The 136,440-nt window shown below is 40.1% G+C and overlaps 3 protein-coding genes across 8 annotated transcripts in view; 1 reads left to right on the top strand and 2 right to left on the bottom strand.

Moving 5' to 3' along the window:
- Positions 1–14,990: 14,990 nt before the first annotated feature.
- DPP8 (dipeptidyl peptidase 8) lies at positions 14,991–83,981 on the bottom strand. 4 transcript variants are annotated; one of them, XM_023255181.2, is made up of 21 exons: positions 83,840–83,981; positions 81,957–82,093; positions 79,482–79,751; positions 74,154–74,266; positions 57,582–57,755; positions 55,903–56,071; positions 50,054–50,164; positions 48,309–48,437; positions 47,262–47,323; positions 44,970–45,070; positions 44,115–44,292; positions 42,999–43,158; positions 37,680–37,759; positions 34,610–34,762; positions 34,230–34,365; positions 32,582–32,727; positions 26,642–26,788; positions 25,210–25,362; positions 23,786–23,928; positions 23,013–23,124; positions 14,991–19,184 (listed from the first exon to the last, which is right to left on the bottom strand). In XM_023255181.2, the coding sequence occupies exons 2-21, from the start codon at positions 81,991–81,993 to the stop codon at positions 19,062–19,064; spliced, it is 2,697 nt and encodes an 898-aa protein (XP_023110949.1). In that variant the 5' UTR covers positions 81,994–82,093; positions 83,840–83,981; the 3' UTR covers positions 14,991–19,061. The 4 variants fall into 4 exon arrangements, with proteins under 4 accessions (XP_023110949.1, XP_023110950.1, XP_023110948.1 ...); XM_023255182.2 differs by lacking the exon at positions 83,840–83,981 and adding an exon at positions 83,736–83,754; XM_023255180.2 differs by lacking the exon at positions 83,840–83,981 and having other exon boundaries at positions 81,957–83,719.
- An 11,618-nt stretch (positions 83,982–95,599) lies between these two features.
- HACD3 (3-hydroxyacyl-CoA dehydratase 3) lies at positions 95,600–134,499 on the top strand. The gene is made up of 11 exons (XM_003987030.6): positions 95,600–95,854; positions 113,391–113,433; positions 115,332–115,405; positions 116,686–116,850; positions 118,525–118,576; positions 119,827–119,937; positions 125,913–126,040; positions 127,973–128,085; positions 129,435–129,541; positions 130,071–130,202; positions 132,817–134,499. The coding sequence occupies exons 1-11, from the start codon at positions 95,768–95,770 to the stop codon at positions 132,891–132,893; spliced, it is 1,089 nt and encodes a 362-aa protein (XP_003987079.1). The 5' UTR covers positions 95,600–95,767; the 3' UTR covers positions 132,894–134,499.
- INTS14 (integrator complex subunit 14) overlaps positions 132,815–136,440 on the bottom strand; it is a 33,745-nt gene continuing 30,119 nt past the window's right edge. For all 3 annotated transcript variants that reach the window (XM_045059148.1, XM_003987027.5, XM_006932455.5), the window contains exon 12: positions 132,815–135,843. In XM_045059148.1, the coding sequence (XP_044915083.1) occupies positions 135,592–135,843 (252 nt within the window). In that variant the 3' untranslated portion in view covers positions 132,815–135,591. The remainder of the gene's footprint in view (positions 135,844–136,440) is intronic.

Here is a 136,440-nt window from a genome sequence, read left to right as displayed (position 1 = left end):
TCCATTTCCAGCCCAGATGCTGGCCTGAATCTTGTTAGCTTCTCCACAGGCTGCACCAGGAGATGCACTGAGGACAGGACAGTTCCCTCCTCATCCTCATTCGCATGGCCATTCCAAGCGGGAGACTTCTCTTGGCCTCCTTCTCTTGCTCTTGCAATTATCAAGCTAGGCAGAGCATACTCTACCCCAAGCACTCGCACATTTAGACCTCTCTACACCCCTGGGAGGGACAAGAAGGTTTTGCTCCCATTTTACAAACAGGGAAACTGAAGCTAGAGGAGGTGAAGTGACTTGCCTAAGGACACGAGGCTAGGGAGCTTTCAGACTCAGGAGCGTCATTTTCTACTCATTCTTCGATGGTGCCTTCCCTGACCTGGCCACACGGGTTGCCTCAGTATCCCACAAATATTTCTTGTTCCAAAGCCAGGATTCAATTATCAGGGCTAGGGTAGGGGAGGAGTCCAGATTAAATGATCTATTTATTTAAGGTCCTTTCCAAGTCCAAGATGCCATGATTCTTTTTAAGTGTATTTATTTATTTTGAAAGAGAGAGAGAGCAGCAAGCATGAGTGGGGAGAGGGGCAGTGAGAGAGAGAGAGAGAGAGAGAGAGAGAATTCTAAGCAGGCTCTGCTCTGTCAGCATAGAACCCGATGCGGGGCTTGATCTTATGAATAGTGCGATCCTGACCTCAGCTGAAATCAAGAGTCGGACCCTTAACCGACTGAGCCACCAAGGCGCCCCAAGATGTCATGGTTTTTCATTCCTTAGGTGTCCAGTGTTCCCATGACTTAGAGCCATTTCATCTCTGTACCTGCTAGGTGCCTTACCCATTTGTTGCAAGTTACCTTTAATTATGGCCTGTACTTTGCAGATCTAACGGGCCCTGGCGTGTATTCATTTCTTGTCAGGCCCATCGGCAGCATTTGACTTACGTGAGCACTCCTGTTTCTTTTTTAGTGATCTCATCTGGTCATCAAGGCTTTCAATGACATCTTTTTTTTTTTTTTTAAGTTCTTAGTTTATTCTTTCATGAAAAATCTGCACCATCACCACAGAGAAAGTCACTGCAGAATCTTTACTCCTTCTGTTGTCCAATCTCCAGCTCACTTTTCACCAGTACCAACATGGATCTGCAGTCCCCCTGACTTTCTTCATTCCGTTCTTGCATTCCTTTTGTGTGTTCTTGAGGTCTTTATCTTCTCCTACAGGCCATGTCTTACAAGTCTATGTTTGGGTTCCTTTTTCTTTGCATCATCCAATGAACCATAAATCATTACAAAGATGCCATCTGGTGTGGTCTTATACATTCTGGGTAGTTTTCCCCAAATTTCTGTCTTAGTACGGTACTGCTGCCTTTCCAGCGTGAAGAATATCGATGGCCATTTGTTTCTGCTGAAATTCCTGGTCTGGATAGTTATCATGTCAATCGTGATGATGGCCAAGCTTCAGGCAGCCAGGGAGGAAAAGAGCTTAAATGACATCTATCTTTATGCTAAAGATGCCCGAATATATACTTCCAGCCTGGACCCTCTCCCTCGAACTCCAGACTCATATCCTGCCACCTGCTCAATATTCCCATTGGATGTCTAATAGGCATCTAAATTTAACATGCACAACTGAGTCTTGACCTTCCCTGTCAAACTTGTGCCTCCCACAGTCTCCTTGTCTGAGGTCCTAGCAGCTCCATCCTTCCCCTACCACAGGATCCAAGCTCCATCAGCTCTCATCTGGATTGTCACCCCACCTTAGGTCTCCTTTTTTCTGTCCTTGTACCTCTTCCGTCTTTTCCCAATACAGCAAAAGGCGTCCCGTTACAGTGTGCACAAGATCATGTCACTTCTCTGCTCAAAACCCACCAGTACCTTTCATCTCAGAGCAAAAGCCAAAGTCCTTCCTGTGATGAGAAGGGCTGTGGTGGCCAGTTCCCTCCCTCCAGCCCCTAGACCTTTGCCCACCTAGTTCAGTGTGGAACTCTGCTTCCCGATCCCTCCTTCCTCACAACGTGCTCCCTCTCCCTACCCCCCTTCTTTCTAACATGCTCTACATTTTACTTATTTTATTTATAGTCTGTCTACTCAACAGAATGAGGGCTTCATGAGGACAGGGATTTTTGTCTGCTAGATTCCCTGCTGAATTCTAAGCAGCTGGACCAGTATCTCTGGCACTGTGTAGGTACCAGGGGGTCAAGATAAAAAAGATACAAGTCACTGCCCACAGGGAGGGTAGTGTCCTAAGTGGCATGGGGTGGCAGGGAGAATGGGAACAAGAGAAGGAAGGACAGTGGTGTGTGTCTAAGGGGGTGGGGGTGAGGAAGGAGGCTTCACGGAACTGTTGATTGTTATAAATGTTTGACCTGGGTCTTGACAATTTAAGGAGGATAGAACTGATGGTGGGGGAAGAGGCCCAGGGGTATAAGAGCACAGGAAATGGCAGATCCAATCATTAGCGGCACAGATATCCGTGGATGACCCCGATGGGTCAGACCCTGCTCTGGGCACTAGGGGCATAATGGTGAACAAGATGGTTCTTGCCTGCATGGTGCTTGGTCTAGTGAGGGAGACAGACAAGTAGGCAGGTAACTCTAATACTGTGTGATATATAGGCTGTGAAGGGGTACAGGGAGTATTAGAGTTACCTCATATCTCTCCCTTTTCCTCTGCCGCTCCCCAACTCTTACTCTTGCTCTCTCTCTCTCTCTCTCTCTCTCTCTCAAAAAAAAAAATCATCAATTTAGGGGCACCTGGCTGGCTTAGTGGGTAGAGCATGTGACTCTTGATCTCAGGATTGTGAGATTGAGCCCCACATGGGATGTGGAGATTACTTAAAAAATAAAATCTTTAAAAAAAGTTTTTTAATGTTTATTTATCTTTATGAGAGGGAGGGTCAGACAGAGTGTGAGCAGGGGAGGGGCAAAGAGAGAGACACAGAATTGGAAGCAGGCTCCAGGCTCTGAGCTGTCCGCACAGAGCCTGATGTGGGGCTCGAACCCATGAACCATAGATCATGACCTGAGCCTAAGTCGGGTGCTTAACCAACTGAGCCACGCAGGCGCACCCTCCCAAAATAAAATCTTTTTTTAAAAAATCATCAATTAAATGTGTTAACAGTGCCTTCAATTCACCATATACTGTTACATATTTTTAAGTTTATTTATTTTGTGAGAGAGAGAGAGAGAGCAGGGGAGGGGCAGAGAGAGAGAGGAGAATCCCAAGAAGGCTCTGCACCATCAGCACAGAGCCTGACGTAGGGCTCAAGCCCACAGAACCACAAGGCCATGGCCTGAGCCTAAATCAAGAGTCAGAAGTTCAACCGACTGAGCCACCCAGTTGTCCCTATAATTTATTATTTTCTTAAAATAACTTCTGTGAGAAATTCTAAGACGGAAGTAACATCTTGGAGACCAGCCAACGTAGAGGCTGAGAGACCTGGCATAGGCTCCACCGAGGTCTGCGGTTTCTATTGGTTTGACCAGGTGGGTGGGATGCTATCAAAGACAACACAGGGAAGAGCCGGGCAGTGGCGTGGGACTCTCAAATTAACATGCTGAGGGGGAGGTGCCTACATGGCATCCAGGTGAAAATATCAAATCACCAGCAATGCCACTTTCATCTGAGCAGAGAGATCAGAACTGGAGAAACTATTTTGTGAGCTGGCACTTCCAGCAGAGCACCTAACCCACCTCATTATAACATTCTTTATTGAACTGTCTGGCTGACCTGCAAGACAGTAAACTCCTTGCAGCAGTAACCACACGTATCTTGCTCACTTTTTCCTGGCATCTAGCACAGTGCACAGCATATAGTAAGATCCCAATTGATGTTTTTAAAGTGAATGATAAAGTTACTCGTCGGGGTGCCTGAGTGGCTCGGTCGGTTTAGGTCATGATCTCATGGTTCGTGAGTTCGAGTCCCACGTCGGGCTCTGTGCTGACCGCTCAGAGCCTGGAGCCTGTTTCACATTCTGTGTCTCCCTCTCTCTGACCCTCCCCCGTTCATGCTCTGTCTCTCTCTGTCTCAAAAATAAATAAACGTTTAAAAAAATTAAAAAAAAAATATGTAGAAGTTCTCTGGCACTCCTCCCTTTGAGGAGTACCGTCTACTTGCCCTCCCTTTGAATACAGGCCGGCCTTAGGCCCTCAGCTCTAAAGGATAGGATGTGATGGAGGTGATACTGCTTGCCTTCTGAGATTAGTCATAAAAGAAGACTCAAGTCCCACCCGGCTTTACTCTCAGGCACACGCATCAGAGAGCCCTGAGCTACCCTGTCAGAAGTCTGGCCACTTGAGGCTGCCATGTTGGAGAGACCACGTGGGAAGACAACACGGACAAAGAGACGCTACGGTAGCCTCAGCTCTTGGACCCAAGGAGCCAAACCGGTAAGTGAGGAAACCTTCCCCGTGTCCAGCCCCAGCCCCTATCTGACTACGACCACATAGGAGACCCTGAGACCAGTCAATCCCCAGCACCGTGAGAGATAGTAATAATAACAAATGGTCGTTGTTTTATGCCACTAAGTTTGGGGTGGCTTGTTATATAGTCCTGGATAACTAGAACAGCTGCGGGAATCTTACTGGCTTGGGTTCACTGTTAGAGCCACTCACTGCCTCCCTCCCCCATTCAGCCCCTTTAAAGGAAGATGCAAAAGTTAAATATGTTTACAATATCTTCACCCTTCATATTCAAAACTATCTCCCCTACTACATCTCTGCTCAAACCCTCTGAGCCCATGGGATGTCTCGCCCCTCCACCTGAGATGCCTTTCCACCCCTCACCACAAAACTGCTAACCGATTTATAGAATTATAGGATATTTTTATTTTTGTCTTGGTGCTTTTCTATGTTTTAAACAAGTTGTCGGCACTGAACACATTTTATTTTTGCAATCAGAAATATTAAATGTAACTTAGAAGAGAAAAATATAATCTTCAGTTTGGGATGATGAGGAAGAAGTTCTGGAGATAAACAGTGGTGATGGTCGCACAACAGTGCGAATGTACTTAGTGCCACTGCGGTGGCCACTGAAAAATGGCTACGTGGTAAATTTTGTTGTGTATATTTCATCACGATGGAAAAAATATATACAGTTCCTGGGGCGCCTGGGTGGCTCAGCTGGTTGAATGTCCGACTTCGGCTCAGGTCATGATCTCGAGGTTCGTGGGTTCGAGCCCCGCATCGGGCTTTGTGCTGACAGCTCAGAGCCTGGAGCCTGCTTTGGATTCTGTCTCCCTCTCTCTCTGCCCCTCCCCCGCTCACACTCTGTCTCTCAAAATATAACTCTGTCTCTCAAAAATAAACAAACATTAAAAAAAACTAAAAAAACATATATACAGTTTCTTAAAAACTCAAGTGCCAGTTCCTTCAAGATAGATCATCCAGATCTTTCTTACCCATTCGTCTGTATCACTCAATAGGCACTGGATTATTTCTGCCTCGGACAGGGATTTCATTACGCAAATGAAGTTTAATTATGTAAATTAATTGTGTAAATCAGTTTGTCTCAGTCTTGTGTCCCAGATGACACTGGAAGCTCCCTGAGGGCAGAAACTGGCATTATACAGGTGGTCATGCCCACAGTACCTTCATAAAACAATTGCCTGGAAATCAGAACACATTTCCTTAAAGAATCGACGCCACAAATGAAGGCTGTGTTCTCAGACTAGCCAATCAAAATCTGTTTAACTCATTAAATAGCTGAAATGTTGTATATTGGCAATGAAAATATATTGCAGAAACACAGTGAAAATACGAGCAATTAAACAAAACAGAAAAATCAATGGAAAGGTCGACAAGTTCGGGATTGAATTAGTAATAAATACATATATTTAAAAAGAGATCATAATTAGCAAGGTAAAACCAAGTTCTGCATGAATGAAAATGACTCAAAGTTTATTACATGACTCATGTCTGAATACATTTACGTAGTTACAATAACATAAGCACTGATATTGGTTTAAGTGAAATTGCAATAGAACTATATTGAGGGGCACCTGGGTGGCTCAGTTGGTTAAGCATTCCACTCTTGATTTTAGCTCAGGTCATGATCTCACAATTGGTGAGATCAAGCCCTGCATCAGGCTCTGTGCTGACAGAGTAGAGCCTGCTTGGGATTTTCTCTCTCCTCCTCTCTCTGCCCCTCCCCAGCTCATGCACATGTGTGCGCACGTGCTCTCTCGCTCTCAAAATAAATAAATAAACATTAAAAAAAAAAAGAACTGGGGCGCCTGAGTGACTCAGTTGGTTAAGCGGCCAACTTTGGCTCAGGTCATGATCTCACAGTTTGTGGGTTCAGCCCCGTGAAAGCTCTGTGCTGACAGCTTGGAGCCTGGAGCCTGCTTTGGATTCTGTCTCTGTCTCTCTCTGCCCCTCCCTCACTCACACATTCTCTTTCCCTCTCTCTCTCTCTCTCTCTCTCTCTCTCAAATATAAATGAACAAAAAATGGAAAATAATAATAATAATAAAGAATTATATTGAAAAGATGAGGGGGATGGGAAATGTGTGTGTTTGGTGAAAATGGGAAGGAAAACAGGTAAATTCTAAGCTTTCATTGTGGAATGCCACTAAACAATGTATGAAAACTGAAAATAATCAGTAACGTTATATACATTTTATTTAGAGATTTGTTTTAGAAATTGACTCTGTAGGGGCGCCTGGGTGGCGCAGTCGGTTAAGCGTCCGGCTTCAGCCAGGTCACGATCTCGCGGTCCGTGAGTTCGAGCCCCGCGTCAGGCTCTGGGCTGATGGCTCGGAGCCTGGAGCCTGTTTCCGATTCTGTGTCTCCCTCTCTCTCTGCCCCTCCCCCGTTCATGCTCTGTCTCTCTCTGTCTCAAAAATAAATACATGTTAAAAAAAAATTAAAAAAAAAATAAAAAAAATAAAAAAAAAGAAATTGACTCTGTAAAGCCATGTGCCTGTGAAATTGGGATAAAAGTAAACCTAAAAAAAAAAAAAAAGAAAAGAAAAAGTGACACAAATGTCTGTAGGGTTCAGTCAGAACCTGCCTTCCCCCTCAGCTCTCCAGGCAGACACTGATCCATTGCCCCATTCCCATCACTGCCCTGCTGCGCCCAGCAGCTAGTTCCTGTCTGCAGCCACTGCTCCACTGTGCAAGGTCAGCCCGCCCCGGCGAGTCTGAGATTCGGATGGCTCCTTTCTGGTACCCCTTTAGGAGGACCCCTGCACATCTGGCGTAATGGGCTAAGACTTGCTCTCTCCCGGGGGTTCTGGATGCCCTGTTGTTGCTGGACACACTGACCTTGGCAGGATGGGCACACTGCCTTCATCAGAACTGAGAGGTAGGTGATACAGGTCACCTTGTCCACTTCCCCCATCCCGCTTTTGTTTTTTTATTAATGTTTATTCATTTTTGAGAGAGAGAGAGAGAGTGCACAAACAGGGGAGGGGTAGAGAGAGAGAGAGAGAGAGAGAGGGAGACAGAGATTCTGAAGCAGGTTCCAGGCTCTGAGCTGTCAGCTCAAAGGCTGACTTGGAGCTTGAACCCACCAAGTGCCCCATCATGACCTGAGCCGAAGTTGGACGCTTAACTAACTGAGCCAGCCAGGCACCCATCTACCCCTCTTTGGAAGCTGTACCCCCTATTACTGGAGACTGTGTCCACCCACAGCCTCTGAGGGTCAGGGCCCTCCCCACAGGCTTGTCCTACCCAGTGGCCTTTTTCCTCCTCACTTTCCCCATCAAAGCATGTCTAGCCAAAGACCCACCCTCTCCTGTGGTCTCTCAAATAGACAGCCTGTTGAAGTGCAGCAAGCAGGAAAGCTAAGGGCAGAGGCAGAGCCCCCTGAGTACTTGTTATTCGAGGCTCTTCACCATCCACCCCTAGCCTTAGAGTCTGTTCCTTTCATTGCCCCCACATGCAGGCTCCCGGCTCCCAGTGAGCCAGCTATCTCTCCCAGCCCCTGCTTTATCCCTTTGTGCCTGTGAGTAAAGCATTTTTTTTGCTTGGAATGACTTCCTCCCACTTGGGGAAAGTTATCCTTAAAACTTAATCCAGGGGCACCTGGGTGGCTCAGTTGGTTCAGCATCTGACTCTCGATTTTGGCTCAGGTCATGATCCTGGGATCACGGGATCGAGCCCTGTGTCAGGCTCTGTGCACTCAACATGGAGCCTGCTTGGGACTCTCTCTCCCTCTCTGCCCCTCTCCCTGGTGCACTCTCTCTCTCTCTCTCTCTCTGAAAATAAAGAAATAAACTTTAAAAAATAAATAAAACTTAATCCAAATGCTACCTCCTTTGTGCAGCCTTCCCTGACCACCTGTTTCTTCATTGCCCAGAAAAATTAATAGTTTGTGTTTGTTGAGTGCTGTGTACCAGATACTAGCAGGTTGGCATGTATTTTCTTATAGCAGAGTTATAGCAGCTCCATCAAGTAGTACCATCATCAGTCCTATGTTCTAAAAGGGGAAGCTGAAGCACAGAGAGTTTAAGAAACTTGCTCAAGATCACACAGCGGGAGGTGATTCAGTGGGAGTCAGGACAGGTCAAAGCCCTCACTCCTAACTGCTGTCCTGCTGTGTGTGCCTCCGTGGAGCTCACACAGCACTTGATATATTTCTCTTTGCGCTTACCCTTTTTTGTTTACAGTCCATCTCCACGCCTGGATTGAAATCTTTTGAGAGTAGAGAACGTTGTCTGGCTCCTCTGAACATCCTCAGATCCCTGGATCCCTCAGCATGAGCCATGCCCATGGCAGCTGTTCAATTCATGTTGCTTGCTAATGGATGAGTAGAGCCAGAATTAGCATTCCACTTCTGCACCATGACCTTGGGAAAGACATACAACCTCACTGAGCTCTAATTTCTTTCTCTGGGGAGTAGGGTGAGGCAGCCACAGTGGGGAATAATACTGATATCTAACTGATGTCTCCTAGCTCATTGTGGAGATCAAATGGAACAAGACACTGTCATGAGGAAATACTCTGTAAGTGCTCTTACAAATTACAAATGGTAGCAGTTGGTTCTCAGAAGGCAATGTGTTCTCTGCTCATAGGCAAAACGTGTTATTCCTACAAGGGCCTTACAGTTAATGATAACTTCATCCTAACCATGTGCAATATTGGAAAATCAGCCCTTGGGTCAGGCAGGTGGGAAATGTCTGAGCCCCAGGCAGAGTCTACTCACCCCCATGGCAGACTTCTGTACCCACCCTCCTTGATCACATCCCAGAAATTGCTGTTCTCCCAAGATCCCTGGGGCTGAGTCATGTTCCTCTCCCCACCCAGCATCTACCTCCTCCCCAGAGCTCGGGCTGGACAATTCAGGTCCTGGAGAGTGGACTGCTCCCACTTGCAGCCTTGCACTCTTTGGAGGAGTGGGGTTAGACCAATGGCAGGAGTGCCAACATTAGCTTCATCAACCACCTCCAGGCCCCAGTCACATGCCAGGTCTGCGTTCGGCACTTTGGCCTCACTACGACTCTGTGAAGGAGGTATTAGAACCTCACTTTGCCCCAGATTAGAGAAGCAAAGGGTTTACTCAAAATCATGACTGTTGGACTTGACCCCAAGTCTATCAGGTTCCAAATTCTCTAGTCTTTCCCATGCTCCTCCTTTTTTCTCTGGGCAAGTTCAAGGAGATTTATATCCAAGATCCACCCAGGACATGCTTTCTCAGCATGAGCTCAGTCCCTGAAGGAGCTCAGATTTCAGGCAAACACCATATTTCCTTGATTTAAAATGCATTCCTATTCACATTTTTATATTTCTGATATCAGGATCTTACAGATGGTAATATCTTAGATTTTAGGAAATTTAGTAGGAGTCCTAGAACCGCATTCCAGTTCTCTGTTCAGCTACCAACTGGTTTTGTGCCTTTGAAGGAGTCACCTTACTTGCTTGTAGATCAGGGAGTCTAATCAGCCTGACTGTTGTCAGCTCTGCCACTTGACAGCTTGTACAGCTTTGCAATCTTCTCTGGGACTCGGGTTCCCCATATGTAAAATGATGGGAGGGGTCTCTAATTTTGTACCTCTTCTTTTAAGCTGCAGAATACATTTCCCCAGTCACAGGCAAGTAAACAGCTAAACTGCTCTGGATTAAGTAATGGCTGGAGGGCCTGGAACCCTGGGGTCTCCTCTACTCCCTCCACTTCTGTCAGGGCCATTATGGCGGCCCCCTCAGCCTTCTCAGTTTGGCAAATCCCTCTGTTGAGCCCTGGTTTGGGAGAACACTGAATGAAGACAATGCTAGAAGATCTGGGCTCAAGTATGGACTCTGAGCTGCTGGGATGGTGAAGTATAATCACTTCCTGGCTCTGGGTGTCAGCTTCTCATCTGTCAGCAGTAGATGAGATGTTTCCTAAGAATCTGTTCTGGTGCTAACATTCCATGATCACAATCTTCCAATGCTCTACCTTAAAGGTGCTTTACTTTGGTTGCATATTAGGATCACCTAGAGAGCTTATGAGAAAAATTAAAAGATGGCAGGTCTCCTCACTGCCCTCCATGTTGATGTAATTGATCATAGGAGGGACTAAGACATCAACATTGTTAAAACTCCCCAGGCAATTGTGATAGCCACCAGGGCTAAGAGGCACCACTCCTCCGATGGGGGACAGAGAATAAAAATTCCAGTGACATTTCAAAGAAAAGGTCCTGGGGCACCTGGGTGGCTCACTCATGTCTGACTCTTGATTTAGGCTCAGGTTATGATCTCACAGTTCGTGAGTTCCAGCCCCGTGTCGGGCTCTGTGCTGACATCACAGAGCCTGCTTGGGATTCTCTCTCTCCCTCTCTCTCTGTCCCTACCCCCCTCAAAATAAATAAATCAATAAACATTTTTTTAAAAATGATTCAAAACAAAGAAAGGGTCCTAAAAACTTAACTTAGGGAGAATTTGGGCTGTTTTTTGGCAGCCCTATTAGTGAATTGGTAGATAGGTACTTGGGAACCTAAGAAGCACCATCAAAATATTCATTTGAAAATTGTTTAAAGTTTCTAATAAGCCGGTCCAGAATTTGCCAAATGCAATACAGTGCCTACTCTCAGTGTGTGTAATCTAACTGGAGAAACAGAATGAGTGGCCAAAAGTACGGTGTAAAATTAAGTGCTAAATCGGAGATGACCTTATTGAGCACTTCTGTTGCATATGCCAGGCACCAAGTTCTTCACAGCAAACAGAGTTAATCCTCACAACCATCTGTTGAGGAGGGTTCTGTTATTATTCCGATTTCCTACTTTAGGAAACTGAGGGTCAGGATGTTATGTAAACGTGCCCAAGCCCACAAAGCTAGCAAGTAGCAAAGGTTGAAGCCAGGCTCCAAAGCCAATGCAGGTATTATTTTGCCAACCCACTTGTCTTTGGGTGGGGACATTCCCATAAGCTCTGTAGGGTGCCTAGAGGAACCTGGGCCTGACTTCAAAGTATATGTTCTACTAACTGGAAGAGGAACGCCTCAGGAGGCTTGTGGGGACCAAAGATCCCAGGTGGGGGAAAGTGAGGAAAGGTCAGGTGACACGGGGCCTTGGATTGGATTAGGGCCTGGAGCAGGAAGGTGAGAATATAAAGTACATTTACGAAAGTGGCAAGTGTCCTGCTGGGTGTGCTAGTGAGGGGGGTTGGTGGGGGTGGGGGGTGGGGTGAGTTGGTCCTGAGAACCTGGAGGACAAGGGCTGTTCCTCTTCTATCTTTGTTTTCTCCTGGCCCATCAAAGGCCTGGCACTTGATCGTTACTAAATATTCGCTGAATGAAAGTTGAGAGCAGCTTCTTTGAAGTCACTTGGAATTCCTAATCTTCTCCTCCGACTCAGGCTAGAGAGCTGCTACAGTTACTCACCATGACCTTACAGGTCCTCGACTGAGGTAGGAAGGGCAGCAATAGGAATGAGGAGGAAGGGACAGTGGAGACAACGCAAAGCAATTAACTGGCAGGGCCACACATCCCAAAGCTCCCAACTGCATCACATGCAGTAGCATTTACATGCATGCTTAGGGATGCAACGATGACCACATACACCCCCAGAGACCCAGCCAACTCGGAGAGTTCCTTCTACAGAAGAGCAATGTGCTTTCCAGAACCTACCTGGCCAGAGGACCTTCCTGCAGAGAATTCTCATCTGTGAATGGAATGTTAAACTAATCTATGCCACTTCTGCGGGATGCTTTTCCAGTGAGGACTGCCCAGGGTGGGGTGGGGGTGGGGGTGGGTGAGGGGGAAGGGGCGGAGTGTGTGTGTAGAGTTCTGGGACTGGTTAATTGTTTCCCCAAACTCTGTATTTCAAGGACTCAAGTTTGGGAGCCAATTTAGAGAAAGCATCTTTCAGTAAGGAGCACACACAGCAGACTCAACAACTCAGCTGAGCCAGAGCTGAATCCCTCTAAGCCATTTCAACGGGACCTCAACCTCTTCCAGAGTGGCAAGGCCAGGGCACCAGAGCTGTGGGCAGAGCTAGGCCGATAAACGTTTAAATCCTGGTAATTCCTTGACCCACTCCAAGCCCAAAATAAAATTACAACCATGAGATTCTCATACTGCAGTTGTTTCAATTCTGTTTCCCTCGAAAGCACCATGGGATCAATCATTGTTTCCCCATAATCACTGAGTGGGTGAGGTTAGGCCAAAGGGAAGTCCAAAGGCTTCAGGGCCATAGCACTTGCCCGGATAGGACTCTGGAGCCCTGAAGCCCTACAGCCACTGGGAGGTCTGCACTTCCAACACAGTATCTGCAGGATGCTTATGGCCAGGTTGAAAGCAGATTTTTTTTTTATTTTAATTTTTAAAAAATATTTTAAGTAATCTCTACCTTCAAATGGGGCTCGAACTAACAACCCCGAGATCAGGAATCACATGCTCTACCAACTGAGCCAGCCAGGCACCCAACAAAGCTGATTTGGAAAAAAAAAAAAAATTTATGTTTATTTATTTTTGAGAGGCAGAGAGAGACAGGGTGTGAGCAGGGAAGGGGCAGAGAGAGAGAGGGAAACAGAATTGGAAGCAGACTCCAAGCACTGAGCTGTCAGCACAGAGCCCCATGTGGGGCTTGAACCCACGAACTGGGACACCATGACCTGAGCTGAAGTTGGACCCTCAACTGACTGAGCCACCCAGGTGCCCCCAGAAAGCTGACTTTTTAAAAGTTTGTTTGTTTGTTTGTTTGTTTATTTGAGAGAGAGAGAGAGAGAGAGAGAACCAGCAAGCAAGGGAGGGACAGAGAGAATCCGAAGCAAACTCCATGCCCAACGCAGGGCTTGAACCCACAAACCCTGAGATCATGACGTGAGCCGAAATCAAGAGTTAACCAACTGAGCCATCCAGGAATCCCTAGAGAGCTGATTATTTTTTATTAAAAATTTTAAAGCTTATTTGAGAGAGAGAGAGAGAGGGAGAAAGAGAGAGAGAGAGCAGGGGATGGGCAGAGAAGGGGGATAGAGGATCTTAAGCAGGCTCTGCTGTCAGCACCCAGCATAGAGCTCAGTGCAGGGCTTGAACCTTTGGACTGTAAGATCATGACCTGAGCTGAGATCAAGAGTTGGACGCTTAACTGACAGAAGCACCCAGGTGCTCCTAGAAAGCTGATTTCTATTGGCAATAGATCCAGGCTAAATAGACCAAGGTAGGGGTGCCTGGCTGGCTGAGACAAAAGAGCATGACTCTTGATCTCAGGTTGGGAGTTCAAGGCCCAATTTGGGTGGAGATTACGAAAAAAATAAACTCAGGAAAAAAAAGAGACCAAGGTAGTCTATAAAAGCGTGCCATAAATGGGATTGTATGTATGCTTTAGAGCCTTGGTGGGCCTGGCTAGTTACTTCCCGCTGCAAGCAGCCTCAACAGGTTAGTTAACCCAGTGTACCCCAGTTTACCTCAGGATCATACAAATCCCTTTGGGTGTGTGTGTGTGTGGGTGTGTGTGTGTGTGTCTGTGACGAGGTAAAAAGGTTAGGAAGCACGGTCTGTAGCATTACCCTGCTTAAAGATCATCTTTATTTCTAATAATTTTTGTATACAAATTAAAAGTTTAAGACCCCGGGGTGCCTGGCTGGCTCAGTTGGTAGAGCACACAACTCTTGATCTTGGGGTCATGACTTCGACCCTCACGTTGGGGGTACAGTTTACTTAAGAAAATGAAGAAAGGGGGCATTAAAAAAATAATAAAGGGGCGACTGGGTGGCTCAGTCAGTTAAGTGTCCAACTTCGGCTCAGGACATGATCTCACGGTTCATGGGTTTGAGCCCCACATGGGGCTCTGTGCTGACAGCTCAGAGCCTGGAGCCTGCTTCGGATTCTCTCTGTCCCTCCCCAACTTGCCTACTCTCTCTCTCTCAAAAATAAACTAAACATTTTTAAAACATAGGAAATTTTAAAAAATTAAAAGTTTATGAACCTAATACATAACACAGCAGGGGTTCTTTTGGGGCGGGGATCACCCTCCCTTTGGGAATGTGATAAAGCCAAAGCCTTTCTCCCCAGAATGCACTTCCTCTCATTCATGCAATATTTTGCACGCCACTTCAGAGGATTAGAGAATCCAGGTTAAGTGTCTGTTCTGGAAGGATTATCAGACAAACCCCAAATTTACTAATTTCAGAGGAGTTCATGTTTTCTCCAGTATAGTTTCAACAGACCTGAGAATCGTCAAAGAAAGCTCTGAAGAAAGTATTACACTGAACTCCCGAGAAATTTTCCAGGGAGCATGCAGAGACCACTATCAACTCCAAGTGGCATCCCTAAGAAAATCCCAGCTGTTCAGGAAGGGCACTGGCTCCAGGCACCACCTACCCTACCCCTGCAGTAGAAAGTGCTGGTCGCTGGGCACCACTGGCAGGCACAAAGCAGTTCTCGGCACACCTCCGTGTGGGTTTGGATGCATTTTTGGCTAGGGTTTGTACTAGAAACCCCATGTAATCACCTTGCAGTCTTCCTTTCTCCACTGCAAGCACATGACCTTGGACACGTGTATTAATCACTCCACACTTGCCACTAATCAAGTCAAGATTGTACAAATAGGGAATGGGGGGGGGGGAAGGAACATTTACATCAAGTAATTTAGCAGCATCTTTATTGCAACAAAGAACCTGTAATAAAATGCAACAAAACTAATGTTTCACTTTACATGATTAAAAGCCATGTAGCTGAAAATGAGAAAACCCATAAACTTACTGGAGTGAGACATGCAATTCTTTTTATACAAGTCAATGCTTAAAACAGCAGGCACTTTATATTCTAAAATTAAAGACCTGAACTCCAATTGTGCTGAATACAACATAAATTTGTATTTGGGTTATCCAGAAACAAACATACAAATATTCCTTTTTCTGTGAGGGACTTCTGAAATGATTACCTAGAACCGTCTCTTGACGAAATAAGAGAAGCAGGAAGCGGCACCTTGCACTAACGTTTCCATATTTTAGGCTGCAAGACGGATAGGTGAGGCTGGGGAGAGTTGCGAAAGTGGGAGTCAGGGAAGTTTCTTTATTCCTTTATGTCTGCCTGAAGCGGACACTCACCTCAAAACCTCAGTTAGATATGGCCATGTCTCTTTTCTTACTTCAACTAGCTCTAAGTTAGGCTCTCAGGCTTAAGCAAGCACTCTATTCTACACCCCAATTCCCAAATCCCTCACTACTAGGAAGACACATTTAGTCTAACAGTTTTAATTAACTTCAGAATGTCATATACTAATTAGAAGTACTGCTTCAGTAATAAGCATGCTTAGCATTTACTTCAGAATGGAAAAATTAACCATTTTATGTTATCTTTAAAATGTTTCATAGGAATATATTAATAAATACTTCTTTAAAAATTTGCCTTTTCTATCTATCATTTAACTACCGTGAGTCAGGGCATCTGGATGGAGTCTAGTACCAGCTGAGCAGTCACCGGCCGTGTGGCAATGGGTATATTTTCTCTTCTCTCTCTATGTCGGTTCCTCCTCCAACAGATGAGAACATTAGATTATATCAAAGATGCAAAAGCTTAAAAATTTAGGCTTCTATAATAATGGGAGATCTTATAGGAATCATTCCACCTAAAGAGAGAATTATGTTACAGACAGGTGGGCTACACCTTCTGTAAGGAATAAAACAAGTAGTAAAAAAAGGAAGCATCAATATCTGTATCTCATTTCTTTACAAAGTAATGCATGCCTTGTGACTCCATCCTCTAGTATGAGGCTTTGGAAATGAGCCAGGAACGGCATTGAGGGAAGAACCTTCATTCCAAAACGAAATCTCCAGACAAAGGGGAGACATAGTTAGCAATACCTTTCTGCTGCTTTCAGAGTGAGAAGGGCCCAGTCATGATCACAGATGAGCAGCTGTACTTGACTATTGCTTTAGGTTTTTGTAAATCAGTCCAGTGTAAAAATCACCTATTATACTCTTAATCCAATTCCATTCTCTACAGAAGGGTCTGTGAAAGTAGCCCACAAACAACTTTGAATCACCTAGGAAAGGCAGTTAGAAATGCAGATTCCTGGTCTCCACCCAAATCAACCAAATTTAAAGTTCTAAGCGTAAGGTTCAAGACTGCATTTCTTTTTCTAAGCATCCCAGAAGATTCTTAGATTGAGTCCTCGCGCTCAACACGTAAGCCACCACCCCTGCCGATGGTTGCTCAAACGCACCTACTTATCAAGCCTGCAAAAGCCGCCCCATTTGATACTTAACCTACTGCTTTTTGGTTCTTAACCAAAACTGTTGCTACTTTTATATGCTCTTGCCTTTTAAAATGTTCCCCATTGACAGGGTACAAATAGTTTCAGTGAGATTTCTACTGATTGCTTGGATGGACTAGGATGTTTTCCTCATCGGTTTTTAAAATAAAACTCAAACTGTCTTTCTGCAAGTGAATTCAGCCCTGTATTTTTCCCCCTTACACAAGGAGAATGGCATTTAATGAACTGGGGATTATAACAGAGGCATTCCTTGTGATATGAGGAAAGGAGAGGGAAGATGCAAAAGGAAAACACTGGTGAATTCAAGAGCACATGAGGTTCTTTTAGGTTTGTTTTGGTAAAATGAGAGACGCCGTTTTGAACAAATAGCTTTAACGGGCAAGAGGTTTCAAATGAGTAGATGTCTAAAAGCCACTGTATACCATTTCTACTTTGCATATTATATAAGGATAGATCCCTGGGGGCCAACCAGTTCACAAACAAAAACCACCTTCAATAGTCAGATATATACTTAAATCAAGGGGGGAAAATACTTTCCTGGGAAGAAAAATTACCCAAATCAATTTAATTTAACATTGAAAAAAATATAAACAGACCTTGGCATGGGAAAATATAAACAAAGAAATCAATACATACACAGACAATAAGGAAAAGTGTGGTACCTATGATACAGTATAAATACACAAACAGCAAAACCCAATCCCCTTCCCAAGGACAGAGCCACCAGGTCACCTTGCCATTTCTGGACCTCCCCCACCTCCCACTTGGCCCTCAGTGATGAATTCACCTCTGACGCACAGTCATCATCCTTCCTGATGGAGGCTGTGCTCTCTACGGGAGAAATCTACTCTGTAGTGGCGAGAAAGAAAAACAGCAACTTTTTTGGAGCATTGTTTAAAAGTACTGGTAACAACTTTCCAAACACTGAGGCTTGTGATAAAAAGGGTCCAACTCATAGGTATCTTCTTTGCCGCTGGCAACGTGACCCATCTAACACCCCAAAGACTCCAAGATGACAGATTCCAATCAGCACCTGAAAAGCCTATGAGCTCCCTTAACAGTCAAGTGCTAGGGCTAAACCAGGAAATGTCATGGCCATTCAAGAAGCTGCTTAGAGGCTTTGAACACTGAAAAAGAGAGCCATGGCTGGCTGGGGATCAGTTTGTGGTAAAGAAGTTGTCTGGAAACCTCTTTAAGCTCACAATACCTAAATTATGCTCAAATAATTTAAAAAGGATAGAGAAAGTTTAAATTTGTAAAGTTTCCAAAATTAAGAGGAAAATAACAAAAACTTAGAATTAGGAAAGTAACTAAGTAACTTTTTCTCCCTGAATAACATCGGTCTGTAACTGCGCTGGTTAAGAGAGTGATTTCTTAATCCTGGTTTCTGTAACTAACATTCTAGGAGTTTCAATTTCAACCCCCCAAAACTTTTGCATGAGTATTTTTGGTCAAATTAGACTTGTACTTAGTTGTTAAGCAGACCCTCCTCTCCCTGTCATTTTACACACCCTAGCATCCCCAACCCTACCACAATTCCCTTCCATCACCTAAAATTCTGAAACCTTTCAATAAGGAAAGACCCAATGGAAACTGGCACCACTAAATTTTCTGAAGAGTAAGGTGTACTTTTTCCTTTTCTTAAAGGAGAAGAAATTGCCTGCAAATATTTAAGCTCTAACCATTTAAAATTTTTCCGCCTGTAATTATCAGTATTGTAAGACTAATTAAACCATGCTACATGTACAGTCACTTGCCTTTGTATGAAAGGAAAAGCCCACTCTGTCGTATCATCAGAGAGAACTATTTATACTAGATACAGTTGAAATTGGCTAAAATTGGTCAGAGCTTGAATGAAACAAAATAAGTGTCTTTAGGAGGCCACTAAGTTATCCTTGAAAAATCATTAATGACTGGTTAAGTCATAGGTTTAATAGTGATTAGTTCATAACATGCTGGATACACCCCAAGCAATGAAGCATAAGCTATTCAATTACATTTAAGTGCTATCAAATCTGTAACTAGTCAGAGATTCTGGAATTGAACCAAACCAATCACTAATATCATCATATTTTAACAAACTCAGAAGTATACTGTAAAAATACACTAATTAAGTCCATGAGGTTTATAATGCTATTAGAAGTGAAAATAAGGTAGTATGGATATATGGTGCTAATGTCTTATTTCCTTCAGTGATTCTCATGGTATTGCTGGGTCCTTTAGAAACAGGTGTCATTCAATTTTGGGTGTGTATGGTTAAGGTATTAGATTACTATCCACAAGCTGTAGACGCCTGCACGGCACCGATTATACTTTCCGGAGGAGATGTTACATGGCAGGTACCAAAATGTGTTGATCAATTCCGTGTTTTCTACTGATTAAACCTCCTCGTTTGGTTAAACAGCCAGTGTATACCAGAGTTCTACACAGGTCAAAATTATATCACTTTCAGAGCAGCAATACGCGATCCAAGGTTTTCTTGAAGGTAGTGCAAAAGATGCAGTTCGTAATGTTCTCCAGATTCAGGGACTCTTATGCTGTGTCTCTCCTGAGGATAGATCTTAAACAACAACAAAACAATCAAAATACAAAAAGTAAGAATTTAATAATACACCTCCTTCCAAAGCTTTCCAGAGAGTTTCAACAGGATTAATAATATGGAGCCCAGCCTCAGATAATACACACATATATCCTATCTAGAGGCCCCTCCCCCTTTGAAAAAACATTTTATCTGAGAGAGACAGAGAGAGTGTTCGAGTGGAGCAGAGAGGCAGAGAATCTTAAGCAGGCTCCACGCTCAGCGCGAGCCTGGTACAGAACTGGAGCCCATGACCACCATTATGACCTGAGCAGAAATCAAGAGTCAGACACGCAACTGACTGAGCCACCCAGGCACCCCTATAATTTCCTATATACCATTAGGCTTACAGAAGGATTTATCTGTAGATCATTGGGGCGCCTGGTGGCTCAACTGGTTCAGGGACCAACTCTTGATTTCAGCTCAGCACTTCGAGCCCCACATCAGGCGGTGAGCTGACAGCATGAAGCTTGCTTGGGATTCTCCCTCTCTCATTATCTTTGCACCCCCCCCCCCCCCCCCCCGCTCACATTCTCCCTCTCTCAAAATAAATAAACTTAAACACACACACACACACACACACACACACACACACACACACACACACAACCTCTCTATAGATCAGTGGTTCTCCAAGTGTGATCTACAGACTTCTGGGGTCCTCAGAAACCCTTTCAGGGGATACGTAAGGTCAAAACCACTTTCAGAACAATTTACCTTTATTCACTGTGTTGGCATTTGCACCGATAATGCAAAAGCAATGATGGGTAAAAAGTGTCAGTGCCTTAGTATGAATCAAGGCAGTGACAATAAATTGTACTACACTTGTAGTAAAAACAAAAATGCCAATTTCACTTAGGTAGCAGTAAAAATTAGAATTTTATGAAACTGCAACCCTTGAATAGTTGTCTTTTTAAATATTCTGTGGTGATAAAGTGAAAAGAGTGCAGAAAGCAAGTCTGCTCCAGGACGTCTCAAGGAGAAGCACCACAGGCCCAGCTGCAGGCCGAGATGCCACTTCGTAAACGGAGCTCCATTTTCAGTTTGGAACAATGACTGACGACCATGGTGACTCAGACCGGGGTGTCTGGCAAACACCTGCTCAAAAATGAATGAAGTGAGCTGGTCACCTCAAGGACAACACTGCTACCAATGATAAACTTTGAGCTTTTGAGGGGAAATCAGAATTTCGAAAACTTGTGGAGCGCCTGGGTGGCTCAGTCAGCTAAGCGTCCGACCTCAGCTCAGGTCACGATCTCGCAGTTCGTGGGTTCGAGCCCCGCGTCGGGCTCTGTGCTGACAGCTCAGAGCCTGAAGCCTGTTTCCGATTCTGTGTCTCCCTCTCTCGCTGCCCCTCCCCTGCTCATGCTGTGTCTCTCTCTGTCTCAAAAATAAACATTAAGGGGCGCCTGGGTGGCGCAGTCGGTTAAGCGTCCGACTTCAGCCAGGTCACGATCTCGCGGTCCATGAGTTCAAGGCCCGCGTCAGGCTCTGGGCTGATGGCTCGGAGCCTGGAGCCTGTTTCCGATTCTGTGTCTCCCTCTCTCTCTGCCCATCCCCTGTTCATGCTCTGTCTTTCTCTGTCCCAAAAATAAATTAAAAACGTTGAAAAAAAAAATTAAAAAAAAAAAATAATAATAATAAACATTAAAAAAAAAAAAGAATTTTGGAGAACTTGTATCATGAGCCTCCAAACTTACAAACATTTCTGGTGAGATCAGAGGTAATATTAATATATGTGACCTTAAAAATATTCTATAATGAAAGGAGTCAACATTTAGAAGACTGACGTCACACAGTGAACCAGTATTTTCTAGATGCCCAATGCATGTACAAAAGATCCATTTCAAATATAAGATCCAACAAATTTTAACGTAACGGAGTATGAAACATTAATAGATATGGCTTCAGATTCCCCACTAAAACTAACCTTTAAGAAACTAAGATTTGTCCAGTGTTGGTGTAGTATCAAAGAAGAATATCCACAATTACCGAAAAGGCTAAAATATTCCTCCCCTTTCTTAACTACATATTCTGGGAGGCTGTAGTTTCTTCACACGGTAGTCCCCCCCTTATCTGCAGGGGGCACATTCCAAGACCAACTCTGGATTCCTGAAACTGCAGGTAGTACCAAACCCTGTATGTACTGTTCCCCCCCATCTACACATACATATGATAAGGTTTAATTTATAAGTTGGGCACAGTGAGAGATAAACAATAGCTAATAATGAAACAATCATAACAACATACTGTAATAAAAGTTATGTGAATGTGGTCTCGCTCTCAAAGTATCTTGCACTATGCTCAGTCTTCTTCTTATAATGCGAGATGATAAATGTTTATGTGATGAGATGAAGTGAGGTGAATGATGCAGGCATTGTGATAGAGCGTTAGGCCGCTATTGACCTTCTGACGCTATGTCAGATCAAGAGGATCGTCTGCTTCTGGACTGATCGCAGCTGACTGCGGGTTAGCCGAAGCCTTATAAAGTAAAACTGCACATAGTGGGAAACTACTCTCTACTTTAGCCAAAACAACAATTCCCAACAGGTTGCATGTGTTGCATATGAGCAGATAGGAGAATCTGGGTGTCTTTCTTAAGCCAGACATTAAAGGGATTTTACAAAAATGTAAAAACAATGCTACTTTTCTAAGTAATTTTTTGTTTGTTTTGGAAAATAGTTTTTCTCTCCCACAAAAACTGTGATTTGTGCTAACATGCAATAGTTTATTACTGTTATTTAAAAATATATTTAAAAATTTTTTTTTTGTTTTGGGGCTGCCTGCCTCAGTTGGAAAAGCATGAGGCTCTTGATCTTGGGGTCATGATTTCAAGCCCCATGTTGGATGCAGACAGAGATTACTTAAGTAAACAAGTAAATTTTAAAAAAACAGAATCTTTCTTAGTTTTAATATCTTATATGAAAATGGTGACAGATACAACCCACATAAATGAAAGTTCTTTGGTATGTAAAGGGATCCTGAGACCAAAATGCTTGAAAACTGCTGCTATAGACAAATATCTCGCAGTTTACTTACATAAATGTCAACTGAGACATAAAAATGGACAAAGTAGGGGCACCTGCATGGCTCAGGTGGTTAAGCATCTGACTTTGGCTCCGGTCATGATCTCACGGTTCAGGGGTTCGAGCCCCACCTAGGGCTCCGTACTGACTGCTCAGAGCCTGGAGCCTGCTTCCGAGTCTGTGTCTCCCTCTCTCTGTGCCCCTCCCCAACTCGTGCTCTGTCTCTGTCTCTCAAAAATAATAAACATTAAAAAAATTCTTTTTTAAAAAGGGAAAAACAATATTTTTCATTTCTTAGGAGCACATAATCTGTGAAAGAAGTACAAAGGAGGAAGAAAGAAGGAACAAGTTTTAAAACCCCCTTTTTTGAGTCAGGAGCAACAGAGGTGGTTACTTTGCTGCTTTCTGTTCCAATGTCAATATAATGTAAAATTAAAAGGTCTTTAAAAACCAATGATATCAAGTAGCACTTCCTCACCCTTCCAAGGGGAAGAAGAAAAGCAAAGGACACTGAATGGACTCCTGTCATCTTTTCCGTGATTACAACTGAAAGCAGATACAGATACACCAGTCATATAATCCAATAGGCCAGTTTTTAGTCCAACTGCCACAGAATCTTAATTTTTATGCAACTAGAGGCACTGCTACCTATGTCTATGACTTTAGATCTCTTAAGCAGAGAGAGGCCACAGCTGAAAATTTAGCCTTACTCCATAGTTTATTATATTTCAAAGTAATCAATCACTAATCACTACTTAATTCCATCAGAAGATGAAGAACTCACCTGTAAATCATAGGGCTTTCCAGCCCTCACTAAAAAACTCAGTAATATACTGGTGTGTGCAAAATGGACATTCTCATCCAAGAACCCATGTAAAAGTAGTAAACGATTTGGTCTGGAGAAATGGAAATATCAGAGGATTAGGCAAAATAGAGTATTTGGGAAAACCACTTACCTCCTTTAATCACAATTACCTATTAGTAAATATAGTTATGTAATATATACAACTATATACAGTTATATAACATAATTATATGAAAACATATAACTGTATAATAATATAATCAGTGTTAATAAAGTTAACTTCTACTATAAATGTTAAAATAAGAATTCAACATTTTCAATAAATTTATAATATATTAACCAGATACTACATGTAACAAAAGATTAAAAAAATTTTTAATATGTGTTCAATTTCTTATGAAGATATTAGCATATATCAATATAATAATTATAGCCTGTCCATAGGGAAAGAAAAATCATAAACATTATCCATAAAATATATTTAAGCAGAAACAGAGTATTTTCTACCTTGAAACAGTTACGTACTTATTAAACTTCTTTCAGCACCCTCATTGCTTCAAATATAACTTATAAAAAAACCAAAGTGTATGAACTGGCCTGTAACTCGGCTCTGAGAAATAGCTATGCCACTCGAGTATTCTTTAGAATATTAGTCTTGGTTTTGCAGTATTTGTAGTTTTCATTATTATTAAAGACAAATTTTAACACTACAGTTTTAAATTTATAATCTTAACTTTAAAGCTTGAACTTACTCAGAGGGAAACTTTTCTGCTTGCATGGCCACAGATCCTAAGTAATAGCCCTGTTCATTCTGGTCAGGGTGGCCCATGTAACGTTCCGTGTAGCCTGTATCATAGAAGATCCACAGAGTGACTGGGGCCCCAGCAATAGCAACCTACATAAGACAACAATGACAATCAAGTGTGGTCCAGAAAAGAATGGCTAGCAATGAGAAAGTTTAACTACAAATTTAAAGGCTAAAATTATCCTTAGGCTTTTGCCCCACATGCCCAACTGGGGCATACATTTCTGAGTTAGGCAACTCAGAAAATCAAAGTGGAGTGCCAAGGTCAAGAATTTGATACTTTGTGAGTCAGTTAGCTTCATGTTCCACAGGCATGCCACATACCAAACCCCTAACCTGGGCTAGTTGAAATATATACACGGGACACTTTGTTGAAAGGGGAGACTGAACTAGAACATATGAATGCCTCAGTGTAAACTCATTCCTGCTACTGGGGAAAAAAAAGTGTGACAAGTGTCAGCTTTTATATCAAAAAAGCAGTCATTTCTTTCTTTTTTTTTTTTTTTTTCAGCCTCTACTGGGAGTACAGAATTTTTAACAAAAATTATGAATGAAATATATTTAAGCACTAAATACTTCCCTCATTTTAAGGTCCCCACAGTTTTACATTTAAATATTCTAATTATTTGGACAGCTGCAAGCCTGGGAAAATTATGACAGTTTTCAGAGTTCATTTTGTGGTTATTATAAAGCTTATGTGAATATACATGCAAGAACAAAAACTCTATTATTTTAATTCTTAAGATTATTTTCACTGTAAGATAAAATCATGTTATTCAAATATTAAGAAAGAAAAACACTTCACAATTGCCATTCTCTTAACAACTTTTAGCATCTTTATTTCCTTCTGGCGTATTTTTCAAAGAAGTTGTTTATAAAATTGTAACCAACATTTACATATTTAATACAGTAGTCATTCAATAAAGATTTATTTAGGACCTACTATGTGCCAAGCATTATGCTTGGCTACTGAGGATAGATACAGTGATGTGCACACAATCCCAGCCCTCAGAGCTTTCAGTCCGGTAATTAAATAAGTAATTACAATCCACACTGTGTATGTTTTACTAATCATGGCTATATCCCATAATCTGTGCATGTCTATAAATAGCCAATAACTGGTTATCAAGTTGACATGTGTTTTTTGTTCTAGATACAGACATAGACAAGTAAATATATATTTCACATGGCTATCATAAGTTGACAAGATCATCTATTATCTCGCATGACTGCAGATACATACACAAACTCTAACATTCCATAATATTGCCAACCCTGTAAGCCTTCAAAAAATAGGCATTTTCTCAGATCCTCAATTTATAGAAGATTCTACCCTTACTACAAAAAGAAGTACAATAGGAAGTCACATACCCTAAAGATATCCGACCTCTGCATTAATGCCATCAGGGAGAGGTATCCTCCATAGGACCAGCCATGGATGCCCACACGATCTAAGTCAATGAAATCATATTGAGAAGCTAGATATTGGAGTCCTTCCACCTGATCGTCAATTTCTATTTGACCCTGTCAAAAAAGGGAGAACATTTCACTCATTCTGATGAATAGAAGTCTCCTTGTAAGAGTGCTTTTAAAACTGATAAATGGGTTTTACTAAAAAATACCTGTAGTTTTTAAAGAATTCATTATCAATTGACATTCTGTTGGCCGAAAAAAAAATTTTTAACTCTATTTAGAGAGAGGGGCCTATAGCTTCCATTGCTAGCCAGTCCAGAGTTGTGTAACCCCTTAGTCCTAAAGTTCTTTCCTACTAAGACCCAAACTGTTCCTGGTGTATGGGTATCTCCCCTTGCCATTTGTTCTGTTGTCTGCTAAGAGGTCAGCGTCTTCCTTGTAACAAGCCTTCCTATACCCAAAGACAAAAAATTAGCCCCCTTAAGTGGTTGACTAATTTTACTTCTTTTTAAAACTTAATGCACTACAGCAGAAGGAATCACTCTGGAGGTCTTTCCTCCTATTTCCCCGTTATCGATTTCTAGGAATTGAACATACACTATTTCTTTAAAGTCCTATTAAGTCCTCATTCCTACCACCACCACCCTGTCTGTATTACTAGGCCTGCCAGTGCACACAATCTCACTTCACTGAGCCAAAAACAAAAATAAAAACAAAAAAACTTACATGAGAATACAACATAAGGTCAAAGAACTGGCTGTGGGAGAAAATCCCATGTCTTACTCAGCATGTCCAATACACTGGCAAACACAGTAACTGCCTTACTGTGTAAAAGGAACATCGGATTCTCATCATTTCCCAAAGCAGCAGAAAGGACATGGGGCATCTCTAAAAGGTAGCATTTAAAGCTTCCTGTAGAGAGAAAGAGGCTTGTCACAAGGAAGGCACTAATCAGTTGATTTCTCTCTTCACAGAGGACAGAACAAATCTCAATTATTCCTCTCAATAGGGGACAGGATGCTGAAAACTAAATGGTGCTGCCTTCTGGCTAAGCTGGACATACCAAATAGAAAGAGAAGGTACTTCTGTGCAAAAGTGGTTCTATCTCAGCTCCCCGAAGTTACATACAGGTGGATGTGAACTAGCCTAGTGAATATCAAGTTGCATCATCCCTCCCACCCCGAACACTCTCGCTCTCCCTCCCTCTCTCTCTGTCTCTCTCTCTCTCACACACACACACACACTCTCTCTCTCTCTCTCTCTCTCCATCTCTTACGGCCCCTTCCCCCAACTCTCTTTCTCTCTCTCTCTCTCTGAGACTTCACACCAAACAATGAACCAAAAAAACAGAAATGTCTTAAAAAAGAAAAATGTTTGTATGCTCACACACCATTTTATATTTAAAGGCGCCTTCAAATTTAAGCCCTCGGTGACAGGATCCCCTGTTGTCTATCACTACAACCACATAACCCAGAGAGGCTAGGGTATTCAAGCGGAAATACTTGACTCCTTTAAATCGATTATTCACCAACTGCACCTGAGGAAGAAATACAATTTCAGTGAAATTTATTATACGGTAATATAAAAAAAGCATTAAGTGACAGGATGCTGTGAAAAGTAGAAAGCTTGAATTTTTTGTATTATTTTGCTTTTAGAATGAAATTTTATTTTCTTGTGGCAAGAACACTTATCACAAGGTGTGCCCTTTTAACAAAATTTTAAATGTACAACATAGCATCATTAATTGTAGGACAGTAGGATACAAATCTCTAGAACTTATTCGTCTTGCATACTTGAGACTTTATGCTCGTTGATTAGTAACTCCCCATTTCCCCCCTCCCTGACTTGTTTTTAAATTAACTTGATATTCATTACACACAAGACAAGAGATGTAACCTATCTCATAAAAAAGTTGATAAGATCATTACCACTACCCTACAGAACTATGCCATTCAGATGACAGAGACAAGGATCATTTTTTCCTCCCTATCTATCTCTTCTGGGATTGTCCCTGACTAGCAGTGGAAAAATTCAGTATTTTAAGGAAACACTGTGACCAGCTCAGCTTCCTTTCTCCTGTGACACAAATCAGTGCAAAAGGTAGGATAATTCTTAAATCGCTTTATCACCCTAGAACCTAATACCTCAAAATGACTGAGAAATTAAATGTAGTTTAGTGCCTCAACAGAAATAAACTAGTGAAAAGAGGACTTTAATTAGAGGAAAGAAGCTGAGAGAAGTTCAGCGTTTGGTGGACACTAAGACCACACATTAAACTACGACAAAAACGGTTCTGGCAAAAATGAAAGAAGTTTTTTCTGGCTGAAACCAATGGGAAAACCAAGTCAGCCACAAGTTAAAAAATAATCAACACATCTTCACACAGTAACTCTACACTGAGCATTTACTGGGCTGGACTGGTGTGCGTGTGCTGTGTGTCTAGAGAATCTTCTCGTTTTGAACTTCTGCATATTCAGTGCCACTGTAACCACTGTAGCGACGGCCAAACTGGTCTTCCTGTTTCTACTCTTGCTCTCCTACAGTCTACTCACTTGGTAGCAGAGGGATGACTTTTAAATGTAAATTTGGTAAGACTTTATAGCTTAGCTCCCTGAAACCGTAAAGAGTTTAGATCTTATTCTAAGGTCCTTACCATTGCCTTTGAAACCTTGTATTATCTGACCTTTGGCTATTTCTCTGACCTCATCTCATACCAAATCCCTACTTACTAGACTCTAACCCTATTATCAACCATATCAAGTTGACTCTAATCCCCAGGACCTTGACATTTACTGTTCCCTCTGTCTGGAATACTCTTCCTTCAGATCTTTAACACGGTCATTCCTTCTCATCTTATGTACCCTCAGAGACAGTCTCTGAACTTCCTATCAGAACTTCCATTTTAGTCACTTTGCCATCGTCTTTCCCAACAATTACTATTTAAAATTTTTTTAAAATTTGTTTTATTTTAATTACTTATTTTAGAGAGGGAGAGGGTGTGAGTGGCTGAGAGGGGCAGATGGGGAGAGGGAGGAGAGGAGAGGGGAGGGGAGGGGAGGGGAGGGGAAGGGAGGGGAGGGGAGGGGAGGGGAGGAGAGGGGAGAGGAGAGGAGAGGGAATATCTCAAGCAGGCTCCATGCTCAGCACAGAGCCCAAAGTGGGGCTTGATCCTACAACCCTTTGATCATGACCTGAGATGAAATCAAGAGTCGGACGCTCAAGCGACTGAGCCACCCTCCAAAGAACACTTCCATTATATGAAGTGATATCCTTTATATGTCTACTCATTTATTATTTTCCTTATTTAGCTCCATGAGGGTGGGACCTTAGTCAGACTTGTTCGCTATGGTATCCTCGCTGCCTAAAATAGTACCTGGGACACACTAGGAACTCCAATAACTATTTGCTGAATGAATGAATAAAAAATACAGACAGGAGAATGATGTTTTCCCTTTCTTTAAAAAAAAAAATTATTTTTTAAAAACTTGAATTCCAGTATAGTTAATGATGTTTTTCCTTTCTATCTTGGGAGAAGGGGCAAAAAGGAAGGGAGCGGAAAAAAGTACTAGACATAAAACACAAAATAACTATGTAAAGAAAACTACTTCAGTTCACTTCTTTGCCTGTTGTCATGCAAAAAAATGGCCTCAATTGCCTGATATGAATTTCCCTTGAGAGCCAGTGTTTCTGCCTTTGTAGCCAGAGGCCTGCTACTTCTGGAAGAAGGAACTTAAACGTAATGACCTCTGGCACTGAGGATTCAAAGTTCTTCTTCAGTATCCATTCTTCAAAACCTGTGTCCTGCTATCACTTAGGTCGCTCTGGTTGTGCACTTCTATTTACAGAATGTGGCACATAGGAAACATCACAAGGATTTGTTAAATGAACATTTAAAACATACAGCTGTTATCAATGAAGAGTTTAAAGAACTAAGCCTGGATGACTTTAACTGGAAATATTTGTTGCTTTTCTTGGATTTCACTTTTGTCCAACTACAGACATTGTTGCATTTAGTGACAAAGTAATCCACTTTATGTTACAAACTGCGATACTGTTGCCAATCAACAGATTCCCACTTTGCACTGAATATACTCGGAGAAAGAACACAGTTTGGATTGCTTACAAGATTTAATCAAAGTTCACAAGGCTTTCTGTGCTATTAAAAAAGATGTGGCCTTGGGGTGCCTGGGTGGCTTAGTTGGTTAAGTGCCCAACTCTTGGTTTCGGCCCAGGTCTTGATCTCAGTTTTGTGAGTTTGAGCCCCATGTTAGGCTCTATGCTGGCAGTGCTGGGCCTGCTTGGGCTTCTCCCTCTCTCCCTCTCTCTCTGCCCACCCCCCCCCCCCCCAACTTGTGCTATCTCTGTCTTTCTCAAAATAAATAAGTAAACTTAGAAATAATAATTAAAAAAAGATCTGCTCTTGTATTAAGGAATATCTTCATAATTAACCCAAATGGAGTCAACAAGAGGATGGATAATCCCAGTGCGTTGAAGGGCCAGAGGCATTCTATCATGCAAAGTCTCTTGGGGAAATCTTGCAAACTGAACAGAGTATTCTGAGAAGAAACTGTTTCTGTAAGTGTAAGTATAGTTGTACTCATAAAGTACTCTAAACAATTAAACAATTTTATTTTAACTGCATTGGCTAAGATTTTTTATTATGGTAAAATATACGTAAAATTTACCATTTTGACCATTTGAAGTGTACAATTCAATGGCATTAAGTATTCACCCTGCTGTGCAACCATCACCACTATCCATTTCCAGAACCTTGTCATCACCTCAAAGAGAAACTCCGTATCTTGTTAAATAACTTCCTATCCCTTCCCCAGTTCCTGGCAACCTGCATTCTACTTTCTGTCTCCATGAATTTGCTTCTTCTAGGTACCTCACACAAGTGGAGTAATACAGTATTTGTCCTTTTGTGTCTGGCTTATTTCACTTAGCATAACGTCCTCAAGGTTCACCCATGCTGTACCATGTGTCAGAATCTCCTCCTCTTTAAGGCTGCACAATGTTCCATTATATACCACGTTTTGTTTACCCATTCATATGTCAAAGGACACTTGGGGCGCTTCAGCTTTTGGCTATTGGGAGTAATGCTGCAATGAACGCTGGTGTGCAAGTATCTGTCCAAGTCTCTGCTTTCAGTTCTTCTGGGTATATACCCAGAAATGGAATTGCTGCATCAGACTTAACATTATGTTTAAAGAACTGCCATATTATTTGCCACAGCAGCTGCACCACTTTACATTCCCATCAGCAATGCACGAGTTCCAATTTCTCCACGTCCTCAGCAACATTTGTTATTTTCCTTTTTTCTTTCTTTTTTTTTTTTCATAATAACTATCCTAATGAGTGTGAAGCAGTATTTCATTGTGATTTGGATTTTCATTTCCCTAATGACTAGTGGTGCTGAATATCCTTCTATGTGGGTTAGACTTTTTAAACATAATTGGTAATGAGGAATAATATAAGGATTCCTTTTGGCTTAAAAATCTACACAAGCAGTTAGTTTTTATAGTGTGTTTGTCACATACCTCATATATCACTTCTTCACTGGAAAGGAGAAACATCCTTCTTACTCAGCCTTAATATCAAAATAACGTAACAAAAACATGTAAAGCTTCTGAGAGTATCCTGTAATTTCTCTCTTGAATTTGTTTTAAGCCTTTTTTTAAAGTTTACAAAGATTCAGCTTCAAGTTTTTAATGGAAGGCTAATTTAAATGTTTATGATTTCTGTGTAGATGAGTATAATACAAATGTGAATCATGTTTGAAAAAAATCTTAACGATGGCAAAGTGATTTAACTTGATATATGATCGTCATTGCTGAGATTTTGTGGCTTATATAGTTATTTTGCTTTTATTTTTTGGATGTCCTTTTCTTTCTTTTCTTTCTCTCTCTCTCTTCCTTCCCCTTCCTCCCTCTTTCTTCCTTTCTCTCTCTCTCTCCCTCCCTCTTTCTTTCTCTCTCTCTCTTTCTCTCTCCCTCTCTCTGTCTCTTTCTTTCTTTCTTTCTTTAGCTCTGGGGAGCCTGGGCAGCTCAGCTGGTTAAGTGCAGCTGGTTAAGTGTCCAACTCTTGATTTTGGCTCAGGTCATGATATTATGGTTTGTGAGTTTGAGCCCCATGTTGGGCCCCACAGTGACAGTGTGGAGTCCACTTGGGATTCTCTCTTTCTCCTTCTTTCTCTGCCCCTCCCCTGCTCTCTTTCTCTCAAAACAAATAAACTTAAAAAAAAATAATAAAGCTCTACACCCAATGTGGGGCTTGAACTCAAGACCCTGAGATCAAGAGTCGCATGCTCTACCAACTGAGCCAGCCAGGCACTCCTATTTTTTGGATATCTTAGCATCTAAATACATTTCCAAATACTGGATAACTAGGTATAATTATAAAGGATATTTACTGAGTCAAGAGCTGCACTATAAAAACAGTGTAATTATATTCTAATTTCTTCAAGGGCCCAGTTTAAGATAGTCAATAGACATTTTTAAAAAGTGCCAATTAACCAATGCACCTACCCCAAATACTTTATTTACTCTGATAGTCAACAGAATTTACTTAATATTTACATGCTAATATTTCATCCAGAAAAAGGAATATTACAGTGTAAACTCTTATAGTGTTGAATAGAAGTATAACAGTTGCCTTAACTAGATGATAAAAATATTCTAGTCTGCTTGAGAGATACAGACTTAGAATGGAGAGAGGTAACTCATTAGGCTACCAAGGCTTCTGCAAATATCTATTAAGATTCTTTTTTCTTACCAAGACAGTTAACTATTTAATTTCATTTCCCAAACAAGATTCTTCTCTACATAAAAGACAACATATATACCTACTGACATGAATATTTCATTCTCCAATGACTGTTACAGTCCTACTGTAAATTAAGAAATTGACCCTTATTTACACATTAGCCATGTAACAAAATCCAACTTCTAAACAGGAATTAGAACATAAGCCAGAGTCAGTAACAGCAGAGGCCCAACAATGTTCACATCTTAACTTAAACAATTGACGAGACATTTAAAATACAAATCACCCCCCCCCAAAAATATGTGTGTACACACACACACACACACACACACACACACACACACACACACACACACACGTATGCATATAAATATGCCCACCTGAGAGGTGGGTGGAGGGATGAGTGAAATAGGTGATATCAGGGGATTAAGGAGTGTACTTGTGATGAGGGCTGGGTGATGTGAATTGCTGATTCACTATTCTGTACACCTGAAACTAATATAACACTGTATGTTAACAATACTGGAGTCAGAATAAAAAAATTAAAATAAATAAACAGGCCCACCTGAGGACCACCATATATGAACAGCACAGTGGGGTACTTCTTTCCAGGTTGTAGATCATGAGGTTTGTACAGCATCCCATACAATGTAAATCCAGTAGTACTTTCAAAAGAAAAAATTTCTGGAGGGGTATAGTCAGGCAGAGGACCTACGAGGAGATAACAAAAATGAGTATGTAAAGGGAGTTCTTACAGGAGCTCCAAAATCTGCGAGCAAGGAAAAGAAACCATAACCCACAACTCTACACACAAATAACTGACCATCTCCCTTTCAGGTGGTCAGCAAGAAATTGAGCAAAAACATTTATTTTTAAAAAAGAAAATCTACTGAACATATCACATTACCTATTTCAAAAGCAGATACAATGTATTCTGACTAGTCCATGGAGCCTAGGAGGTATTTAGATGCAGCACTATACAAGTACTTAGTGCTTGGTTCAGTGTAACTTAATGATGGTTAAGCCATATATCTGATTAGAAATTGGAAGCACAAATTTAACTCAGTCAATTTAACTTGCTCATAGCAGGTGCTCAATAAACATCTGTTTCTGATCATTAGAGAATAAACCTAACCAGGACCCAGAAAAAAAGAAAGTCACAATCAGTCTTTGGTTTACCAAAGCTATAGAGACCTACCCTAAGAGTGTATATTGGATGATGTTACAACCTAAGCAGAGATCGTCACCATATTACAAATCCTACTTGTGGACAACAGAACATACCCTGTGGTTTTGCATTAAGTTCTTAATCCCTTAGCACATATTCACGAGTGAAAATACTTAACAGGAAAAAGAACTTGGGGAGAAAGTAGACTAAAGATATGCAAAATTAGTCCTTTTTTTAAAGAAATCAAGCATTTAAAAAATAGATAATTCTGTGTTCTTCACTCTTACATAGAACAAGCGTTCTATCTTTTATTAAGATGGCCATTGCAAATGCTTTAAAAGAAAGCATTTCTGGGAAATCATCCAAACATGTGAACAAATAGTTTTCAAGCTGATATTGTGACTATTTTATTCTTATTTTCAAAAAGGCCTTCCAGGGGTGCCTGGGTGGTTCAGGCCGTTGAGCATCCATCCGACTTTGGCTCAGGTCACGATCTCATGGTTCATGAGTTTGAGCCCTGCATCGGGCTCTGTGCTGTCAGTGCAGAGCCTGCTTTGGATCCTCTGTCCACTCCCCCACCCCGCCTCTCTCTGCTCCTCTCCCACTCATGCTCTCTCTCTCTCAAAAATAAACATTAAAACAACCAACCAAACAAACAACAAAAAAAGGTCTTCCAGGGGGCACCTGGCTGGCTCAACTGGAAGAGTGTGCGACTTCTGATCTCAGGGTTGTGAGTTCGAGCCCTACATTGAGTGCAGAGATTACTGAACTTAAAACAAAACAAAAACAAAACAAAACAAAACAAAACAAAACAAAACAAAACAAAACACAATCTTCAAAAAGGCCTTCCAGACCTGCTCCTGCCTGAGTGGGAGGTTAATGCATCTTATTTGGTGGTTGATAGAATAGGAAGGGTGGGATCAATCAGGAACTCAGCCGCTCAGGGATAAGTGGTGGTAAGAGATGAGAAATGCGGACATATGAGACAGGTTTAGTGCACTTATGTACTGATCCTACTTAAAATCAGGTTCAGGGAAATGAGTACCTGCTGAATCCAAAATGGTGGCCCAAAATTCCTTTGTTTTGCAAGTTGGGTCATCTTCAGGACTTGATAGCTTGTAAAGGGACACACAGTGTGGATTCTTCTGGTTACTATACTTACTTATAAAGAAGTCACAATGCTAGAGAAAGGAGAAACAATTACTTTTTCCCTCATGGTGCCAGAGCAGGAGTATGGTTAAGAGTCTGATCATTTATGTCCATATATGATGCTAAAGTTAAAACCTGACTTTTTAAAGTTTTTCTTCAGAGAATCAGACTTCTGCAGGCCAATTTCACTGATTTTCACATTACTCAAATGGAGTATTATATGAGCAGAGAGTTTTTCAATTGATAGGAAACCCTTTTCCAACAGGGACTTAATACCTGGCTGATGCAGCAAGAGTGGGAATAGCCACGGTCAGTCAGCCTTGTCACCTCTCCAGGATTTACATAACTGACCACATACAGGTGATGTTCTAAAGGAGAGTCCTTGGTGCCTTCAAAATACACCAGTTTCCTGACTTCATCAACCTGGATCTGCCAAAAAACAACAGAAAAACCAGTGCTAGAAGGACCTTGGCAAGGGCCAGTAATTCAACAAACAATTTCCAATCATTTGAGTCACCCTTTGACTTGCGCCTCTTAAAAAATTTTGCCACAAATGTTAATAAACCTGAGTTGGTTTTGCTTATGACTTATACCTAAGAATATATCTTTCCCGGAAAGAAAAAGGACACTTGAATTGCATGCTATTATTAGAATTTCCTATATGGTAAAAATGTGTGCTTTTCTTAAAATACAGGAGTTATTTCAATAAAACATACCTTATAGGGAAAAAAAATTCCTACATTGCAGGTTAGGCCAACCATTCATACGTACTTAAAAGACTCTAATTGTAGCATCCTGTATTTTTCTCAGTGCAGTATTAATTTAGGCAGTACTTTTTTGGCCTTTTGTACAAACTTGCAGAAGTATTTTATCTATTGGGTTGGGAAATAACTGAACTCAGTTTCAATACTGGTATAGTTTGTAAATAAATGTAGGTAAGATCTTTTTAAGTCTTTATTCAGAACTCAAAAAACTAAGTGCACTCACAGCTGAGTTCACTTCATATTTTTCCCAAATTACAGTAAGTGTTTAAATAAATGGCTTTTATTGTCTCTTTAAAAAAATCTACCAGCCTACTCAGTGTTCAATGAAATTCAAATTTTTTAACACAGCAAAGAAAACATGGATACATTTACAAAAGCAAGTATTTTCAAATGCCACATTTTCTCCAGGAAGCTTCTTCATTATCAAACATATTTTAGCATACACAGGAACAGAAACACAGTTGAGATTAAGTAAGCCCATATGAGATATACAGAAAGGATACAAGTGATAGGAAATGCCAGAACAAACATTCATGAAGCTTCACAGGTATGCATTGATCTGTGCAAAAGGTTGGGACAGGTTCTGCTCTGGACCTAGCAGCTGGGGGTCAGGACTTTCAAAACTGAAGAAATAACTGGTTAATTTCTCACCCCGGATTATAATGGTATTTTTCTTTGTTTCATGTAACTACTTTATTCAAGAAAAGTATCAGAATCACTTTGAGGGGTTTGTTAAGCAGAGGGCTGGATCCCACCACCATTATTTCTTTTTTCTTTTCTTTTTTAAATGTTTACTTATTTTTGAGAGACAGAGTGTGCGCGGGGGAGGGGCAGAGAGAGACGGAGACACAGAATCCAAAGCAGGATCCAGGCTCTGAGTTTCCAGCACGGAGCCCAACGCAGGGCCCAAACTCACGAACTGTGAGATCATGACCTGAGCTGAAGTCGGACACCCAACTGACCGGGCCACCCAGGCACCCCTCCCCCATTATTTCTGATTCAGGAGGTCTATGGTGGGCCTGAGAATTTACGTTTCTAAAATGTTCCCAGGAGATACTGAGGCTGGGCAGTTGGTCCAAGGACCATACTTTGAGTACCACCTCAACAGTGAGTACATGGGCTTAAAAGTCTCAAAGCATTAGCCAATTACTGCCATTAAATATCTTTGGGTGGGAGGGGCACCTGGGTGACTCAGTTGGTTAAGCATCCAACTTTGGCTCACGTCCTGGTCTCATGGTTCGGGCCCTGCGCTGGACTCTGTGCTGATAGCTCAGAGCCTGTAGCCTGCTTCAGATTCTGTGTCTCCATCTCCCTCTCTCTGCCCCTCCCTGGCTCATGCTCTGTCTCTCTCTCAGAAAGTGAATAAACATTAAAAAAATAATAATAATAAAAATCTCTGGGTGAGAACAAGGTCACTGGCAAAAGCAGAGAATGAAGAGGTAACTTAAAAAAAATAAAGCAGGGATAGAGGGGAATACAGAAGGGTAAGAAAGAGAGACACAAGCACATTACATAAGTAAGCATGACAAAAAGAAGAAAACTGCTGCACATAATGGCAAGTAGCAGGAAGATGTTTAGGTTGCCCAAATGAGGTTCAGATTTACATAAATACAATTCTGGGGTTTCCTTGAGTATTATCCAACAATTACAAAGCAGGAAGTTTACATCAGTGTAATTTTTTGTTATCAGAACTTGTTATCAGTGGAAATCAAACTTTAACAGTTGCCTATGATATTCTAAAGTTTTTCCCAACAAAACCAAATCTGAGATGTGGATCTTCACTTTTTCTCCTTCATCACATTGGGGACTATGAGTGACCTCTAGAGTAGCCAGTATACCAGTATACATAATCCTTCAATAAATCTCCAAATCAATTTGAGGGAATCATAAGCCTTCACTAAATCCTGGTAGCATGTATCAACTTAACTATGTATCACACCTATAAAGGATGAAGTTCTTAGAGAGCTCACGAAACTGACCACCTAACTGAAAGTTGAAACAAACACAAAATACTGTGAAAGGCAAAAGAATGAGAATTCACCGAAATGATACAGAAAACCGCACGCTGAGAGGAAACAGAGGGTGGATTTTCCCCCTTTTCCCTATCGGTCTACACTCTGTACATAGGTCCATCACTCTTGGCAGGTGGTGGATAAAATTTTACATTTGTGAGATAAATAGGTAAGTAAAAGAGAATCACCTCAGAAGTAATAAATGCAATTTTTAATGTAGAAATGACATGAGCAGTCTATAAGAGACACAAACATAATTTTCAAACAATATCCCAACTCACTTTTGCAGACTCAGAAAGTATGGCCCAGCCCTTTCCTTGTTAAGTAGCAACATTATATTTGAAAACACTGACCTTAAGTAACCAGTACACATCTGATACCAGAGCTATAAAATGGGGGAGATTTAGAACTTAACTGAAGATTTTCCCCTTCTAACAACTTGAGTCCTTTAAGTCCCTAATTTAATAGTTTCAAAACATCGGGGTCATATGAAGTTGCACTACTGCTTTTCAGTACCGCATAAACACAGCAGATGTTGACCAAACATATCAGTAGAATAAGAGAACATACATTAGATCCATGCCGGCCAAGAACTTCCCATTCACCACTGGTAATTGCTATTTCCTCTTTGACAGGACACTTGAAATCACCTAAAGATAAACATAATTACAATTCAGCACTCTATCAGACAATAAGCAAATGACTTACAGAATAAAGAACACTATTCTAAAACTCTTCTTTCCAAAAACGTATATTAAAAAATTCAAGTTATGTCTGGGGTAATAAAATGTTTTGAAACTCAACAGAGGTGGTGAATGCACAACACTGAATGTACTGTTCATTTTCTTTTACTTCTTAATATTTTAATTTTTATTTTTAAAGTAATCTCTAAGGGTGCCTGGGTGGCTCAGTGATTAAGCATCTGACTTTGGCTCAGGTCATGGTCTCACAGTTTGTGGGTTCAAGCCTTAGCGTTGGGCTCTGTGCTGACAGCTCAGAGCTTGGAGCCTGCTTTGGGTTCTCTGTCTCCCTCTCTCTCTGCCCCTCCACCGCTTGCACTCTCTCAAAATAAATAAATAAACATTAAAAATAAATAAATACATACATACCTACATACATGCATACATATATACATGTAATCTCTACACCCAACCTGGGGCTTGAACTCACAACTCTGATATCAAGTGTCACATGCTCTACTGACTGAGCTAGCCAGGCACTCCACCACTGTTTAATTTAAAATGTTTGTTTAAAATGTTTATTTTAAAATGGCTAGTTCAGGGGTGCCTGGGTAGCTCAGTTGGTTAAGTGCCCACCTCTTGACTTGGCTCAGGTCAGGAGCTCAGGGTTCACGAGTTCAGGCCCTGTATCAGGCTCTGTGCTGATAGAGCAGAGCCTGCTTGGGATCTTGGTTTCCTTTTCTCTCTCTGTCCCCCACCCCCACCAAGTTGTGCACTCACTCGGTGTCTCAAAATAAATAAACTTATAAACCTTAAGATAAAATTAAAAAAAAAAATGGCTAGTTTAATGTTATGTGAACTTCACCTTAAAGTTTAGCTATTTATTTTCAGAGAGAGAGAGAGTGAGAGAATCTCAAGCAGGCTCCATGCTGTCAGCACAGCACCTGACGTGGGGCCAGAACTCACGAACCGTAAGATCCTGACCTTAGCTGAAATCAAGAGCCAGACACTCAACTGATTGAGCCACCAGGCGCCCCTCACCTTAATTTAAAAAAAAGTCTACAGTTAAAAAAACCCCGTTACAAGTCTTCACAATACTCTGCAATAATAGTGGAAGGATCCATGTAAATCAAATGAAAACAACAAAATAGATTCTGATTACAAAGCCAGAAAAGAATTCAAAAGGATTTGTATTCCTAGACCTTTGATCAGACAAGGAAGTCTAATGGGTTAACAAGGCATTTCTTCTAGAAATGCAACAAAATACTTAAAAAGCCACAGAAGAAAAATTTTAATAGAATTGTTCTTCATCTGCCAAAAAGTATACTAGGTATAAACACAGTAAATGCCAACATGCCCCACTGTCTTTACAAGATTCTGTCTGGATAGAGAAGACTCTCTCAGTGGACTAAGGAGGAGGTTCAAAAATGGAAAACCATTCCTGTTTGCCTAGCAGCACTATGGGGAGAGACAGCTGGGGACAGGATGAGAAGGTGAGATAGTACAGGGTCTTAACTAGGGTCCTACTAAAGTTAAAAAAGTTGATTTATTTTTTCTTTAGGTGCAAAAATTCAACTTAGTACTTTAAATTTAATGACCAGAAAATAAATAGTACTTAACATATATATAACAAATACTAATTATTTCACATTATAGCCACTTTAGAAAGAGGAGGGAGGAGGAAAATAAAAAGGGTATCAAGAAAAAGGAAGACATTGGGGCGCCTGGGTGGCGCAGTCGGTTAAGCGTCCGACTTCAGCCAGGTCACGATCTCGCGGTCCGTGAGTTCGAGTCCCGCGTCAAGCTCTGGGCTGATGGCTCAGAGCCTGGAGCCTGTTTCCGATTCTGTGTCTCCCTCTCTCTCTGCCCCTCCCCCATTCATGCTCTGTCTCTCTCTGTCCCAAAAATAAATAAATGTTGAAAAAAAAATTTTTTTTAAAAGAAAAAGGAAGACATGGAGCAAGAAAAACTAAGAAAAAAGTAAGGGAAGAGAAAGAAGAGGTAGATAAATTGAGGGACCTAGAAAGACACTGAAAGGGAACAAAGAAGCTAAGCTTCTGAGATGAATGTTAACTGAGGTAATGGTTCTGATATTCTTCAATCAGAGTGAAATATTTTAAGTTATTAAAATTTTTAATACTTTTTATTACTGTCCCCCAAGTACTATGTTAATTAACTACTATTCAGAGCTCTTTGACCAGTTTTCATCACTAAAATTTCTGGAATTTTGAAAGGGGACTTAATTTATGTAAACAACAGGAGTTGGTAAGAGAAGTTTAAGGAAGACATTCTTCATCTTGGATATATAAGATCTAGTCTGCCTTAAAGAAAATTAGGCTAAGGAAAGGAGCAGGGTCATAGGCAGTATCTATTTTGCTAGTCCTAAGATATAGCTCATTTTCCCCATATTTAAAGGCCACATTGAGAAAAACAACCCACTTTAAAAGTTAGCAAAGGATGTGGGGCATCTGGGTGGCTCAGCTGTTTAAGCGCCTGACTCCTGATTTCAGCTCAGGTCATGAGCTCAGTTCAGTTCCTGAGTTCCAGCCCCACTTTGGGCTCCCTGCTGACAGTGTGAAGACCGCCTGGGATTCTCCCTCCCTCCCTCCCTCCCTCCCTCCCTCCCTCCCTCCCTCTCTCTCTCTCTCTCTCTCTCTCTCCTGCCCCTCCCACCTTGTGTGCACACACGTGCTCTCTCTCAAAACAAGTAAATAAACTTAAAAAAAAAGTTGGCAAAGGATTCAAATAGACATTTCTCCAAAGAAGACAGATAATAACACATGAAAAGAGGCACAATGTTACTGGTCATTAGGGAAACGCAAATCAAAGCCACAATGACATACCACTTCATACCCACTAAGGGTGGCTATTACCAAAACAAATAAAACAAACAAAACACACAGAAGATAACAAGTGTTGGCAAGGATGTTGATAAATTGGAACCCTTGTGCACTGCTAATGGGAATGTGAAACGGTGCAGCTGCCAAGGAAAAGAGTACGGTGGTTCCTCAAAAAATTAAAAACAGAACTCCCATATGATCCCGTAATTTCATTTCTGGAAAAGAACTGAAGGCAGGGTCTCAAACAGATATCTATACACCCACCTTTATAGCAGCATTATTCACAATGGCCAAAATGTGGAAGGAACAAGTGTCTGTGGCTAGATAAATGGAAAACACAATGTGGTCTATACACACCACTGAATTTATTCAGCCTTAAAAAGGAAGGGCGTTCTCACATATGCTATGACATGGATGAGGACATTATGCGATGTGAAATAAGTCAGACATGAAAGGGCAAATACGGTATGATTCCACTTATACGAAGTATCTAGAGCAGTTAAAATCATAGAGACAGAAGGTAGTTGCCAGGGGCTGAGGGGGGGGAGCTATGAGTGAGCTGGGTATTACTTGTTAGGCAGTTTCAGCTTTGGAAGATGAAAAAAGTTCTGGAGGCAGATGGTAGCTATGGTTGCGTGACAGTATGAATATACTTAATGCCACTAAACAGTACCCTCCAATGGTTAAAATGGTAGATTCTGTTATGCACATTTTGCCACAATTTTAAAAAATGGCTATGTTGAGTCAATTAAGTTACAAAGGGCAGTTAAGCATATAACATTACCATAAAGTGCCTACTATTCCAAAACAAACTCTATTATTAAAGTAGAAAATTATAACTCCATTAAAACAAATAAACGGGAAAACTATTAGATAAACCATTTCACTTTTTCTAGGCTTACATATCCATTCTGTATTACATTCCCCAGAAGGAAAACCATAGCTTTTTATTTATTTATTTTGAGAAAGAGCGTGAGTGGGGGAGGGGCAGAGACAGACTCCAAAGCAGGCTGGCAGCGGGGTGTGAGGCTCAATCCCATGAACCAGGACTTCATGACCTGAGTCAAAATTGGAAGTTGGGTGCTTAACCAACTGAGCCACCAAGGCACCCCAAACCATCACTTTTATTACAAAATTTTTTTTTTACTGTTTATTTATTTTTGAGAGAGGGAGAGAGAGACAGAGCACGAGCGGGGGGAGGGGCAGAGAGAGTGGGAGACACAGAATCCAAAGCAGGTTCCAGGCTCTGAGCTGTCAGCACGAAGCCTGATACGGGGAACCCACGAACAGTGAGATAATGACCTGAGTCAAAGTTGGACTTCGACACCCAAAACCATCACTTTTTACAGAGAAATTACTTCAGCTGACACAATGTTTAGTTTCACTTTGGGCAATATAATTGTATCAATGTGAAGAGCTACAATCATATTGACTTCAGTGTAGATGCAGACAGTATTTTAAAAAATGAGTATGGGGGCAGGGCGCCTGGGTGGCTTAGTTGGTTAAGCGTCCAACTTTGGCTCAGGTCATGATCTCACAGTTCTTGAGTTCTTGAGTTTGGTCCCTGCATCAGGCTCTCTGCTGTCAGTGCAGAGCCCACTTTGGATTCTCTGTCTCCCTCTCCACTTACTCTTTCTCTCTCTCTCTCAAAAATAAATATTAAAAAAAAAAAAAAAAAAGGAAAAAAAACTAGTATGTAAAAAACAAACCAAGAACAAACTAGTATATAAAAATATCTAATAACCAAATAACATTTTAACAGTAGCTTTTTAACATCTAAATATGACATGGGCTCACTTTAAACAAAAAAAATTACAGTCAAAGCAAAAGTAAAAAGCAAAAATAAGTAATTCCATTCCCAGAGATTACCCACTATTAATATACATACCCATCAAGAACTTTGTTCTGTGTTTTCACATGTGCATGTATTTATATTTTAGTTTAACTTCTGTATTAAGTTATTTTTCATGTTATTTTTGAGACAGGGCACGTGAGCAGGGGAGGGGCAGAGAGAGAGAGAGAGAGAGAGAGAGAGAGAGAGAGGGAAAATCTGAAGCAGACTCTGTGCTGTCAGCACAAAGCCCGACATAGGGCTTGAACCCACGAACCGTGAGATCGTGACCTTAACCAAAGTCGGTCCCTCCAGCTGACTGAGCCACCCAGGTGCCACACTTATGTATAAAATTTGATGAAGCAAGTACTGATGCTTACAAAGTATACAAAAGAGACATTACATTACCTTGCCCCTCCCACCTTCTGCCAATATATATATATATATATATATATATATATATATATATATATATATATATATTTTTTTTTTTTTTTTTTTTTTTTTTTTTTTTTTTAAATAAAAAAGGATTTCTTACTTGGGGCAGGCAGCCCACCACTGGATCGTTTATATTTGCTCTCCTTTAAAATGGATGTAATTTTGTATAAATGACGAAAACCTGTTTTGCATTCAGAGGCAAAAATAAATTCAATTTCATCTTCATGACTTTGGGGAAAAACATGAAAGATGTCATGGATCTGTAAAATGAATAGCTGAATTTACTACACACATTAATGAAAATACTGCACAAACAATTCAATTAAGTTAGAGAAAGAAGAATTGATAAATACATTCTGAAATATAAGCAACTGACAGTGCTGGGGGTAATGTATATTTATGATACAGATTTTGCCTGGGCCCTTCAAATTTATCTCACTTTAGACATAGACTTCCTCCTTTGAGAAATAAATGTTTCCAAAAGGTGAAAAAAGAAAAATACGACCAAAAGCTTTTCTTACTCACCATCTCTGTAATCCTTTGAAACTCAGCATGAGGTTTAATTATACAAATCTTATTATAGAATCTTATTATTCTTTTTTTTATTTTAAAGATTTTATTTGTTCATGTAATCGCTATACCCAACATGGGGATTGAACTCACAACCAGGAGATCAAAAGTCACATGCTCCACCAACTGAGCCAGCCAGGGGCCCCTTATTACTTACTCTAATTCAAAATCTTACTACTTTTCTTTTCCAAAGAGAAATATTTTAACAGTTGAAGGGTGAATCATATGAAGCCTGTATTCATCCAGGGAGTGATCTGGCTTTATTAATTTTGTATCTTGTTTAAATTTTTTCCACTAAATTGGAAAATTGGTAAATTTTAGTACAGTCTGCCAACTTAGGAGAGAAAGTCTTTTCCAGACCTCTACTGAGGTCCTCCTGAGAAGCACTCATGAGGCTGTTTTCAATACCTCATGTGTCCAGGAAAAGGGGAAATTTGTAGCCAAGGAAATGTCATTTCAATGACATCTACTTTCTATCTATAAGCCATTCCATTCTGGAACCATCATTCCAATTTGAAATGTTCAAACTTAGCAAATAACATTCATGGTTACTTGAATTTAAAAAATTCATTTTGACAGTTTGCTATAAAACTTCACTTGCTTTAGCATTCTGAGAAAATATTCAACCAAGTACAGGAAAACATACATTTATCCAGATGTCTGTTGTTTCTTCATAGATAATCAGTGGCGTCACAGAGTCAGGCACCGACTCGATGAGTCTCTGTCTTTCCATGGCATCATCTTCTACTGGGATAAATAATTCAGGTGAGATCAACACTATCTGTAGGCGAGTTTGGGAGCGATCTAGTAGAATGGACCAAGCACTATTTAAACAAACAAAACAAAAAAGCACCAAAAATAAAGCAGGCTCTCAGAAAATGAATATTCCCTTACTCTCTCCCCTGGTACCCATCAGTTATTTCTGTAATCACATTAAAGAATTGCTTTAAAAGATATTAAATTATCACCTACAAATGGCCAATTAGAAGTATTAGCTTACTCTATATTTATTTTTTAAAGTTAAGCTTGAATAAAGCTTTTTTTAAAACTGGTTTTCTTTAAACTCCTAAAACCACAACCAGCCTGTGAAATTGTTTTCTCCCTTTAGTGTCACCAATTGCCAGCCTTGTGAAACTCCTGTTGTCTACCTTAGGAACTATATGCAACCATCTTCACATGAAACTCTACAAAAATTTTTGCTTAAATTATTAAAAAAGAAAAAAAAGAACACACCCTTACATGTGAGTCCTAAAGTCATACAATTTAACCACAAAAAAACATTGAAACCATGAGTGGCTATGTAAGAGAGAGAATTGAAATGCAGTGCCCCTATGCTTATAGGAATAAAAAATCCACAAAGCCACTTAGCTCAGGAAAAATTCTCTGTGCAGAAATAACTACTCTGCAAATTTACATGTGAAGGCATCTCCAACTGAGGGGCAATTTCTAAAGTTCTGGATTCTAAATTATTTGTAAACAAGTGACAATTTAACATACGCACTATTTTCCCTCTGGAGTCCATCCAGCTCTGGCAATATATTCAACTCCTTCAAACAGAATCTCAAAAGGTTGAATCAGTTCCTTATCTATGACATCGATAATCTTTTAAAAAAGAAAAAAAAGGATTCTAGTTACAGAAGACATAGATCAATAACCAGTTTACTAGTCTACTTAAATCATTATCTTTTTTTTTTTTAATGTTTATTTATTCTTGAGAGAGAGACAGACAGAAACAGAGCATGAGTCGGGGAGGGGCAGAGAGAGAGGGAGACCCAGAATCTGAACCAGGCTCCAGGCTCTGAGCTGTAAGCACAGAGCCTGATGCGGGGCTCGAACTCACAAACTGTGAGATCGTGACGTGAGCCAAAGTCGGACTCTTAACCAACTGAGCCACCCAGGCGCCCCTTAAATCATTATCTTTAACAGCATGACAGCTTTTCAGACTTAAGTATTTAAATAGGCATGAGGGATACAGCAAAACTAGCGGTAAGTTGTGGGTTACCTACACTAGTGTACTCTTTATGTCTAACAAAGTTCTAAGAACGAGAATTAGCGCAGTCTAAAAGTCTTTTCCCATGAGTTTACACTGACAGAGCCCTTGCTAATAAGTGGTAACAACAAGTTTTAATCACTTTAGAGTCTAGTATCAAAGAAAAATAATAGTTCCTGATTTCCTATATTTTAGCCTAAAATAGGATTTGTGTAATGTATTAATAAAATGGCCCTTAGTAAGCAAATTTTTTCCTTTAAAAATCTAGCCAACACAGGGGCGCCTGGGTGGCGCAGTCGGTTAAGCGTCCGACTTCAGCCAGGTCACGATCTCGCGGTCCGTGGGTTCGAGCCCCGCGTCAGGCTCTGGGCTGATGGCTCAGAGCCTGGAGCCTGTTTCTGATTCTGTGTCTCCCTCTCTCTCTGCCCCTCCCCCATTCATGCTCTGTCTCTCTCTGTCCCAAAAATAAATAAACGTTGAAAAAAAAAATTAAAAAAAAAAAATCTAGCCAACACAAAAAGTAAGTTTTTTAAAAAAGGGCAAAGGATCTGAATAGATAGTTCTCCAACGAAGATACACAAATGGCCAATAGGCACATGAAAAGATGCTCAACATCATTAGCCATCAGGACAATTTAAGTCAAAATAACAGTGAGATACAATTTCAAACTTACTAGGATGGCTATAATCAATAAGACGAATAAAAGTGTTGATGACGATGTGGAGAGATTGGAAACCTCACACAATGGGAATGTAAAATAGTGCAACCACTTGGGGCAAATAGTCTTGCAGTTCCTCAAAGGTTAAACATATAGCTATCGTGTGACTGAACAATTCTGTTTCTAGGTATCTAACCAAGAGAAGTGAAAAACATACACACACATTCATGGTAGCATTATTCCTAACAGTCAAAAGGTGGAAACAGACTAAATGTCCATAACTGATGAGTAAAGTGTTGGGGCACGTGGCTGGCTTAATTGGAAGAGTGTGCAACTCTCGACGTCAGGGTTTGAGCTCCATGTTGAGTGTAGAGATTACATGCATACATACATACATAAAAACTTAAAGAAAAAAAGCAAGAAAGTGCTGATACATGGTGCAATATAGATGGAGCTTGAAGACAAAATGCTAAGCAAAAGAAACCAGACTAGATACTATATGATTCCATTTATATGAAGTATCCAGAATAGGCAAATCTACAGACAGAAAGTAGATATACTAGTGGTTACCCAGGGTTAAGAGACGTGGGAAGGTTGGAAGGTGATGATTAAGGGATGTGGGGTTTCTTTTTGGGGTGATGAAAATGTTGCACAATTCTGTGAATACACTAAAAGCCATTTTAAACTTGAAATGAGTGAACTGAATCACACTTGAATTATATCTCAATAAAGCTATTAAAACAAAGCCTAGCAGAGAAGACTTTTTTAAGTAATCCTCTGGGCATTCAGCTTGTAAGAATTTGACTATCCAAATGGAAAGCCCCAGGACAAGAGAAATGTGGGACACATCTATCCAACACACAAAGTAAATCACTAGTCAGTACTGCTATTTTAAAAATATTGATCTGGAATTAACAATGGTAAAGAGAAAAAACTTTTGAAAGAGTGGTAAATATGCCTATCCCCATATTCCTATCTTGAGAACCAGCAAAAAGTTTTCAAAGCAGAAAATTAGGTCAACCTGAAACTGATGGTCCACAAATGTCTCAGCAAGTGAAACAAGTCCAAAAAATTAAAGAGTGAATCTAAGATATCTACGAGACTGACCAAAGGACAAAAAAGTCAACTCCACATTTTATACTTACCCTTCCTTCAGCATCAATCATTATTTCTGACATCTTAAAGGTGACTTTTGGATTTGCTGTGCCTTTAGAAAGAGATAGAAATGAACAGTAATGCAGATGCAAAATTATTCAAACAAATTTTGCCAGATCAATCCCCTTTACACTTTGTTTAAGTCGGGAACTTGGTAGAGTCAGGGCTTTATTGTATAAGAATCTCAGAACTCCATCTCAAATTCATAATTTTCACCATTGGTATATAAAAAAAAAAGAGGTTAAAAACATCAAGAGTAGGTATGAAATAAAGAAAGGAAATGCTGTATCATTTTGTAATTAAATACTATAAACGGGGTTGCCTGGGTGGCTCAGTTGGTTGAGCATCGCCTCTTGGTTTTGGCTCAGGTCATGATCTCATGGTTGGTGGGACAGAGCCCTGCGTTGGGCTCTGTACTGACTGCGTGGAGCCTGCTTGGGATTCTCTCCCCCTATGCTCTCACCCCTCCCCTGCGCTCTCTCAGAATAAATAAACTTTAAAAAATTGCTATAAACAGCAAAATGGGAAAAAATTACTGATTTATTAAGAACATAATCCCTTAAAAATCTTTATTTCCTAGCAAAGACACCTTTTTATTCATTCCTTGAAGTAACCAACCAGCTTTGTGCACTTCCCAACCTTTGAAAAAAATTTAAAAAAGATCAGCCTGTAATTAAAAAATCTACTTCAGGGGCACCTGGGTGGCTCAGTTGGTTAGGTGGCCAGCTCTTGATTGTGGCTCAAGTCATGATCTCGTGTTTCTTGAGTCCGAGCCCTGCACTGGGCTCCACACTGTTATAGTGTGGAGATTCTCTCTCTGTCCCCTCTCTCTGCTCTTCAGTGTGCATGCTTTCCCTCAAAATAAATAAATAAACTTAAAAAAATTTTTTAATTTTTCTTCTGTGACACTTAATGAACAACCCACTTTTACTAAGTCTGTAAATGATCAATGTTGACCATACCTTTGGATGACTGCAGAATGAATCTTGTTTGGAAAGCAGAAATGAGTGAATATAAATGCCAATGGAATATAGTACCTGTTTTAGGATAACGGAATGAATCTGCCCTCCTTGTTTCCAACATAGGGGATGTAACATGAATAATTTCCACCTCAGATTCATCATTTTCTTCATACAAAATTCTAAGAATTTTGCTGCCACTGGGAGCTTAAAAGGAATTTAAATATTGTAAATTTAGAAGAACTGTTCCATAGAGTAATCACAACTGACCATTTCCTCTAGTAGTATATTTCCCATAGTGAAAAATAATTTATGTATAAAATATACTGCATTTTGTGTACGAAACGATCACTAGCCTTTGTACTAAGAAGGTGAATTATTGTTAAATCACTTTTGCTGGTTAAGAGTTACTCCTTTTGGAAGGCAAAACCTGAAGATACTTATGTACATATATATATATATTTTTAAAATTTTAGGTAGGCTTCATGCCCAACATGGGGCTTTAACTTATGACCCTGAGATCAAGAGTCACATGCTCTACAGAATGGCACCCAGACTGCGAGCCAGGCACCCCTGTACATATACATCTTTAAACAGCAAAGGGGTGCCTCGGTGGTTCGGTTAAGCATCCTATTCTTGATCTCTGCTCAGGTCTTGATCTCAGGGTCGTGAGTTCAAGTCCCAAGTTGGGCTCCATGCTGGGTTCCATGCTAGGGGTGGAGCCTACTTTAAAAAATTAAAAAATTCAAAAAAAAAAAAAACAAAACCAGCAGAAACACATCTGTGAAGGTCTTCAGTCCCTGCGTACCTTAAAATGCATTCCATGTTGAAAAGTGAATTACTTAATTATAACATTTCCTTTGATAAAATAGATGCAACTTAAAGAGTTCAGTTTTCTCTTAATAGTTACTCTAATTCATGTAAAATCTTGTTCTAACAAACACAATTATGGCAAACATTTTACATATTAAAATTAAATGTCCAAATCTAAGACATGGCTTAAAAATAAGTATTTTTAATAGTCCCTTAGAGAAGTGTTTAAAATACGAGCTGCTAGGATGCTCCTTCAGTGCAGCATGAGACTCTTGATCTTGGGGTCGTGAGTTCAAGCCCCACTTTGGGTGTAAAGCTAACTTAAAAAAAAAAAACACAAAAGCTAGCTGCAAATAATTACTATGTCATGAAATGTATTAATGGGTAATAACCAGCATTTAAAATGTATAATGAACAAAAAAAATACAATATAAGAGTGACTATCACATAAGGATAAATATTGCTCCATGAAATTTCAGTTTTTGTATATAATACATATATGAATTGTTAGGCTAGAATGTAAAGCAAATTTCTAAGTGGATCAAGGACAAAAAAATCTGAAAGCCACTGCTTCACGAGATCTGCTTCTCGGGCAGTAAACACTTGTGAATTCACCCAGAAAAAGGAGGAATTTGTGTCCTTTTTTCTGATCCATTCATGCACTAATTTGGTCATATGCTCACGTAGACTCTCTAGTCAATCCTACATTTTTATAACAATGCATTCAGGTGTAGTATTTTTTATTTTTCCACCAATGTTGCCAGCAAGATCAGCTTCTAGGAGAAAAAGCGGTAAAGAGTTGAAGGACCTGAGGTACTGAACTGCAATGGAATTATTTTTATTAGAATTCATTATGGTGGGATATAGCCTGTGTATTTTAAATAACTACTGGTAGGATCCAATTTTCAAGACTTCATAAGCTACTATTTAGGACTCAGAATCTATGCACTTAACTAACTGGGAGTTAAATCTCATAATACTTTGATTTACAATATTTTGAACTCCCTTACTTGTTTCAGCTTCTGGACACCACCAGTACCCAGAGTATCTATCAAATTCTTCTTGAAGAACAAAGGTAGCAACTCCAGCAGATCTGGGATCTTCTTCCATGTTGGCTAGCTCTAGACAAACATAAAAGGCAAAATCACCACAGGAAATTCTCTATCTTTTCATAGATACTAAGCACAATGATTTAGTTTATTGTGAAATGCAGCTGTAGTACAGTGGTGAACTCTGGAACTAAATGGACTGGATTTAAATCTGAGCTCCATCATTTACTAACTGACTGACCTTGGATAAATCACCCAACCTCATTCACCGCAGTGTCCCATTTGTAAATGGGGTTGTTAGAATTAAATGAGTTAATTCACATAAAGCACTTAGAACAAAGCCTGAGCCAGAACATAAATGTTGGTTATTTCCCCATTTAGCTGGGGTCATAGGAAACAAGAATACATGTAGAGTGTCACAGTGATTTGTATCTTCTACACAGAAAAGTCCAACTTTAGACCTAGAATGGCTCTTACAGATCAGGTAATTCATCACTCTTCCTCCCCTTCTTCCATTCAACCAGAACATCTCAGCTTTCATCTGTTTTACACTTTCCAGCAAATAGTTTACAGCATATAATTTGAAGGGAACTCCTGCTTTAAAACTAAACCCCCCAGTGGGGTGCCTGGGTGGCTCAGTTGGGTAAGCATGCAACTTTGGCTCAGGTAATGATCTTGTAGTCCGTGAGTTTGAGCCCCACATTGGACTCTTTGCTATCAGCATAGAGCCTGCTTTGGATCCTTTGTCTCCCTCTCTCTCTGCCCCTCCCCCACTGGTTCAATAAATAAATAAATAAAACCTCCCCAAACCATGAAGCCATAATTTTTAAAGATTTCATGACATGGAGAAATGTTTACAATGTAATTGAATTTTAAAAAGCCATATTACTAAATGGCATGTACACTATAATTTCATTTAAAAAATGTTAAACATATATTTTATTTTTTATTTGAGAGAGAGAGAGAGAGAGAGAGAGAGAGAGAGAGAGAGAGAGAGAGAGAGAAAGAACCTCAAGCAGACTCCATGCTCAGTGTGGAGCCCAACACAGGGCTTGATCCCATGACCTGAGTTGAAATCAAGAGTTGGGACTGAGCCGAGTGAGCCACCCAGGCACTCCCCAACACTTTATTTCTTAATTTTTTTAAATGTTTATTCATTTTTGAGACAGAGAGTGACAAAGCATGAGCAGGGGAGGGGCAGAGAGAGGAAGACACAGAATCTGAAGCAGGCTTCAGGCTCTGAGCTGTCAGCACAGAGCCTGACGCAGGGTTCAAACTCATGAAGCATGAGATCGTGACCTGAGCCGAAGTCGGATGCTTAAACCAACTGAGCCACCCAGGCACCCCATCCCCAATATTTTAAAATGCTTGTTTCCGGGTAGTTGAACATTTGACTCTTGATTTCGGCTCAGGTCATGATCCCAGGGTGGCAGGATAGAGCCCCTTGTCAGTCTCTGCACTGGGCGTAGAGCCTGCTTGAGATTCTCTCTTTCTCTCCCCATCTGCCCCTCTCCCCAGCCTGCGCTCTCTCTCTAAAAAAAAAAAAAAAATGTTGGGGATATAAATCAAAATGTGGTTCTCTCCAAGTAATGAGACAGACTATGGACAAGCATTTTTTAAATTGCTTTATAATTTACAAAATCTTAGGTATATATATTTGTGATAAATGTATACACTTGTGTAACCACACCTCATCAAGACAGAATATTTCCAACACCTAGGATGTATTTTCATGTCTCTTCTCAGTCAATGCCCATTATCACCCCAGAAGCAACCAATGATCTGATTTCTATCATCATAGGTTAGTTCTGCATATTCTAAAATATCACATAAGTGAACTCATACTTTGCTTTTTGAAATTCATCAATGTTGTTACAGATATCAATAATTCACTTCTGTTAATTGCTGGGTAGTATTCTATAGTATATCACAGTTCCTTTATCCATTCACCTGTTAATGGGTTATCTGGGCTACTTCTAGTTATTGGCAACTATGAATAAAGATGTTAATCTTTCTTGTATAGGGATCTTTGTGGGTGTATGCTTTCATTTCTCTTGAATCAGGACCCAGGAGTGGAATGCCTGGGTAGTATGGTAAGTGTTCATAAGAAACTGCCACAGTTTTCCAAAGTACTTGTATTATTTTATATTCTTACTAGCAATGGATGAAAGTTCCTTTCTAGTATTTGTGTTCAGAAATAATCTTTTTCACTGTAGCCAGTCTAGTAAGTGTATGGTAATACCTCATAGTGATTTCAATATTATAAACCAGGTTCAATGTATTATTTTTGCTTATCTGTATTTTCTATATATTGTCTGAAACAAATATGCAAAATGAACCCATAATCTGCTACCCAAAAATTTGAGTCCAGAAGTGTTTGGAACTCAGAATTTAGGTGATTTTTCATATATATTATATATACCTACCATAAAATTATATAACATCTCCAGCAGGGGAATCAAATAAACTGTAACTGAATACACCAATATTCCTACAGCAAACTTATGAATAGACACGCTAAGTAGGATTAAGATTATAAATATCCTCAGGTCAGTTCAGGTCAGATTTTGCCACCAAATGAGTTTTAGCACCAAGCCAGTGAAAAGTAAGCTCAGTTTTTAAGAGTTTTTTGAATTTTGCAGTGAATGATACAGCCAAAACCAGTGTTCAGTTTTCCTGGATCTTTAAACTACCCCAAAGGTGTATCCACGCTACTGTTTCATATTTTGTTCCCTTTAGATGTGAGAACAGGTACCACTCATTTTTATCTCCCTTTCACTGACTACAGACCTCAATTATTAAGAGTTATTTATTAAATGAATAAAAGCTATCGCTTTGTTCGTCTGATACATCATTTGATAGTAGAGGCTGGTACTGTATTACTTTAACATTCCTTTATCATACCAGGCAGAAAATAAACACATGCACTTGCTCATTGACTAAACTCACCTACAAGCAGACTTTCACTTGGAAACTTATTGTGAATAAGAGGAGTAAGAGTGAAGACACTTACTTTGTATTTACTTTTCTATTGAAACTAACACACTGCACTTACCATGTATCAGACACCATCCTACGCACTTCACAAATATTAACTCATTAAAATCTCCTAACAGTACTATAATGACCTGCCCTTTTAGATATGGAAACTGAGAGGTTAAATAACTTACTCAAGGTCACAGAACTAAAAACTGGTAGATCTGGAACCCAAACTCAGCTCTCTGGTTCTAGACTATATCTTTAACTAGTACACTAATCTTGAAAATGATAAACATATCACAACCTACATGCACAGAAAGGAAAAATAATAAAAACAATACTATAGCATCACACAGGGCTCCGGTGCTCTCTACTTTACATTCTGTCAATCCTCACCATAATCCTGTGTGCAAAACAATGCTACAGAAGAAAAAATAGACTTAAAAAATTCCTTAATTCTATCAGTTACTGTCAGAACTTTGTAATCCCAGACTCAAGTACAATAACTAGTATGTAGTGAGTGTTCAATGTCTGTTGAAAGCATGAACAAATGGCTAGGATTTCCAACCCAGATTTACGAATCACCGACCTAATCCTTCCATTGCCACTAGTAGCTGTTCTGATTCCCAGACTCCAAATGGAGACCCATTAAACACCAAAACATGTACTTTTCACTTAAAAACTTCCCTACTCCACCCCCTTTTAACTGATGTTCTAGTTTTAGATCATTAAACCTAGATCATTTCAACAGTCAACTTTTGGTGTTCCTGTCTCTAGTCCTGTGCTTTTCAAATATAACTTTCACAAAGTATCCAAAACAATTTATCTATCATATGACTCTGCCCATACCACCCAACTGATAAAAATGTTTCAGTGGACCCCCATATCATTCGAGAGACCCTGTTGATTTACACGAGATACAGGTTACCCCTGTCTTGGCTCTTTTTATCTGCCAGCCTTACTTTTCCCTTCTTCTTGACTCATACCTTACACTTTAGGAACCATCAGATTGCTTTAACTCCTCACAAACATCACTTTCTGCATCAAGACCTTTCTCATGTGGTCCCCTCACCTGGAGTGTACAGGCTAATGTGTACTCGTATCTAAGATGAGTTTAGGTGCCAGTTAGGTGTCATCTCTTCTGGGAAGCCCTTCCTGAACACTACCCTCACTGATGCTCTTATAACACCCTATGTTTGCTTATCACTGTTTTATCATTCATGTAGTTTCCTTGAGGGCCTGGGTTATGTCTTATTCAACTCTGTATTCTTAGTTCCTGCCGCATTACCTGGCACACAGGAACTTAATGTATTTTTCTTGACTGAATAGTTAGAACAGGTTTCTTGACTCCTAATTCAGTGTTCTTTCTACCAATGTAAATTGTTCAGGAAAAGGCTTCTTCTATAACACTGATTATCCTAATAATGAAAAAAATATTTGTTGTCAATACACTATTGTATTCTAAAATAATTTATTAAGAAAGATGCCCAGGGATGCCTGGGTGGCTCAGTTAAGCATCCAACTCGATTTCAGCTCAGGTCATGATCTCATGGTTCATGAGTTCAAGCCCCATGTCAGGCTCCACACTGACAATGCAGAGCCTGCCTGGGATTCTGTGTCTTTCTCTCCTTCTGCCCCTCACCTGCTCACTCCCTCTCTCTCAAAATAAATAAATAAACATTAAAAAAAAAAAAAAAGATGCCCAATAAATCAGATTTGTGAACATCAGATTAAGCAAGAGTTGAACAAATGAATTTTTAAAATTTTATTTATTATTATTTTTTTAATGTTTTATTTATTGGGGCTCCTGGGTGGCTCAGTCGGTTAGGCGTCCGACTTCAGCTCTGGTCACGTTCTCAAGGTTCGTGAATTTGAGCCCTGCTTCTGGCTCTGTGCTGACAGCTCAGAGCCTGTAGCCTGCTTCAGATTCTGTGTCTCCCCCTCTCTCTGCCCCTCCCCCACTCACACTCTATCTTTCTCCATCTCTCAAAAATGAATACATGTTAAAAAAAATTTTTTTTAATGTTTTATTTATTTGGTGGAGGGAGGGGCAAAGAGAGGGGGACAGAGGATCCAAAGTGGGCTCTGTGCTGACCAGCTGACAGCAGCGAGCCTGATGTGGGGCTTGAACTCAAGAACCATGAGATCATGACCTGAGCTGAAGTCAGACACTCAACAGACTGAGCCACCCCAGCACCCCTGAACAAATGTTTCACTATGAAACTTACTAACTTTAAGTTGTTTCATGTGTTCAAAGAAAAAGCAATACACTATTTCCCATATGTCATTTGTATGAAAGCTTTAGAGGAAAACATTCACATCTTTAGAGGAAAACAAAGCACATCTGTGCTTTGAGTAGCGCTTAGTATTACTATAATCACTTAATGAAAATTAAATATTTCCATAATACACACAGTTCTACAAAGTGTTGTTTTTCCTATTATGACAAAATAACTAAGTAGCCTCTCCAAAAGAGGGAGATAAATTTTTGGTGTATATTAGGTCTTTGTTTCCCAAAAACAAGATTAATTTTTTAAATTGAAATTTGATTTTAATGAGAACCATTTTGGGGTAATTCTGGCAGTCTTAGTAAGCTAAAGGAACAATCATGTCAGAGGCATTACTGTTGTGCTTTCTGAAAATGAACATTCAAACAAGGTAGCGTTTTGCATGTGGTAAGTACTATGTATCCTCTGTACTTTTTTATTAATTTTAAAGATTTGAATTTAAAATATGAAGGCCAGCCACCTTGCCTCCATTTCATAAAGTAAGCAAGAGCAAAATTTTAAAAATATTTTTCAGAAAAGCAGATTTGCAGAACTATGTGTTACCATTGTGCACATAGGTGAGCCTTCTTTCTTCTCTGGTTACAATGTTGGATATCCAAATATCATTGCTGTGTATAAAAGCAATCCAGTCTGGATCAGCCGGGCATAATTTAGGATCCATACGAATGTTGGGACAACTAGTCTCTACTAAATTTGGCCGTAAGGGTTGTTGCTAGAAAAGAAAAAACATTTTTAGGAAAGTATCAGGCTGATACATACATACTCATTTGCCGACACCCTTCAATGAAAAAGAATTCCAAGTAAAATGTCAACTATGATAATTGCTCCTCAGAAAAATTCACTTTTGGGGCGCCTGGGTGGCTCAGTTGGTTGGGCAGCTGACTTCGGCTCAGGTCATGATCTCACAGCTCATGAGTTTGAGCCCCACATCAGGCTCTGTGCTGACAGCTCAGAGCCCAGAGCCTGCTTCAGATTCTGTCTCCCTCTCTCTCTACCCCTCCCATGCTCATGCTCTGTCTGTCTCTCTCTCTCTCTCAAAAATAAATAAACATTTAAAAAAATTTATAAAAAAGAAAAATACACTTTTGCATTCCTTAACTTATAAGGACAGACTCATTTTTTTTTTTTTTTTTTACTATAAATTAGAAAGCTAAGGGTAATAGGACAGTAAAGACAATTTAAGGGCACTTCATAAATTTTGTTGTCCATACCTGTTTAATGGAGTAATTATTGTTTGTTAAATACTTTTATTAAGCACTTATTTATTGAATATTTATTAAATATTTCAAATTAATTTTACCAATATAAAACAGTTTGCTCAAAAAGATACAACAGGGGCGCCTGGGTGGCTCAGTCGGTTGAGCGTCCGACTTCGGCTCAGGTCACGATCTCACGGTCCGTGAGTTCGAGCCCCGCGTTGGGCTCTGGGCTGATGGCTCAGAGCCTGGAGCCTGCTTCCGATTCTGTGTCTCCCTCTCTCTCTCTGACCCTCCCCCGTTCATGCTCTGTCTCTGTCTCAAAAATAAATAAACGTTAAGAAAAAAATTAAAAAAAAAAAAAAAAAAAAAAAAAAAGATACAACAAAAGCCAGAATCATACAATTTTAACAAAAGGTCTAATACCATGTAAAAAATTGTCTGGACTAAAACCAAACATTTAAAAACCATTTATTAAGATGAATTAAGCTGGGGTGCCTGGGTGGCGCAGTCAGGTCGGCTCCGGTTATGATCTCATGATTCAGGAGTTCAAGCCCCACATCGGGCTCTGTGCTGATGATGCAGAGCCTGCTTAGGATTCTGTCTCTCCTCTCCTCCTCTCTGCCCCTCCCTTGCTTGTGGTGTCTCTCTCTCTCTCAAAATAAATAAACAGAACTTAAAAAAAAAAAAGAATTAAGCTTTTAGGGGAACCAAAAATAGATTGCCTTGTGATAACATTATCTTCCAAGATCCCCCTCAGCGTTTACTCAGAAAATGGGCATTGCCCTTTACCATATCTTCCTATAGAGCAAGGGTCTTTAGCGTTTAAAAAATTGCATATTAATGTCAGTGTAAAAAGGATTAACTCTTAACACTGGAAACTAATGCCCATTTATCTTGTTTTCTTTACTATTAAATTTTTCACTTGGTGGGTAAATACAATTTTTTGGTTTAATTACCTTCCTGATTTGGATGCAAACAGCCTTTAGGATTTAACAGATTTAACAAGTAGTAACACCAACTTACAGTAAATCCTTGTGGCCCTCCATCTTTTACATGATAAATTCCACTACCAGCTTGAAAGAGAAATGTTCCACTTCCTTGGTGATAATCATAAGAAGCAATTCCAACGGTTCCAATGCGTTTTCTTTCTCTTAATAGTTCTTCTTCTCGAGAATACATTCCATAGTCCAGTGTTGCCTAATGCAAAAGGAAAGAGAAGTCACCTATTTGGTCTTCTGAAAGCTTGCTTTTTGCTTTTAGCAAAAACTTTCCACTGAAATCCTAGTATCTCCCATACTATTGAGTCTACATGTTGAGGGGGTCTAAAACGTGTCAGCAACTTTAAGCAAACTAATTCCAAGAAGTCTGTGGAAAGATTTCCTGGTATAGGATCTCTAGATGATTACTGCATACATTAGAGAACAAGAATTGTCTTATCACCTTGGCTTGGCATTCTAGATCTTCTACAACCTAACTGAGCAGTGATGCACGTAGTTAAGAGCACAGACTGTGAAACCAAGTGGTTTGAATCTAGGCTTTGACCCTCAATAGAAGTCTGACTTTGGGAAGTGGCTTAATTTCTTCAAAAGTAATTTTCCTCACTTTTAAAATAGTTTTGTTATCATCTACTTCGGCTTTGTGAAGATTAATTTAGATAAAACATATCAAGTGTTTAATACAATGATTGGCATAGAGTTAAGTTCTCAAGTATCAGCTGTCATTAATACTTTTCCAACACATCTATTAATACTCTTCTAATAAAATCCTAGATTAGGCTTGTCACATCACTGACATAAAACCCAACATATGAGGTTCTGCCTCCTGGCCCTTGTTCCACTGTCCTCCTTTGAAAGGCTATTTTTCTTTCATCCAAGTTTTACCATTATCCCAAAACCTTAGCTCTAATTTAACCTTGGCAAGGAAATTTTCCTGATCCACTATGGGGTACAGGGATTTCTTCTGTGAAACTGATATAAGAGTTACTACCTCTTTTACTTATTTGGCCATGGTACTGTTTTTCACTTTTTTTTTTTTTTTCAGTATTTCCGACCAGAAATAGTTAAAACAAACAAACAACTTAAGACCAGAATCTGTGTCATTTCGTTTTCCTACCTGCACGATCTGTTAACATCTCTCTCAAAGACCGTTTGTAACTAATGATTGATAATGATAATAATTTCCTAAGCTAGAAATATTATTTGATAGAGGTATAAAATTTAAAAAGGAATATAAAGAAAACAAATTTAGTAAGTGCTAACAAAAAAAATTACATCCACATTTTCCCTAAGAGCTCTTTATACTTTATTTGATATGATAAATAAGGAAGGCAGACATGGTTTCTGCTATCAAAGAGTGATACCTTAAAAAGGAATCTAGATTGAGTTTATTGGCAGGAATGTATCACTCCAAAACTAAGCTAGCACAATGAGAGTAAACATTGCTCAAGAACGGCAAATACATGTGCGTACTTGCAAATCTAAAACAAGGTTAGGTGAGGTTAAAAATGAAACACCCTGGGAATCTTGCTAAAAACCCATCTAGTTTTTTGTATTCTTTGTATCTATCACTTTTTAGTGAATATTTAATTACATATATATACATTCGTACCTGTGTGTGTTAGACTCTAAAAGAAAAAACTAGCAAATTCAATGAACATATAGTTTTATTAATTCTGATCTCTTTGTTTTAAATATCTGTTAAAACTGTTTCCATTGAAGCCTAGAGCAATTCTGAGAATATGATCATATTTTAATTTCTCCCTTCCTATTCTCCCTGAATGTCACTGGACGTGGGCCATATTTAATATATCTTAAAGTTTAATAATCAGAACACAAGACATTTCAGAGCTAAGAAATTATCTCACAAGAGAACTCTGTACTCATAACTTGGTAACTACAAATTTGGTTATTTGAAAGAATAACAAGGAAGATGATAAAAATAAGCAGGAAAAAGATCAATTACAGGGAACAAGGTTAGCTCTCCAAGACATTAAAAAATTAAAACATGAATAAACAGAATGAACAATGGCAATGGTACAGAAGAGAAAATCTAAAATAGAAAGCTGAATATAGAAGTTTGTAAGAAAACAATGGTACGAAAAGGTGAGACTTTTAAAATCAGTGATTACTGATTTAAATTTTAAATCAGAATTACTGCATAGCCATATGCAAAAAGATAACCATGGATCCACTTGTCACATATTCCAAAGAGGTCAGAGATTTAAATGTTAAAAATGAAACCAACTTCCGCTTTTAGCCAAGATGGAGTAACAGGGACTAGGCTTATCCTCCCACCTGAAACAACTGAAAAACTGAACAAAATATATGAAATAATGTTTTTAAGACACTGGACATTAGACAACAAAGGACAGTGATCTCTGAGAAATGGGAACCAAATGAGGTGAGCATTACGGTTGTCCCAGCTAACTGCTCTGACAGTTTACAGATGTTGGCACAAGAAGGGTTAGTCAATGGATCAAAGAAGAAATCACAAAGGAAATCAGAAAATACTTTGAGATAAATGAAAACACTGTATCAAAACTTAAAGCATGCAGCAAAAGCAGTGCTGAGAGGGAAATTTGTAACTCTAAGTATCTGCATTAAAAAAGAGATCTGGGGCACCTGGGTGGCTCTTGATTTTGGTCCAGGTCATGATCTCATGTCTTGTGGGATCGAGCCCCGCACTGGACTCTGTGCGGACATCGTGGAGCCTGCTTGCTCTCTCTTTCCCTCTCTCTGCCACTCCCCTGCTCACATACACATGTGCCCACTCTCTCTAAATAAATAAATAAACATTAAAAAAATTAAACTTAAAAAAAAAGAGAGAGAGAGAGATCGGGGCATCTACTGGCTCAGTAGAGCATGCAACTCTTGATCTCAGGGTTGTAGGTTCAAGACCCATGTTGGGTATAGAGTTACTTAACAATAAAAATATTAAAAGAGAGAGAGAGAGAGATCTGAAATCAATAACCTATCTTCCACCTTAAGACACTAGAAAGAAAGAGCAAACTAAATCCAAAGCAAGTAGAAGTGAGAAAATATTCTAAAATAAACTGGAAATAAAATACAGAATAGAAAAACAACAAAGCCTAACGAACCAAAAGTTGGTTATTTGAAAAGATCAAATTTAGCTAAAATGAAGAAGGGTCATTTTGAATGATCTTAAAGAGATTAAAAAAAAAAGATTATGAGGGAACGATATAAACAATTCTATGCCAACAAATTCAATAATGTAGGTGAAATGACTGAACTCCTAGAAACACAAAGCATCAAAAGTGACTCAAGAAGAAACAGAAAATCTGGGAACGCAAGCTGGTGCAGCCACTCTGGAAAACAGTATGGAGGTTCCTCAAAAAACTAAAAATAGAACAACCCTACAACCCAGCAATTGCACTACTAGGCATTTATCCAAGGGATACAGGTGTGCTGTTTCGAAGGGACACATGCACCCCCATGTTTATAGCAGCACTATCCACAAAAGCCAAAGTATGGAAAGAGCCCAAATGTCCATCGATGGATGAACAGATAAAGAAGATATGGTATATATATATACGATGGAATGTTACTCGGCAATCAAAAAGAATGAAATCTTGCCATTTGCAACTACGTGGATGGAACTGGAGGGTATCATGCTAAGTGAAATTAGTCAGAGAAAGACAAAAATCATATGACTTCACTCATATGAGGACTTTTAAGAGACAAAACAGATGAACATAAGGGAAGGGAAACAAAAGTAATATAAAAACAGGGAGGGGGACAAAACAGAAGAGACTCACAAATATGGAGAACAAACTGAGAGTTGATGGAGGGGCTGTGGGAGGGGGGATGGGCTAAATGGGTAAGGGACACTAAGGAATCTACTCCTGAAGTCACTGTTGTACTATACGCTAACTAATTTGGATGTAAATTTAAAAAAATAAAAAATAAAAAAAAATAATAAAAATAAGAGAAATAATTAGAAGCAAAAAAAAAAAAAGAAGAAGAAGAAACAGAAAATCAAAACAGACCTCTAATGAGTACAGGTTAGGTCAGGATTCAAAAAACTACCCACAAAAAGCCCAGGACTAGATGACTTTACTGATGAGTTCTACAGAAAGAATGAACACCCATCCTTCTCAAACTCTTGGACGAAACACTTTCCAACTCATTTAATGAAGTGAGTATTACCCTGACATCAAAACCAGACCAAGACATCACAAAAAAAATAAATAAATAAAACTACAGACTAACATGCCCTAGGACTATAGATGCAAAAATCCTCAATAAAATACTGGCAAACTGAATATAGCAGGATATTAAAAGAATTATATATGAACAGGTGGGATTTATCCCAGGAATGTAAGCTTGGTTCAACATATAAAAACCAATCAATTGATATTAATACAATAACAAGGGAAAAAGTGATCTTCTCAATAGACACAGAAAAATCACTTGACAAAAGCTAACACCATTTCATGATAAGTGTTCAACAAATTCGGAATAGAAGGGAAATTTTTCAATCTGATAAAGGGCATCTATAAAAAATCCATAGCTAAATCAGTCTCAAAGGGAAAAAACAGAAGTTTTCTCCTCAAGATCAGGAAAAAGAAATGATGTCTGCTTTTACCACCACTATTTACCAGGTACTAGAGGTTCTAGCTAGGGTTAGAAAGGAAGAAGAAAAACATCTCTATTTAGAGATGACATGATGGGGGCGCCTGGGTGGCTCAATCGGCTGAGCGTCCGACTTCGGCTCAGGTCATGATCTCACAGCTTGTGAGTTCAAGCCCCGCATCGGGCTCTGTGCTGGCAGCTCAGAGCCTGGAGCCTGCTTCGGATTCTGTGTCTCCCTCTCTCTCTGCCCCTAACCCATTCGCATTCTGTCTCTGTCTCTCTGAAAAATAAATAAACATTAAAAAAAAATAAAAAAAATAGAGATGACATGATGTTATATGTGAAAAACCCTAAAACAACCTACAAAAAGTATTAGAGCTAATAAAATGACGTCAGCAAAGTTACAGAATACAAGATTGATATACAAATATCAGCTGCATTTCTGTACACTAGTAATGAACAGTATGAACATGAAATTAAGAAAATAACTTCATCAAAGGGGTGCCTGGGTGGCTCAGAGGGTTAAGCCTCAGACTTCGGCTCGGGTCATGAACTCACAGTCTGTGAGTTCACGCCCCGTGTTGGGCTCTGTGCTGACAGCTCAGAGCCTGAAGCCTGCTTCGGATTCTGTGCCTCCCTCTGTCTCTGCACTTCCCCCGCTCACCCTCTGTCTCTCTCTGTCTCTCAAAAATAAACATTAAAAAATTAAATAAAAAAATAACTTCATCTAAAATATCCTCAAAAAGAATAAAATACTTAGGAATAATTTTAACTGAAGAAGTACAAGCGTAGAACACTATTTAAGTAAAATAAACATCTAAATAAATGGAAAGCTATCCCATATCCATGAATGGAAAACTTAAGATTATAAAGATGGCAATATACCCCAAATTAATCTAGAGATTCAAAGACTGCCTATCATATCTGCCTTTTTTCCAGGTATAGATGAGCTGATCTTAATAGTATTGATATGGAATTTCAAAGCAATTTTGAAAAAAAGCAACATTGGAGGACTCACGTTTTCAAATTTCAATAGTACAAAGCTACATTAATCAAGCCAGTATGGTGCTGGCATACAAACAGATTTACAGGCCACTGGAATTGAACTGAGAGCCCAGAAATAAGCCTATACATTTATGGTCAATTGAATTTCAACAAAGGTGCTAAGGTGCTAATCAACAAGGGTGCTAAGACCATTCCATGAGGAAAAGAATAGTTTTCCATAAGAAATGGTAGGACAACTGGATTCCACGTGTAAGAGAATTAATTTGGACCCCTATCTCACACCACATACAAAAGTTAACTCAAAATGAATCAAAGATCTAAATGTAAGAGCTAAAACTATAAAACTCATATATAAGGGGCGCCTGGGTGGCGCAGTCGGTTAAGCATCCGACTTCAGCCAGGTCACGATCTCGCGGTCCGGGAGTTCGAGCCCCGCGTCGGGCTCTGGGCTGATGGCTCAGAGCCTGGAGCCTGTTTCCGATTCTGTGTCTCCCTCTCTCTCTGCCCCTCCCCCGTTCATGCTCTGTCTCTCTCTGTCCCAAAAATAAATAAAAACGTTGAAATGAAAAAAAAACAACTCATATATAAGAGACAAAACTGTGTGACCCTAGATTAAGCAACAGTATTTTAGATACGACATCGGAAGCACAAGGAATCAAAGGAAAAAAAAAAAGCACAACTGTACTTTATCAAAACTTAACTGTGTGCATCAAAGAATGTCTATTAGTTTCCTAGGGCTGCTTTAACAAATTACCACAAGTTTAGTGACTGAAAACAACAGAAATTTATTATCTCACAGTTCTGGAGGACAGAAACCCAAAGTTAAGATTTCAGCAGGGTCAGGCTAACTCCAAAGGCTCTAGGGGAGAATACTTCCTTGCCTCTCCCAGCTTCTGGTGGCTCCAGGGTTCCCTGGCTCGTGGCAACATAATTCTAATCTTTTTCTACGTCTTCAGATGGTCTTTACCCTTTGTGTCTGTCTCAAATTTCCCTCTCCTTTGTCATATAAGAATATCAGTTACTGTATTTAGGGCCCACCCTATACCCAGGATTATCTCATCTTGAGATCTTTAATTACATCTGGAAAGACCCTATTACATCTTGAGATCTTTAATTACATCTGGAAAGACCCTATTACTAAACAAGGTCACATTCACAGACACCTTTAGGATTTGGACATATCATTTTGGTGGTGACTATTCAAACAATACAACACTATCAAGAAAATAAACCACAAAAACCCCCAAACAACCTGCATTAAAAAATGGGCTAGGAATTTGAATAGACATTTCTGCAAAAATACACAAATAACCAATAAGCACATGAAAAGATGCTCAATATCACTAATCGTTAGAGAAATGCAAATCAAAACCACAATGAGATACCACTTCATACTCATTAAGATGACTACTATAAAAAGCCAGAAAATAATAAGTATTGGTGAAGATGTGGAGAAATTGGGACTCTCATACACTATTAGTGGGAATGTAAAATGGCGTAGTAGCTATGGAAAATATTATAGCAATCTCTCAAAAACAAAACAAAACAAAACAAAACAAAACAAAACAAAACAAAACAGAGTTATATGAGTCAGCAATTCCATTTCTCAGTACATACCTAAAAGAATTAAAAAAGGAACATGAAAGCATATTTGTACACCCATGTTCATAGCAGCATTATTTACAATGGTGAAAAGGTGGAAGCAACCCAAGTTACTATTAATGATGAATGGGTAAATTAACATGTGGGGTGTGTGTGTGTGTGTGTGTGTGTGTGTGTGTGTGTACGTACATACATACACAATGGAATATTATTCATCTTTAAAAAGGATATTCTGATACAGACTACAACATGGATAAACTTTAAGTACATTATGCTAAGTAAAATAGGTCAGGTACAAACATGGTGTGACTCTGTTTATATGAGACACCTAGAGTAATTATACTCCCAGGAACAGAAGGTAGAATGGTGGTTGCCAGTGGCTAGGTGGAAAGGTAATGGGAAGTTATTATTTCATTTGTACTGAGTTACGGTTTTGCAAGATGAAAAGGTTTTATGGATGGATGATGGTGATGGATATACAACAATGTGAATGTACTTAATACCACTTATGTGCACTAATGTACACTTAAAAATGGTTAAAATGGTAAATTTTATATTACACGTATTTCAGTGCAACTTTTTTGTAATGAAGATGTAAGAACTTCAGATTAAGGTAAATGATGAATAGAAGAAAAAGGAAGTCTCAAAAATGTCTTATCTTCCATAAAGGAGAGACCAAAGCTACTGTGTTTAAATATACAGATCTAGGGGCGCCTGGGTGGCGCAGTCGGTTAAGCGTCCGACTTCAGCCAGGTCACGATCTCGCGGTCCGTGAGTTCGAGCCCCGCGTCGGGCTCTGGGCTGATGGCTCAGAGCCTGGAGCCTGTTTCTGATTCTGTGTCTCCCTCTTTCTCTGCCCCTCCCCCGTTCATGCTCTGTCTCTCTCTGTCCCAAAAAGAAATAAACGTTGGAAAAAAAAAAATTAAAAAAAAAAAAAAAAATAAATAAATAAATAAATAAATAAATATACAGATCTAAATTAATGATTATAGTACTAAACTCTTGCCAAAGGTAATGATGACTGATCGCATACTAATTAATGACTACTGCAATTCAAGCAAAAAGCAAAAAGGCAACTCACAGAATGGGAGAAAATGTTTGTAAATCAAATATCTGATAAGTACCTTGTATCCAGAATATATAAAAAAACCTCTTACAACTCAAAATTAGAAAGACCCAATTTAAAATGGGCAAACAACCTGCACAGAGATTTCTTCAAAGAAGATATACAGATGGCCAATAAAGACATGAAAAACTGCTCAACATCACTGATCATTAGGGAAATGCAAATCAAATGACTGAGATACCTCTTCACACTCACTAGGATGGCTATAACCAAAATGACAGATAATAGCAGGTGTTAGTGAGGATGTAGGAAATTAGAAGCCTCATACATTACTGGTGGGAATGTAAAATGGTGCGGCTGCTATGGAAAAGCAATTTAATACTTTCTTAAAAGTTTAGACAGTTAGGGGCGCCTGGGTGGCTCAGCTGGTTAAGCGACTGACTTCAGCTCAGGTCAAAAAAAAATTATACAAATTTTAGACAGTTACCACATGACCCAGCAATTCTACTCCTAGATATATATACCCAAGAGAACTGAAAACATAAGTCTACAAAAAATCTCATATGTGGTAAAAGCAGAATTAGTCATAAAAGCCCAAAAGCTGAAATGACACAGATATCCATAAGCTGATAAATAAAATGTGGTACAGCCATGAAATTAAACATTATTCAGCCACACAAATATTGTTATCTGCTACGATGTGAATGAATCCAGAAAATACTGTGCTGAGTGAAAGAAACCAGTCACAAAGACCCACATATTGTACGATTCCATTGATACGAAACGTCCAGGATAGGCAAATCTATAGAGACTCAAAATAGATGAATAGTTGCCCAGGTCTGCAGGTGAGCAGCTAGGTGGATGGGGAGTAACTGCTGATCGGTTTCCGTTTGGGACGACAAAATACTCCAAAATTAGATTGGGATGATAGCTGTACAGCTCTGTAAATATACTAAAACCCAGTGAATTCTATACTTAAATGAGTAAATATGGTATGTGAATTATATCTCAATAAAGCTGGTAAAAAAAAAATTAAAAAATGGAAAAGCACATTCTGTGCTAACACTAATTAGAAGAAAGCTAGAGTGGTTATATTACTATTAAATTTCAGAGTAAAACATGTTGCTAGAAACAGAGTGTCATCTTGTAACAATAAATGAGCCAATTAATCAGGAAGACATAACCATCCTATCCACTTATGTACCTAACAACATAGCTTCGACATATATAAAGCAACAACTAATAAAGTTGCAAGGAGAAATAGTTAAACCTACAATCATGAAATGGAAATTTCAACATTCTCTCTCAATAACTGATCAAACAAACAGAAAATCAGTAAGGACATAGGAGACGTGAGCAATACAATAAATTGATCCAAGTCGTTTATAAATGCAGTAATAGCAGAACACATATTTTTCTCAAGTAAACACAGAACGTTCACCAAGATAGATCATATTTGAGTCGTAAGACAAGACTCAAAAACTGGAAAAGATTCGAGTCATACAAATTATGTTCTCTGAATACCAGAGAATTAGATTAGAAAGCAAATCTCTGGAGAATACACAAATACTTGGAAACTAAATAGTACACACCTCAGTAACTCATGGGGTAAAGGGAAAATAGGAAGTATTTTGAACTAAATGAAAATGGCAACACAACATATCAAAATATATGGGATGCAGCTAAGATGGCACTTACAGGGAAATGTGTAACACTAAATGCCTATTTAGTGAAAAAAAGAAAGGTCTCAAACTAGTAACATCAGCCACAACCTTATGAAACTAGAAGACAAATAAAATTCAAAGTAAGCAGAAATAAAGGAAATAATGAAGACCAGGGGATAAAACAATGAAACAGAAAATAGAAAATGACAGAAAAATTAATGAAACCAAACTGATAAACCCTTAGATTAATTAGAAAAAAAAAAAAAGAGAGAGAGAGAGAAGACACAAATTACACCGAATATCAAGAATGAGAGAGGAACATCACCACAGATTCTGCAGACATTAAAAAGATTAGGGAATATTATGAAACTTATGTCAAAACATTCAGTAACACGGGTGAAATAGAAACATTCCTTAAAAAACACAAACAACCAAAGTTCAGTCAAAAAGAAATAGATAACTTGAATAGCACTACATCTAATAAAGAAATTGAATTTGCAGTTAAAAACTTTTCCACACAGAAAACTTCAGGTCCAGATGGCTTTACTGGTGAATTCTACCAAACAAATTCTTCTAGCAAATTAAAAAGGAGGAAATGACTTCCAACTTATTCTTGGCCAGCATAACACCATTACCAAAATCACATATAGAAATTACAAGAAAAGGGGCGCCTAGGTGGCTCAGGTTAAGTGTATGACTCTTGATTTCAGCCCCACATCAGGCTTACGTTGTGCTGAGTGTGGAGCCTACTTGGGATTCTCTCCCACTCTCTCTCTCTCTTTCTCTCTGCCCCTCCCCACATGTACTGTCTCTCTCTCTCTCAAAATAAATAAATAAACACTTAAAAAATTTACAAGGGGGGACACCTGGATGGCTCAGTCAGTTAAGCATCCAACTTTGGCTCAGGTCATGATCTCACAGCTTGTGAGTTCAAGCCCCACATCAGGCTCTGTGCTGACAGCTCAGAACCTGGAGCTTGCTTTGGATTCTGCGTTTCCCTCTCTCTCTGCCTCTGCCCTACTCACACTCTGTCTCTCTTTCAAAAATAAAGATTAAAAATTTTTTTTTAATTACAAGGAAATAACCTTACAGACCAGTATCCCTCATGAACATATAAAACAATCAAGAAAATTATAGCAAATTAAATCAACAATACTTAAAAAGGATAATAAATCATAACCAAGTGATTATTGATTTAACATTCAATAATCAAATGATGCTTTACCATATTAACAAATAAAAAAGAAACCCTTATGATCTTTTCAACAAACACAGAATAAAACACTTAACAAAATTCAGTAACTGTTCCTGATAAAAATTCTAAGCAACCCAGAAATATAAGAGTACTTCTCCAGCTACCAAAGGGCATTTATGAAAAACCTACAACTAATAGGCTTACTGACAAAGGACCGAATGACTCCTCCCCTAAGATTAGGAACACAAGAACATCTGCTTTCACCATTTCTATTCAACTTGGCACTGGAAGAGTTAGCCAGCACAATACGCCAAGAAAAAGAAACCGAAAGAAATCATATTGGGAAGCAAGAAGTAAAACTGCTAGTGTCTGTAGGCAATATGACTGTTTATACAGAAAAATCCAGTGGAAGCTACAAAAAAACGAATGGAACCAATAAAAGGGTTTAAGCAAGGTTACAAGACAAGATCAATACACAAAATCAATTGTATTTCTAAATTTTATCAATGAACAACCAGAAACTGAAATTAGAAAATACCATTTACAGTAGAATAAAAAAATCTCTGCAATATTTAAGAGATAAAACTTATCAAAGACTGTACATGACTGGTACCATAGTTGCCTGGGGATAAATGGGTAGGAAGATTACCAAAGGGTACAAGGAAACTTTTGGGGGTAATGACTGAGGTAATGGTTTCACAGGTACATACATATGCCCAAATCTATCAATTGTATACTTTAATAGTTGCAGTTTATTACGTGTCAATTACACTTCAATAAAGCTTTAAAAAATGAAATCGTGTAAGTACCAGATGAAAACATGATTGAATTCTTTTATAATTTGGGTGTGGAAAAAACTGTTCTAACTGTGAGAGAAGACACAAATTCTAGAAGCAATAAAATCCAAAAGAAATAAAGAAAAGACTGATATATTTTATTATATAAAAATCTTTCACATGACCAAAACACACACACACACACACACACACACACACACACACACACACACACACACACACACACACCCCAGCCCACCCTACCATAAAGAGAGTAAAATTACAAATGACAACTTGGGGAAAATATTTGCCAACTGTATCACAGGCAAAAGGTTAATATCCTCTTTAAGTAGGTTAAAGACTTCTAAGAATGAAGAAAAAGACCTATCACCCCACAGAAAAATGGGTTAGAAATATAATAAACAATTTACAAAGAAAGAAATGCAAGTAGCCTTAAACTGTATAAAAAGATGATCAATTTTGCCCGTAACAGAAATGCAAATTAAACTATACTGGGACACTATTCCCATCTAGCAGACTGGCAAAAATCCAAATGTACAACCATATATTTATTGTGTTGGAGAACTACGGGAAAACAGGCACACTTACAAATCTTGCTAGTGGGAATTCGAACGGCACAGTTCCTATGGAGGGAAATTTGGTACTATCTAGAAAATTTACAAAAGAATAGACCTTTTGGTCCAGTGATTTTATTTCTAAGAATCTAGCTTAAAGACATACTGGCAAAATTATAAAGAGGTGTATGCCCAAGCCATTCCACTGTGATACTATTTATAATAGAACTGGAAATAACTGAAATGTCCACCAATAGGGAACTGGTTGACTATGATTAGTCTGCACAACACAACATACGTAAAAAGAAATAAAAATGATGTATGTATCCCTCTGGAGTGATCTGAAGGATACATTGTTACTTGAAAATTGCAAGGTGGAAAAATGTATATTGGATGTTACTATTTCTCTAAGGGGGGGATATGAATGTCTATACACTCACATTGTTTAAGAGGGATAAGCTATTTAGAAACAAAACCGTTATCTAGAAGGAGAGGGAGGGCAACAGATTGGAGGATACAGGGAGCTTCTCTGAATACATTGTTCTGTGGATTTGAATTTGGAATCCTGTAACTATTTTATACAATAAAATTCAATTAAAAATTAAAGGAATTCCTGGATCAACTGAGTGGCTCAGTAGATTAAGCGTCCAACTTTGGCTCAGGTCATGATTTCATAGTTTGTGGATTCAAGTCCTGCGTTGGGCTCTGTGCTGACAACTCAGAGACTACAGTCTGCTTCAGATTCTGTATCTCCGTCTTTCTTTGCCCCTCCCCCACTTGAGTTCTGTCTGTCTGTCTGTCTGTCTCTCTCTCTCAAAAATAAAGATTAAAAAATTTTTGGGGCGCCCGGGTGGCTCAGTCGGTTAAGCGTCCGACTTCAGCTCAGGTCACAATCTCGCGGTCCGTGAGTTCGAGCCCTGCGTCAGGCTCTGGGCTGATGGCTCAGAGCCTGGAGCCTGTTTCCGATTCTGTGTCTTCCTCTCTCTCTGCCCCTCCCCCGTTCATGCTCTGTCTCTCTCTGTCCCAAAAATAAATAAACGTTAAAAAAAAAAAATTAAAAAAAAATTTTTTTAAAAAGGAATTCCTAACACTTGAAAACAAAATGAAGCAAACGCACCTAACTGGATAGAAGTGGTAACATAACCACACAGAGAAGAACAATTCCAAGTTACTGTTATAAGTAATCATAGTGTTGATTCCTTTGTTATCTTGAAACTTGTGTGTGTAATATAGAGTAAAGCAAATGACTAATATGTTATTTAAACTGTTATTTAGCATCAGAGAAAGGAGATTCATATGTAAGATAAATGAGGTTAAAGAAAAATTCTGTATGTAAAATTTCAATTAGTTACATCAGTCTGACATTATGGTTTATCTGACTTGATTTGGATACATATTGATACCTACATTTCAAACACACGCACACACACACACACACACGCACACACGCACACACACACACACACACACACACACACACACACACACACACAGAATGTATATATTCCCTAGTTTGTTCAATAAAAAACCTAGAAACGATGACAAACCCAATAATAATGAGCATTCCTAGTACCCACATCGTGGTCTCTTAATACCAATTTCCTCTAAAGGAACTAGAGCTCCTTGCAGAAATGATGGACTCCAAGCACACAATAGGCAATGTGTAAGGTGGAAAATCTTCATTATAGCAGCAAGTATCATGCCAAAAGGATTTGACACGTCAAGTTGAAGGGGCTGTCACCAGCCAAAAATAAGACAATTTGTACAGTAAGAATAACTGTCAGTGGATCAAAAAACATCAAATAGGTTTACTCTACAAGTTTATGAGGATGGACACACACACACACACACACACACACACACACACACACACACACAAACCAAAAAAAACATTCCTCTGAAAAACCTAGGTGATTACCTATGAAGGACTACAGGAAACAAATTATTTGAAAAATGATAAATAAGGGGAAAGAATCAAAATTTATTCTGCCTTTCCATTGTTTCTTGAGTTTTTGAATAGCAATTTCTTTTTATAGAAGTATTTCAGTTAATAAATGAAGAAGGAATGATAAAATACCACCATTTTTTAACTCCTCATAAATTAATGGATTTTGGCAATGATCCAAAGGGTGCTATCATCACAAAAAGAGAAATAAAGTTCTATATGCCTCCTGATGGAAGCAAACCTTTATTAAGAAGTATTCTTTTTTTCTAAATTGTGGTAAAATATATATAACATAAAATTTGCCATCTTAGCTATTTTAAGTGTTTAGTTCAGTAGTGTTAAGTATACTCACATTGCTGTATAACCCATCTCTGAATTTTTCATTTTGCAACACTGAAATTCTATACCCATTAAACAACAAGTCCCCATTCTTCCCTTCCCCCAGCCCCTGGCAACCACCTTCTACTTTGTCTCTATGAATTAGACTGCTTTAGGTACCTCATATAAGTGGAATCATATAGTATTTGTCCTTTTGTGACTGGCTTATTTCACTTATTATAACGTCTTCATGGTTCATCGATGCTGTAGCATGTCAGAATTTCCTTCTTTTTTAAGGCTGAATAATATTCCATTGTATGTATATACCACATTTTGTGTATCCATCCATCTGTCCATGGACACTTGGGTTGTTTCCACTTTTTGGCTATTGTGAATAATGCTGCTATGAACATGGGTGTACAAATATCTTTTCGAGACCCTGCTTTCAAAAAAAAGCAAACCTGGGTCTGATCAAGTTTCTAGATCTGACTACCTATTCATATTTACAGAAAATATGGGGGCCAAAAAGCATATTAAACAGCACCACAGATAAGCAATCAGCAAAACCTTCTTTCTTCAATGGATAAAGTACAATGAGGAAAAAAAGGATAGAGGGAAAACCAATAGATTAAAAGACACCTATTAATAAATTATAACATGTGAACCTTATTTAGATCTTGATTTGAACAAATCAAGTGTAAAAAAAGACAAATTTTATTGAAATATCAGGGCAATTTGAACACCAGTTGAATATTTCATATGAAAAAAAGATCAGCAGTTTTTAAAGTTATGATAATGATACTGTGGTAATTTCTGAAAAGAATTTGTATCTTTTAGACACACACTGACTTATTTACGAGTGAAACAACATATCTGGCTCTGCTTCAAAATAATCCAAGAAGTGGGGGTAGGGATTGCAAGGGGAGACTGGTAGGGCTGCAATAAAATGTAAATGGCCAAGATTTGATAATTCTTGATAATTACATACAATTTTACTAGTTTGAAATTTTCCACAATAAAAGTTTAAACTAAAAGTTTGATTTATTAATTTGCAAACTGTTTCATTAGAAAACTACCATTATTTTGGTTCTTAAAAAAAGGAATTTTTCTGTTTTAAAGAAAAGTCATGAAGTCTATGGAAAAAACAACAGTGATATATTTGCAGTCAAAATGATTAGTTATCATAGAAATTATTTAATTCCTAAGAATAATATCACATTTAGCTCATTTAACCCAAAATGCTATTTAATAAGGAAATATTCAATGTAAAATAATAAATGAGAACTAAAAGGGCAAACGATCACACCCAAACTGTCATCTTGTTCTTGGGATGTTTTCAACTATTTGCTTTTTGTCTAAAGATAAAATATTGAGGAAAACAAACAAACAAAAAAACCCCCTTAACAACCCCTAAGCTTTTGATTCTACATAAATTGTATTATACTATTTAGAAATAAAAACTGAACTTAGTGTCCTTACATTAGCACTGTTACTAAGCAGTAAAACTAAAGACTCAATTTAAAAATTTAAACAAAAGCTTTCTGGAACTATGTATCTGCCTTTATATGAATAACTCCTCCCCCAAAATGTGAGAACTATATAACTAACAAGTTTATAGAAGGGGAAGGTGGTTTAACAGGGAGAAAGTAGTTTTAAAACCTGAATTGTAACATCCCTTAGTTTCAGATGTTGAGAATTAAATGGAATTTAACAGTCATACATTCAAAAATACAAACATGTTTTCATTCTTTTTGATTCACATCTACTTCAAATATAAAACCCACTTGAATTTCTGCCTCTTAATAAAGGCATCTGAAAATGTACACCAAATCACAGGAATAGCAATGTTTAATCCTACCTGAAAAAGATCCAAAAGAGGCTTCCAAGAGAGCATTAAGACTGCTGCTCTGTTGATGGTTTTGGGAATTTCAGAATAAAACAGTGTATTTTCTCTGTTCTCACCAGACATAGCTATAAGAGAAAAATAATCATTTAAAAATCATTTCCAGAAAAAGCAGTCTACTGCAATCGTAGTAGTAAGAACACAAAGCCTTCTACATAATGCGAAGTTTTGCACTCTCTGGGAAGGTTAACAGGTAGGAGATGCACATGCCATTTGCCACGGGAATTTTCTTCAGTAAAACCCAGGCTTCACAGAAGAATGCTCAAGTTTCATTTCAATATTCAGATCCTGGACCCTCTCAAAACAAACATGAAAGTGTGTAAGACGATGTAAAGACAAATATCTTTTTAGTTTTTTGAAAATTGTTAAGTCCTCTTACAAGTTGGCAATAGATTCATGAAACGCAAAAGCATGGAGCTTTGTGGAAACTTCAGGTTACTAAGCTTCTTCTTCTCCTGAATCATTTAAAATTCCTATTTAGGGGCGCCTGTGTGGCTCACCTAGTTGAGCATCCAACTCTTGATTTCAGCTCAGGTCATGATCTCACAGTTTGTGAGATCAAGCCCCACGGAGGGCTCAGGGCTGGCAGTGCAGAGCCTGCTTGGTATTCTCTCTCTCCCTCTCTCTCTCTGCCCCTCTTGCTTGTACTCTCTCTCAAAATAAATAAATAAACTTAAAAAAATAAAAATACTTATTGGGGCGCCTGGGTGGCTCAGGTGGTTAGGCGTCCGACTTCAGCTCAGGTCATGATCTCACGGTCCATGAGTTCAAGCCCTACGTCTGGCTCTGTGCTGACAGCTCAGAGCCTAGAGCTGCTTTGGATTCTGTGTCTGTCTCTCTCTCTGCCCCTTCTCTCGCTCACACTCTGTCTCTCTCTCTCAAAAATAAATAAAACATTAAAAAACTAAAAAAATAAAAATAAAAATACTTATTAAAAAAAATTAGGGGCCAGGGGTTGCCTGGATGGTTCAGTCGGTTAATTTAAGTTTCCGATTTCAGCTCAGGTCATGATCTCACGGTTCGTGGGTTTGAGCCCCATGTTGGGCTCTGTGCTGACAGCATGGAACCTGGAGCCTGCATCCTTCTTTGGGTTCTGTGTCTCCCTCTCTCCCCGCCTTTTCCCTGCTAATGCTCTGAATAAATTTTTTTTTTCATGTTGATTTATTTTTGAGAGAGAGAGAGAGAGAGAGAGAGAGAGAGAGAGAGAGAGAGAGAGAGTGCATGCACAAAGAGCCATGAGATCATGACCTGAACCGAAGTCGGACACTTAATTAACCAACTGAGCCACCCAGGTGCCCCTAAAAAATACTTATTTAGAAGTATACATAGATCTAACTGAATACTAGTTTTTCCTGTTATAAATATCCTATAACCATAATCAGTAATACATTTACATTACTGAAATGTAATACATTTCAGATCTAAGTATACTCATTAAAACAAAACAAAAATCTGCTATTTGATTTGCTAAAAATCTCTTTGTTCTTTACTGGGGAAGGATGAAGTAAAGAGATCTATACTAAGTAGAAGTCAGGTCTATTCTGTGAAATCATGCAGTAACTGAATGGGAATATCACAGCAGTGTGGAATGAGCTACATACAAAAGAGAAGTAATAGAAACACATGATTATGAAGATGTGAACCAAAGAAAATTCAAAGTAAAACAAATCCCTTCTACCATAAAATGTGCTAGAATGGTATCATTTCCAAAAAAATCTAGGGGAGAGTGAAGGAAGAAGAAAATAAAGCACAACAGGAAGACCAAGGAACTCTCTCTCGGCTAGAACAGATCCTCAGCCTAGTGTTTTTTTTTTTCTTTTTAATTTTTTTTTTAATGTTTATTTATGAGAGACAGAGACAGAGCATGAGCAGGGGAGGGACAAAGAGAGGAGACACAGAACTTGAGGCAGGCTTCAGGCTCTGAGCTGTCAGCACAGAGCCCAACACCAGGCTCGAACCGACAAGCAGAGCCGTGAGATCACGACCTGAGCCAAAGTAGGACACTTAACCGACCAAGCGATCCAGACGTCCCCTTAGCCTAGTGTTTGTGATAATGGCAGAGGAGGTAGTCTATGGAAGGGCATGGTAACTTCCATGCTAACCCCTGCAAAGGCTGGGGATGAGCCCCCAAATATCCATGTCTTCCTTTATTTCTTTATTTTCCTAAACTGTTCTTAAGCTTTCTTAATTTGCACTGCCTTTTGGAATAAAAAGATATCAACTGACATTCACTTTAGAACTTGACTCTGTCTTAAATCTATTCTGTAATTCTAGAGTTACTTTGTTAAAGAATTATCAGAATGGCAGTCACCTATCTATACCATTCATAATTTTATAAAATGTGATCATATCCTCCTTAAGCCTTCTCCTTCTAAGAGTCTTCAGCCCTGGGGCGCCTGGGTGGCTCAGCCGGTTAAGCGTCCGACTTTGGCTCAGGTCATGATCTCGTGGTCTCTGAGTTCAAGCCCTGCATCAGGCTCTGTGCTGACAGCTCAGAGCTGGGAGCCTGCTTCAGGTTTATGTTTCCCTCTCTCTCTGCCCCCCTCCCCCACTCATGCCGTCTCTCTCTCAAAAATAAACATTAAAAAAAAAAAAAAGATTTGAGTCTTCAGCCCTCAAATATGAAAAACTTGGTTCTCATCTATTTTCAAATGAGAACCATTCCCCATAATCATTTCAGCTGAACCTCTTGAAACTCTGCCTTGTTCCATGTCTTCCCTGGCTTCATAGGTGACCAATAAAAACTTCCAAGGCATTCTAGGCACACACACACACCAGTTCCATATAAGCACAAAACAAACTTTTCCCATTGTTTCTCTCCTGATGACACACTAGAACACACTTATGGGTGTTCAAAGTATATTAAAACTTTTAGAACAATGGATTTATACAAAAAAATATTTTAAATTCAGATGAATATAAAAGACTTGAACAAACGAAAAGGCATACAACTTTCTTGAAGAGCTCAAAATTCTGAAGACTGTCAATTTTCCCTAACTTCACCTATAAATGTAACATCAATCCTAAAGGAGTTTAAACAGCATTAGGAAAAAAAAAAAAAAAAGCTATCTAGGCTATTTTTAAGTGTTCATAGAAAAACAAGCAAACAAAAATAGCCAAAACAAATATGAAAGAGAGTGATGAAAGGTGACTAGTGCTACCAAATAGGAAAACATATAGAGCTATGATAATAATAATAGTAATACTATGCTGCACTCGATCTGAGGGAGCAATGGAACAAAACAGAAAGTCCAAAATATATACAGATTTTAAATGACATAATCCTGGAGTTGCGAGAGCCTAATTTTTTCTTTTTATGTTTATTTATTTTTGAAAGAGAGAGAGAGCGCGCGCACAAGTGGGGAAGGGCAGAGAGAGAGAGAGACACAGAACCCGAAGCAGGCTCCAAGCTTTGAGCTGTCAGCACACAGCCGGACATGGGGCTTGAACCCACAAACTGTGAGATCATGACCTGAGCCGAAGTTGGACGCTTAACTGACTGAGCCACGCAGGCGCCCCAGGGAGAGCCTTTCTAGATACGATGCCAAAGCCTACAGAGAATACAAATTTAACTATCCAAAAAAAAAAAAAAAAAAAAAAAAAAATCACAAATTTCTGTGTGGCAAAAGGCACTAAAGGCAAAAGACAAATTAAACCTCAGAGGAAAACACTACAATGGTTTAATTCCTTCATTATACAAAAAAATGTTTTAATAAGAAACACCCACAGTCCAACAAAAAACAGACAAATGTTATAAATAAATCAGTCACAGAAAAGGGTATATAAAGGTCTCTTAAATATGTAAAAAGATGCTCAACCTCACTTATAACTGGAATTAAAACTATAATGAGATACAGGGATATAAGGTACAGAGTGGTGACTATAATTCATAATACTGTATTGCATATTTTAAAGTTGGTAGGAGAACAGATCTTAAAAGTAGGTAAGTGGGGCACCTGGGTGGCTCACTTGGTTAAGTGTCTGACTCTTGGTTTGGGCTCAGGTCATGATCTCAGCTTCATGAGTTTGAGCTCTGCTTGGGATTCTCTCTCTCCCTCTCTGCCCCTCCCTTACTGGTACTCTGTCTCTCTCAAAATAAATAAATAAACTTAAAAAAAAAGTTATCATAAAAAAAAATCATTGAAAAAATTTTTTGTTAACTATGTAAGGTGAAACATTTCTAGTTAAAATCTAGACATTATAAAATATCTAGATCATTTATTTTGGTGATCCTTTTATATTGTATATAAATATCCAATCTTTATGTCATACACCTGAAACTAATATATATGTCAATTATACTTCAATTTAAAAAAATAGTAATTTATAAAACTAACTACAATGAGATGGCTGTTCACTAATCAGACTAGAAAAGATAAAAAAAGTCTGATTACCCACTACTGGTACAGGTGTGTAGAAACAGATACTCTGAGACAATGCTGATAGGAATATAAACCCTCGATGGAAGGGTAATTTGACAATATCAACCAAAATTCAGAATACATACAACTCTTGTCCCAACATTCCCACTCTCTGGAATCAGTCCTATACATAATAAAATTCCAAATGTACAAATTGATCTAACACAGAAAATATTCATCGCATCATCTTTTCTAACAGTATAATAGAAAAACCTAAATGCCCATTATTAGGGGCATGGTTAAGTAAATATGGCACAATTATATAATGGAATACTCTGGAGTTGTTAAAAAAAAATGCATCTATAATTACTGATGTGCACTAATCCAGAGAATAGCTCTAAAAATATATGCATGTATATGAATGAAATAACCTTGAAGGAGAGGAATAAATTTATTTTTAAAAGGTTAATAAACAAAAAAGTAAGTCAGTGGCATAATATATTTAATTTAGATGGATCTTAAATCTGGAGTGAACAGGCTCAGGAAAAAAGACACCAAATCCAGTCTTGGTTTAAAAAAAAAATGAAAGTAGCCACTGATGAGAGTGGTTTTACTGTTTGTGTTCCTAATCTGACCATTCCCAAGGAAAGGCATTTTAAACTAGCTTTAGGAAGAAGTAATTTCTGGCATCTTCAACTTTGATTCTGAAAGGCAGGCCACAATCAACTCATGGTTTCGTACCTGCAAGTGAAAATAATGGGACAAACCGAAATTACAACAGCACCAAAACTGAAGTTCTTCCAATCATTTTTTTCCCTTGAATGGAACATTACTGATTCATGTATTTGTTCACCAATTGTATCTAGCTTGTAAGTTTGAATCAAGAAAGAATTTCCCCTAGAAACTATGACTTCATACTCACCAAGGTAATAGATCCTGTCTGAATGAGGCCCATCTGGATCATTCCTCTTCACAAACATAAAATCATGTGGTGCCTTAGCCATCATATAGCCATGATATTTTCTGGTATCAGCAAGCAGCTTTTTAAGCTGACTCCAGGAATATCGCTCAACATAAAATGGCTCCAATTTAGGACGATCCTGTGATTCAATATTCTCCTCACACTCTGCAGTTTCAAAGATCTCAACACCCAGCTGTTCTGTTTCCATTGCTGCTGCCATGTTGCATTTTCCTAGAAAAATAAGGCACATGAAGTTAGTTGTTCACAGGCCTGCCTTCTTTTATATTAATCGGAATGACAGTCTGATAGTGCTTCCCCCCTCCCCCGAAAAAAGGCAAGAAAAAGATGGTCTTCAGCACATTTGCAATGAAAGCTAGTAAAAGTAATAGCTCCCTCTTCTCGGTTCAGTTTAAAAATGAGATTTTTTTAAAAAATTGAGGTCATGTCTATTTCACTATGTCTATAAATCGCTTTAGGACCTTTTATAAAAGGCTGTCCTTACATATCTCTTGCCAAAATTCCTTTTTTCTTTCCCACCCTGGAAGGAAACAGGCCATATGCCAGTTGGCTGCTATGTTCCATCCAAGAGCATGTCAATAGTGAAGCTAAATGTGCTAAGGGAGCTAAGTGTTTTTGCACTTAAAAAAGTAACACATTTGATAAACATGAACTTCTTCAGTTAACAGAAATAACTGTGACCAATTAGAACAGTGATAAAATTGCTGTCAACAATGTACTTGTAATAATACAATGTAATGTAATAGGGCACTTACCCATGAAAATATAAATACTGTATCCTTTTAAATAGAACTCCAAACAACAAAAGACTTAACTGGCTGGTACATTTTTCTTCGTCTTCTGCTCTTGCCTAGACATCACTATCTTACCATCACTTTTGGTGACTATAAGGAATTTATGTAACTATGATTATAGATTATACAACTTTTACTCTCAGAGAGGAAAAAGATACTATTTTCAAGCGGCTTTAATCAGTTGAAATAGTTCATGCAAAAAGCATTTAACTTTTGTACTATCGATATTTGAAGTGGGAACCCAATTTACCAGTTCAACCCCAAAACAATATTAACATTTCATCTACCAATGGTGTTTCTTTTCATTTTACAAATTCAGAAGAGGATGTATTTTCCTTTATTTCAACACTTAAATGTAACTCAAGCAAAGTTATCAGAGAAAATATCAAGAAGTGTTATCGTAAGCCATTGTGTGATGTTCTGCCACGCATTATTCATGAAACTACCAAAAAGAAGCAACATAAAAATTCTGGAGCAACCTGCTTTTTTTGATTTGGGAGATAAATAGATTGCATTTATGTAACGGATTTCACATAATTATTAACTACTTCTAGGGCAACAATCAGTACATGATTGTATATTTAATATGATGTCTTTTTTAAAGCTCAGCTTCCCAGGTTAACAAGAGTTCGTGGTAACTACCAACCACAGAGAAAAAGTAATTAATTAGCAGGTGTGGGTTGTGAATTACTACACTAGGCAAGCTTTAGGGCAGAACAGTGTGTGGCCAGAACAGTGTGTCTTTTTTCATGCTACAGCGAAACATATTACCATTTTCAATGTAACAGTAGCACAAGTGGACAAAAAACCCACTCAAGAGTTTTATCAAGTATCCAACTTGTAATGTTACTAGGACAGGACATTTACTTCCAATGACCAAAATTCAAACAGTTTGGTAGAGAAAAGTCATTTAGCTCAACTGCTACTTAGCACACTGATAGTAAGGAGCAGTTTATGACAGTGGTGACTGCCCACCTAAAAGCTAATGGGAGGCCTACTTTCTATCAAATACGTAAGTGGATCTAGTTCGACTCCTAACAGAGCGAAGGACAAGTGAGAGAAGCTACACAAACCGTGCTCATTTTTTTCAACCCCTCATTTGTTAAATTTGGAACTTCACCTTCAAACCATTGCTCACAAGAATAAGGCTAGGGAACAGAAGAGGGAAGTTCAGCGGGCAGACTTCCCAAGGCTTAGTGCCCAGCTTCCTGAGTCACCGTTAACTTGACATCTCTCCTATGTAAAAGTTGTGTTAGCGCGCACTTATTAATAGCAAATTACCTGCTATTCCTAAGTTGCACTAGGTCTCTGGACTATTTCTGTCTCTGTCTACACACACACAAACTTCACAGTTCAAATGACATTCTACTGCTCCATGTGCTTATAGTAAATGTACATCCTGCATTTTCCAGGATACATCTAATACTATACAATTTTAGTAATATACACAAGTGTGTAACTAAATGACTTAAGTTCCAGGTTTCCATAACATCTTATACTCAAATACATTCCTAAGGTTCTAACTTCAAAATTTAGAAGAGAGAGTCAGCATACATTTTCAGCACAGTGCATATATTTCACTGCCCCCCTACCTCTTCACTTCAGGACCTTCCCTCATGCCTACCTGATTGTATTTTCATCTGCTCAGATCTCTTCCACATTCAAAGAGATCTTTTTCAAGTGACTCAACTTCAAGCATAGATCCCTCTGCTCATCTTGCTCTCTTCTCACAGGAGTCTTTCCTTTTCTCACCATCCAATCCTGCTCACCAGGATAATGAGATAAGATACAAGGCTGTTGTTGATCATTATTAAAACGGAGCATATGTGGCCAAAAAGATTAAATCTCAAATCTCAAATAGTACTTAAAACGGATACAGAAATAACCTTCTTGGTGTAATATATAATGCCTGAATTATTTTCTATCTACATTTTAGATTATTATAATTACAATTTTTTAAAAATCTCAGAAATGTACAGCCTAATTTACTCAAAAGGATATCCAAACACAGTCTAAATCCTGACATGTATATATACATTAAAAGGCAAATTATGGAAGACCTTCAAAAAGTAAAAAAGGCATACAAATGTGAGGTTACTCAGTGGCTACTGTAAATCCTCAAAAATGACAGATGATTAATAAAATTTATTTCTCTGTGCTTGTTCCTGTTCCTGCTTTTACATTATAAGACATACTGAGCTGGGTGGAGACAGACTCCGTAGAATCACCAGTAAAAATTATAAAACAGGCCATTTTCATGGAAAGGGAACTAACTTGCATTTAATAATTTTTTTCATAAGATGAAGAATGTGCTATCCGTTTAAAGCGCACTTCACTTTTCCTCCTTTCCTTTCCACCTATAGTCTGAAAACAATTGAATTAGGTAACTTTGCCCTAAAAGGAAGCATTAAGCTTGTTGGAATTTTGGCTTAGTAAAAGGAAAAAGAAAGGAGGAGCTGTGATTACACTTGTTACTTTGTTATCAGTTTTAATTCTGGGCTCACCAAGTAGGTGAAGGGGAGATGCGGTGAGAAAAGGTCAGTGGCAATGGAGGGAAAAGGGCGAAGCTATGCTAGCATAAGAACGATGGACTAAGATGTCAAGACATGTTCCCATGTACTAAGCCCCTCACTCAGATAAGAGCATGTTGGGTTAGAGAACGGCTTCAGGACTCCTGAATTTGGACCCACTAAAACGTCATTCTTAATTTTCAATCCAAGAGTCAACCAGTCGTCCAGTTGAACACCCCACGCGTCACTTAAGCCTAGCCAGTTCACTTTTCTGGGTCCAGAGCTAGTGGAGAGGTTGATTATCACAGACTGGGCAAAGATCTTGAAAGGTGTGAATGGGGAAGAGGAGGATAGGTGTAGCAGAGAATGTTGAGGAGAATGCGGGGGGGGGGGGGGGGGGGAGGGAATGCCAAGTCTTAGAAGTCTTAGGAGAAAAGCGTGTGAGGGGGAGAGGTGGGGGAGCGGGAAAGGAACGTATACATCCTGCCCCGGGTGGGTGAAAGGGAATGAGCGGGGGGCCAGTGAAGCAGGGAGGGAATCGACCTAGAGTGGGACAGGAAAAAGGAAGGAACACCGGCTGGGAAACCAGAAAAATCTCAGTCCGAATCCGATCCGCCACAGTCGAACTTTAGGCAGAGCCCTTCGCCTCTGCGAGCTTCTGTTTCCGCATCCGTAAGCCCGGGCATCACCCGGCTCCCAACCCCAGCGAGGCTCAATTAGGATAACGGACGTGGAAGCCGGGAGGCCAGCGCCCAGCGCTCAGGGGGCGCCCAGTGAACGTTGGTGGACTCGGAATCTCAGAGCCTCGGCTTCCTCTTCCGGCAAGCGGGGCCCCGCCACCGGCTCTGATCCGCGCAGGGCGGCGCGCCGGATAAACCGCACGGCGGGCTAACCGGGAGAGCGCGTCGGGCGGTTCCTCCGTAAGGCGGAGCGGGCCCGCCGGGCTGGGGCCCAGGCCTCGCGGGCGAAGGGGAAGGAGAGGGGGCGGATACTGCACCTTCCCCCCCGGCCCCGCCCGGAGCGTCCCGACGCGTGCTACTGAGCGGGCCTGCGCCGCTTCATGCCGCGCCGCCTCCACTCCCGACCCGGCTGCAGCGGCTTCCTCGGCGACGGCGCCGGTGGCAACCCAGGCGGCGAACGCGGCACTTAAAGGCGGCAGCGGCAGCGGCGGCGGCGGCGGCGCTGGCGCCTCGGAACTTCCGGTTCGTCGCGACCCGCCCTCCGACCAGCGAAGGCTCGGCGGGGCCAAGAAGGGCGCCGCTCCCTGCTGGGTGGGGTCCCTTGCCACAGTGCAGTCTAGTGGCCGGAGGAACGAACGCGGCGCGGAACGGACACCGCTGCGGTGGGGGACCGAGATGAAATCCAGAAACGGGTGGCGACTTGCTTGAAGTCGCAGGACGCGTTGTGGCGCGTGTCTGCTCATCCATCTTTTTTTTTTTTTTTCATTCAACAAGTATATATTGAGTGCCTGCTATGTACCAGGCAGAGTTTGTAGACGCTGAGATCAGAGCAGGGAGCAAGCCAGTAAAAATCCCTGCCCCTTCTTGAAGATGACAGAGGGGAGGGACCAAGGCCTTAGGGGAACTTCTGAGCGGCCCACTGTTGTGGTGGAGAGAAACCTGAACTTGGAGTCAGAAAGCTTGGCTCTAGTACTAATTAGTGATCTTTAGAGGTCAGTCGATCTCTTTGAGCCATGGTTTCTTGATCTGTAGGAGAGATAGAACACATTATGTCGTTGTAATTAAGGAAAACCGTATGTGTCACAATAACACTTAAAGAGGAAGAAACTGGCTCGGGCAGGGAGGTGACCAACTTGCTGTAATCACAACCAGAGGCAGGTCTGTTAACCTGTAGTCTCTTCCTATTTCACACCATGCATTGGCTGAGAAAAAGAAAGAGAAAAAGGCAGGCTGGGGAGATGACTGGGAAAGTGGAAGGTGTATAACAAAACAGTGGAAAAGCTGGCCTCCCCTCTCTTCTATTACTCAAGCGACCATGTGTCAGAGGTGTGGATCATTAGGATTTAGTATAATAGCACTAATAAAAGATCCATTTGGGTGCCAAGATTCCATTCTTCATTGTAATTGCTCACTTTCACTTTAAATGAGTCTTCCCTCCGGCTTTTTTTTCACTTGAGCTCCCCTAACAGAAAGGTACAGGCATTTTCACTGGGACTCCTCTGTGAATTTTCTGCAAATGACCTGAAGGTAGGTTTTAAGGCTTTGAATGCACATGCACATACTAACAAAACACAATGAAATATCTTGCAGTTCATTTCATTCAACCAAGTGTTTGTTGAATCGCTGCCATGTGCCTGTCACTGTTCTAAGCACTGGGGCTACAATAGTGAATAAAGTAGACAAGATCCCTTTGTGTGGTTTTCACTCTAAGAAGAGGAAAAAGACCTCCCCAAAAGCAAACAAACAAAACAATATATAATTTTATGGATTTTAAAAAGCAAGCTCTGGAGAGGTTAAGTACTTGCTTAAGTCATTTGACTAATTATGGATTGATCTAGGCTTGAATTCAGATTTCTTGGTTTTCAATCTCACTTTCTCTATGGCAGGCTTAACAAGCCTCAAGCCAGAGGAAGCTGTAAGGGAACATCTCCACCCTGCACCCTGGCAACCTCCCATGTTGCCTCACACAGGCCTCACGGGCAAAGTCTTTGAACCAAAGCTTATCTGAGTCTTAGCAGAATGCTTTGTGATCTTCCCAGAACAGGAGAGGATGGGAGGCTTATAAGGATCTCAAGCCAATCTCCCCCTGGCAGCTTCTCATTTCCCAGGTTCTGTTGAGATGTGGGCTCTCTGTCCCACCCACTCAGAATATCGCTGCAGAATATGAGAACCACTTAGCTGCAGTCTAGAATTGGCTTCTCAGCAGCTGGGTATGCCACAACTTACCCTGCAGTCATCTTACCCCATCTGTTTCAGTATTCTCCATTTTGATTTGTGGGACAAGGACCACTGGCAGCTGGCACCTTAATGCGTTCTTCCTTTTGTTGTGTAGGTAAGTATTAAACTGTCCGAATCTGAAGTGGCCCGTTGTATCTCTACTGGCTAACTCAGTCAGGCCGGGGTCTTGCCAACCTTGTGTATGTGCTTGACAAAGCCTAGCCAGCTTGTCGCCACCCTGCACTCTAGGAACCCATCAGGAAAAGGCAAGTTGTCTAGCACACAACATCTGAGTAAATCGTCTGTGTTAACATGGCGGCGTTGATACAAATTCATTCTTGCATTTAAAAAGTCGGGTTCTGGCATCATGGGCAGGGGGCAGTAAGTGTGAGTGAAAGCTGGGATGGCAAGGCCAAGTGAGAACGCTTCCTAGGGAAATCTGGGCTGCCTCCTGGAGCCATGCCCGTCTGAGGCAGTCAAGTCCTTGTCTGGGTCTAGCCTTATGTTTTAGAGGTCCTGAGAGTTTTCCACACTGGGCCTCCTCAGAGACCAGCCTAAGAGTCCTTCTGTGTGTCTAACACTCCATGATCTTCAGGCAGTGGTACTTTTCCTCTGGTATTCACAGGTAAAAGCGTGCACTCCCAGAATCAGACATACCTGGGATCATATCCTGGCTCCTCTCCTTACTAAGGAGATACTCCTTACTCCCAGGCTTTTCTAAGTTTTATTTCTCTCATCTGTAAAATGACTTCAGTAACATCACTGAAATGAATAAATGAAATATATAATGCATTTAAAGTGCTTAACAACACGTGGTGCACATTAGGCATTCCGTTTATTAATTCTATTTATGAATGGTGGTGATGATGACAAAGATAACAACAAAACCCTTTCCCAGAGGGGCATGCCCAAAGCCTCGCCAGGTAGCACTATCCATGCGACAATAAGCATCATTCGTCACAATTCACAAGCGTCAATTTGAACACAACATGCTGACATTCATTACAGAAAGATCCACCAATCTTCCCACTACCCTATCATAACTTTCTTGTTTTATATACATATTTTACACATGTAGCAGGAGCAATATTTTCAAGCCACTTACAGATTTGTACTGCATTTAATTTCCTTAGTTTTTCCATAATTTGACCCAACCTATATTTATATGACCCATTTCATTTAATAGTAAAAAGTGTAATCTTGATTAACTCTAGGCAAACCCAGTCATTCAATTCAGGATCCTTTCTGGTGAAGGGTGTGACGGCTAATGCCTTCTCTAGACCTTCATCCCAGCTGTACTGGTTTGAATAGTGTCCTCCTCAAATCTATGTTCATCCAGAACCTCATAATGTGACCTTATTTGGAAATAGGGTCTTTGCAGATGTTATTAGTTAAGATCATGTTAGAGTAGAGTGGGTCTCAAATTCGTTGACTGGTGTCCTTATAAGAAGTCCATACGAGGAGGGGTGCCAGGGTGGCTCAGTTGGTTAAGCATCCGACTTTGGCTTAGGTCACGAGTTCACAGTTCGTGAGTTCAAGCCCTGCATCGGGCTCTGTGCTGACAGCTTGGAGCCTGGAGCCTTCTTCGGATTCTGTATGTGTGTCTCTCTCTGCCCCTCCCCTGCTTGTACTCTGCTCTCTCTCTCTCCTTCAAAATAAGTAAACACTTAGAAAAAAATTTTTAAATAAAAAACAAAACAATAAACAAACAAACAAAAAGAAGGCCATATGAGGAAATAAGAACAGATATACTCACAGATCATTTGACAGCAAAGGTGAAGATTGGAGCAATGCTGCCACAGACCATAGGGCAGCAAGGATTGCCAGCAACCGCCAGGTTGGATTCTTGCCTAGAGCCTTCAGGGGGAGCATGGTCCTTCCAGCATCTTGACTTTGGACTTCTTTTTTTTTTTTTTTTTTTTTTTTCAACGTTTATTTATTTTTGGGACAGAGAGAGACAGAGCATGAACGGGGGAGGGGCAGAGAGAGAGGGAGACACAGAATCGGAAACAGGCTCCAGGCTCTGAGCCATCAGCCCAGAGCCCGACGCGGGGCTCGATCTCACGGACCGCGAGATCGTGACCTGGCTGAAGTCGGACGCTTAACCGACTGCGCCACCCAGGCGCCCCTTGACTTTGGACTTCTAACCTCCAGAACTGTAAGAGAATAAACTTTTATTTATTTATTTATTTATTATTTTTTATTTTTTTAGTTGGTTAGTTAGTTTGTTTTTGAGAGAGAGAGTGTGTGTATGTGGAGTGGGGGAGGGACAGAGGAAAGAGGGAGAGAGAGAATCCCAAGCAGGCTCAGTACAGCCAATGTGGAGCCCAGTGTGGGGCTTGATCTCATGAACGTGAGATCATGACCTGAGCTGAAATCAAGAGTCATACACTTAACCGACCCCTAAACTTCTGTTGTTTTAAGCCAGGTGATTTTGTGGTATTTTGTTATGGCTGCCCTAGGATACGAATATACCAGCTAATCCTCAGGTATGACCTTCCCCTCATCATGAAGTACTCAGTGAGATAGTTGTTATCTGTCAGTCTCTAGTTGTGAATCCACACTGTGTTCTATTCCCTCTCTGCCCCACTTGCTGGCCCTTCTCACATTTGTTCCTGCACCTTCACCCATATCCAGGAAGCCTCTGGCCCTCTTGCCGATCTTTAACCTTTATCTCCACTAGGTGACTGCTGCTCTAGAGCCTTGCGCTAATGCCTGGGCAAGAGCACAGGTCTTTTCTTTCCCTAGATCCCTAAACCTGTCATAGGTGTTGAGGGGGGATTCCCTCAGCTCTGGATAAGCCCTTAAGGGGAGGTGAGGGCAAGACTGAGGCTCCTTCTCAAGGGTACTCCCTTAGTTCCCCCTGCCCCTTTAAAAAAATCCTCCTGGGGTTTACTGAACGAAGTCAGGTTGTATCATTTGTGTAAATGTCATTGAGCAGAGTCCCTTACTTCTCTTTTGACTTTCTTCTCCCTGGTCTGCCTGGAAATTTTTTATTTAGTCTACATATTATTCCAAATATTTTCTGTTTTACATGTGCAGCCAGGTTTAAAAGAGAAGAATCTGATGTCTCTATTCTCCGTTTCCATGATTACAATTCTCCAAGAGCCATGGTTGCCACATCCTAGCCCCCTAAATTGGGAAGGATCAAGGGTTATAAAGAAGGAAAACAAAAACACAAGATATTTCCTTGTATTATAGCACTATGTAAAGTTGTAATTGGATTTTTTTTCTACGTTTTCTTACTTTCATTTAAGTAATCTCTCCACCCAAAATGGGACTCGAACTCCTGACCCCAAAATCAAGAATCACATGCTCTTCTGACTGAGCCAGGCAGGTGCCCCTGTGATTGGAATTTTTGTATTTTTTTATCATAAACATTTTCAATATTACTAGTTTCTTTTTTTTTTTTTTTGAATGCTTGTTTATTTTTGAGAGAGAAAGACACAGAGTGTGAGTGGGGGAGGGGCAGAGAGAGAGGGAGACACAGAACTTGAAGCAGGCTTCAGGCTCTGAGCTGTGGGCACAGAGCCTGTTGCAAGGCTTGAACTCACAAACCATGAGATCATGACCTGAGCTGAAATCAGACGCTTAACCGACTGAACCACGCAGGCGCCCCAAATATTATTAGTTTCTGGGGCGCCTGGGTGGCGCAGTCGGTTAAGCGTCCGACTTCAGCCAGGTCAGGATCTCACGGTCCGTGAGTTCGAGCCCCGCGTCGGGCTCTGGGCTGATGGCTCAGAGCCTGGAGCCTGGTTCCGATTCTGTGTCTCCCTCTCTCTCTGCCCCTCCCCCGTTCATGCTCTGTCTCTCTCTGTCTCAAAAATAAATAAACGTTAAAAAAAAAATTTAAAAAAATATTATTAGTTTCTAATTCACCATTTTGCGCTGCTGTATTGTTTTTTCATTGGTCATTCTCCTTATGTAATTTCCAGTGTTTCACCCTGTAACACCATGAACATCTTCATACATACTTCTTCCTTTCTTGAAGTTTTTTTTTTTTAATTTTTTTTTCAACGTTTATTTATTTTTGGGACAGAGAGACAGAGCATGAACGGGGGAGGGGCAGAGAGAGAGGGAGACAGAATCGGAAACAGGCTCCAGGCTCTGAGCCATCAGCCCAGAGCCCGAAGCGGGGCTCGAACTCACAGACCGCGAGATCGTGACCTGGCTGAAGTCGGACGCTTAACCGACTGCGCCACCCAGGCGCCCCGAAGTTATTTTTAGAACAAAGACCCCAGAGGGGAATTTGCTACATATTGCACAACTGTTTTCCAAAATGATCCCACGATTGTATATTGCTCTTAGCTACAGTCAGCATGGGTGTGCCAATTTCACTAAAACTTTTCTAGCACTGGGCATTATTGTCCACAAATGTATTTTAAGCATCTATTTTCTGAAACACATTGTGCTAGATGCTATAGGGTACCAAAAGGAGGCAGTCTGTATTCTAGAGAGATTTATAATCTAGTTGAGGAAACAGATTATAAGCATATAATGAACACCCTAATAACAGTTGATTGCAGGATATGGTGGGCTAAAGTTTGTTTTTCCACTTCGCCCATATTTTGTACCTTCTGGGTACTAGCACAAACCAAGCTGCAATAACAAAAAAGGGCCTTTCCTGCTGATTTTCTTTTCCATATTTAAGTTTTTGAATAGGTAATACTATCATATGACCCCAAATTTGACAAATGGAAAGGTCTATAGTAAAAAAAGATTCTCCTATCCTGCTCCTCCAATTCACCCAGTTTCCTTGATATAAAAACAAATACTATAGATAGATAGATCATTATTCCTCCCACTACTCCACTATTTTTATTTTTTTTTAATTTTTTTTTCAACGTTTATTTATTTTTGGGACAGAGAGAGACAGAGCATGAACGGGGGAGGGGCAGAGAGAGAGGGAGACACAGAATCGGAAACAGGCTCCAGGCTCTGAGCCATCAGCCCAGAGCCTGACGCGGGGCTCGAACCCACGGACCGCGAGATCGTGACCTGGCTGAAGTCGGACGCTTAACCGACTGCGCCACCCAGGCGCCCCTCCACTATTTTTAATACAAACGGGAGCGTACCAACTGTCTGCACCTGCAACCATGTATTCGGTTCAGAGAACCAGGACTTATCAGGCAGATCAAACTCAAGAGGGTGGAAAGGCCACTCCCCATACCCAAGTAAGGTTGAGCCTGAGGTGGGGTCATTCTGTACCTTTTTCTGAACTATGGATTAAGGGGAAGGGTCTTCTTTCTTTTTTCTTTTTCTTCTGTCAATGATTGGCTGCAAGGCCCACCCTCCTGGAATAGCTAGGAGGTTACAGATCTACTAACTGGGTTCATACGATGCCCCAGTGTGTGCCTGGATTGACCCAGTGAGTCTCCGGCTCCACTTTCAGCTTTGTGCTGTCTAGATAGACAAACATGATTTTGGTTCAGGATGTCTAGGAGCACCTGGGTGGCTGAGTCAGTTCAGCGGCTGACTTCTGCTCAGGTCATGATCTCACGGTTTGTGAGTTCCAGCCCTGCACCCTTTGGATCCTCTGCCTTCCTCTCTGCCCCGCCTCCCTCCTCTCAAAAATAAATAAACATTAAAAAAAAAAAAAAAAAAAAAAAAAAGGATATCTAGCTGGGTGATTCTGGGCGAGGCACAAAACAGCCAAATTCTACACTTCATTTTCTAAAACTTCTTCCACGAACAGAAGATTTTGTAAAAAGGTGAATAAGGAGAATGTGCATGATCCTTTGTCCAAAGCCAGAAAACAGCCTTAAGCACTGAATACATGCTTCATCCGTAGCAAGCACTCAGCAAATGCGTCCTGTGGCCTGAGAAGGGAGAGATGGCCCTGGCCCTGGGGCTAGGAAGGCTACATCTAGAAGGCAGGACACACAGGAAGTACTTAATTTGCATTTTTATTTGACTAGTATTATCATAAAACCCTTAGCCCTACTTAAGCTTGGCGGTGCTGCTTGGGTCTGCCTTTTTATACCCTCTCCTATCTTTTTGTTTTATAGTTTACCCTGATGCTACTCAGTACCCTCTCCATTTCAATTTTTTTCTTCATGGATTTCCCCTGGAGAGAGGAGTCCACAAGAGCTGGCCTCCTTGCAGGAAAATTTAGAAATAGCCAGTAAGATCATCAGAGAGGATGGAGTCTAACTCTCTCGTTTGATGGATATGGAAACTCAGGCCCAGAGAAGTTTCCAGTACATTACTGGTGTTCAGTTGAACCAGGCTGCATAGGCCCTCTTCCTTTGTATCTTTCTTAAGGAGGACCTGAAGCAAAATGTCCAGATTCATTCTTCTTGCTTATCAATAGCTCTCATCTTGGATGGAGGTCAGTTGATAAGCCTCAGGTTTCAAGAATGCTGGATTGAAATGATTTTATTTTTTATTACATACCTACCAGAATGGCTAAAATTAGAGAGACTGAAAATACCAAGGATATAAGGCAACTAGAACTTTCAAGAATTACTTGTAGGTATGTAAATTGATCAGAACACGTTGTAAAACTGCTTATCTCCTGTGTCAACTATACGGAAAAAAAAAAAAAAAAACCAAAACCAGGAACCAAAACCCCCCAAACTGCTTATCTACTAAAGCTCAACATACACCTACTCTATGACCTTGCATTTCTACTCCTATGTATTTATCCAAGAGAATTAAGCACATTTATACACTAAAAGATAATTACATAAATGTTGATTGCATTCCATTATTTATTTATAATAGCTAAAAACTGGAAACAATGCAAATGTCCTTCATCAAGAGAATGGATAATTTGTGGTATATTCATACAATGAAATGCAATACTGCAGATACCAACAAAAACCATTCCATTTACATGAAATTCAAGAACTGACAAAAGCTACTCTATGGTGAGAGAGGTCAGCATAGAAATTTGCGGGGTAGGGGCGCCTGGGTGGCGCAGTCGGTTAAGCGTCCGACTTCAGCTCAGGTCGCGATCTCGCGATCTCGCGGTCTGCGAGTTCGAGCCCCGCGTCGGGCTCTGGGCTGATGGCTCAGAGCCTGGAGCCTGCTTCCGATTCTGTGTCTCCTTCTCTCTCTGCCCCTCCCTCCTTCATGCTCTGTCTCTCTCTGTCTCAAAAATAATTAAATGTTAAAAAAAATTAAAAAAAAAAGAAATTTGCGGGGGGTGGGGGGAAAGATGGGAGGCAAAGGTGTATTGATATGAAAGAACCTCTGGGATGCTGGAAATGTTCCAGATCTTGAGCTAGGTGGTAATTAATTACACAGATATAAATGTAAGTAAATATTCAGCTTAAGCTAAACATTTAAAATTTGCTCATTTCCTGTATGCCTCAATTTTTTTTAATGCCCTATAATTGGGGGCACCTGAGTGGCTTAGTCAGTTGCGTGTCTGACCTCAGCTCCGGTCATGATCTTATGGTTCATGAGTTTGAACCTCTGCATTGGGCTCTCTACTGTCAGTGTGGAGCGCACTTCAGATCCTCTGTCACCCCTCTCTACACCTCCCCCTCTCATACTTGCTCTCTCTCTCTCTCTCAAAAGTAAATGAACATTAAGAAAAAAAGTGCCCTATGTTATGCTAAGTGAAATAAGCCATACAGAGAAAGACAGATACCATATGGTTTCACTCTTATATGGATCCTGAGAAACTTAACAGAAACCCATGGGGGAGGGGAAGGAAAAAAAAAGAGGTTAGAGTGGAAGAGAGTCAAAGCATAAGAGACTCTTAAAAACTGAGAACAAACTGAGGGTTGATGGGGGGTGGGAGGGAGGGGAGGGTGGGTGATGGGTATTGAGGAGGGCACCTGTCGGGATGAGCAGTGGGTGTTGTATGGAAACCAATTTGACAATAAATTTCATATATTGAAAAAAAAAGTGCCCTATATTGGATCTGCATTGTATTAAAGGCCATGCGATAAAAACACGTTTACCATTTCAAAAGCATTTTTTAAATTCAAGACTATCAAGTTTATTGCTTTCACCACCCCCCATACCCAGCAGATTACTTCACCTCCAACAGGTTTGTCTATTACCAGTTCCTCCTCACTGACAGGTGGACCTGCCAAGCACATATTTGATTTGGCTCCAGTTTAACAAACTTCTCTGACCCCCATGTGTCTGTGGGACATAGTACAAACACCTGATTGAAGCAAAGACTTTCTTATTTCATTTCCCATCTGCCTTTCCAGATCCAGGGTGACCTCTAGTCTCCATGTCCTTAACCCCCAGTACACAGAAGCTTCCATAGCTCTTCACCTTTGGACTCTGGCTCTATGCTTCCGCTGTCCTACCTCTGCTTCTTTCTCTATCAAATTTCCTTCTCACATTTCACTGTCCAGCTTTTAAGGATTCACTCTCAAATGTCCACCCATTGGGTTTCCAAAACCCTCATTTCCCACCTTCCTGCCTTTGTAAGTTCAGCACATTCACCATATGTAAAGCCCTCTGTATTTTATATGATCCACCCCTGAATTAAGTGTTTCCCAAGAGCCTGTCTCATTTCTTTTTTTTTTAAATTTTTTTAATGTTTATTCATTTTTGAGAGACAGAGCATGAGGAGTGAAGGGGCAGAGAGAGGGAGACACAGAATCGGAAGCAGGCTCCAGGCTCTGAGCTGTCAGCACAGAGCCTGACAAGGGGCTGGAACTCACGAACTGTGAGATCATGCCAGGAGCCCAACTGGGACGCTCAACTGACTGAGCCACCCAGGCGCCCCGAGCCCCTCTCATAGCTCTTCATCTCTGGATCCCTGTGCTCAGCACTTTGGTAAATAAATAGGTGCCAACAGAACTGAATTGTAAGTCTCATTTTTGTCCCAGACTTCTGGTTTTCATAGTAATGTTGCTTCCTATTAAACACTTCACTGCAGCAGACTTAGGGATGAAAGTGGATACAGACAAGATAGCTTAAATTAGACATAAACTAGTGTTGTATCTAGTCTGGGTCCCTTACTTTAAGAGAGAAAAGTCTCCTGCTCTGGCCAATAGGATAGCCACTATTATGTCGCTGTTTAAATTAATTAGACGTTGGGGCGCGAGTGGCTCAGTCAGTTAAGCTTCCGACTTCAGCTCAGGGCATCATCTCCCGGTCTGTCTGTGGGCGCTGTGCTGACAACTCAGAGCCTGGAGCCTGCTTCAGATTCTGTATCTCCCTCTCTCTCTGCCCCTCCCCCATTCACACTGTGTCTCTCAAAACTGAATACATATTTAAAAATAAATTAATTAGAAGTAAATAAAATAGAAAATTCAATTTCTCGGTCTCACAAGCCACATTTCAAGTACTCAAAGTCTCATGTGGCTGGTGGCTACCAAAATCGAACAGCGCAGAATGTAACATTTCCATCACCGCATAAAGTTCTATGAGACTGCGCTGAAAATTTCGGGCCTTTACATTTTCTCTTCCCTCTTAGAACACCCTTCCACCCTCTTCCCATACTCCTTCCCCTATAATATCATCATTCTTATTGTGTCTGTAATTACAGGATTTCGGGACAGCAGGGACTGTGTCTTACTGCTTTAGCTCCAGTGTTTAGCTTCGAAGCCCAGCGCAATTAATAAGCTCTCAGTAAACGTTGAAATAAATAGGTGATAGAACGGGGTGATCTTCCAGATAACATCAGTCCCAATCCCTTTCTCACGCTGATCAGTTCTTTATGAGTCTCCAGAACTTTTCATTTTTAAGCCTATCTTAAAGCATCGCCCCGGAGAAGAGGGGAAAGGGCCTTGCATGCACCTGCTGACTCCCAACTCCCCAAACCGCTGTATCAAGCTGTGGCGTCACTCGTGCTGGGCCCGCCCCTTCCCACTTCTGCGCCCCGTGCCGCCCCCGCCCTGCTCGCGCCAAGGTCTAGAGCTCGCGCCACCGCCCCCCTCCCCCGTCATTGCGCAGGCGCAGCCTGCGAGCGTGGGGTGTCTCGAGGTTGGCGGCTGCCGGCGCTCAAGAGCGCAGGGGTTTGTGGCCTGCGTTCGACCGGCACCAGTCTCTCACTATCCGAGGCAGCGAGGCGCAGCGATCCGTCTCCCCGCGCCCCGTGCGGTGTGGCCATGGAGAATCAGGTGCTGACGCCTCACGTCTACTGGGCTCAGCGACACCGCGAGCTGTATCTGCGCGTGGAGCTGAGTGACGTACAGGTAAAGGCCGCTGCGGGCGGCGGGACGAACGCGGGGTCGCAGCTCCCGGGACCCGCCGATCCCCGCCACTCTCTTTGTCCCAGTGCGCGCTGGAGAGCCTGCAGTGCACCAACGGGTTCGGCGACGCGGTGCACTTTCGGCGTCCAGGCCCGGGCAGGAACTGGCCCTGGTCGAGGCGCACCCGCACACCACGGGCCTGGGGCGCGACCCCCTGAAGGCTGCAGGTACCTTCGGGTGCTGCGTGAGTCCTGCGCGGGTCTCAGAGGCTGCCCGGGCCTTCTCTTTGTTCGCAGTCTGAGGCCTGATGGAGCCCGAGCCCGGCCTTGGAGGCCTGGCCGCCGGGGTTCGAGTTCGCCAAGGCCCTTGGAGACGTGGGATGAGCTCGTTGGGCCAGGGGTTCAGAGTGACCGTGGCTTGCTAGGACGCCTGGCGTTCGCCTGAGAGGTCCAGCTGGGCCTGTCCGAGGTTCACAAGGCCCGCCGCTGCCCCAGAGGGGCCACACCCACCTTCCAACCGTTCAGTGATGGAAATCATTCTTGTTAATTTTAATTTTAAAATCCGGGGGACCCCGAGAAAGTGATTTCCGCCCCTATTCTGAAGGCTATGAGCTCAGGTTTGAGGAGTTGCATAGAGAACTTAAAAATTAAGTTACATCGAACATTTATGTTTGATTTCCTTAGCCTCCTCCATGAACAAGCTGTTGTCCCCTAAATGGTGGAGATCCCAGGACCTGTGTAGCCTCTGCCTCTGTCCAGAGCATCCGGGATTCCAGTCTTTGAGAAACTGGAGTTTTCAGTCTGGAATGTTCTTTCCCCAGTCATCCTTACTCCCTACTTCTCCCTGATATCTGTGGCAATTCGTAACCTCCTTCACTCCACTCAGCTCACTGCCTCTGAGTCAGGCGTTTGTGCTTCTGTCCCTCTGCCTGCCTGGCATATTGTCTTGTGAAGTGCGTGTAGGGGCTCTTTCAGTGTAGATTTGAATTTGTTGAGTTGAATCTGTTTCTGGAATTTAAACCTGTTTTCCCGTTGAAAGATAAAGACAATACTGGCCAGAATGCCTTTAAATAGGATGTGACATTGCATGGTGTGTCATTTAATGTATTAAACCAGACTGAATTATATTTTTGCATCAGAAGATGAGTAAATGTTCCGTGCTCTTCAGGGTGTTGTAATAAAGAAGGAAACAAACAAAATCTTTGTTGATGGGAATCAAAGTCCCCATTTGGAGAGGGTTCTCACTCAATAAGTGTGGAATGTGTGTTAGTTATGACAGTCTCTTGTTAAAAAGTATTTAGTCAAGCATTATGTAGACCAGTTAAACTCAGGCCCTGTCCTCTCTAGATGTTATCATGTAATAAGGATGTACTATTCTGGGATAGTTTTGAAGCTGCAAACACTAAAGGTGTTTAAGGGCATAAGGGGGTGGTGGGGGAAAGAAATGGAAATTAGTTGGACAAATGAAAGAATGCATCATACTTATGTTTGTCTTAAGAGATCTCAACCTCTTAGTTAAGAAGTATGAACACATGTTTATCACACTTGGTATGTTTAGAAACACGAAAAGTTTACATTTGAAATGTCTTATAGGGGGCACCTGGGTGGCTCAGTTGGTTAAGCGTCTGACTCCACCTCAGGTCATGATCTCACAGTTTGTGAGTTCAAGCCCCACGTCAGGCTCTGTGCCTGGAGCCCACTTCGAGTTCTGTGTCTCTCCTTCTCTCTCTGCCCCTCCCCTGCCCCTGCTCACACTGTGTCTTTCTCAAAAATAAACATTAAAAAAAAAGTGTTATAGATAAGGAAATGTAAAGGTGGAGGAAGAAAATGGAAGTTTCTTTTGGATAGAGAATCCTTTTATGTTTGGGAAAAAATACATTTTTCCTCCAAAAGCAACATGTTAGTACCGTTCGTAAAAGAAATCCTCTACCTTGTGTGGGGTACTAGAGATTTATAAAGATGAGTCAGATAGTCTCAGCTTTCCAAGGGCATACTGTCTAGAAGAAGCATATTATCTTATATAAACAAAAAGTTTTGTGTATGGGTATGTTTATTGGTAGAATTAGAGTTGACTATGAACCAGGTCTCCTTTAACCTGGTGTTAAAGGAATTTGTTACCTCTCTTTTGTTTAGTTAGACATGACCTTCATAATGAGATGAAGTGTTCTTTTCAAACTGAGATTGGAAGAACTTTCCAGAAAGAGAAAGGCATGAACTTTTGGGTTTTCTGACTTGTACCGTGTCAATGCATGACAGCCAAAGACTGCCAGAGAAACACCTCTAGTTGAACAGGTTGGGCTTATTATTCATTCCAGCAAGGAGAGCATAGCCCATGGGGGACAATGGTGTCTCATTAAGGGGGTTGGAACTGATTGTAGGATTTGGATGCTGTCAGAAAACAGGGACAATTCTGTGGTTGGTTATCTGAATACATCTTATCTGTTGGGAGGAGAGACTAGCAAAAGAATAAAAGTAATTGGTAGAGAAGTAGCATTCATTTTGGCCAAGAGAGAAAGGGTGTCTGGTATTTTGTGGGTAGCGTAGTGGCCATGTTTTTGTCTGTGCTTACCCAAAATTATGAAATGACCTTTGTCTCATTTCATTAACGTTTCATAATAACCTTGTCCAAGGTTGGTATTCTGTGCCATTATGCCTAATAGGAGAATAATGTGGCCAAGCTGTGACAGGCCACCCTCTGAATGTCAGGGGCTGCCCTTTCTTTTTAATTTCTCACTTAACTGCCCAGTGCAGGGCTGTGGACCTGTGATTCAGGGTCCGAATGAAGCAATGCACTTATTCAGTGAAAACCATTTGCAGCATGCCTACTACTCTTATCTCATTAAGCTAGGTGCTGGGTTTTTGGACAGCTCTCTCTTGCTCCCTGCTTTCTGCCATGTTTCACAGCTTCTATGTTAGTGAGTTTTAGTGTTGAATTCCAATTTGGGGGCAGCAGCTCCCCTCCCCTCCCTTTCTAAGACACAAAGAACTGTCCAGTTTTCATGTCTCCATTCTGTCTTTGGAGGGACAGGGTTAGTGGCTGCGGAGAAACCACTACTGATGTGAGGAGGAATAGTATACAGTAAAGGCTTCAAGTGCAGCATTGTCTGAGTTTGAGGTAAGCAGTAGCAAAGATGCCAGCTGGAGTCCAGGGGGCTAGGGCAGAGTCCTTTTCACAACAGTGTTTATTTTCAAGATAAGCATAACATACAGGTTTGTGCCAGACACGGCAACTGTAGTTGTTAGAGCATTTGTTCATTTATCAAGGTTTTTGTTTGTTTTAAAGTTATATGGGAACAAAGTGCATACCTCTGTCCGGGAGCTGTTTGGCAGATACTGTTGTTGTCCTTACTTGATAGACAGTCTGGTAGAAAGAGTGGTAACTGAAGACATGAGGGTGGGTTCTTGCTCTTGTACTTACCGTCTAGGGGCCGTGGATAATTCACTTAACCCTTATGTGTCTCAGGTTCTTCACACAAAGTTTGAATACCCCTCGTTCACAGGATTTTTTTTAAGTTTGAATTGGATCATGGATTTGAAAGTGTTTTGTAAATTCTAGTTTGCTATTCAAATGAAAGGGATAATATTGTGATGTTAAACCTTAGATGGGAGAAACCAAAGAGCAGTAGAACAAGGTAGAGTCTATTAGCAAAGTTATCCGTATATGGTATCACACGTATTCTACGACAGAGGTGGCTTTGCGTATTAATAGGGGAAAGGATGAACAATTCGGGAAATTATTTGGGGATGATTGGTAATCCAGATAACAAAATGAGGGGCCCCTGGGTGGCTCAGTCTGTTCAGCATCTGACTCTTGATTTTGGCTCAGGTCAGGAGCCTGCTTAAGATTCCCTCTCTCCCTCTGCCCCTCTCCCCTGTTTGCACACACTCTCTCTCTCCAAAATAAAAAATAAGAAACCCCCAAACAACAACAGCAATGGCAACAACAACAACAAAACACAGATAGCAAAAAGATAAAATAAGATCTTGCCTTATGTCACACACAAAAGTTAATTCCAGGTGGGTTAATGACCTGAATGCAAAGCAAAACTACTAAAGGAAGATATAGGAGACTGTCTTTACGGTATTGGACCAGAGAAGAATGTGTTAAATAAGACACACAAAGCATAAACCCTAAAGATTAACAAATTTAAGACAAACCTGAAGAAGATATCTACAGCACATATCACCGACAAACGATTAACGTCGGAAATATATAAAGAACCACTACAGATCAATTAGGAAAAGACATATTACCCATTAAAAAGGGGGCAGAAAATATAAGCAATTCAGAGTAAAAGGAAACAAGAATGGCCAGTATACCTGAGAAGATGCTTGATCTTAGTTATAATCAGGGACATGTAAACTGAAGGGATAGTGTTTGTTAGTAAACCAATATTTCTTAGATTGGGAGAGATGAAAAGTCTAACATTATCAGTTGTTGGTGAGATTGTTCAGCAATGGGACATTTTTATACAACTCCCCCTCTGTCAAAGACCACCAGAAACACCTTGTTTTAACAAGTGGCTTTATTGCTTGTTTCAATGAGGGAGAACACGTATTGTGGAATCTTGGGGTATCTCAGTAAGGGGGTGTTAGAAATAAGTGATAATAGAAATCCCAAACTTGGATGTTTGGGAAAGGGTCTAAGGAAGTAGGGATTCATTTTAGATTCGATGCTGTAGAAAATGGGGACATTTCTATGATTGGATATTTTGCGGATGGCATAGTGACCTGTTCTTAAGGCACAATTATGAGTTGACCTTACTTTGTGTCATTTTATCATGGTCTCAGAGAAACCTGAGGTCAGCTGGTTTTATTTGAGACTATTTGTGTAGGAGAGCAAAAATGGCTTTGCTGTGAGCTTTAGAACAGCTTGTAATAATTTTGAGATCTAGCTGTGAATGTCAGATCAGTTTCAGCTGTCAGGGCTGCTTATTTTCTTTTTTTAAAAACAGTTTTAAAAGTCCTAAATATCTTTGCATGTATAGTTCACTCTTCTGTACATGTAAGTTTAAGCAAAATAAATTAGTGAAATTATTTCTAAACCATCTTCATATTTTAGAACGCACTCTTCTGAATCACCTTCAGCTCAGAGATGTCACTGTCCCTGCTTTTCCACATGGTATCATCCTCTGTGCCATTAAGAGGACCAGAAATGCAGCATTTCTGAGAGAGCGCTCTACATGAGCATTGTTTTTTTTCAAGTCATCAGGACCTATTTATAAGTTTTGATGCGGGCACTTCTTGATGTTACCAGAAGACGTCAACAGAACATTTCCAGAATAGAATCAGGACTCCTACTCCTTCCTCAAATGGCCTGCAAGTGGTTTGTTGACTGAAAAACTGAGTTACACCCGTGTCGCCATGCCATCTGGAACAATAGCCAAATTCACATGTTCAGCCAGTGACAACCACGTCATGGCTGCCACTTTACCAGAGCACTTGTAAGGTGCCACTATCTATGGTAGTATATATCCTGATTTTGGAGATTTTAAATGTGAAAAAAATGTGCACTTCAGAATTGCTGAAATATAGCAGAGTTTGGAGTTGTCAGTTAATAAGTTGTAGTATTTAAATTCCTGAGACAGGATGAGCTCACCCAGGTAGAGACTGTAGATCAAAGGTTACCAACTCAAATGCCCAAAATACCGCGTAGCGATTAGGAGCCTGGGTGTCTCTTTTTGCCTCGATTTGAATCTCGGTTTTGCCACTTGCTGATCGTGTTATCCTGGGCAAGTTACAAAGCCTCTGTAAGCCTTAGTTTCCCATTTGTAAAATCGTTGTAGTAGTACCTATTTAAAATTTTTTTTTTCAACGTTTATTTATTTTTGGGACAGACAGAGACAGAGCATGAACGGGGCAGGGGCAGAAACAGAGGGAGACACAGAATCGGAAACAGGCTCCAGGCTCTGAGACATCAGCCCAGAGCCTGACACGGGGCTTGAACTCACGGACCGCGAGATCGTGACCTGGCTGAAGTCGGATGCTTAACCGACTGCGCCACCCAGGCGCCCCAGTAGTACCTATTTTATAGGGCTTTGTGTGTTTCTGCGTGTGAGCTAGTAATGTGAAACACTTTAAATGATACCTGGCAGGGGCACTTGGGTTGGCTCAGTTGGTTAAGTGTTGGACTCTTGGTTTTGGCTCAGGTCACGACCTCATGGTTCGTGGGTTTGAGCCCCGAGTCTGGCTCCGCACTGATAGTACGAAGCCTGCTTGAGATTCTCTCTCGCTCCCCTTCTCTCTGCCCCTCCCCTGCTCGTGTGTGTTCTTTCTCTCTCTCAAAATAAATAATAAACTTAAAAAATTTTTTTAAACAATATCTGGCATGTAGTGAGTGCCAGTAAATGTGAAGTGAACTGGGTGGGGAGTGTGGTCAGTTGGAAAGAATAGGGTTCATCTTACAGAGGGAGCTACTGTTGTGCAAGAATGCAGATCTGAGGTTGGCATCTAATTCTCTAATTTGTGAAAGATAAGCTGGAAATCCAGGTTTTTTTAATGAAAAAAAGTCATAGTTTTACACTGAAGTTATTGAACAAATGTATGTAAATGCCTACTGTGTGCTTGGGAGTCTTCTAGACTCAGATTCTGGGACTTGGGCATGAGCCAAGGCAGACGGAGGTCCCTCCTCTCATGAAGTTTATGTGCTGACACTGGTGGTGGTGGAAGAGTGATAATAGAAGTAAACAAGCTCATCGAATAGTTTGAGCTAATAGTGAATGTTACGGAGAAAGCCAAACAAGACAAATAGGAGAAAGAATCATGTGAACCGCCTCAGACTGGGTTGTCAGGGAAGCTGTCTGAGGAAGTGTCATGTGAGCAGAGACCTAAATGTGAAGAAGCCATGCAAAATGATGAGGACTGAATGTCACAGAGAGAGGGAACAGCTCCTGCAGAATCCCTGGGTGGGAAGTACTTGGTGGTGAATTCAGATGAAAAATTAATACATAAATAAAACAAAAATAATTTCTGCAGGCCATATAAAATATTGTGGGTGTAATTTGGCCCAATGCCAGTTTATGACAGAAAACTGATAGACATTAAAAACTGGTAGAGGGTCAGCTGGGTGGCTCAGTCAGTTAAGTGTCTGACTTTGGTTCAGGTCATGATCTCGCAGTTCGTGAGTTTGAGCCCCATGTTGGGCTCTGTGCTGGCAGCTCGGAGCCTGGAGCTTGCTCCGGATTCTGTGCCTCCCTCTCTCTCTGCCCCTCCCTTGCTCATACTCTGTCTCTCTTTCTCTCAAAAATAAATAAACGTTAAAAAAAATTAAAAACAAAAAAACTGATGGAGATAGGAAGCAGCCCAGGGTTGAGTCCTGAGCTACTCAGCCATTTAGAAGTTGAGCAGAGGAGAAAGAACAGCAAAAGATAGAGGAGTAGCCTGTGAGGCATAAAACCCAGTGTCCTGTGATATTCTAGATGCCAGGGGATAGGGGTGTTTCTGTGGGGTGTATTCAGCTGTGTCCAGTGATGCTCACAGGTTGAACATGTCTATTGGATTTGCCAGCATGGAGGTTATTGATCTTGATAATAACAGTTTCAGTGGAATGGCAGGGATGGAGGCTAGATCAGAGTAGATTTAAGAGTAAGTTTATGGTGAGGAAGAAGTAATAATTATAGATAACTTTTAAAGAAGTTTTTTCTGGGAGGGGGGAAGGGATGGGCGGAGAAATCAGTGGTGCAGCATTTTGGGGTTCAGAGATAAGAGGAAGGCTTTCTTTCTAAAAGATGTGGGCCTTGAGCTGCGTTGTTTTTAGAGAGCGCACAAGCAGGGGAGAGGCAGAGAGAAAGGGAGACACAGAATCGGAAGCAGGCTCCAGGCTGTGAGCTGTCAGTACAGAGCCCGATGTGGGGCTCCAGCCCACGACTGTGAGATCATGACCTGAGCTGAAGTCGAACGCTTAACCGACTGAGCCACCCAGGCACCCCGCGTTTTAAAGTGTAAGAAGAATTTGGATTCCAAAAAGGGAGATTGAAGGGGATATGTACTGTTATGTTTACCCAATTGAATATAATGCAGCTGTAAAAAGAACAAGTGAGGTCTGTATGAACTGGTGAGGGTTGGGTTAGGTGAAAAAAGCAGGTATGTGAGAATGTATATTATATGCTACCTTTAATGTAGAATGAAAGGGATACAAGAATATCTGGGTGTATTTACTTATTTTTTGGAAGACGTGTACGCATACGTATAAAGGAAAGATTAACCAGAAACTACTGAAATGGTTACCTACAGGTGGTGAGCGGGAATGTGGTAGAGGGAGATAGCTTTAAGACAGGACTTCTGAAGATCCATTTCTACAAAGTTTGACTTTTGGACAATGTGAGTATTTTACGTATTCAAAAATAGAACTCAATGAAAAAGAATACAATGGCAAATCTTGAAATTCAAAAGTAGAATCAAAAGGACCTAACTATATTTCAAGTGGATACCATAGCCATCCAGATGAGTAAGTTAATGCAAGTAACGATTGAACACAGTACTCTGGTTCTTTAGTAGAATACATTCTGAGAACAAAAAGAACTGCAAAAAAATGTTGTATTTTACTCAGTAGGTTTATTGTAAGTAAAAGTAGATATATAATTCAGAAACTTTTTGAGGATCACACAAATAAGTAAATAGGTTAATGCTATTAGGAACCAAGATTTTCACTGTAAGTAAAAAGATAAAAATGTTGAGTGACAGAAGATGAGAAGCTCTATAATAGTAAATTTGAATTGGAAATTGAAATATGACAATGTGATTTTAAAAATTCCTAGCTAGACACTAAAAATGAGCATTGAGTATACCTCAATGTGCCAGATCCTGTTTCCTGAGTTACCATTTCCCACTAAATGCGCTAAGGCTCCTTGAAGAAATGGCAGATTATTATAAGTCTGTGCTAGAGAAAAGTACAACATCCTCAAAGGCTACAAGGTCAAGTCAGAATAATATAGCAGCCAGTTTGAAGAGATTTCCACTGGCCAAATTTGTGATAATTTGAACATCAAAAAGAATAAGAATAGTAGTGGATTTTGGTAGAGAGGAGTAAAAAAGAAGATCCACCAGTTCATAGTGATAGTCAAAAAGAAATGAAGGTGGAGCTATGGGGGAGGCTGGGGGAAGGGGACAGGAGGTAGGCGTGGTTAAGCACCAGGGATCTGTAACTGTTCAGTATCTTGACTGTGATGGATAGAAGAACCTAAACTTGTAGTAAAGTTGTATAGAACTCACACACATACACACAAATGAATACAAGTTGAACAGGGAAACTATGAAGAAGTTGAGTGGATTGTATCAATATCAATATCCTGATTGTGATGTTATACAATATGTATAATTATGTATGTTATGTACAATATGTATACAATGTATAATTATGTAAAATATCATTGGGAGAAGCTGGGCAAAGAGTACAAAGGATCTCTCAGTGTTATTTCTTATAACTGCATGTAGATTTACAATGATCTCAATAAAAATTTCAATTTAAAATAAAAGAGGGAAGGGAGAGAGGGGAAAAAAGCTCTTCCTTACACAAGAATGCCAGCTTAAAAAAAAAAATGAAGGAATGATTGAATTAGAAAATCGTTGTGGAGCCTCCAAATCAGGCAAGGATTAACAGTGGGTGACAGCTGGAGGAAAGAGAGAATAGGAGATGACAGTTAGATTATTTACTAATTGCAAAAGAAAAAGTACCTTTACAGTAGAGGGTTCTGGCAGTCCCCGTCTCTTAATCAAATGATCAAACTTAGTATTGCCCATATGACAGTATTGGCCTCTTCTTATGATACCTTAAGAAGTATCCATATCAAAAAAAAAAAAAAAAAAAAAAGAAAAAGAAAAAGAAAAAAAAGAAGTGCCTATATCACTTATGAAGTATTCTTGTCAAAAATGGTTAATATGAAGGAATGTACAGACAAATCCAGGACATGATATATTTTCTAAGACAACTGCCATGGATTAAACATAATAAAAGTAGAAGTCTGTATTAGGTTAAGATAGACATTAAACAGTCAAATGGGATGTATGATCCTTGATTGGATTCTGGATTGGTTTTTTTAAAAAAGTATACATGTAGTAGTGGTTTAAAGGCACCCATATCAAGAGCTCAGTTGAGAGGTGGACTCTATTTTCTCTTCCTTTGAATCTGGACAGGTCCTGTGGCAGCTTAACTAGTAGAATGCTGCAGAATGATGCTGCAGTCAGTTCCAGACCTAACTTTTTTTAAGAGAACTGCCAGCTTATGCTTTCTCTCTCTTAGAACACTTGCTTATTGAGACATTCCTTCCCAGAACTCAGCAGCCCCACTGTAAGAAACCCAGATCACAGAGAGAGGTCACACACACAGGTACTCTGGTCAGCAGCCCTAGCTGAACTCCCAGATGACAAGCAACATCAACTCTGAGCCATGTGAGTGGATGTTCAGCCCAATATACTATATATAGGCCTAGCGAGCATCCCGGGGAGCCGTCCATCTAACCCCAGTCAACCTGCATAGTTTTGCTTCAAGCCTCCAAGTTTTGCGTTACAGTAGAGAACTGAAACAAGTAAACATTTTTTTTTTCAGACAGTTGTTTGAATATAAACTGGTTGTTAGATGATACAGAATTTTTGTTCTTAAGTATGAGAAAATTGTGGTAAGTATGTAAGAGAACATCGTCCTTTTTAGAAGAAGCGTGCTCAAATGTTTAGGGGTGAAGCGTCACGATGTCTGCAACTCATTGTGAGATGATTCAGAAAAATCATGTAGTAGAAAAAGCAAGTGTGATTAAATACAAGCAATTGATGAATGGCATATGAGTATTCATTACACTCTTTTTTTCCCCTCACTTTTTAAAGTGAACTTAAAAATTTCCAAAATAAAACATTGAGTTGAGACGCTTTTTGGCACGGATGCCCAACGCCCACCTCTATGTTTGCTAATTCACTTAGAAGGATTCATGGGATTCAGCATATGGTTGTACTCCTGGCTAAGGTTTATGACAGTGAAAGGGTATATGATCAGCAAAGGATAAAAACACAGTGGAGTGTGGAGAAATCCACGCACAGGGCTCCTCATCCTCCTCTTTCCTGTGAGGTTGTATACTTGAGTTGCTCTTTTTCCCAGCAGTGAAAAATGCAGTGACTTTTATGTAATGTTTCTGTCCATGGAAGCCCCTTACAGGTGCAGTATCCATGTACCAAAATTCTAGACTCCCAGAAGGAAAGTTGGTGTTCGTGTTCACCATTAATCACATTGTAAGCACAATCTAGGCACAGTGAACCAACTGTTAGGTGATGGAGGAAAGCCATGTTCCCAGATGCCAGCCAAGGGCTGATTTTGGAAACAGTCCCTTTTAAAGATAGCAGCCCCGTGGTTGCTATGTAACTTTTTTGTGCATATATTAATCACACACGTGCAAAATGAAATACAAATGGTTTAAATGAGATCTAAATGTCTAAAGGCTTAGGTAGCAGATAGTTCCCTGAACTCTGTAGCTCTGTCAGAAATTATGAAAATGGGATGCATTGATTTAACTTCAGTTCACTAGTTGTTGAGATAGTAGGAATTCAGAGATGAATAAGACACAGCCCCTGCCATCAAGGAGCTCAAGTCTAGAGGGGCCCATGCACCAATAAACAATAATTGCAGAACAGTGTGATAATTATTATAATGACAATAAAGACAAAGTAGTAAGGAAACTATTAATGTTGGGGGTGAGTAGGAGAGAAGAGGAATTAATATTTGGCCTGGATTTTGAAAGATGAATAGTATTCAACAGATAAGGAAGCTTACAAGGGCATTCTAGTCAGAGGAAGAAAAGCAACCGGAATATGAGTGCTTACTAGCTGCCAGACTGTGCATGTTACTGTTCAATTCTTGCAACAATTTTGTGAAAAAAGTGGTGTTACTGTTGTTTTAAAAATAATGATGGCTGCTGGGGTACCTGGGTGGCTCAGTTGGTTAAGCGTCTGAGTCTTGAATTGGCTCAGGTCATGATCTCAGGTTCGTGAGTTTGAGCCCCGTGTTGGACTCTGTGTTGTCAGTGCGGAGCCCACTTCAGATCCTCTGTCTCCCTCTCTCTCTGCCCCTCCCCCACTCACGTACGTGCGTGTGCGCGCGCGCGCGCGCTCCTGCTCTAAATAAAGTTAAAAAAAATAGTTGCTATGGATTTGAAAGTGAATGATAGAAATAAAAGTGGTGTAATTAGGATTTGAACTCAGGTCCATCTAACTTCAGAGTCACCTTTTGCCCTTGTCCCTAACCACTCCTCTTTTCATAAGCAAAAGTACAATTCTTCTCTAGTGAAAGATGGGCTAGGTTGTGCAGATCCTGAGAACAACTAAAAATATTCAGTGAAAATCTTAAAATCATCAAAGAGTGAACAGGTTAGAAATTAAAGTGGGAATTCTGGTAAAGCCGAATATAGAAACTGCTTTGCCCTGAGAACATTTGCTCAACTGAGTACACTTGAACTTTGCCTAACAGAGTGCAGGGGACAGAATAAGACCAAAGCCCATCGAATATGCAATATGTAACAGGAAACCCTTCTTCGCACAAACTACTTCAGAGGACTATACTCATAGGGTAGCGATGACGTAGAAGTAAGTCCATCCCATCCCCTCCTCCCCAGATGTCTTAGCACTGAGTAAAGTGGAGGAAAAGGTCCTTGAAGAGTTAAAATCATTAGTTGGCTCTTAAAAGATTATGTAGCTCAAATACACTGTACAGTTTTGGAGATCTAAAAATCCTCAAGTCATGAATTTAGTTTAAAGTGGCCTCAACTGGTAGAGCCCATAGGTGCCTGGCAGAAGCAAATGCAGATCCCTGTGGTATAGCGATGCTGATACCAGATAAGAATTTTAGACAAAATGTATTTTTAGAGACTGAATGGTCAGTTCATAATGATAGAGGTTTCAGTTCACCAGGAAGGCAAAACAGTATTATATGTAACTAACGTGGCTTCAGTATTATGTAAAGTAACAGAAGTACAAGGACAAATAGACGTTTACAGTAGTGTGATTTCTCAGTAATTGATAGAATAACAAGGTAAAATTCAGTAAGGATATAGATTATGTGAGTAAATAGTTACCAGTAAACCCAGTAGACATATGTAGAACCCTGTGTCTAACAATTCTAGAACACACATTCAAGTACACTCAGAACATTTACACGATTTGATTGTATACTGCTTCCTAATGCAAGTCTCCACAAATTTGAGAGGGTTCAAATCACACAGAGAATATCCTCTGACCACAATGCAGTTGAGGTAGAAATTGATAATAAGATGACTAGAAAATCTCATGTATTTTGGAAATTAAATACTTCTTAGTAACCCACGTATCAAGAAAGAAACAGTAATGAGTATTAGAAAATATGTTAGACGGGGCGCCTGGGTGGCGCAGTCGGTTAAGTGTCCAACTTCAGCCAGGTCACGATCTCGCGGTCCGTGAGTTCGAGCCCCGCGTCAGGCTCTGGGCTGATGGCTCAGAGCCTGGAGCCTGTTTCGGATTCTGTGTCTCCCTCTCTCTCTGCCCCTCCCCCGTTCATGCTCTGTCTCTCTCTGTCCCAAAAATAAATAAACGTTGAAAAAAAAAATCTTTAAAAAAAATAACCTTATTTAAAAAAAAAAAAAAGAAAATATGTTAGACTGAATGATAATGAAAATAATAATTCAAAGCTTGAGAGATGCAACAAAGTAGAGGTTGGCAGGAAATTTATATTCTTTTTTTAAAAAATTGTAGTTGACAGGGGCTTGGCTGAGTGTCTGACTCTTGATTTTAGCTCAGGTCATGATCTCACGGTTCGTAGAATCAGCCCTGCATCGGGCTCTGCACTGACAGCGCAGAGCCTGCTTGGGGTTCTCTCTCTCTCTGCCCTGTTCCCCCTCAAAATAAATACATAAACATTTAAAAAGTTCTTAAATCTTAGCATTTTCTTTCTTTCTTTCTTTCTTTCTTTCTTTCTTTCTTTCTTTCTTTCTTTCTTTCTTTCTTTCTTTCTTTCTTTCTTTCTTTCTTTCAGATAAATACCCAGCAGAAGAGTCGCTGGATTGTATGGTAGTCCTATTTTAATTTTTTGAGGAAACTCCATACTGTTTTCCATAGTGGCTGACCAATTTACATTCTCACCAACAGTACATGAGGGCTCCCTTTTTCCACATCCTCACCAAGATGTTTTTTTTTTTTTTTCTTTTGGATAATAGCCATTCTGACAGGTGTGATGTGATAATCTCATTGTACTTTTGATTTGCATTTCCCTGGTGATTAGTCATGTTTAGCATCTTTTCATGTGTCTGTTGGCTATCTGTATGTCTTCTTTGGAAAAATGTCTATTCATATCCTGGGCCCCTTTTTTAAATTGGATTTTGTTTCTGTGTTGAGTTGTATATGAGTTCTTGATATATTTTGGATATTAATCCCTTATGGGATATATCACTTACAAATGTTTTCTCCCATTCAGTAAGTTGCCTTTTTGTTTTGTTAATGGTTTCCTTCACTGTGCAAAAGCTTTCTGGTGTGATGTATTTGTTTGTTTTTGCTTTTGCTGTCCTTGCCTGAAGAGACAGATGTAAAAAGTATTTCAAAGATGAACGTCCAGGAATTTACTGCCTATGTTTTCTTTTAGAAGTTTTATTGTTTCAGGTCTTACATTTAAATCTTCAACCCATTTTGAGTTTATTTTTGTGTATGGTATAAGGAAGTGGTCCAGTTTCATTCTTTTACATGTAGCTGTCCAGTTTTCCTGACACCCTTGATTGAAGAGACTGTCCTTTTCTCATTGCATATTCTTGCCTCCTTTGCCATAGATTAATTGACCATGGAAGCTTGGGTTTATTTCTGGGTTTTCTATTCTGTTCCATTGATCTGTGTCTATCTTTGTGCCAGTACTCTACTGTTTGGTTACTATAGCTTTGTAGTATAGTTTGAAATCAGGCAGCATGATGCCTCCTGCTTTATTCTTCTTTCTCAAAATTGCTTTGGCTATTTGGAGTCTTATTGTGGCTCTGTACAAATTTTAGGATTATTTATTCTAGTTCTGTGAAAAATGCCATTGGTATTTTGATAGGGATTGCATTTAGTCTGTAGATTGTTATTGGTAGTATGGGCATTTTAATAATGTTAATTCTTCCAATCTATGAGCCTGGAATATCTTTCCATTTATTTACATCATCTTTCAGTTTTTTTCACCTGTGCCTTACAGTTTTCAGAATCCAGGTCTTTTCCCTCCTTGGTTAAATTTATTCCTAGGTATTTTATTCTTTCTGATGCAAGTGTAAATGAAGTTGTTTTCTTAATTTCCATTTCTGATAGTCCATTATTAGTGTATAGAAATGCAGCAGATTTCTGTATATTGATTTTGTATCCTGCAATTTGATGGAATTCATTTATTAATTCTAGTAGTTTTTTTGGTGGAGTCTTTAGAATTTTCTGTATTTATTAGCTTCATGTTATCTGCAAATAGTGACAATTTTACTTCTTTTTTTTAACCAATTTGGATGCCATTTATTTATTTATTTAGTCTGATTTCCAGTACTATGTTAGATAAAAGTGGGGACAGTGGGTGTCCTTGTCTTCGTGATCTTAGAGAAAAGCTTTCAGCTTTTCGTCATTGAGTATGACATTAGCTATGAGTTTGTCTTATATGGCCTTTTTTATGTTGAGGTGTATTCCCTCTGTACACTCTTTGTTGAGAGGTTTAATCATAAATGATGATAAATTATATCATTGTATTTATCATTGGATGTTGGATTTTGTCAGATGCTTTTTTTTATCTATTGAGATGATCATGTATGTGGCTTTTATCCTTCATTCTGTTAATGTGGTGTATCATGTTGATTGATTTTAGTATATGGAAACATCTTTGCATCCCTGGAATCAATCTCAATCATGGTGTATGATCCTTTTAATGTACTGTTGATTTAAGTTTGCTAATATTTTGTTGAAAATTTTTGTTTCTGTATTTATCAGAGATATTGGTCTGTAATTGTGTGTGTGTGTGTGTGTGTGTGTGTGTGTGTGTGTGTGTGTGTGTGTAATCTCTTTTCTCTGGTTTTGGTATAATGGTAATGCTGGCCTCACAGAATAGGTTTGGAAGCGTTTCTCCTCTCCAAGTTTTTGGAATAGTTTCAGAAAGATAGGTATTAACTCTTCTTTAAATGTTTGGTATTTACCTGTGAAGCCATCTGGTCCTGGACTTTTGCTTGTTAGTTTTTTTGGCTGCTGATTCAATTTTATTCATTTTTCCTTCCAAGTGATTTAGAGTATAGGAAACATACCCAGTTTGGGCAAGAAGTGACCTCGGTAGGAAATTTACCTCCAGACATTCTAGAACTTTAGATTTAATGAGAACAGCTATATCAAAACCCTGTTTCCGTTACTGAGGGACTATGTCCCTGGAAGTGTAGCCTCTTTTACTGAGGTTTCCTAACTGCCTCTTCCTGTGAAAGAGAAGATCATCTAGATTTTTAGCTCCTTTCCATGAGCATCTCAGCCTGAAGTCTGTACTCCCACTAGGGAGGTTCTTAACATAAAGCTCGGCCCAGTTGCTCGCCCCCACCCACCCCAGCCTTCGTTCTTTCCCTTTTCTTAACACTCTTGGCTGTGAATAGAGCCTGCAGGCTCCCACTCCCCATGAGTATACCCCCTCTCCAACCTTCTCTCTGTCTTGTCGGTTTCCTTCAATGCATGATGGAGCTCTCAGCACAGGGAATGAGCCTACAGGGGAAAAATTAAATGAATTAGTTATGTCACTGGAAACACGCTGCTCCCTGATTATTAACTTTGAGCTGGGAGGTAGGAGGTGAGTAGTTTCTTATCCATTGATAAAAGAGTTTCACTTTAAGTTATGAAGTTAAAGGCACATATCAACTTCTGGGAATAAGTGAACAATTTGGAGAATTTAATCTCTTCTAGTGTTGGTTTGGATGGGGGTTAAGAGCATGAGGAGCATGAGGTGAGGGCACTGTACATTTCAATTTGAACCAATCTCCTGTGACTGTCAGCCCTTCTCTCTACTTGTTGGAATTAATTGACTCTTCATGTTGCATTATAGGCCCCACCTTTGGTGAAACTTGCCCCAGCCATTCGATTCTTGAGCTTGCTCTTTTATTAGTGCCCATAATACTCACTGCTTTTTACTACTCTCTTGGTTTTGAGCATATGTTATTTGATACTATTTGATATCTTCTCACAGGAAATGACTCATCTGTTCCACTAGATTCTGTGCCTCCACAGCTCAGGGACTGAGTCTTGGAGATCTGCGTATTCCCGGGAAGCACCTCACATAGCACCTTGTGCCATTTGCCATTAGCAGAACGAACTGACTCAGTATCTGATAGTTCTGCACAGTGAGAACAGTTTAGGGTTCTTCTTGCAGCAGCCTGCAATCTCAGATGGGTACAGATAGGCACGGAGAAATCCCGTACAGAGCTGTGAATAAACAACTAGATGTATTTTCTGGAGGAGGCGTAGGTAGGAGGTCAAGTCCCTAAGGGGGAAGGATGGAGGGAAGTTAGCCCGGTGTTAATTTCATTTTTCTCCTATTAAAATGCCCTTCTTGCATCCTTGGTCTCTTTTCACAGAATCCTGCCATCAGCATCACTGAAAATGTGCTGCATTTCAAAGGTCAGTATCCGGGCAAATGCTCCCCGCTTTCTACACAGCTACAGAGGCGTGGTGGTGGTTTCTTTTTCTTTTTGTCTGTTTGTTTTATTCACTTTCTATTGATGCTCACCTCTCTGCTGCTCTTGGGGTAAACTAGATTGTTTTGAAATACATGATTGAAAAAGTCAAAGAACTTATTTAAAGTCCCACTTTTCTCTTGGAGAGGCAGTAGATAGAGCAAGAAAGAATCCCGAGCTGGAAATCAGGAGATCTATCTTCTAGTTCTAATCCCGCTATCACCTTGGACAACTTACTGCCTTCTGTGGACCTATAAAATGAAGGTATTTGGTTATAATCTGTGTTTCTCAAACTTTAGGACCTATGGACACCTGAAAATATGTCCTAAGGATCCTCCCAGGCCATAGGCCCCAGTTTGAGAAAACATGTTAAGAATTAAATATGGTCACTTTAAGTGATATTTGGCTCTATTGGAGCTGTGAACATGGCCACAAACACAGCTGCTAAACTTGTATGTCAGTAGTTGATTATAATGTAGCCATCTAGATGATCCAGACTATGATTTTTTTTAAAGATTATAATCAAAACAAAAAATAGAAATTTTCTGAATAGATTTTGCAGCTCCCTGATATGGTACACTCAAAGGCCAGTTTAAGAAACATGGCATTCTGGATGATACCTCGAGCCTTTGCTGCTCTGACAGTCTTTGTTTCTGTGAACTTGCCTCTGTCTCCTTTCTCCTTAGTTCGTCAGCAGATATGCTGCTGGGCCTGAGAGGGTAGGTCCAGATTCATTGTCACCCAATGGGATGGGATTCTCCCTGCTCTCTCTTTGTTCTAGTTCTTTGGAATGCCATTACTTAAGAGACTGGGGTTATGGGATATTGACGAGTTTCTGCTTTACTTGAGATTCCATCTACCTTGGTATATTTGCATGAAAGCACAGCCTGGCTTTCGTATCTGCTTTTCAAGATGAGAACACTTGTAGCAGCTCAGATTTTTGGGGTGTTATACATTTGAGAGAGGAAGTTAAGTGATGAAAGTGTATCTTGCCAGTTGGAGATTATGGACTGCTCAACCTTAAGGAATTTATGGTCCTAGAGAATAGTAGCCACCTATATATAGCAGATATTAGGCAAGTTGTACCACATGTGGCCAGATGAGGAATGAGAATCCAGGACGGAACCAAATGATAGACAAGTCAGAGAGTTAGAGAGGAAGGGATGTCTAGCAGTCATTGGCACCTAGGCACGGCACCTGCTTGATTTGGGGAAAGGAGCCATGTCAAAGCACAGGAATGGTGTAATGGGCAACCCAGGAATTTTCATCCCAGATCCATTTATCCTCTCTTAGAAATGAGCCGAGGAAATTATATTTCTCTTTTTCATTCCTTTTGGGATGTGCTAAAGGAGAAGTGAGCGTCTCCTTTTTCTGTCATTGGTAGGGAGATGTTAGATTCAGAGCTTTCTCTGAGACAGTCCAGCACTTCTGTGTTCTCCACACAACTCTCCTTAACTGTAGTCAAGAGAATATGCCCACCTGATATTTCTCTGTTCTGAATTCAGCACCAAAGTAAATGTGAAAGTTAAATTTATATCTATGTGATACCTTTGGCTTTGCTTTCTGTGTTGCTTTTCCTGCCTCTTATTTGTACTGGGTATTATCAAGGCCACATTGGAAGATTCAGTAAATATTCTGGAACTGATCATTAGAAGGACATGTGGAGATAAAACTTTTGTCTGGGATTCGGCTTATCTAGCTGTCGAGTAGTTCTGCTCACAAGCCCCTACTCATTTTGGAAGGACCCATTACTATTTGTATGCTTCTGAAAGAACTGCACCAAGCTTTTGGATGGCCTTGCTCTGCCTGTTCACACTGTAACCCACATTTCTTTCTTTTTAGCTCAGGGACATGGTGCCAAAGGAGACAATGTCTATGAATTTCACTTGGAGTTCTTAGACCCTGTGAAACCAGAGGTATGTTTTCTCTTTTCTCACTTCCCTTTCCATTTTAGGAAATAAATACTAGTAGTTTAGTAAAATAGGAGGGCAAGGGTTGTGGGGGGAAATAAGATGAAAACCAAAGGAGAATATGGTTCTCTTATTGGGAACTGAGCCCAGATTTTAGCTGCAAAGGAGTAGGAAAGTCAGAGAACCTGAGGTGATTAGCAGTGCAAACAAGTCTCTTCACTTCTTTGAGTTACAATTTCCTCGTGTGTGTTAAATGGATGATTGGACTAAATAATCTTTAGGGTCCTTTCCAGCTCTGATGTTCTGTGGTTTTCAGTGAAGACAGAGGGGTGTGGCGCTCACAGGGAGCAGAGTTACGTAAGCTAGGTAAAGCCCATGCCAGGGGCTTACTTTCATGTGACTTTGCCACAGGGGCAGTAGAAATCCGAAAAGGTGGAGGCAGCTGACCTTCAGAAAGAATGCTGGAAGTATAATTGAAGTTTCCTTTCTCTCAGAACTCGAGGAAGTTTTTCTGACAGGAAGAGAGAGAATCTCACAGATGGTGTATTGAAGTTTCTGGAATTACCCTCTTATCTCTGGGGGCCTGGGCATATTGATCTCTCTGTGCAGGAGGGGTCCCTTGTTTTGGTTGTTTTAATAGCCAGCGATAGTGTAAGGGATAGAGAACCTGTCATAGGTCTTGCCTTGGAGGTAAGGAAGGAAGAGGCTATGTGGAGGAATAATGAACTGGAACAGCCTCTCAGAATTTGAGTTTTGTTGGGAAGATGCCCTAGGCTGGCCCTTGTGATAGAGTTGTCATTATCCACTAAGTATCCACTAAGTTCCAGTCTTGAGTAGACCTTTCTAAAAAACAAGGGCTCGCTAGGCCAGGGATTGTTGACCACTTGAATTCAGTCATCTTCATGGGAGAGAAATGTGGACAGTGAGGATGCACTGAGAGAGTGATTGGAAGTCATGCCTTGCATGATACAGGTCTGGCAGGAGGTTCGCCTGGTTTCCTCCAGGAAAACCGGAACTATATGCCTTTCTCACCCTGATTTCCTCTGAAGTCATTTGCTGGAGGAATCAAAGAAACAGAGCGCCATTCTTAGCAGTTCTTGGCTATCCCAGCCCTTGGTCCAGATGTTCTCCTTGCATCACGGCTTGTAGGAATGGAGGAGGAAGGGGAGTGAGCATATATTGTGAGCTTCTCTGGGTAGCTACACTGGCTTGGTGCACTTGTCGCAGGAGGAGTGAGGGATGATGGGAAGGCAAGGGCACTCTCACATTCTCACTTTCTCTTCTAGCCGGTTTACAAACTGACCCAAAGGCAGGTAAACATTACAGTACAGAAGAAAGTAAGTCACTGGTGGGAGAGACTCACCAAGCAGGAGAAGCGCCCACTGTTTTTGGCCCCCGACTTTGATCGCTGGCTGGACGAGTCTGATGCGGAAATGGAGCTCAGAGCCAAGGTCAGTAAGGACCTGGATCCTAGTAAAGATCTAGACAAATCATAAAGAACACAAGTTATTTGGGCTACCTCAGATACCTATTTGGTAGGTATCTTTATCTATCTGATAGAATAAAGACAAATTCAGTTAAAGACACACATTCAGTTAAAGACCTGGAAACATGGTTTTATAGAAGTACTGGACATGTATTTTGTATTTTGTCTCTCAACTGGGGTGTGTCGAATGTTTTTCTTATGATTAGATGGGGTGATGGGTTTGGGGGGAGGAAGACCACAGAGGTTTAATTCTTACTGTGTCGTATCAAGGGCACATACTATCAGCATGACTTATCACTGTTGATATTGATCTTGGTCATCTGGCTGAGGTAACATTTGTCAGATTTCTCCACTGTAATGTTACTCCCCCACCTTTCTTTACTTTGTACTTTTTGTTTAAATTAAAAAAATATTTTTCAATGTTTATTTTCTTTTGAGAGAGACAGACAGAGCGTGAGCAGGGGAGGGGCAGAGAGAGAGGGAGACACAGAATCTGAAGGAGGCTCCAGGCTCTGAGCTGCCCGGCTCAAACCCACAGACCGCGAGATCATGACCTGAGCCAATGTCGGACACTTAAACCGACTGAGCCACCCAGGCGCCCCTACTGTGTACTTTTTGGATGGAAGTCACTGTGCATAGCCCATGCCAAAGGAGTGAAGAGTGATGCTTTCCAACTTTAGGGTAGAGTGTCTACGTACTTTATTTGGAATTTTTCCACATGGGAGATTTATTTCCTCTTCCATTTATTTATTCAATAATTTGTTTATATCAGTATGGACTGATGAATATTTTATATTTGGGTTATAACCCAGTACTATATTATTTATTTTGTTGTGTTGTTCCAGCTTTGGCTATTGGAAGCTTTTTCAGTTGACTCTTGTGTCCCTTTGACAAAACTCCATCACTGTGGGGTGCTTTTTTTTTTTTTTTTTTTGACATTCTTAATTTCTAGCACTATAAGCTGCTCCAGGCTTATCTTGTATATTCCCTGCTCCAGCCCTAGAGTCAGCCATTCTTCAAGGAGCTCTGTTCTTTTTATTGAAAGATAATAGTGGAAACCAAGATCTGGGCTCTAGATATTGCTTCTAGGCCCTCTCAGGTAACAGAATGAGCAACTAACTATATGTGTGCATGCAAATCCTACCTATATTTATAAATATTTCTGTACGTATCTATCTATATATTGACCAGATGTGGGTTCTTACTGATGTTGGCGACATGATTTTAGCTTCTGGAAAAATTATACTAAAAATCTGGAAGTCTCAGAAACAACAACAACAACAACCAAAACTGCTGTCTATTTACTGCCTTAAAATCCTGTTTAGTTCCTACGACCATGACACATCTTCTGGGTGTCTTTTCCAGCTCCATGATTCTAAGACTATCCACTTTGTAGTTTGGAAGCCAGCTGATTGGTTTAATTCTGTGAGCATTGGAAGGGCATTCTATGATGCTAGCACTACCTAGTAGGAGGAGTCAGGCTTTCTGGCACCATTAGCTAGGCCGTTTGCCCCAGTGAAATATGAACACAATTGGAGGAAGTGGCTTTGAGGGAGTCAGATCACTTATCCTGCATGTGGACTTTTGCAAGCATCTGGGAATCCTAACCTGTGTTCTTGGAAATCTGTCCAAATTCTAGGAAGAAGAACGCCTAAATAAACTAAGAATTGAAAGCCAAGGGTCCCCTGAAAGTAAGTTGCCCCCACGGCCGTGGGAGTTACCAGTTAACTAATGATAGAGATGGGGGTATGGAGGGGTGCAAACAACTGAGCCACCTAGGTGCTCCCTGATGAAATGGATTCTTTAGGATGGGGAAGTATAATACATTTTTGTAGTTTTGAAGAAAAAAGTGTAGTTACATGTTGCGAAAAGTCTGACTCTTTTGGCTTCTCAGGACTGGGTTGCGTTTAATTGAGCACACTATTTAGTGTGATTATTTGAGCATCAGCCAAGGGTTATATGCAGAATATCTGTAGCCTAGGAATAAATATGTAGCAGGAAAATTTGAACTCCATAGCTCTTCTCTTGAGAACTGTCCCATTTCCTGTGTCCTACCCCTTTGACTCAACCGTGACTCTAAGCTCCTTACTCCTTCCTTAACTCTGTAATTGGCTGTGTCTTCATGAGCCTTAGGCTGCAGACAAAATTAATGTTCCTTATCCTCCTGCATCTCAGTCTGTAATTTTCCTTCTTTGGTTATATCCTCATCCTACCCATCTTCCAAAGCCCAGAGCAGGCATCGTCTCATCTATGCAGACTGCCTAATTCTGACTTCCCCAGCCTAATGTCATTTTCTCACCTCGAAATTGTCACAAGACATTACCTATTACTCTTTATTTTGTATTACAGCTTTCAGATTATAAGTTCTTTGAGGGCAACATCAAGTCTTAACATCTTTGAATCCCAGTAGTGCCCCTCAGTACCTTGCATGTTGGACGTGTTCAGTTAATACTTGGTTGAATGAATATATGATCAAATGTCAGAATTCTTTTTTTCATTGTGTTCCTATTTCTTTGAGCTACTTTGACCTGCATGGCCTTAAAAAAATTCCAGGAAGAAGAAGCTATAGATAATATAAAAATGGTAAGAGCAGGAGCTGAGTATAGCTTTATTTACCTTCTTTAATGCCCTCTAAGGTGGTCATTCTTTGCCAGAAGTAATTTGTCTTTATTCTCCTTGGACTTATGTCTGTGTACTTACCCTTCAAGGCTATGAGGGGAAAGACTGCTAAAAACATACCTTGGAGTGCAATGTTCATAATTTTACCCATTTCTCTGTGGGACTAGGAGCCCAGGCTGGCACAGATCTGGGCCAGATATCTTTTTGGGAGGTTAGGGCACCCAGTGGGAAAGTGGGGAGAGGTCACCCAGGTATGCCCCCCATACTCCCTCCTGCTGCACCTACCCCTTGTAACAGTTTACTGTCTTGTTTTGCTTTTCAGCTCTTACAAGCTTGAAGAAAGGATACCTGTTCATGTATAATCTTGTGCAGTTCTTGGGATTCTCCTGGATCTTTGTCAACATGACTGTGAGGTTCTTTATTTTGGGAAAAGGCAAGCACAAAATTTCAACATTAGTTTTCTGTTTTCAGTAGTTTGACCTACTACTCACCAAAGGTACTAATAATACCCTGCCTCTGGTGTTAATAATAACCCCCCGTGTTTGTGTAGCACACATGCCTTCCATTCTACTTTCATGTCTCTTATTTCCCTTGACCTTGTGAAACAAGCAGACTGGAGATTGTGTGCACTTAACATGTGCAGAAACAGGCTTAGAAATGGTCCCCATTCACACAGCTGGCCGGAGGCACATCTTGGGCTAGCATTCCTTTCTCTGTTCACTATATGATAGTTCATTTATAACCAAATAGACTTATGTGGTAATTTCAGTGACAAAGTTATGCAAGTCCTATTCCAAAATTGAATGAAAGGACTATCATAAAGATGTTAGTTCTTGATGAATTAATTTATATGTTTAACAGAATTCTGGCAAAAGTAAAGACAATGGAAAGTTTTTGAGAATGTGATCTAAAGTATTCTAAACTTATATTATGAACAGTAAATAGGTAATAAAATTTGGAGGAAGAAAGGATAATGGGAGAGTACTTTCTCTGCCTGACAGGAGAGAATAATTAACAGAGCAATTATTAAAAAAATAGAATGATCAGTAGAGCAGATTAGGTGGTCCAGAAATAGCTCTTACATTATATGTATGTATGTATATGTACACACACACACACACACACACACACACACATACATTGGATACATGAGGCAGGCAAGGAATCTCTTTGACTCTTTTCCTTACATTGTATACAAAAATAAATTCCCCCAAAGGATTTGAGTCATGTATCAAAATTTTAAAACATAACAGAAGATATAAGTTAATGTTTATAACCGTCTCATGTGGAAGGTTAGTACTTTCCAAGGTTAAAAGTGTTAGCGGAAATCATGAAGAATAAGGTCAATATATTTGACTAAGTAAAATACCTAAATTCCTGTGTATCTAAAAATACCCCAGCTAAAACAACACTAAAGATTAAAAGCCTATTGAGGCTAGTAGCATGGGGATGAAGGGTTGGTGGAAAATTGCAACAAATACCTGCAAGGGTTGATTACCTATAAAGAAGATGTTACAAATTGATCCAAAAATGTGACAACTTCATCCAATAGATAAATAAACAGAAGTCATGTGCAGGCAGTTCATAAAAGGAAGTAAAGCCAATTTAATGTACAGAAAATGTTTAACTCAATAATGATGAAGGAAATAAAAATAAGATTTTTATCAGTTTTTCAAAGTTAAAAAAGATACCTAATTCAAGAGGACATTTGCTAAAATACACAGTAGTGGCTACTGGGAGGGTACATAAATATGACTCTCTTGGAAAATCATTTGGCAAAGCACATCAGGAACCTTAACTGTTCATATCCTTAACCCTGGTTATTTCACTTCTTGGAATATGTTCTAAAGAAGTCATTGAAACTACAAAAACAGCTTTTTCAAAAAGATATACATTATGGCATTACTTTTATTAGTGACAAGTTAGAAACTACCTAGATGTCCATCAACGAGGGATTACTTTAGAATACTTACTCAGTGGAATGATGAGAAGCAGATATAAAATATTTAAGGAGTTTGTAGTGTAGAGAAATATGATAGGCTAAGAAAGTAATATATAAAGTTGTTCTTCCAGCTTCATCACATCTACATAAAAAGCGGAAACAACTGAGCCAATACATGCAAAAAGATCGGAAGGAAATACACCATTTCAGATGGTTTGAATGTGGATAATTTAGACATTTTCCCTTATTTTATAAAATAAAAAAGAGGACAAATATAATTATAATGGAATATATAAACTCTGTTTTAAAAGAGGAAAAAAAAATCCTATAGTCTGTTTAATTTTCAGTCCTAAATTTTCCAATCTGAGGTTGGTAGTACGTGAACTGCAGTTAGCTCAAGAGTCATTTGAAAGAAGCGCATGTTGTTTTTCCAGCCTTCTCAACACCTTAGAATTCTGCAAAGCACAGTGGCAGGAAAAACTTCCCAGCTGCCTAGTGTCTTACAGCCCCAAGTGATCAGAGGTCTACAGATGAGTTACTTAAAAAAAAGAAGGCAAGTCTCAGACCTGTAGTTTTTATTTCTCTGGGTTTATCACAAGGTCCACGGAATGAACAGGGACATGCAAATACATAAATAATTTAACATAGTTAGATGGATTCTCCACGTTCCCGTGCAAGCCTGCTGGCCATCAAGTGATCTAGTCCAGAAGCTCCTAAGTTATTTGGGTCATGTGTTTAAGCTGCTTGGATTTGTAATTTCTATTTTGGCGCTCAACCCCTTCCTAACCCCCTTCTGGAATGGAGCTGCTGGTTTAATTCTTCCCTTATCAGTCCTCAAAAACGTAGTAAGGACTTGGGGCCTGGCACTCAATTTGCCCTTAACACTTTTCTCCTTTTGAACAAAGGGTGTTGGGAAATAGCAAATACCACACATATACTTGAGCACGTATTTCCCAAACTTCTTATGCTAAGGAAACAGAAGCAAATTCTTGGGCTTATGTAGAAACCCTTGTTTGAGCTTATCTAGCTCCCTGTTAAGGAATGCTTTTTTTTTTTTTTTTTAATGTTTATTCATTTTTGTGAGAGAGAGAGAGAGAGAGAGGAAGACACAGAATCCAAAGCAGGCTCCAGGCTGTGAGCTGTCAGCACAGAACCCGACACGGGGCTTGAACCCACAAATGGCAAGATCGTGACCTGAGCCAAAGTCAGATGCTTAACTGACTGAGCCACCCAGGCACCCCAAAGGAATACTTTTTTTTCTTAGTAAAATTAATTTTTTTCTAGCTATAAAAAGGTGTTATAGAAAAATCAGAAAATAAAGACTTAAGACATTCTCCTATAATCCCATCTATGGCAGCAATAGATTCTTGGCATCCTGATGTATATTTTTCCAACCCACAAAATTTCCTTAGGAGCAATTCCTGATATGGAATTGCAAGATTAATGGCAAATTGTTTTTAAGGATTTTCACGTATACTGTGCAGATAGAGTATACTATATTATACTACCACTGTTTAAATCTGTATCTCATTAACAGATGAGTGCCTTTTGCTACTTAAAACAATTTTTTTTTTCAAATCATCAAAGTAAGTGTGCTGATTGAAGCAAATTTGGAAGGTGAGGGAAGCCAGGTGGAGGTGTGGGGGAAAAGAAAGGAAGGTGAATAAGCCATTGTCCATCTTCTTAATATATCCACACATTTCCTTTTAGTTGTTGTTCTCCTACAGTTAAAAATTTTAGGGCACCTGGGTGGCTCAGTCCGTTGGTTGGGCTGCCAACACTTAATTGTGGCTCAGGTCATGATCTCCCAGTTTGTGGGATCAAGTCCCGTGTCAGGCTCCTTGCTGACAGTGCAGAGCCTGCTCGGGATTCTTTCTCTCCCTTTCTCTGCCCCTCCTCCACTCATGCGTGTCCACGTGCACACTCTCTCTCAAAATAAATAAACTTTAAAAAGTTATAATCATACTGTGTACACAAATTTCTGTGTTGTTTTAAAAATAAAATTATAAATGGGGCGCCGGGGTGGCTCAGCTAGTTAAGCGTCTGACTTCAGCTCAGGTCATGATCTCACCGTCTGTGGGTTCAAGCTCTGCATCAGGCTCTGTGCTGACAGCTCAGAGCCTGGAGCCTGCTTCAGATTGTGTCTCCCTCTCTCTGTGCCCCTCCTCCGCTTGCTCTCTGTCTCAAAAATAAGTAAAACATTAAAAAATTTTTTTAAATAAAAAATTAGAACCATTTTAATGTTATTAATATTCTTTGTAACTATCATTTTAGAAGCCAGATTTCTAGTCCTGAATGAAACAGGGATGAATTTCCTATAAAATCAGAGCAAAGCCACAAGATCTAATTTTTGTTCACCATATGCCAAATCTTTTTAAAAAAAATTTTTTTTTTAATGCTTATTTATTTTTGAGAGAGAGAGAGACCGAGCACGAGTGGGGGGTGGGGTGGAGAGAGGGAGACACACAATCCAAAGCAGGCTCCAGGCTCCAAACTGTCAGCACAGAGCTTGATGCGGGGCTTGAACCCACAGATGGTGAGATCATGACCTAAGCCAAAGTCTGATACAGGCAACCCCACCATATATGCCAAATCTTAAGTCACAGCTTTCTGTTTCAACATGGGAGGTTCTCATGTTTCAAAGATTTGTCCAGGAGAAATGCCACCTTAAAGGGAATTCCCTTTATTTAAAAAAAAATTTTTTTTTTCAACGTTTATTTATTTTTGGGACAGAGAGAGACAGAGCATGAACGGGGGAGGGGCAGAGAGAGAGGGAGACACAGGATCAGAAACAGGCTCCAGGCTCCGAGCCATCAGCCCAGAGCCTGACGCGGGGCTCGAACTCACGGACCGCGAGATCGTGACCTGGCTGAAGTCGGACGCTTAACCGACTGCGCCACCCAGGCGCCCCAAAGGGAATTCCCTTTAAATGGACACCCGAATTTCACTGTGATTTGATTGGGATTTTGTCTTGGAAACAGGGAGATTTAAAATTAGAATAAAATTTTTATCTTATATATAGCAAAATTCACATTATAATTTTGCATTAATTCTTCAAAGAAAAGAATTAGTCAAATTTTGAACTAAATTACTAGTGGAATTTTTCTGGCAAAATTACGTAATAACACCGTATAAACCATTCTTCATTTCACATTTGACTTTGTAGTAGGATTGTAAAGTGGATCATTTTTGCAAAAATAGTAGATGGTTTACGTTTTTGGAAGGGCCTCTTTTATTTAACTAATATTTAAACCATATTCTTTCGAGGATCCTACAAGGGTCATCTTTGTTTGGCACCTGGCCTACCTGTGCCAGATCCTTGGAGGCGCTACTTGTATTTAATAGGCAGGAAGCCATGGGGCGCCTGAGGGGCTCGGTCAGTTTAGCTTCTGAGTTCGGCTCAGGTCATGATCTCACAGCTTGTGGGTTTGCGTCGGGCTCTGTGCTGACAGCTCAGAGCCTGGAGCCTGCTTCGGATTCTGTGTCTCTCTCCCTTTCTGCCCCTCCCCTGCTCGCACCCTGTCTCTAAACAAACAAACATAAAATTTGTTTTTTAAAAGATAGGCAGGGAGCCAAAAATCCTAATAAACTCCAAAGGCCAAAGAATTGTCCTGCCCAAATTGTCAGCAGTACCCTGGTTGAGTAGCACGCAAAGAGGAATGTGGGGAGGCAGGAGGTCAAGTGAGGATCAATATAAAAAGTAAAGGATTTTATATTATGGTCCACTCAGAACTGATACCACATTGGCTGATGTCATATAGGCAATAACTGTCACTTTAAATATTACATACTATTCCATGAAGTAGATAAACTGTAGTTTACTCAAACTTTCCATACGCTTAGGCATTTAGACTCTTTGCACTTTAATGCACTTAGAAATGTTTCAGAGAGCAGCCTTATTCCTAAAAAGCTTTTGTTTTTTTCATTTTAGATTTTTTAGTTAGGATAGATTCTTAGAGTAAGAATTATAGGGACGAAATAGACATAAATAAGGTTTTTGAAAGTTAATTTTATTTTGTATTTTTACACATCTGCGTTTGTTTATGATTGTACACTTTTGAGGTTTTTAAGAGGCTAGATTGCATTCAATATATGTGACATAATTTTAGCTTTAAATTCAATGAGATAATGGATCTGAAAAGACTTAGCCACTGTTCCTGATACATAGACTTTTCAGCTTATAATAACTGAATGAAGTATAGGTATACTTTTTTTCTTGCCTTTTAAAATGAGAAGGACATACAGGGTTTATGTGTTTTAACTCTCTGCTAACCAGTAGAGTTTACTATTTATGACTCCACAGGCCTGTTCCCCACCAGCTTTGTTTGGATACTAAGCTCGAATCTGAGGGGCTGTTTATTTTACTTTTCCTTAAATTCCTTTCTTGTAAGGAGGTATCTAGTTTGAGAAATAATTCTGTTGGAATTTGCCATTTGATTTACCCTTAATGTATATTTGTCCCATAGAGTCCTTCTATGACACGTTCCACACCTTGGCCGACATGATGTATTTCTGCCAGATGCTGTCAGTTGTGGAAACTATCAATGCAGCAATTGGAGTCATTAAGTCACCAGTGATACCTTGTCTTATCCAGGTATTGAGTAATTGACTTCTAGGGTGGGGAATGAAAGATTTCAGAAGTTAGTAGGTGCACCACAATTTGCTGAGAAGTCTCAGTTAGTAAAAATCTCTTTACACAGGAATAGCATTGTTTTTATCTGAAAAAAGAGGAAAACTGTAAGCCACAGGGATAATTTCCAAAGTAGACTTTTGCCATTTCAGATCTGTTGTTTTTTTTGTTTGCTTGTTTATAATATCTTCATGAAATTACAAAGTGATAAAAAGGGCTTTAAAACTAGCAAAACTTGACTTTCAAGCAGGAGCAGAAAGACCTCACCCACAGTCTTCTCAGGTAGAGACATACTTAGTCTCCTCCCATCTTGGGTAGGTGAAGGCAGTGTGATCCTAGGAGATCTTTTCACTTTGGACTTTCTTCCATATATGAAGGTAACATTTTTGATTTGTGTGGGGATTCTCCCCCTCACCATACATCTGTGTTATTTCCTAACATTTGGAAGATTGCTATCAGGAATAGGAGTCTTTTAATTTCCTTGCCCTGTTACCTACCTATGTGATTGTATACTATCAAATATAGTATTTGACCTGGAGTCAGGGGGAACCAGGTAATGGTTGGTTAGTCTCTTCCAGAGTACTGTTGTTTGTTTTTCTGTTTTTTTTTTATTTTTTATTTTCTTATTGTTTATCCATTTTTGAGAGAGACAGAGCAAGAGAGAGGGAGAGGCAGGGAGAGAGAGAGACACAGAATCCAAAGCAGGCTCCAGGCTCTGAGTTGTCAGCACAGAGCCCGACACAGGGCTCGAACTCACAAACCTCGAGATCATGACCTGAGCAAACTTGACCACTTAACCAACAGAGCCACCCAGGCATCCCTGGAGTACTGTTTTTATAGTTCTATTCTTTTATGGTACACCTGCTCCGGCATTCTGATAGTATCCATTGTATGGTAAAGTGTGTTAATGCAGTGGACTTATTATTTCTAGGTTTTCTGTTCTCAGAGAGAGGCTGTTTTGTTCAGTCTAAAAAATAAAAGAGGATACAAAGTGACCCACTAATATGGAATAATATTTTTTGTACATCAAGGACTACTGCGATAAGAATGAGGATAGCATTTCTAGGGCAAGATGGAAGGGACAGATTGAGTTATTGTCATAACGCATGGCCCCAGGGAGTGACAGTCACATAGAATGCAGTGTGAGTAAAACCTCCTGGAGTCGGACAGTGCCATGCGCACTAGCACAGACGAATCTCGGAAACAAAACATGGAGTAAGAAGTCACAGAATAATACATTCTGTTTCTTAAAGTTTAAAAACAGGCAAAGTGAAACGGTGTACTGTTTAGAAATATGTACATAATTAGTAAACCTCTAGAGAGACAAGATAGTAGTTACTTATGAGGGGCTGCCACACTGGTGATGTTCTAAAAAATTTTTTTTCTTTAATGTTTATTATTTGAGAAGAGACAGAGAGCAAGCAGGGGAGGGGCAGAGAGAGAGGGAGACACAGAATCGGAAGCAGGCTCCAAGCTCTGAGCTGCCAGCACAGAGCCCGACATGGGGCTCGAACCCACAGACCGCAAGATCATGACCTGAAGTGAAGTCGGCCGCCTAACTGACTGAGCCACCCAGGCGCCCCCACAATGGTGATGTTCTTGTTCTTGGGTAACGCAGACACGGATATCCATTTGGCAGTAGTCTTTAAACCGTGTTTGAACTATTCGTAATGATATGTATTTACACACATGCACACAGTCTATTCAAAGAGACTGATTTGGATACTTAACTTGTTCCAAAGCTGGAACAGAGAATTAAACTAGCTGAGCTCAGTCTTTTCCTGGAGGAAAAGAGCCCCTGAATTTAGTGGGGCTCGGTTTTGGATGACACTTTTACATAGTTTTTGTAGAATATATTTTTAAACTTTTTTTCTCTCTTCTGGGTTCTTTTAATAGCTTCTTGGAAGAAATTTCATTTTGTTTATCATCTTTGGCACCATGGAAGAAATGCAAAACAAAGCTGTGGTTTTCTTTGTGTTTTATACATGGAGCGCAGTTGAAATCTTCAGGTGGGTAGAAATGCCAGCATGGTTGTTTGAATGCTTCTCCTTTCTCTGGAACAGCTCTCTTCTGGAGGGAGTTGTTTTATTCCGAGTCTCATTTGGTTTGAAATTAAGGTTCTATATATGTGGAGAGTTCTAGCTGAATCTGTGAGCTCTGCAATGGAGACACACAGTGTTTTTTTTTTTTAAAGCAATCATAATACCAGTGTAGGCAGTGAAGAACAGAGGGAGGGGAGATCTGGAGAAATGAAAGACCTGTGTTACCCTTCTTGCTGTCTTGTTGGAAAGAGAGGACTCATCCACATGGAAATATTTTTGAAAAAGTTGAAGAAACACGGGGTTGAAGGAGTAGTCAGGCTGGATGGAAACAGTGAATACCAGCCTTCTAGAAGGAATGATAGAAGTCTTTTACTACAAGATTACTGAAATTTGAATCAGCCTTATATGATTCTTCCCTTCTCAATTGTCATAGAAAAAAATATCTTTAAAAAATATATCCATTAATAGTAGAGGTGTTCTTATCTACCAGACCATACGTATTCCATTTCTTTTTCAGTCAGGTGGAGAAAGGATTTTGCACATTGACTCCTGAGCTCTAGTATTTTGCAAACTTAATAGTTGAGAGGGAGAAGTAGTTAGCAATCCTAGATTTATCTTAACAGTGGTCTGGTCCCATAGTATCCCGTATACCCTCTTAAATCTGCTAATACAAATGTGAAAGAGATTATAGGTACTTAATATTAACTGTTAAAAATTCTTTTATCTCTTATCAAAAAAAATTTTTTTAAATGCTTATTTTTTGAGAGAGACAGAGTGCAAGCTGGGGAGGGGCAGAGAGAGAGGGAGACACGGAACCTGAAGCAGGCTCCAGACTCTGAGCTGCCAGCAGAAATCATGACCCAAGTTGAAGTCGGCTGCTTAACTGGCTGAGCCACCCGGGTGCCCCTTGTGTTTTCAATAGAGTGTCTGATTCTAGATTAGGGGTCTTTTGTATACTGAAATTTTGATGACATTCGTTGATCCAGGGATAAATTGTCACGGTGTTTGTCTTTACCTCTTGGAACTTAGAACTAGGAATGAAGCCAAAGAGCTTCTGAGCATTCACTCCATATACTGAACTATTCCAAAGAAGGTTGTCTTAGGACCTAAACTTAGTCTGCCATCAGAGTTCACATCCACTGAAAATTGGAGGAGGGGTGTGATGGGAGGTTGTGGGTAGAGAGCCCAGGATTAGAATTCTGTTCTGAAGAAGCCGTGTGTGGCTAATTGTGAAATGATTCTTCTTGAATGATGTTCTAGGGTTGCATTCAGGACCTGAAGTGGCTTTTCACATCTGAATTCCTTATTTTCAATAGGTACCCCTTCTACATGCTTTCCTGCATTGACATGGATTGGAAGGTGCTCACATGGCTTCGTTACACTGTGTGGATACCCTTGTATCCTCTGGGATGTTTGGCAGAAGGTACTTTCAAGAACACTAGGTTTTATAAGCTTAGTTCTAAAGATAGCTAAGCTAAAAGATAGCTAAACTTTCTTTCTTCCTGTGCCAGCCTTAGTCTGATATATGGGTGTTAGACTTTTTAAGAATTTCTTTCTCGTGGCTTCCTTCCATAGTACTCATGGTACCCAGACTGTTTCAGGGAAGTAGCTCGTTTTTGTAAAGTTTGGAAGCTGGGTGTTCATGTATTGTATGCTTCCTATTTATACGGTATTTAAAATTTTCCAAAGCAGGTTCTTAGCGACAACTTCATTTTATCCAACACACACCTAGTGGGTGGGTCAAGTAGGGCTTTTTCTCTCCATTTTAGAGAAGACTGAATCTCAGTGCTATCAAAATGACTGTTCTTCATTCATCTTCCTTTTGTCAGCGTGGAGGGTTATCACATGAAAACTAGGGGGGTGGGGAATGGAAGAGGCACGAGCCCTCTGTATTAAGGAGGCTAGATGGGACTGTATTTCATTTGTTTCTGACAAGTTATTTCTGCTCTCAGCTGTCTCAGTGATCCAGTCCATTCCAGTATTCAATGAAACAGGAAGATTCAGTTTCACATTGCCATATCCAGTGAAAATCAAAGTTAGATTTTCCTTTTTTCTTCAGATTTATCTCATAATATTATTTTTAGGTAAGTATTGGCTCTGTAATAGACTTTTTCCAGTCACTTCTTACAGAGTAGAATTAAATGATTCAAAGTTTTCCAAGTCCTTATTAGGGATTTTCTTTCTAGAAGGGTAGTGTACAGTTAGAAAAACATTACTTGTATAAAACGGACCCACAAGAATATGCTACGTGTATCTTCCAAATCTCCAGTGGTTATCTTCTTGGTCATTGGGAGTTCACCATATTTCATGTTTAAAACAATGTAAGAAACTCTTTTAAGAAGCTCATTTTAATAATTTCACTGACACATTCCTTATCTAGAGTTCACAGAGGTGGTAATACCACTGGCAGCAAGGAAGGAAGAGGCAGTAAAGGCTTCTGAGCAGCCAAGAGATGTCATAAAGCCTTCTACTTAACAATAGGAAAGCTCCCTTAGCCCCCACCCTGTTCCTTATGTAAAACCTGCTTATATATTAATTTACTTTTATATAAAATCATAAATTCTTGCCTTAATTCATAAAAACTAAGAATTAAAAGAAGCAAACCTAATTATTGAAAATATGAGAAATTTAAAAGTCTTCCTAGCTGTAAGGACTGTTTACTTTAGATAAAGTTCTAATGCATTTTAATCTATATATTTCTGTTTTAGTTCTCAAAAATCTTAAGGTGGCCCTAAATAAGTATGGCTGTCTGCTCTTCTAGCAGCAGGATATGAGAGCGGATACTATGTTAGTTATCTATTGCTGTGTAACAAATTACCCCAAAACTTAGTTGCTTAAGACAGCAAACGTTTGTTATCTCACAATGTTTCTGAGGGTCAGAAAGCAGTCTAGCTGGGTGGCTCAGGGTCCCTCCTGAGGGTTCAGTCAGTCTGTCAGCCCAGTGGGGACTGCAGTTTCTGCAGACTTGACTGGGGCTGGAGGATCTGCTCCAAGCTCACACATGTAGCTGTAGACAGGAGGCTTCAGTTTCTTGCCACAGTACATCTCCATGTGGCTGCTCGTGACATGGCTTTCCCCCAGAACAAGTGGTCTGAGAGGCAGAAGCCACACTCTTTTTTGTTTTTAAATTTTATCTATTTTTTATTGAAATATATTTGACATATAACATTGCGTAAAGTTAAGTAAGGTATACACCATGTTGATTTGACTCATTTGTATCAGAAGTGACATACCATCACTTCTGCCATATTCTGTTGGCTACACAGACCAACCTAGTAGAGGACAGGAGGGGATACACAAGGGTATGAGATCCCAGAAGGTAGGATCATTGGGGACCATCGTGGTGGCTACCCCAGTGAGAGGAAGACCACAAAAAGTAAACCCGAGAACCCTAAAAGCTCAGTGGTCTTGATCAGTTAGTACTGATCACATACCCTTTAGGAGGGCCTCCAGGTATCAGCACGTGGCAGAAGCACAGTATGGGTGTAGATCATTTGCCAAAGGTTAAATTTTATGCAATTTCTCCTTTCCTATTTCAGAGAGGGTATCATTTATTTTAGAAAGATTTCTAACCAGAAATGTTAAAATGTTTGGCCCTTGAAGGGAGTAAGCTTCAATTTGGAAGATGCACTCATTAAAAAAATTCTTTATCCCTATTACTGGATAAATAAATCTGGTTTACTGCAACTAGGCTCCATGAGGCATGATACTGAAAGTGTTAAAAGAGGAAGAAGTATTGGAAAGACCCTTAAAATACTTTACTAGAAAAGTTAGAAGAGTAGAAGTGTTTTAATGTGCATTAACTTTAGTGGCTTTTCTTCAGGTTATATTGCTATACACTCTAATTTACAAGGTTTTATACTCCTATTTAGTTTGCTTGCAATGAATAATGTGGTTCTTATTTGTCAGAATGAAATCTCAAATTTGCAGAATTTAGAAGCAGTACTACAGTTACATTTGCATATAGATCAAGGTGCTTTTCCAAATACACATGCTTAGTAATCCTGTAAAATAGGTGTTTTTAACCTTGTACAACGAGGAAACTGAAGTGAGGCTAAGCCATAGAACTAGTTAGTAGTCAAGTAGGATTGGAAAGTTTTTTCTGACTCTGAAACCCTGCGTTTTCGAATTTACTTCCTAGAAAAGCATTTCATACCTTTTAGACTAGTGCTTAATACACATTATTATATTAAAAATTGAACTAAAAATAGGGTTGTTTTTATACTTAAGGTTTGTATATTTAATTTTGTGTAAATCTTACCTTAAAAGGAAGAAAAAAAGAAAACTGAACTCTAATTAATGGAATGTTTCGGGGTGAAGTATACTGATGTCTGCTACTTACAGTGAAATACATCAAAGATGAGGTGGGAGTGGGCATGTGCTCAGACGAATATAATAAAAACTTAAAGTTTAGGTGGTGTTCACTGTACAGTATTTTAATCTTGCAGCATGTTTGAAAATTTTCATATTAGAATATGGGAGGGAAGTTAAATTATAAACCCTCTGGGGAAAAAATGAAGGGTCTCCAGTGCATTGATAATAACTTGGTTCAAAGCTGTAATTTCTGAGCACCTACAGTGAGCACAGTGCTGGTGGATAGGACAGGCAGACATCTAGAGACTGTCCTTGCCCCAAGAGCTTCTGGTTATAAATACAGACCAAGATTCCCTTTTCTCACTGGCTTCTTTTCTTTTTCAGGGTTGTACATAAATTTTCGTCACCTTTATAAACAGCGCAGGCGGCGCTATGGACAAAAAAAGAAAAAGGTCCACTGAAAACAAAGATTGAGAGGATTCCTTGCCAGTTTGAGCCTAATCTATAATTCTTACAGTTTTACCTTCTTGTACTGATGTAAAAGTTTTTTTAAAGTTAAATGATTAAATTCTCAGTGAAGCTATCTTCCCTTTTCCCCCATAACATTCCTGAATTTACCGAACTATCTTAGTGTAGTACTTGCATGACATGGGTTCCTGGTACCTGAGGACAGGTTTGTTCTTGTGTGTTCCATTAATGACCGCAAAAGACTCAGCCCTACCCCCACACACTCCTTGTCCTGTCACTCTCACACGGGCCAGAGATATTTCTTCAGTGCCCTAACCCTACCAGGTACTGGCCATTCTTATAGCTGGGAATTGTTCTTTTCAGCTGTTGCTTGCAAGAAAAAAACCACTGTTGCCTCTACAGGGGGCTGTGAAAGTGACTCAGGCAGGACCTTGGATCCATTCTGTATCCAAGGAGTTGCTTGTTAAGTGGGGTGGCATTGATTTTTGGAAAATCAAGTTCAACTCAGTCATTGATAAAACATTTCTGAGTCTGAGTGGAGCTAGAGAACACCTATTACCTCTGAATCTTTTGGCCTCTAACACCACCTGCTACGTGCTTACCTGTGTGTGCACGGGAGAGGCATGGAATGATTTGGGAGAAACCGGTCAGAACCTTGGAACACCATGATCACTTACTTCATTCCTGGCTAAATCAGAACTATTTTCAACACTAGAGAAAGATGAAACATTAGTTAGAAAACAATGAGATTATAAGAGTTCCAAACCCAAATGGCTACAGGGTGTCAGAGGGTGAAACTGGCAGTAAGACAGCGGCTGGCAGTGCAGCCTGTGGCAACCTGGGAGCAGCCAGAACAGACCTACAAAATGGCCTCAGGCTGTGCACATACATAAAAAACCTTGCTATCATCCTCTGCACTGGCTGAGTCCATTTACTCGTGTACCTGTCAGAGTGACTGGTAGAACTGACCTCAAAAACACCTGCTTTCTTTGGTTTCACCTGTCTGCCGTCAGACGGTAAAAACAGAGTGAGAACTTTGGCTGGAGAAGCTTAACAAAGCTTCCTGGCAGGAAACCCACCAACAGAGGAACTGAGGAAAATCCAGACGTTGTAAAGTTTGGTCATTGTCAAAAACATTGTTTCCTCTAATACATTCCAAGTTAACCAAGTAAAATATGTTAGAAGTAATGCTTGTATTGAAGAATTTAAGAGCATGATAGCTCTTTCTGTTCTGCCATTCCTACTGTTCTTGGGAAAGGGGGACTCAGTGAGTTATGCTGTTTCTGAGTCCAATATGGAAACTTGGTTTGACCTAAAAACATCTGATTAGCATAGGCTGGCTGATTTTTATTTTTATAAGTTCACTGCACTGAGGGGTATTTTGCATGTCTGTAACTTCTGTCAACACTTGTTTGTGTTAACTTCCGTTGTTCTTTCAATTGACTTTCTATGTTTATTTGGACAGATCAGCTTTGCAGTATATGCTGCATCTTTGTGGCAGAATCCTGTATTCTTAGTGATTGTTAAAACTCCTTTATTGCTGTCTGAGAAAGCAAAAGATTGTGTATTTCTATTAAACATTTACAATCAAAATCCTAATAACTTGTGTTTAAAGATCATTTAGTCTGATAGGTTTTCAAGTTGTTAATGATAAGTCCTTTGTTCAGGGAAAACATTATATAGCATGCTAAAATGGTTGCTCGGGTTAAAGCCCGAGGGAGGGAGTAATACCTTAGGAAGTCCACAGAACAATTTGAAAAGTATCGATGACATAAACAAAGCTTAGTGAAGTTATGTGACTTGACTAATATCATGAAGCTAGCTAATGAAAAGGTACTGTAACTGACCACAGTGATCCGTCAGAATCCACGGGTGGAACCTGGCTTAGGCAGAGACCTAACCAATGTCAGAAACAAGGAAGTCCATATGGAACCCAAGGAACTCTGGGGACTTATGAACCTGTGCCGCTTAGGAAGCCGAAATTATACACAGGTGATAGGACAGACCAAAAGGCAAAGACCCATTCGCTTCCCAGTGAATCCATTTCATAGAAAATCAAGTATTTTATTTTCATTAAAAAACAAAACAAAACAAAACAACTTGAAGAAACAGGAATCATTTTATACATTTATGGTTGCTATTTAAAAGTCTGTATCTCAAGACATACCAAAAGCACCAAAGGGTTACCACCAAGTTTTTGCCCAAGTTCTAAGGAAAGTTCTGAAGCTTAATTAGGTGTTGGGCTTGTATTTAGCAAGCCCCAGACAGTCTGGGCTACTCATTCTAAGGACAGGAGCCTGAAAGTGTCCTTATGGTTGAGAGAGAAGAGGAAAAAGGTGCCTTTCAGGAAGCTGGAGAGCCCTTGCTGGTTAGATTTCCTGAGGAAGTGGGAGAGAGCTCTGTGCTCAACAGTCCTTTAAGTTTCTGAGATGTGCCCATTGTGGGAGCAACAGTGTTTTTTTGGGCTTAAAGACTCAGCCCCCAAAAGCTAAAGTCAAAGCCCAAACTGGCAACCACTCTTCGGAACCTCCCTCAGACTCTAGCAGAGTCACTGAAACCAGCAAGTGGTGCTTCTGAGACAGCCTCGGAGTTCTTCGGGTGGCTCCTGCAGAGGTGAACAAACTAAAAAGTTTTTACCCTAAATCATTTTCACCTGGAATGACAAAAGAAGGAAGGCTCCCAAAGTCGGCTTTACATTCTTTCGGTGCTGCTTCCGGAGAAGTCTGTGTGCAAAGGTGTGATGTTGTGCTCATACCCAGCATACTCGGAAGTGCCGGTACTGGCGAGCTTGAGTTGCTGGGCAGCATGGGTCAACTGGAATGCAGCGTCTGGGTGCGCTGTGTCGGGCAGCAGTGTGCACTCCCTTTCCAGCATGTCAGCCACCCCTTTGAGCAGGTCCAGGAAACCAAATGCCAGGGCGGCCTTTCGTAAACGGTTTAGCTCCTGAAACAAGATTAAAAAGAAAACAAAAACAAAAAAACCAATGTTCCTGAAATGCATTTTCCTTATCACGTACTTTCTAAATGCTCAGCTTAGAATAAGTTTTCCTTGATCTCCGAACTTAAGTGAGCATTTTTATAGGAGAACAAATGCTCATACAGAGATGCCAATAACAAGAGAATGTGATGACACGACCAGGTCCTCTACAGGCAATCAGAAAGCTGGCAGACTGAGCGCTTACACCAAACACGAAGAGACCCTTGTCACACACCATTCACTTGTAACTCTCAGGAGGATTACCTTTCCCCTGTTACTCAGGTATGGAAAAGGCATGCCTCAAACCTCAGAGGGCTCTGAACCCTCTGGTGCCTCCTCTCTGGATGGGCCTCAGGCCAAACAACAACACGCTTGGAGGAGGCTCTGGAGGATTCAAGAAGTCTGACTTGAAAGACTGCCATAAAAAGAAGGGCCGGGCAGTGGATGGAAGCAAGAGAAATACAAAGTGCCTCTAAAACCACTTAGCGGTGCAATCTAGGCAAGCTGTGTAGCCTCTCCAGGTCTCAGTGGTCTCATTTATAAAACAAGAAGGATGACCTCGTC

Source organism: Felis catus, chromosome B3 (assembly GCF_018350175.1).
Source record: "Felis catus isolate Fca126 chromosome B3, F.catus_Fca126_mat1.0, whole genome shotgun sequence".
In the NCBI taxonomy this organism is placed as follows: Eukaryota; Metazoa; Chordata; class Mammalia; order Carnivora; family Felidae; genus Felis; species Felis catus.
The sequence above is the reverse complement of the archived record's forward strand: the minus strand, read 5'-3'. Positions and strand labels throughout refer to the sequence as shown.

Coding starts and splice junctions, on each gene's coding strand:
- DPP8 (XM_023255181.2), bottom strand. CDS start 81,993: ATGTGGAAGAGATCTGAGCAGATGAAAATACAATCAG. Junction 74,267..79,481: donor AGACAGGATCTATTACCTTG/GTGAGTATGAAG, acceptor TTTCTCTTATAG/CTATGTCTGGTGAGAACAGA. Junction 43,159..44,114: donor CAACAGACATCTGGATAAAT/GTATGTTTTCCT, acceptor TTCATTTTACAG/ATCCATGACATCTTTCATGT.
- HACD3 (XM_003987030.6), top strand. CDS start 95,768: ATGGAGAATCAGGTGCTGACGCCTCACGTCTACTGGGCTCAGCGACAC. Junction 119,938..125,912: donor GTTCTTTATTTTGGGAAAAG/GCAAGCACAAAA, acceptor TTTGTCCCATAG/AGTCCTTCTATGACACGTTC. Junction 126,041..127,972: donor TGATACCTTGTCTTATCCAG/GTATTGAGTAAT, acceptor TTCTTTTAATAG/CTTCTTGGAAGAAATTTCAT.